Below are 122640 nucleotides of genomic sequence, written 5' to 3'. Positions count from 1 at the left end.
TTTCACTCATGGCTTTTACTTGAGCTCTCTCAATATGCCTTTTCTCACAAGAAATTACAAAAAGATAAACATAGAAAAGTACATTACAATCTGTAAACATGAAGGAGATTGACTTCATCAACAGCCTCTTTGCTATGTGCAAAACCAGATTCGCAAACCTCAGATACAGTTCTTCAGTATTGGCCGAATGCTTCTTTGAAAGAAAGCATTATCCAAGTAGAGGAACTTCTTTACAGAACACAACTCTCAAACTCTGGTTTTCTCTCCTTGCTTTCTGAATGAACAGCAAACCTCTTTTATCTCCTTGCATGTTGCTTGGTTCTTCTTCCAAGGTCAACACCTTGAACCTTGAGCTTCACCAACCCACTGATTCACTTTTTCTCCTTAATCCTCAGAATAGAAACTTTCCTTCTGATTTCCTCACCTTGACCGAAAGCCATATAGCAGCAACCATAGAAATCTTCCAATGGTCAACTTGATCTGAGCCCTTGAAAACCAACTTGGTCCCCAAGTCTTGTTTAAGACCGTAGATACACAGCAGAGCAGAGAAGAACAGAAATCCTCTTTCCCTTGTATCCCATTTCGGATAGAGTAGAGAGTTCGGAAGAAGAGATGAAGCCGAGTTGCATGTATGAGAAAGTGATTTACCTATAACCTAAGCTTGATTTTGTTTGGATTTTCTGATTTAGATTTCTGTGTTTCAGGCTTAATCCTTCTCTCTCTTGCTTCTTTGGTGACTAGCTTGGTGAAGAAGCTCTCTCTCTTTCTCTTTCTTACTTTTCTGAAGTTCTTATTTGACTTGGTTAGAGAGGAGGGAAACGTTGCATATTGAAAGAGTGAAGACTTCAATCTTACAAGAGAAGCTTTGTGGGATGGATACGGGCTTGGATTGGATTTCCATTAAGCAATCCGTTTTGATTTCTTTGGCTTTGTTTCTTTTGGGCTTCTGATTTTTGCTTTCAGCCCACCAATCTTGCTGATTGCTTTTCATTCCATTTGGGCTATGGAATTTTGGCCTGCAACAATAAACAATTAGTAATAAGTAAATATAATTAATTAACTCTAATTATTTATTTTGCCCAAAAATAATGTTTGTCATCACTAATTAATTTAGTTAATTTCTTAACTCAACATAAATAAATATAGAAAATTAACTTTTTAATTGTCTAATATTAGCAAGGTTCTGAAAACCGAACCGGTCATCGAATCGCTCTAGTTACTGGTTCACTGGTTCATAGGTTCAACTAGTTTGACCGTGGTTGAACCGAAAAAACCGTTTTATAATAAAATAAAAAATAAAATATAAATAAATACATTAAAATATAATTATAGTCTAATATAAATATACAATGCACAAGTTAAAGATAGAAAATATTGTTTGTAGCTGAGTCAAAAAGTAAAACAAATTGATAGTATTGCACAACAAACACAACAGGACCTGAAACAAAAATACAACAGCTGAAACAAAAAAAAAAATCCAACACAGAGGAGGGGCAGCAAGTCGGCAGAGATTGAGAGCAGGGACGGTGCAACCAAACAATGAACAAAACTCAAAAAACTTTGAATCAGTAACATAGTGCAAATTCAAGAAACTTTAATAAAATTTAACTATACAAACAGACAATAAAGCAGTAATAGAGTTATAATCTAAAATTTATCATCAAATATAATCAGTGAGCAAATCCAATCAATCAAGCATTGACTTGGCATTCGAGAAAAAGAAAGAATTAAAAAGAACATTTAAATCACAGCAACAACACAACAACACCAATTGAAACATTTAAAAAGAAAGCAACAAAAAGAATATCTAAAAATCACCAAGGTTGAAAACAATAATTTGATCTCAACGAATTAAAAGCTAAGCTTCCGGGAAAGTAAAGAATACCCAAACCAAAGAATCTTCAATCACAGTTTAAACCAAAACTCAGAATCCCCTCAAATTGAAGCAGCAAGCAACTTGAAAATCAAAGAACCAAAAAATAATTTTCAAATAAAAGATTCAGATCACCAATCCTAACCAGAAATAAAATCAAATTCCAATAACAAAGAAATCTAGAAGCATAGAACAGAGCAGAGCAGATCCTGAGGAAGAGGGGGAACAACACTGACCGGTGAAACAGAGCTGGTGCCGGCGATGGTAACAAGTGAAGTAACAACAACAAAGTTCACAACTTAACTAACAATAATTATTCATCCATACCTAAACATTACCAGCAATCCAATAACAATACAACAACAATACATACCTAAACATTACCAGCAATCCAATAACAATACAATCCAATCCAATTATTCAATTGAAACAGGCAAACAGGCAATAACAATCCATTCCAATAACAATACAATCCAATCCAATAACAATACAAAGTTCACAGTTCTGAATCAGTAACTTAGTTCAGTTGAAATAGGCAAACAATTATTCAATCAATTATTCAATCACTATATCACTATATCAGTTTACACTTCACAGTTCACAAAAAAAAAAACAATTATTCAATCACTATATCACCATATCAGTTCACAGTTGAATGACTTGAATAAGAGTTTAGAGCTTCACTATTTCAGTAAATCATAAATTCAGAGTTGACAGAGCTTCACTATATCAGAGTTCAATCATAAATTCATAGTTAATAAAAAAAATTACCTAGAGAACATGCAAGAGACTGTGGTTGCGGAGAGGGACAGAGACACCGAGAGGCAGAGACAGAGACACCAAGTGACCAAGGGAGACGAGAGACACTGAGGGAGACAGCGCATGCAAGAGTGGTGGAGCAGACGGTGGCTTCGAAGGTTGAGATGGCTGCTGCTCGATGGAGGCTTCGAAGGTTGCGCGACAGAGCTCGAAGTCGAAGGCTTTCTCTCAGAGCTCGAAGGCACCTTCAACGCTTCAACCGAACATGCAGTAGGCTAGTAGGGAGAGTGGGAGACAGACAGCGACGCCGAGTGGTGACTGGTCGAAGGAAGTGATTGCTCGCCAGAGGTGACTGGTCGAAGCCTCGAAGGAGCTGACTGCGCGACGGAGGTGACAGGTCGAACGAGGTTACTGCGCGACGGAGGTGAACGCTCGACGGAGGTGCCTGCGCGACGGAGATGACTGCGCGACGGCGAACCCGTGTGGCCGTGTGAGCCGGTGAGATCGTGATGGTGTTCTCTACTTCTCTCTGAAACTCGATGAGAATGGTGAAGGTGAACTGTGAAAGTGAAAGTGTGAACTGTGAAGGGTATTGCCAAATTAGGGATTGATTCATTGATTTAGGGTTTCAGAGCTCCAAACGGCAGCGTTTTGCTGCGAAGCTCAAAAACCGGCCAGTTTACCGTTCGATTTGACCGACCGGTTACTGGCCGGTTCACCGATTTAACTCCGATTTCTAGATTTTACAGTTTTCTTTATTATTCGAACCGTCTTTGTGACCGGTTCACGGTTTGACTGGTTTGATCGGTCAGTTCGAACCGGTTTTCAGAACATTAAATATTAGCCATTTTTTATTGCAAATTTATTTTTCTAACACTTATTTTTTTAAAATTTAGGATTTAAAATTTATAATTTATAATTTAAGATTTATAATTTAAAGTTTAAAATTTATAATAGTTGCAACGACGAATGGATGACCAATGGCAGTGGTCATCGACAATAATGACAAGGAAAGAAGTTGTAGTGTTAGGAAGAAAAAAGCAAAAAAAAAAAAAAAAGAATAAATATAAAAATAAAAATAGAATTTAAAAAAAATTAATTAATATTACCGGATGAAATAATTAATTAACTATCCTCTTTAAAAATAAGGAAGCATACAAATTAAACCTCAATGATGACAATACATTGTACGCCAACTAGCAAAAGAAAAAAAAAATATATTCTTCTAATTTGAAAATGTTCAATAATTTTAATAAAATTATGTTGCGTATATACTAAAATCAGTCATCAATATAAAATATATGTTAGAATATAAATACACATTAAAGTAAATTAAATCATACATATATTTAAATATAAATATATTAATAACTAATTTTAATAAATAATTTTAATATACAAATAACATTTTTTATTTTAATAATATATAGTCCCTTGACACACAAATAGTACAGAACTTGCTTATATATGCATGCATGATCCGGTATTTCGGTGCGGTGGTTGTAGGACCAATAATTCTGATATATATATATATATATATATAATTAATAATATATATTTTAATATATATTTTATATTTTAATGTATATTATACTATAATAATTAATTTTAATGATTGATTTTAATATATAATTAATATAATTAATAAAGTGCTATAATTTACAAAAATAAAAAGAGATCATTATATATAATTCAGAGCAAGAATCATGAATTGGATACATTTAATTTAATTTTCAATGCATACAGCAGAAGATACAAATTAACATATATATATATATATATATATATATATATATATAATTAATGATATATATTTTAATATATATTTTATATTTTAATGTATATTATACTATAATAATTAATTTTAATGATTGATTTTAATAATAATTAATATAATTAATAAAGTGCTATAATTTACAAAAATAAAAAGAGATCATTATATATAATTCAGAGCAAGAATCATGAATTGGATACATTTAATTTAATTTTCAATGCATACAGCAGAAGATACAAATTAACAAAAATGTTATTTATGCTAAAATTAGTTACCAAAAATCAGTTATAAAATATTATGAATAATTATATATATAATTTAATTAAATTTTATTTTATATTTTAATATATATTTTATATTAATAATTAATTTTAATGACTACTTTTAATATATACTTCACATCCAGCATGATCAATAAATTAATCATTCTATCTGTTACACAAACTTACAAATGATATATGATATATGTAGCTTTCAATTCATTAATCAATCTTTTTCAAAATTTTGTCTTTTGTGGCAATGGAACACGCACAAACCACAGTAAGCTATGTGTTAGAACACTCCAACAACATTCTCATCAATCAGTGAGAATCGCCCAAAGCAGCAGTTTCTTGCTTATTTCATTTTTGTCATTTTTGCCCAGAACAAGATAATATCATTATTTGATTAATATATATTTTTCACGTAATTTGCAGAACCAAGCACAGGATGCATGTGCATCATGAGTTAAATTATTTTTTTTTAACCTATGTATGTATATATTGATTACTCACAGCATTTTTTCTTAGACGTTCAATAATAAACTAAGCTAATCCATTGAAAATACTTTTTTGAGAATTTAACATCTTAATATTTTGTGAAGAAACCAAAGTAGCATAATGAATAAATTTCCAGAAAGAAATAAGCTATATAACAAGCAAGAGATCAGAAATAGGTAAAAGCTAAGCTCATGTTTATTTTTATTTTTTTATTTATTCATTTTGTTTTTTGTCTACGACTAGAGTAAGATATATCCATCGTCGGACAAATAATATGGAACATAAATATAACTTAGTCGTCAATCTAACATTGATTATTTCATTGATATCTATATGTTTGTCTGAATTATTTTATTCCATCTTGGGTTATAATATAATAAAATAATGGTTCTATTAAAGTCGTAGTAGATTTGAAGAAGTTAGTTTATTACAAGTGGTTTGTGAATTAGGTTAAAAGTATAAATGACACGAATATGTTATTCCATCTGTGACACCTTTTAGAAAGAAACTCATTATATTCTGAATTAAATAAAATTTCATGAAGATGGGACTTCAGTGGACAACATCGATAAAATACCCACCACTTGTCATGTAAAAAAATAGTAAATGATTACATGTATCCAACATAAAAAGGAATGCGAATTCTCCAATTTATTTCAACAACGAATTCATTTTATTCCGTGTTAGAAATTGACTTTATTTAGAGGATAATTAATAACAAATGTAAAATATGTATGTGTCAACAGATAATGCATGATAAATTTTTTTGCTCCGTGCAGTTAGGGTTTTATTTTGCTCTGCTAGAATTTGAGTGGAGTAATCCTAATTAGATCATTGTGAGTGTTTTTCACAACCAGTGATTAACAAACGTAAAATGACAGCCTTGACTGTTTCTCAGGCGATGGAAGGAAGTGTGGATGTATTAGAGGGTGAGCAGATCATTGAATATGGAGAGGAAGATATAAGGGAAGGGTTGGATAAATGTACATGGAGCCTTAGCTTGTTGAAAGATTAATGGCTGATCGGCAGTTTAGGGCTGGTACTTAACAGGCGGCCTTATACTCAATATGGAGGTAGCCTGAAGATTTTAAGGTCTTGGATTATAGAAGTAATATGTTTCAATTTTTTTTTGGTAAGGAGATTAATTTAATTAGGATTGAGAATGAACCTCCTTGACTGTTTAAAAATTATATTTTTAACCTTAAAAAGATGGAGGAAGGACATCTCAATTGTAGGAGATGATTTTAATTTCTGCATATTATATATGGAGTCAATTATGGAATCTTTCGGAGCAATGCAAAACAAAAGACCCGAGAAGGAAGATAAGAAAATCCACGGGAGAGATCTTAGATGTAGATTTGTTTGAGATGCGGGAAAAAGAGGAGAATATTGTTAAAGTGATAATCAGTTTGGACACTACAAAATCACTAAGGAGGATGATGAAGATAACGGATGGAAGCAAGAAGGTTTTGGAATTGTATATCAAATATGAACATATAGCAAACTTCTGCCACTATTGTGGCTTTCTAGGGCATAAAGACCGAGGATACAATATATTCCTAGAAGATTCGGTGGCAAGGAGTGTTGTGGAGGAGAAGTGGGAGCCGTGGATGAGAGTATAATAGTTTGGAAGGAGGATTAGTACGCTGTACGCAGAAGGAGAATTAAAATTCAAAGTTTGCTAGTCAAAATAGAAGAATAAGTCAGCACAATAGGAGACCTACTCCTTTAGGGCTGATCAGAAGCTTTGCAGCTCTCCCAGTCAAAGTCCCTAAAAGAAAAGGAAGGAGAGAAAGTGCAGAGTTGAATTCAAAAGTTAGCAGAAGTAATTCAGGTCCCAAAAGGTGGAGCAGAGTATAAAGGAATGTTCGGGATTGATAAAAAGGTGCAAGGGGAAAAAGAGGAAGGAGCAGAAAAGGCGAATGAGGCAGAGAAGTCAGAACACAATTTTTAACTCTAAGGGCACATTCTCCTTTAGCGCTTCAATAAGTACAACAATCACCAAAGAAATTCACAAACAAAGGTTAAAACAGATGGCAAGAAAAAATAAACCAGATACCAAGGTAACAGGAATGAAAAGGAGAACGGGTGAAGAGAAGGAAGATGGGACAACAAAGAAACATTGCTCGACCGAAATTAATCAAGCTGACAAGGAGGAGGATGCCACCCAACAAATGGCACCCGAAGATCCATAAAGATGGAAGTGTGAAACGGTCGGTGTTTGAAAAAACTCGTGACAATTCACAATATCAAAGGAATTACTAAATCTCATTCCCCCAAAGTATTATTTCTCTATGAAACCAAAAACAATACTTCGACTTTAGAGTGGGTGATAAAAGAAGTCGGGTTTCAGTTTGTGTTTTACGTGGACCCGATTGGTTAGGTGGGAGGATTGATGGTGGCTTGGAGGGATGATGTGAAGGTTCAAATCAAAGCCCACGATAATTTTTTCATACACTTCACTTGGTAAGACTTACAAGACTTTAAGGTGTGGGAAGTTATTTCTATGCATTTTCACATGGATAAAGCTAGGAAGGAAGAGCAGTTTGGCCAGGTCTTGCAAATTATTCAGAATTGTGGAGATCATCTATTAGTAGCTGATGATTTTAATACAATTAGAGCTCATCATGAGAAGGAGAGAAATAGGATAAAATTGAAAGAATACGGGCTCGGACCATTGCCCTCTAATAATTTATTCGGAGAAGGAAAAAGAAAGAACTAAGAAGATTTTGATTTCAAAAGTGTTGGTGTGATAAAGAGGTTTCTACAATCATTAAACAAACTTTGGACTTGGAGATTGTTGGCTCCCCTATATTTAAACTGACTGTGAAATTGAACTATTGTAGGCACTGGCTAGTGGATTGGCAAAAATCAGCAGGCTCGAACTGAAGGCACCAGATCTAATAGATTCAATTAAAGTTAGAAGAAGAGAAAAAAAAGAGGGATAGGCTGATGGCACTATAATCCGATTGTTAGAGGCTGAACTAGAAGAGAATCTGAAGCGGAAAGAGTGACTTTTGGAAGAAAAAATTTAGGATACAGTGGCTGAATTGGAGTGACAAAAATACAAAATTTTTCACTCTAAGTTTCAATCACGGTTTCATAGAAATAAAATCCAAAAATTTATTAATGAGAATAGAAGGGTTGTTATGGATCAAGCGAAAATTGTAGCAGCAGCTGAGGAGTAATTTTTAAAGCTATTTACCTCAATAAATCCCAAGGATCCTACTGAAGTACTTGAAGAAATTCCTTCAAGGTTAATAAATACTAACTGGATGCTTACTAAGCCGGTTTCAAAAAAAGAAATTAAAACATCAATCTTCTCAATAAATCCTTTTGCAGGCCAGATGATGATGGTTTTACAAGAAATTTTTTTCAATTTTATTGCAAACTGATTAGAAAAGATGTGATATGTGCAGTCAAGAATTTTTTTTCTAGAGGTAAACTACTGAAAGCTTTTAACCACATGAACATTTGTCTTATTCCAAAAATTAGAAATGCTAATTCTATGAAGCAAGTTCGACCAATTAGCCTCAATAGTGTATTTTATAAAATCATTTCTAAAGTTTTAGTGCACAGACTGCAATACATTATAAATAGGGATACTCAAAGTACTTTTATCAAAAAAAGATTAATTGGTAATAATATATTCATTATGCATAAATTTATACACTACTTCCTAAAGAATATGAACTATGATAATTATGAATTGGCTCTGAAACATGATATGAGTAAGACATATGACAGAGTTAAATGAAATTTTGTGTGGGATGTTATGAACTAGATGGATTTTATTGGAAGTGGATTGATTGGATTAAGGAGTGTGTAGAGACAGTTTCTTATTCTGCTATTGCGAAAGATCAATCTCATGATTTTTTCAAATCATATGGAGGATTATGTCAAGGTGATCTTCTTTCTCCTTATCTATTTCTATTTTGTGCAGAGGGTCTTTCCCGTCTACTCCACATAAGAGAACAAAAGCTGCAATTTTCTAGTTTGAGATTGAATCCTAGATGCTCAAAAGTCAGCCACTTATTTTTTGCGAATGATTCTATCTTATTTAGCAAAGCTACTACTGGGGATTATGAAAAGTTATTGATGATTCTAAAGGCTTATGAAGAGATCAATGGACAGATGGTAAATATGAACAAATCTTCTGTATTTTTTTTAGCAAGAACACACTTCCTGATATACGAGATCAGCTTGCTGTTCTATTTCCTGTACTACATGTTGGATGCTAGAATAAGTATCTGGACCTTCCAGCAGTGGTTAATAGATCAAGGAGGAAGACATTTAATTACGTTAAGAATGAAGTATTGTAGAAATTGCAACACACCCGAATTATTTCAAATTAACGGAGACACTGTTAGAAGAAATTCATAAAGCCACTATGCAATTTTGGTAGGGACAGAAGAACACAGAAAGGAAGATACAGTTGGTTAGTTGGAAGGTTACTTGTAGACTCAAAGATGAAGATGGTCTGAACTTCAAAGACCTTAGAGCTTTTAATCTAATTATGTTGGGGAAACAAAGATGAAGATTAATTACAAGGCCACACTCTTTTATTCATAAAGTCTATAAAAGTAAATACTTCAAATTTTCAACCTTTTTACGCGCCGAAATCGAAAATAACTCTTCTTGGGAATGATAAAGTATTCTAGAAGGCAGAAAGATATTAAAAAATGGCATATTTTGGAATATAGGGAGAGAAAATTTGGTGAAGATTACTAAAGATAATTGGATAAAAAAATTTTCACCTACAGGATTCATTTCAACTACAACGAAAACAACATTTCAGTTTGGGTATCTGAACTCATGCAACCAAACAAATCTTAGAATCAAGAACTGTTTAATTATATTTTTTAAATGCTATTTTAGAGACTGTCATTTCTCAGAAAGATGTTGTTACCTAGACCAGAGAAAAGAATGGAAGTTATTTTGTTGCATTGGGTTACTTGTTGGCTTCCAGTTCTACCACGTTCTAATCGAATTCCTTCTGGAGCAATGTAGATTGAAAAAGGTCTAGAGATCCATCTAGAGACTAAAATGTTAACAAAAAATTAAATTTCTTTTTGGAAAGTGATAACACCACAATGATGTGAGTCCCAATTGATGTGAGTCCCAATTGTCCTTGCTGTGTTGGCGCTGATGAAATCACAATGCATTATCTGATATTCTGTCCAGAATCAGAGACAGTTTAGAGATTGGTCAAACTCCCATGTTCAAACAAGCACCTGAAACTAGATGATGGTTATGGCTTCCGAAACAACTTGAAAGAGGAGAAAATTCAAAGAAAAAGATTTAATTAGGCACAATTCTTACCTGACAAATCTAGAAATCGAGAAACAACAAAGTTTTTGAGGAGAAGACCACATTCCCGGATGAAGTGGTAACCTTAGCATAAACCATTGTTGAAGAACAAGAGTCCCTCTGCCATTGAAAAAGTAGCAGTGATTTTTTATATTTTTTGTTCTCTAAACACATTATTTTTTCTTTTGTTTTTAAAATACTTTATTTTTAACTCTTTTTCTCTCTCTTTTTTAAGATTTCTTTCATTGTTTGGGAATACCCATCTTATTCTTGATCATTATGTTGTATGTCCAATTGGACTAGTTATTTTATTACATTAATAAAAACTATCTTAAAAAAATAGATAATGTGCATGCATGATACAAGAAATATTAATTTAATATAATACGACCTGCAATAAAATATATAACAGTGTTCTCTTCGGTTATTAGCAGGTATACTGCTAATTTAAAACTAAGTATTAATAATATTCAGCAATAAAGATATCAAAACATGCTTCGTTCGTAATCTTTGACCTAAAATGCACTATTTTGATGGAATATATGAAGACCAAATGTAAATTCAATGGGAAATCCAAAAAATTTTTATGATGAGGGCAAAATATATAACATAATAATAATTTTTATAATAAAAATATTATGTATATATAAAAATTAGTTATCAAATTATCTGTTAATTATTATGTATTTATGTATAAATACGTATGTTGTTTAACTAATTTTTAATATGTATTTTGTATATTAATATGTATTTTATATGAATGATTATTTTTTATATACATATAACATGATTATTATTATAATTATATTTTGTTATTGTGAAATATGATTAGTCTTCAAAATATCTAATTTACAAATTAAAATATTAAAATACTAATTTAAATAATAATATATAATATAAAATTCTATTTTTTAGGTTTTATATTTTAAAAAATTGAGTAATCTTTTTTCTAATAATACAATCTGATGGTTTCAGTGGCTAAGACAAGGGAGGGGGTTGAATCTTAGCCCCCTTTTTTGCTTGATAACACTTGCTGAGCTTTGATGAGACTTTTCTGTTTTTATCTCGTCCCTAGCCACGAGACTTTTTACTTTTGTCTCGTCACTTGGGACGAGCTATTTTTGGTTTTAGCTCCTGCAGTAGAAAACAGAAATGGCAAAGTAGAGAGAGAAGATTACACCCAAATATATCCTGGTTCAGCTGCTAAGTGCCATGCAGCCTACATCCAGTCTCCATCACAACAATGATGGAATTTCACTATAATCAATCTGATTACAAACTGTAAAGTGCTAATCCAACTTACAAGGGGATTCCCACAGAATCATGAAACACAACATAAATGAACAAAGGAACTCTAAGACATCTATGGCGTTTTCTTTTAATTTTGCACTCTCTGTCTTTTTCTGCTCTATAGCTTTTTCATACAAACCTCACTGTTTGCCTTTTTCCATGAGACTCAAGACATGACAAAATTAAATAGAAAAATTACAAAACAGAATACATTGAAGGAGAAGAAAAACCGCTTGCTTAGGTAACTCTGAGACTTCTGTGCCTTGCACTCTCAGATCTTACTCCTTGCTCCAAACAGTGGTTGTTCACTCTTTTTATAGAAGAGGGAAGCCTCCACACTTGAAGCCAAAACCCAAGCTTAACTTCTTTTCCTTCACACATAACCGGTTCGGCCACACAGAGAGAGAAGAGATAACCATGCAAAAACCAACATGCAATTACCTCTAGTCCTTCCTTGATCATCACTCTTCATCAATCTGAGCTCTCCATCCTTGGCTTGCTCTCCAAGATAGATTTCTGGCCCTTGATGCTTCATGATGATGATGGCTTCATCTGCTTTAATCTCTGCCTCTACCGTCACTTCGCCACTCTAGCTACTTCCTGTGGTGGTTGAGCAGAATCAAAGACAAGCCATGTCTCCAAGAATCTCACCTTGCTGGCCGAATCTTCTTCTTCCTTTTTGAGCATGAAGAGCTCAAGATTACCTCACCAAATCTAACCATATTTGGTGAATATCTTAGCCACAGCATACTTTTATTTTGGTATGTTTTCTTGCCATCATTGTGATGGTCTTGTAGAGTGTTCTTCCTCCACCTCGGTAGCTCCATTTTGCTTTCATGGTTTCCTGGTTAATGACCGAAGAGGAGAAAGAGAGTTGAGAGAGAAGAAAGAGAAATTGAACATTAACTAATGTAATTTGATAAAGCAAAAAATAAATGTCCACTTCTCTTTACTGAGCAATGTGTAGCTTAATGATACCCATCAAATCAAAGTCACTCATATTCTCTCTCATAGTTCCCATGCAATAAATGGCAATTGAATGAATTTTGGAATCCATCACATGTTTGAATTCTTGGATCCGTTGAAAGAAATTTTGCTTTCTTTCTTCTTTGGTTTCGGATCATGCATGAGGAACTTTCATCAAATATAAAATTGGGCTTGGTTGCAACAACATTTAGTCTGGCCCAATAATAACATTTGCTTTCCTGATAGATTTTAGATCAAGCATTGGATCTTAAGCATATAACACAATTGGGCTTGAAGCAACCAAAATCATTCTGATCCAAGAAAATTATTCAGCCACAAGAAACTAACTCATATTAATGCTGAATATTGTAACCATTGGGCTAGCAACATTTTTTTTATTTCGGCCCAATTTAAAACCTGCAACAAAATTATTAATAATCATATGTTAAATGAGAATCAAATTAATAATTTTGTTAATCAAATATTTCAATAATGTTTGTTCATCATCAAAATTAAATTTGAGTTTTCAAACTCATCAATCTCCTCCTTGATGACAAACATTATTAAAATTGAAATGGAAAGAAATTTAAGAATTTGAGTATAGAGTACTCCCTTTGAATTTGAATTTCTCCCCTTTCAACTTGTCACATGGCTCCCCCTTAATATATGCCATTTTTACCAAGGGAAGCACTAACCTGTAACAGTTTAATCAAGCTTCAAGTAATAATGTTATTTAGTATTTTTATTACATGATGCTAAATGCTTGATTTATGAGCAGATTTGAATGATATACAAAACTCATTTGTTATCAATAATTTGATTGTCTGCTCAAACACACCATAATCAAACAAAATCTGTTTTTGGCAGAAGACTTGCTATTCAAAAATATTTTTCAATAAATCAGAGCACACTTGGTAGGAAAAGTATTTTAATTTTTTTAAAACACAGCAATTTTCAACATTAAGAACTAAAGTAATTGCCAAAAATAAATCCAACATAAATCAATTTATCAAGATAAATAAAATATATTATGAGCACAGTAAAAATATTTTACCAAGATAATTCAGAATCTTCAAAATGACATGCATATTCATCAACAACAACCAGACATTCATACAATCAAATGCATTGCCAATCATATATCATAACCAAATGCCAAATGCATTTCCTGCAGCAGTAAACTCAGTGAAACAAATGTAATATTAATCATGTATCTATTTAACAAGGGTGATCATGAATTTTCAACTGAAAATTTCATCCCCTGTTTCAGTTTCAATTTTCCCTGTTCCAGTTTCAATTTTGGAACCAATTTTTCCTTCCCCTTTTGTCATCAAGGGGCACCTGCAAAGAAAGGTATTGATAGCATAACAAAATATCCATATAAAAGTAACAAGAGTGTATCAAAGTGTCATAGAGCAGTGAGTATCAAGTCATGCTTCTACAAAAAAAGATTGAGCCTAATGGAGCCAATATCAAATAAAATTAAAGAAACAGTATTCAATCATCAGAGAGATTGAACTCTGAACCGGAATCATCTTCGTTATCCCCTGTCCCCATCTCATCCTCAAAGCTTTGAATCATGAAGCCAACCCTTTCGTGATATTTCTTCCAGGCCTTTTCATTTTCATATGCCAATTTCCGGGCAGCCTTGTGGGATTTAAACATCAACTTCGACATGTTGCGAAATTCATTGAGAACCTCCCTGATTGATGCAGTCACATTGGAGGATTCAGGGGGGCGACTCTCAAGATCGCTGAGAGACGGTTCGGATGGAATGGAGCGCTTGCTTTTCTTACCCGAAACTCCTCCTCCTTTAATCATCGAAACCTTGTTCTCAACACTTTCATTAGATAAATCAACCTTAAAATACTCAAAGATACATGTGAGGAACATTCCATAAGGAAGATTAGCCTTTTTAGTACTCTTAACTGGTTCCTACATATGACGTATCATAATATAAGCAAATGAAATTGGAGAAGAAGTAATAAGAGCAAAAAGAATAATAGAGTCAGAAACTGTTACTCTATGGTGAGAACCACTTTGTGGAGTGAGGATGTGAGTGATGATACGGTGCAATAGAGAGTTCTCAGGACCGAGTGCTCTATGGGTTGGAATTAATCCATCTAATCCAGAAAGATTTGCACAGATGTGTTGCAAGACAGTTTGCTGTGCGACTCCAACTTGATCATCCCATTTGTCAATCATGTAAACTTTTGGTCCTTCATCCTCGTACCCAAGAGCAGCGCCTATGGTTTGAGGATTGAGAGTCATGTAAACATGCTTGACGTAAGAGTGAATTGAGCCATCTATCAAACGCATGTTTGCATAGAATTTTCAGACCAGCCCCGGGTAAACAAGTTTCTGAATGTGAACCAGTGGAGTCCACTTCAGAGCATCGAACAGAGAAGAAAAGTCGATTCCTTTGGTGGCCAGATTTTCAAGATTTACCAAATATGAGGGGCAGAGATGACGTTTCAGCAGAACCTCTTTGTGGAATTCGAAGAAGGCACAAGAGTAGAACCGAGAGGGATCAAAATGTGAGTGAGTTTTGTGGAATTTGTTCTTGAACTCTAGCGATTCCAAATTTGCGGGTTCTCTAGTATCATGTAACACAAAGCTTTTCTTCTTCTGAGAACTTTTGCATATGGAGTGGATTTCTTGGGTGGTGATGGAGGGGGTGAAGTGTGTGATTCCTCTTCATCTTCTTCAACACTTGGTTGCTTGTTCTTTCCAGTCTTTCCTCTCCCTGAAGTTTTCTGAGCAACGACTTTCCGGCGCATAGTTTCAGTCTTTTTGGAGGGGGTGTTTGAGTAGAAGAGGATGTTGAATGAAGATGGATATGGGTGTGAGTCTGAGGTGATGAAAAAGGTGGATTTTTAGGAATGGGGGTTCGGCCACTTCTTCTAAGTGCCATTTTCTTTTTCATGGTGAGCGAAAAGAATGGGGGTGGAAGATGAAGTGATGTCCGAAGGTGTGGTGAGTGGAGGGAGGTTAGAGGGCATTAAATGTTGATGGGAAAGAGAAGATGGGGAAGTTAATGACCATTATGGCGCGGTTATTAACCAAAGGAGGTTTCAAAAACTGAAAGGGGAGTTTTCTTGAATCAAGGGATTAGTTGGAAGGAAAGATTTGATTTGACAACATGCTTCTTCCAACAAGATTTGAAAAGACAACCAAGGAATTTTGTGATTTTATTTTTTAAAGAAAGAGTAACTAACTAAACTGTCATGGTGGGGTCAGAAACTATTAGGTGGGGCCCATAAAAATTTAATTCTGCGTTGCCTCCCCCTTGATCATAGCTCCTCCATCATGCCTGCATTTTTATCTCGTCCAAACCTACGAGACAAAACTGAACAGAGATAAATATTCATAAATTATCAATGGAACTTAAATCAAACATTCCCAAACTTTTTCTTAAGGTGTAGAATCTGTCTTCACAGAGGGGTTTTGTAAAAATATCAGCAATTTGGTCTTCAGATTTTACAAATTGAATATCAATAGTACCCTTTTGCACATGCTCTCTAATAAAATGATATTTTATCTCAATGTGCTTGGTTCTTGAGTGCAGAACAGGATTCTTTGAAATGTTTATAGCACTCATATTATCACAAAATAAGGGTATACTATTGATTTTTAATTTGTAATCTTCTAATTGTGTTTTTAACCAAATTAATTGAGAGCAACATGCAAATGTGGAAATATATTCTGCTTCAGCTGTGGATAAAGCCACTGTGGCTTGCTTCTTGCTTGACCACATGTTAAGTGAGCTTCCAAGGAAGAAACACATGCCGGATGTGCTCCGTCTATCCACTCTATCTCCTGCAAAATCTGCATCACAAAACCCTACTGCATAAAAGTCATCAGATTTAGGATACCACAAGCCATAATCACAAGTTCCCTTAATGTATCTAATGATGCATTTAACAGCCGTAAGATGAGATTCTTTTGGGTGAGATTGAAACCTTGAGCACACACCCACACTTTGAACAATATTCGGTCTAGAGGAGGTAAGGTACATGAGTGAACCTATCATTCCCCTATACCTTGTTTCATCCACATCTTGGCCATCATCATCCTTTTCAAGTTTTGTGTTAGGATGCATTGGTGTACCCATTGATTTGGAATTTTCTAGGTCAAACTTTTTGATAAGTTCTTTTGCATACTTTCCTTGATGAATAAAAGTACCACTAGGAGTTTGTTTGATTTGGAGGCCAAGAAAGAAAGTTAGCTATCCCATTAAACTCATTTCAAACTCACTAGTCATAAGTTTTCCAAACTCTTCACATAAAGATACATTGGCCGATCCAAATACAATGTCATCAACATAAACTTGAACAAGGAGTATATCATCATTAGATGCTTTAATAAATAAAGTAATGTCGGTGGTACCCCTTTGAAAAAGATTTTCCAACAAGAAGGCACTAAGCCTTTCATACCAAGCTCTTGGAGCTTGTCTAAGACCATAAAGAGCCTTAGTTAATTTGAAAACATGATTTGGAAACTTTTTATCCTCAAAACCGGGGGGTTTTGCCACATATACTTCTCTATCAATAAAGCCATTAAGGAAAGCACATTTAACATCCATTTGAAATATTTTGAAGCCCTTATGGGCAGCATAGGCAAGAAGCAACCTAATTGCTTCCATTCTAGCTACCGGAGCAAAAGACTCATCAAAATCTATTCCCTCTTCTTGATCGTAACCTTGGGCCACTAATCTAGCCTTGTTACGAACAACTTGTCCATCCTCACCAAGTTTATTTTTAAAAACCCACTTAGTACCCGTTACCTTCTTACCATCCGGATGAGGTACTAGTGTCCAAACCTCATTCTTGTCAAATTGAGCAAGCTCCTCTTGCATGGCCTTGACCCAAGATGGATCTTCAAGAGCTTGTTTGACATTGTTGGGCTCCATTTGTGATAAGAGAGCAAAGTTGCTAGGTTCGGTTTGCCTTTTGGTGGAGGATCTTGTTGTAACTCCTTGAGAGAGATCACCGATGATGAAGTCATGAGGATAACCCCTCATAGACTTCCATTCTCTGGGCTTTCTAAGTGGTGTTGAGCTTTGATGAACTTCTGGTGGTCTTACTGTTTCAGTTTCTCGTGCCTACTCAGGAGACAGAATGAAAATGTCTCCTCCAATCTGACGAGACAAAACTGGACTGACAGATTCCTCATGTTGAACAGATTTGGGATTTTCTTTGCTTGTTCCAGCTTCTTCACTATCTGAATCATTATCTATCACAGTATTGGGAATTAATTTAGAATCACAAAAAGTAATATGTATGGATTCCTCTATAGTTCTATACTCTTTGAGATAAACTCTATAGGCCTTGCTTGTGGTGGAATATCCAACAGACATTCCTTCATAGGATTTTGGATCAAACTTTCCAAAGTTTTCCTTATTGTTAAGTACAAAGCATTTGCATCTAAAAACATGAAAGTACTTAAGATTTGGAGGGGTTCCTTTCCATAGCTCATAAGGGGTTTCCTTTAACCCTTTTCTAATGATTGTCCTATTCAAAATGTAACAAGCTGTATTCACAGCTTCAGTCCATAAAGATTTAGGAATCTCATTCTCACAAAGCATGGCCCTAGTCATCTCTTGAAGGCTTCTATTCCTTCTCTCAACTACCCCATTTTGTTGAGGTGTTCTAGGGCATGAAAAGTTATGAGAAATTCCTAAGTCATCATAGAATTTTTCAAAATCTTGATTTTCAAATTCTCTTCCGTGATCACTTTTCAAATGAGCAATTTTTAAATCTTTTTCATTTTGAATTTTCTTGCAAAGGGTTGAGAAAGCATGAAAGGCATCATTTTTATGAGCAAGGAAAAGTACCCAACCAAATCTAGAGTAATCATCTACCACCACAAGGCCATAGTGTTTTCCTCCTAAACTTTGAGTTCTAGTAGGACCAAAAAGATCAATATGTAACATTTCCAATGGCCTTTTGGTTGAGATTCCATCTTTTGATTTAAAAGAGGATTTTACTTGTTTGCCCAATTGGCAAGCATCACAAGTAAGATCCTTATCAAACTTGATGTTTGGAATTCCTCTAACCAAATTCTTTTTGACTAGCTTAGAAATTTGGTACATGCTAGCATGACCCAACTTTCTATGCCAAAGCCATTTTTCAGATTTAAAAGATGTAAAACATGTCACATTTTGTTCCTTTAACTCCTCAAGAGTTAATCCATACACATTGTTACATCTTTTGGCTTCAAATAAAATATCTCCAGTTTTCTCACAAATAACTAAACAAACAAACTTCTTAAAAACAACTTCAAAACCTAAATCACACAATTGACTAACACTAAGTAAATTATGTTTCAAGCCATGTACAAGAAGAACATCATTTATACAAGATGAGAAATTTTTACCAACTTTCCCAACAGCCACTATTTTTCCTTTTGCATCATCACCAAAAGTGACAAGTCCTCCATCATATTCATCAAGCTTTATGAAGAAGGTTGCCTTTCCGGTCATATGCCTAGAACATCCGCTGTCCATATACCACATATTCTCCTTCCTTTTGGATGCTAGGCATACCTACAAAACAAGCTTAAGTGACCTTAGGTATCCAAATTTTCTTGGATCCTTTCACGTTAAACCATCTCCTATGTCCTAAGCCATTGTAATAAAAAAAACTTTACAAACTTTATCACCAATCATTCTTTCACCGAAGAAACATTGAATAGGAAAGTGTCCATTTCGATTGCATAGCCTACAAAATCTTGGAGTTGCTATTTTGTTAAAGTAGGTGGAGTCTTGATACCTTGTATCATTTGAAGATGAAGCAATGTTTTCAAAATGAGATTTTTCAGATTTATAAAACCCCAACCCAGCCTTATCAAAAAGTGGTTTTTGACTAGCCAATATTTGATTTAAATTTTCTGAACTTTGAGTAAACTTGGCTAAATCATTTTCAAGATTTCTAATCTTTTTCAGCAACTCTTCATTCTCCTTAAAACAATTTACATAGGCAACAACAGAATGGTTACTTTCACAACTTCTAAGTTGGGCTTTTAACTGCTTATTTTCTTCAACAAGATCACAAGCAGTTTCGGCCTCCCTTACTTTATCTTTAAGAAAACTGTTTTCAGCTCTAAGAATGATGATTTGTTGTTCAAGTTCTTGATTTTCCAGCAGAAAATATCTTATTTTTTCAGAAAGGTGGTCTATCATAAGATGAAGATCTTCAGTGTTAGGGTTATGAAAGACTACCTGATCTATGTGATCTGCCATGAAACATGGTTGTGACTTGGTCTCGGTTTCTTCATCATCATCATCTGAGTCATTTTCCAAGTCTTCCCATGAAGCCATCAGTCCCTTCTTCTTTCCTCTTTTCGGCTTCTCCTCCTTCTTTAACTTGGGACAATCAGATTTGAAATGCCCCATTTCTTTGCAGTTGTAACAGGTTACTTTGCTAAGGTCTTTCTTCGCTTTCCTTGAGCTGCTGCCTTTTCCTTTGAGCTTCATCATTTTCCTGAATTTTTTGGCAAATAACACAAATTCATGTTCAGAGGAGTTATCACTGGATTCATCATCCAGAGGGTTAGTCATAGAAGAAAAAGCAATTCCTTTCCTTTTTGAATCTTTTTTCAAATAGGTGTTTTCAAAAGCAAGAAGATTTTCTCTCAAGTTATCACAAGTCATGGAGTCTAAGCTACTGCTCTCAGAGATAATTAAAGCTTTTGTTTCCCACTCTTTTGTGAGACATCTCAGCACTCTCCTCACAAGCACAGAATCAGGATATGTAATTCTCAGAGCATCTAAGCCAACAATGATGATGTTGAATCGTTCAAACAGCTCATCAATATACTCTCCTTCCTTCATTGCAAACATTTCATACTCTCTATTCAACATATCTGTCCGAGTCTTCTTTACAATGGTGGTTTCTTTATGAGTGATTTGTAATTTGTCCCAGATTTCCTTTGCCATTGTGCATCGTAATACCCGTCGGTACTCCTCGAAGCTGATAGCACAGTTGAGCAGATTTACTGCCTTGGCATTTAACTCCACCTTCTTCCTATCTTCCTCGGTCCAGCTTGCTTCTGGTTTGAGAGTGACTATTCCTTCAGCACTTGTGTTAGATGGAAATTGAAGGCCTTCCAAGATGATCTTCCAAAGTCTGTAGTCTACTGCTTGCACAAAGATCTTCATTCTCTCTTTCCAATAGGTATAGTTTTTTCCATTGAAAAGAGGCGGTCTGTTGCCTGACTGTCCTTCTATAAGATTGTAGGACACCAGATTAGAGCCACTGCTTTCTGTCATTTGGATCTTTTCTCCAAGCTGCAAAGCTTGATCTCTTTGAGACCAAGCTCTGATACCAATTTGATGGTTTCAGTGGCTAAGAGAAGGGGGGGTTGAATCTTAGCTCCCTTTTTTGCTTGATAACACTTGCTGAGCTTTGAGGAGACTTTTCTGTTTTTATCTCGTCCCTAGCCACGAGACTTTTTACTTTTGTCTCGTCACTTGGGACGAGCTATTTTTGGTTTTAGCTCCTGTGCAGTAGAAAACAGAAATGGCAAAGTAGAGAGAGAAGATTACACCCAGATATATCCTGGTTCAGCTGCTAAGTGCCATGCAGCCTACATCCAGTCTCCATCACAACAATGATAGAATTTCACTATAATCAATCTGATTAAAAACTGTAAAGTGCTAACCCAACTTACAAGGGGATTCCTACAGAATCATGAAACACAACATAGATGAACAAAGGAACTCTAAGACATCTATGACTTTTTCTTTTAATTTTGCACTCTCTGCCTTTTTCTGCTCTATGGCTTTTTCATACAAACCTCACTATTTGCCTTTTTCTATGAGACTCAAGACATGACAAAATTAAACAGAAAAATTACAAAACAGAATACATTGAAGGAGAAGAAAAACCGCTAGCTTAGGTAGCTCTGAGACTTCTGTGCCTTGCACTCTCAGATCTTACTCCTTGCTCCAAACAGTGGTTGTTCACTCTTTTTGTAGAAGAGGGAAGCCTCCACACTTGAAGCCAAAACCCAAGCTTAACTTCTTTTCCTTCACACATAACCGGTTCGGCCACACAGAGAGAGAAGAGATAACCATGCAAAAACCAACATGCAATTACCTCTAGTCCTTCCTTGATCATCACTCTTCATCAATCTGAGCTCTCCATCCTTGGCTTGCTCTCCAAGATAGATTTCTGGCCCTTGATGCTTCATGATGATGATGGCTTCATCTGCTTTAATCTCTGCCTCTACCGTCACTTCGCCACTCTAGCTACTTCCTGTGGTGGTTGAGCAGAATCAAAGACAAGCCATGCCTCCAAGAATCTCACCTTGCTGGCCGAATCTTCTTCTTCCTTTTTGAGCATGAAGAGCTCAAGATTACCTCACCAAATCTAACCATATTTGGTGAATATCTTAGCCACAGCATACTTTTATTTTGGTATGTTTTCTTGCCATCATTGTGATGGTCTTGTAGAGTGTTCTTCCTCCACCTCGGTAGCTCCATTTTGCTTTCATGGTTTCCTGGTTAATGACCGAAGAGGAGAAAGAGAGTTGAGAGAGAAGAAAGAGAAATTGAACATTAACTAATGTAATTTGATAAAGCAAAAAATAAATGTCCACTTTCCTTTACTGAGCAATATGTATCCTAATGATACCCATCAAATCAAAGTCACTCATATTCTCTCTCATAGTTCCCATGCAATAAATGGCAATTGAATGAATTTTGGAATCCATCACATGTTTGAATTCTTGGATCCGTTGAAAGCAATTTTGCTTTCTTTCTTCTTTGGTTTCGGATCATGCATGAAGAACTTTCATCAAATATAAAATTGGGCTTGGTTGCAACAACATTTAGTCTGGCCCAATAATAACATTTGCTTTCCTGATAGATTTTAGATCAAGCATTGGATCTTAAGCATATAACATAATTGGGCTTGAAGCAACCAAAATCATTCTGACCCAAGAAAATTATTCAGCCACAAGAAACTAACTCATATTAATGCTGAATATTTTAACCATTGGGCTAGCAACATTTTTTTTATTTCGGCCCAATTTAAAACCTGCAAAAAAATTATTAATAATCATATGTTAAATGAGAATCAAATTAATAATTTTGTTAATCAAATATTTCAATAATGTTTGTTCATCATCAAAATTAAATTTGAGTTTTCCAAACTCATCACAATCGAAACGTCTCTCTCTTTATATATATATATATATATATATATATATATATATATATATATATATATATATATATATTAGTAAATAATTATTTAGAAATTTATTTCTCATATAATTAGAAACTAACTCTTACTGATATTCATTGTTGAGAAAGTTCTTTCAATTAATGCAATTGCTACGTTAAAAACTAAAGCTAATTTCAAAAGATGACTTTGAGTCGACTTCTAAGAAAAAAATACCAATTTCATTTAAATTGAGAATTGATCATTCTAATTGACATCTAATATAAAATTCTTAAATTGATTATTAAGTACCAAAAGTTGAGCAAAAAATTATTGTGAAGTCAAATTTAATAATTGAATGGGAATAAATAAATATTATTCATATAGTAAAAAGTACTTGTTCGGATCCGAGTTCTGTTGAGTGAAACCCGTTTTAGTGGTAACGGATCATAGCCCCCAAGGTTGACTTGTTCGGACTGACGATAGGTCAAGCTTTATAGGTATGGCTCGGAATAGTTGAAATTGGATGTGAGCTCGACTTGTTTTTACGGGACCTAGCTATAACAGGTTAAGCTTCAGAGGTATAGCTCGGATTCGAGAATGGTTAAAGCCCCCAAGCTGAACCTGGTTATTGCAAAGATTTGAAAAATAGGTCAATTTTTAATGCATTTTTGGCGGTTAATTGTGGATATGAAAAGTTTTCCTTAAAGAGAGAGTGTTGTGTGAAAAGACGTTTGCAGTTAATGCGTCTGGGGAAACGGAGCGGTTATCATTGATGTTTGCTTGATTTGTGGGTTGATTTTTTGATCGACGGTGCCTGCCCGTCTGAAGGTGTATGAAGTGGGTTATTGGGTGGGGTTTTGTTATTGTTAGTGTATCTTATTGCATGCTTTGTTTATTGGATGAAGATTGACAGGAAAGGTTAGTATTTCCTTTGCTTGCTTTATTGTGTTATTTTGTGTTTCTGGGTTTTGTTGCTGTAATGAAGAAAGGGAAAAAGGTGTTGAAGAAGAATGTTAGTAGTCAGAATCTTCAAAAGGAGGATAAAGACGTTGATAAGATAGTAGAAGAGGTGTTTGTGTGGGATTCGCGTGATCCTATTTCCTAGGTCGCAGATTCGGTGAAAAGTTAGGCGTCAGTCTTTGATGATGAGCGTAGTGTGTCGTAGTTAGGTTCTCCTTCTTTGTGGGTTAGGGAGGGGTCAGGCATTAGTATTAGGTTCTTGGTTTGTTCTACTGACGATCATTTTTTTCATCGTAAGGATAGCTTCGAGTTCTTTTATATGTACAGCTGCGTGTTTGTAGAGTTGGGCGTTAGGTTTCCTTTTACGGAGTTTGAGTGTGGGGTTATGATGCAACTGAAGTGCGCTCCCTCGCAGTTACATCCAAACTCGTGGGTGTTTGTTAGGGCATTTGAAATTTTGATGGATTGTCTTGGGTTGGAGCCATCGCTTGAAGTATTTGTTGCCTTGTTTCAATGTAAAGGTGTTAAAAGGGGGGTGTTGGTTGAATTTGGCCAGTATTCTTGGGTGTGCTATTTTTAGTCTCTATAGGTTCTCATATAAAGGATTTAAGTCAATGTTTGTGAAAATTGGTGTTGTTGAGGGTGAATTTCCCTGGTATGTCATTGAGTGTATGTTAGAAAGGTTCCCTCTGTTTTGGGTTCCGAGGCCTAGGCAGATTCTAGGGATGGAGGCAATGGAGTATATGAATGAGATGGTTGTTGAATTTTTGGTGAATCATATATCATCTTCTGATTTGTTATCTGTTGTTGAAATGCCTGATTTGGAATCTGATAAAGCGTACTATTAGAGTATATAGGTATCTTGTAACACCCCACTACATACATAGAGTTTTACGCTTAAGTCGTAGAACAGGGGTAGTGTGGTGTTACAGACCTCTAAACAGAAAATATTTACTTATAATAGGGGAAAACATAGTATACTAGAAGCCTTGAAAAACGGATAAAACAAAATTGCAAAATAAAAAGCGCAACACTCAAGTAACGGAATTACTTGCGTGCTAAGAAACCTAAGGGTTGGAGATATGAATAAGCGAAAGAGTAACAAGAGCGCCAAGAATATATTGAAACTAGCTCCTGATTCAACCTGCGAAGCCAAGGCTGGCCGGAGAATATTTACATATATATACATAAGTATCCCAAATACCCAAAATACAGAAACAAGTCCCTAACTCTCCTGTAACCTCTATGAGAAACAAAATAATCAAGTTTCTTGAAGAGCAAGCTAGTACATATATACATACATATATAAATTGAAAACCCAAAATAACCCGGGGACTACTCCATTTCAAGAAAATCCAGACGCCTAGCGAGGAGCCTCTCGACCTGCATCTGAAAACAACAACACAGTATGGGGTGAGAACCGGAGGTTCTCAGCATGGTAAAGGTGCTACGCGTATAATAAATAAGGTCATGGGAATGCCAGAGGCAATCTTAGAACTCTGTCATACAATTGTAAAACTTTATTTCTAAGCAGAAGCCATAAAAAGGGGTAGGTAATCTAAGCATTCCTAAACTTACTCACTTTTAAACCTAACATAAACACCAAACCATTCCACCCTTCCTCCGCTCCTCCATCATCCATGATTTAGCAGAGACAAACAACCAAACAAATTCACGCACAAGTAGAAAATAGATAGTGCAAATAACAAATATAAAAATTAGCAGGATATATGTTCAATTAGACAATCCCAAGTAATGCACAACAGATAAACAAACAAGATGCATATGATGCATGCTTGTCCTATGGCTGATGAGGCTCATCTGTTGGTTATCCAGTCAACTCGACAAGTCCGAAAATCTTAGACTGTCCCCCATTGCACATCCCCATGTGTCTATGCATAGATTTCACATAAATTTATCATTTAATTATTCATTCATATATCACTCAATGGGGGATATCCATACCCGAAAACTTATACGTGTCCGGTCACCCTTACGACGTAGGGTCAACAGAGTATTGAGTTTCGATCTGGAACACGTGGTGGCAAGCCACGGTTCTGTTACCCAGGGAAACTCGTGTCTCAGATATCATCATTTCATAAGCCTTTTAATATTCATAATCATTGTATAATCATTCATCAAATCCATGGCATTATAACCTCATTTAACATCCATATCTTCTTCGTATAACTCATCATTTTGCCTCTTACTTCACTCCCAAGTTACCTTAAATTCCTAACTTCCGCTAGTTACTAAGCTTACCAGTAAAATCTAAGGTTAACAGGGCAAAAATAGGGGTTTAGGGGTTCAAAACCATGTTCAGATCACAAAAACACAGGTGCTGGAAAAACAGAGTGTGTACGTACACACACATATGTGCGTGCACACAGCTTAAAAAGAAAATAGAATGTGTGCGTGCGCACACCAGCAAGGGATTACTTGGTGTGCATGCGCCTCACTCCCTGCGAGCGCCACCAACAGAAAGCCTATCCTGGTGTATGCGTGCGCAGAAGGGCGTGCGTATGCACCCTTTCTGAAAAATACTAGGTGTGCGTGCGCACAAAGGCGTGCATATGCACAAGTAAAGTTTCTGCTTCAGTTGGGTTCGTGCGCACAACAGTGTGCATGGGTGATGAGCGGATAATTTATACGCTTTTTGGCATTATTTTCACATAGTTTTCAGTATAATTTAGTTAGTTTTTAGTATATTTTTATTAGTTTTTAAATAAAATTCACATTTCTGGACTTTACTATGAGTTTGTGTGTTTTTTTGTGATTTCAGGTGATTTCTGGCTGAAATTGAGAGACTTGAGCAAAAATCAGATTCAGAGGTTGAAGAAGGACTGCAGATGCTGTTGGATTCTGACCTCCCTACACTCAAAGTAGATTTTCTAGAGCTACAGAACTCCAAATGGCGCGCTCTCAATTGCGTTGGAAAGTAGACATCCAGGGCTTTCCAGAAATATATAATAGTTTATACTTTGATTAAGGATAGATGATGTAAACTGGCATTGAACGCCAGTTCCATGCTACATTCTGGAGTTAAACGCCAGAAACAGGTTGCAAAGTGGAGTTAAATGCCAGAAACAGGTTACAAACTGGCGTTCAACTCCAAGAAAGACCTCTACACATGTAAAGCTCAATGCTCAGCCCAAGCACACACCAAGTAGGCTCCAGAAGTGGATTTCTGCATCATTTACTCAATTCTGCAAACCCTAGTAACTAGTTTAGTATAAATAGGACTTTTTACTATCTTTGGAGAGATCTTGGATTAGTTTTTATGCTATCTTAGACTTTTGTGAGGGCTGGCCATTCGGCCATGCCTGAACAGTTATCACTTGTGTATTTTCAACGGTAGAGTTTCTACACACCATAGATTAAGGTGTGGAGCTCTGCTGTTCCTCAAAGATTAATGCAAAGTACTACTATTTTTCTATTCAATTCAACTTATTCCGCTTCTAAGATATTCATTCGCACTTCAATATGATGGATGTGATGATCGTGACAGTCATTATCATTCTCAACTTATGAACGCGTGCCTGACAACCACTTCCGTTTTACCTTAGATTGAATGGATATCTCTTGGATATCTAATACAGGGGACCGAGTCCGAGTTATTAGTGTCTTCGTGGTATAAGTTAGAACCCATGGACGGCCATTCTTGAGAATCCGGAAAGTCTAAACCTTGTCTGTGGTATTCCGAGTAGGATTCAGGGATTGAATGACTGTGACGAGCTTCAAACTCGCGAGTGCTGGGCGTAGTGACAGACGCAAAAGGATCAATGGATCCTATTCCCGACAGATGATTAGCCATGCAGTGACAGCGCATTGGACCATTTTCACTGAGAGGACAGGTGGCCATTGACAACGGTGATGCCTAACATACAACTTGCCATGGAAAGGAGTAGGAAGGATTGGATGAAGACAGCAGGAAAGCAGAGGTTCAGAGGGACGAAAGCATCTCTATACGCTTATCTGAAATTCTCACCAATGAATTACATAAGTACCACTATCCTATTTTATATTTTATTTATCTTTTTATTATCACTTCACCATAACCATTTGAATCCGCCTGACTGAGATTTACAAGGTAACCATAGCTTGCTTCAAGCCGACAATCTCCGTGGGATCGACCCTTACTCACGTAAGGTTTATTACTTGGACGACCCAGTGCACTTGCTGGTTAGTTGTACGAAGTTGTGAAACAGAATTAAGAACATGAACGTGCGCATTGAGTTTTTAGTGCCGTTACCAAGGAAGGAATGATCACGATTTCGCACACCAAGTTTTTGGCGCCGTTGCCAGGGATTGTTCGAGTTTGGACAACTGACGGTTCATCTTGTTGCTCAGATTAGGTAATTTTATTTTAATTTTAAGCTTTTTATTTCTTATTTTCGAAAATAATACAAAAAAAATATTTTTCTGCTTTTTCGTTTTTCCCAATTAATTTTCGAAAAATACAAAAAAAAATTACAAAATAATAAAACCAAAAATATTTTGTGTTTCTTGTTTGAGTCTAGAGTCAAGTTTTAAGTTTGGTGTCAATTGCATCTTTTTAATTTTCTAAAAATTATTTTCGAAAATCCATGCATTGCATTCTTCATGATCTTCAAGTTGTTCTTGGCCAGTCTTCTTGTTTGATCTTCATATTTTCTTGTTTTGTGTCTTTTCTTGTTTTTCATATGCATTCTTGAAACATTAATGCCTAAAGAATAAAAATTTTTAAGTTTGGTGTCTTGCATGTTTTCTTTTCTTGAAAAATTTTCAAAATAAGTTCTTGGTGTTCATCTTGACATTCAAAGTGTTCTTGGTGTTCATCTTGACATTCATAGTATTTTTGCATGCATTTTTGGTTTTGATCTTAATTCTTCATGTTTTGTTTCATTCTTGTTTTTTAATGAAAAAAAAAAGAGAAAAATATCAAAAAGATATCTTTTCCTTTTTTCTCTTTCATCATTAAAAATTCAAAAATAAAAAAATATCTTTCCCTTTTTCTTCTCATCAAATTCGAAAATTTGAGTTGACTTTTTCAAAAATTTTTAAAATTCAATTGTTTCTTATGAGTCAATTCAAATTTTCAATTTGAAAATCTTATCTTTTTCAAAATCTTTTTCAAAAATCAAGTCTTTTTCATTTTTCTTTCATAATTTTCGAAAATTCCAAATTAATTTTCAAAAATATTTTCTTATTTTGTTTCATAATTTCAAATCTTTACTAACAATTAATGTGATTGATTCAAAAATATTAAATTTGTTACTTGCCTAACAAGAAAGGTTCGAATTTTAAATTTTAAAATCAAATCTTTTTGTCAAGTAATCAACTTTAATTTTCAAAATCATATCTTTTTAATTTTTCAATCATATCTTTTTGATTGCTAATTTCAAATTCATTTTCAAAATCAAATCTTTTTAAATTTTTTTTTCAAATCTTTTTCAAAATAAATTTCAATCACATCTTTTTCAAAATCAATTTTAAAATCTTTTCTAACTTCTTATCTTTTCAAATTTGATTTTCAAATCCTTTTCAATCAATCTTATCTTTTTGTTTCAATTATATCTTTTTCAAAACTACCTAACTAACTCTCTCTTTCTAATTTTCAAAAATACCTTCCTTCTTTTTCAAAATTCCTCTTTAATTAACTAATTGTTTTAAACTTTAATTTAATTTAATTTCATTTTTCTTTTTAAATTTTCGAATTTCAATTTTAATTTTAAATTAAAACCAAAACTATTTTTCTTTTCTTTTCAACTATTTTCGAATTCTTCTCCTTCATCTCCTTCTATTTATTTATTCATCTACTAACACTTCTCTTCCACCCAAAATTCGAACACCATCTTCCTCTCTTTGTTCGAGTTTTTCTCTTCTCCTTCTTACATTCTTCTCTTCTTATAGTCACATAAAGGAATCTCTATACTGTGACATAGAGGATTCCATATTTTCTTTTGTGTTCTCTTCTTTTTCATATGAGCAGGAACAAGGATAAGAACATTCTTCTGGAAGCTGATCCTGAACCTGAAAGAACTCTGAAGAGGAAGCTAAGGGAAGCTAAAGCACAACTCTCTGGAGAAAATCTGATAGAAATTTTTGAAAAAGAAGACAACATGGCCGAAAATAATAACAATGCAAGGAAGATGCTTGGTGACTTTACTACACCAAATTCCAATTTACATGGAAGAAGCATCTCAATCCCTGCCATTGGAGCAAACAATTTTGAGCTGAAATCTCAATTAGTTTCTCTGATGCAACAGAACTGCAAGTTTCATGGACTTCCATCTGAAGACCCTTTTCAGTTCTTAACTAAATTCTTGCAGATCTGTGATACTGTTAAGACCAATGGGGTTGATCCCGAGGTCTACAGGCTTATGCTCTTCCTGTTTGCTGTAAGAGATAAAGCTAGAATATGGTTGGACTCTCAACCTAAAGACAGCCTGAACTCTTGGGATAAGCTGGTCACGGCTTTCTTAGCCAAATTCTTTCCTCCTCAAAAGCTTAGCAAGCTTAGAGTGGATGTTCAAACCTTTAGACAAAAGGAAGGTGAATCCCTCTATGAAGCTTGGGAGACATACAAGGAACTGACCAAAAAGTGTCCTTCTGACATGCTTTCAGAATGGACCATCCTGGATATATTCTATGATGGTCTGTCTGAATTATCAAAGATGTCATTGGACCATTCTGCAGGTGGATCCATTCACCTAAAGAAAACGCCTGCAGAAGCTCAAGAACTCATTGACATGGTTGCAAATAACCAGTTCATGTACACTTCTAAAAGGAATCCTGTGAGTAATGGGACGCCTCAGAGGAAAGGAGTTCTTGAAATTGATACTCTGAATGCCATATTGGCTCAGAATAAAATATTGACTCAGCAAGTCAATATGATCTCTCAGAGTCTGAATGGATTGAAGGAATCATCCAACAGTACTAAAGAGATATCTTCTGAAGAAGAAGCTTATGATCCTGAGAACCCTACAATAGCAGAGGTGAATTACATGGGTGAACCTTATGGAAACACCTATAATCCCTCATGGAGAAATCATCCAAATTTCTCATGGAAGGATCAACAAAAGCCTCAACAAGGCTTTAATAATGGTGGAAGAAATGGGTTTAGCAATAGCAAGCCTTTTCCATCATCCATTCAGCAACAGCCAGAGAATTATGAGCAGAATCCATCTAGCTTAGCAAATATAGTCTCTGATCTATCTAAGGCCACTGTAAGTTTCATGAATGAAACAAGGTCCTCCATTAGGAATTTAGAGGCACAAGTGGGCCAGCTGAGTAAAAGAGTCACTGAAACTCTCCTACTACTCTCCCAAGCAATACAGAAGAAAATCCAAAGAGAGAGTGCAAGGCCATTGATTTAACCATCATGGCCGAACCTACAAGGGAGGGAGAGAACGTGAATCCCAGTGAGGAAGACCTCCTGGGATGTCCAGTGATCAACAAAGAGTTTCCCTCTGAGGAACCAAAGGAATCTGAGGCTCATCTAGAGACCATAGAGATTCCATTAAACCTCTTTATGCCATTCATGAGCTCTGATGAGTATTCTTCTTCTGAAGAGAATGAAGATGTCACTGAAGAGCAAGTTGCCAAGTACCTTGGTGCAATCATGAAGCTGAATGCCAAATTATTTGGTAATGAGACTTGGGACGATGAACCTCCCTTGCTCATCAATGAACTGAGTGATCTGGATCAACTGACATTGCCTTAAAAGAAACAGGATCCTAGAAAGTTCTTAATACCTTGTACCATAGGCACCATGGCTTTTGAGAAGGCTCAATGTGACCTTGGGTCAGGGATAAACCTCATGCCACTCTCTGTAATGGAGAAACTGGGAATATTTAAGGTGCAAGCTGCTAGAATCTCATTAGAGATGGCAGACAACTCAAGAAAACAGGCTTATGGACAAGTAGAGGACGTACTAGTAAAGGTTGAAGGCCTTTACATCCCTGCTGATTTCATAATCCTGGATACTGGGAAGGATGACGATGAATCCATCATCCTTGGAAGACCCTTCCTAGCCACAACAAGAGCTGTGATTGATGTGGACAGAGGAGAATTGATCCTTCAACTGAATGAGGACAACGTTGTGTTTAAAACTCAAGGATCTCCTTCTGTAACCATGAAAAGGAAGCATGAAAATCTTCTCTCACTGCAGAGTCAACCAAAGCCTCCAAAGTCAAACTCTAAGTTTGGTGTTGAACCCCCACATCCAAACTCTAAGTTTGGTGTTGGGAAGTTCCAACCTTGCTCTGATTATCTGTGAGGCTCCATGAGAGCTCACTGTCAAGCTATTGACATTAAAGAAGCGCTTGTTGGGAGGCAACCCAATGTTATTTAATCATATCTATTTTATTTTCTCTTTGTTATTTCGTGTTTTATTAGGTTGATGATCATGTGAAGTCACAAAAACTACTGAAAAATAAAAAATAAAATGAAAAATAGCATTAAAAATAGCACACCCTGGAGGAGGAGCATACTGGCGTTAAATGCCAGTAAGGAGCATCTGGCTGGCGTTTAACGCCAGAACAGAGCATGAAACTGGCGTTAAACGCCAGAAACAAGCAGCAGTCTGGCGTTTAAACGCCAGGATTGCACCCAGAGGAAAGCTGGCGTTAAACGCTAGAAACAAGCATCAGACTGGCGTTTAACGCCAGAAACATGCACCATACTGGCGTTTAACGCCAGAAACATGCTACAGTCTGGCGTTAAACGCCAGGATTGCATATATAGGGTGTTTTACACGTCTAAAAGGTGCAGGAATGAGAAATCCTCAAACACCTCAAGATCTGTGGACCCGACAGGATTCCCTCAAGATCTGTGAACCCCACAGGATCCCCACCTACTTCTTCTCTCCTCTTCACACATTTCCATAACTCTCTTCCCCAAATACCCCTCACCAATCAACTCAATCACTTTTCCCCATCACCTCTTCACCAATCACATCCATCCTCTCTTCCCCAAAAACCCCACCTACCTTTAAATTCAAAATAATTTCCCTCCCAAACCCAACCCTAAACCCCTCCTCACTCCTATATAAACCCCTCATTCCCCCTTCATTTTCACACAACAAAACCCTCTCTTCTCCCCTTGGCCGAAACCATCTCTCTTTCCTCCATTTTTCTTCTTCTTCTACTTCTTTCTTTCTTTTTTTGCTCGGGGACGAGCAACCATTTTAAGTTTGGTGTGGTAAAAGCATAGCTTTTTGTTTTTCCATAACCATTAATGGCACCTAAGGCCAGAGAAACCTCTAGAAAGAGGAAAGGGAAGGCAATTGCTTTCACCTCTGAGCCATGGGAGATGGAGAGATTCATCTCAAAGGTCCATCAAGACCACTTCTATGAAGTTGTGGCCAAGAAGAAAGTGATCCCTGAGGTTCCTTTCAAGCTAAAAAAGAATGAGTATCCGGAGATCCGACTTGAGATCCAAAGGAGAGGTTGGGAAGTTCTCACTAACCCCATTCAACAAGTCGGGATCCTAATGGTTCAAGAGTTCTATGCAAACGCATGGATCACAAGGAATTATGATCAAAGTGTGAACCCGAATCCAAAGTATTGGCTTACTATGGTTCGGGAGAAATACTTAGATTTCAGTCCGGAAAATGTAAGGCTAGCGTTCAACTTGCCAATGATAGAAGAGAACGCACGCCCCTACACAAGAAGGGTCAACTTTGATCAAAGGTTGGACCAAGTCCTCATAGACATATGTGAGGAAGGAGCTCAATGGAAAATTGACTCAAGAGGCAAGCCGGTTCAACTAAGAAGGCATGACCTCAAACCAGTGGCTAGGGGATGGCTAGAGTTCATTCAACGCTCAATCAATCCTACTAGTAACCGGTCTGAAGTTACTATAGACCGGGCCATCATGATCCATAGTATCATGATTGGAGAGGAGGTGGAAGTTCATGACATTATACCTCAAGAACTTTACAAGGTGGCTGATAAGTCCTCCACTTAGGCAAGGTGATGAGTGGATAATTTATACGCTTTTTGGCATTGTTTTTAGTATGTTTTTAGTAGGATCTAGTTACTTTTAGGGATGTTTTTATTAGTTTTTATGTTAAATTCAAATTTCTGGACTTTACTATGAGTTTGTGTGTTTTTCAGTGATTTCAGGTAAATTCTGGCTGAAATTGAGGGACTTGAGCAAAAATCAGATTCAGAGGTTGAAGAAGGACTGCTGATGCTGTTGGATTCTGACCTTCCTGCACTCAAAGTAGATTTTCTGGAGTTACAAAACTCAAAATGGCACGCTTCTAATTGCGTTGGAAAGTAGACATCTAGGGCTTTCCAGAAATATATAATAGTCCATACTTTGGCCGAGTTTAGACGATACAAAATGGCGTTGAACACCAGTTCTACGCTACAGTCTGGAGTTAAACGCCAGAAACACGTCACGAACCAGAGTTGAACGCCAAAAACATGTTACAACTTGGCGTTCAACTCTAATAGAAGCCTCTGCACGTGTAAACTTCAAGCTCAGCCCAAGCACACACCAAGTGGGCCCCGGAAGTGGATTTACGCATCAATTACTTACTTTTGTAAACCCTAGTAGCTAGTTTAGTATAAATAGGACTTTTTATTTACATCGAAGGGATCCTTTGATCAGTTTTATGCTATCTTAGACTCTAATGGGGGCTGGCCATTCGGCCATGCCTGGACCATTATCACTTATGTATTTTTTAACGGTAGAGTTTCTACACACCATAGATTAAGGTGTGGAGCTCTGCTGTTCCTCATGATTTAATGCAAAGTACTACTGTTTTTCTATTCAATTCAACTTATTCCGCTTCTAAGATATCCATTCATTCCCAAGAACATGATGAATGTGATGATTATGTGACGCTCATCATCATTCTCACTTATGAACGCGTGCCTGACAAACACTTCCGTTCTACATGCAAACAAGCTAGAATGAATATCTCTTAGATATCTAATACAGGGGACCGAGTCCGAGTTATTAGTATCTTTGTGGTATAAGTTAGAACCCATGGATGGCCATTCCTGAGATCCAGATAGTCTAAACCTTGTCTGTGGTATTCTGAGTAGGATCTGGGAAGGGATGGCTGTGACAAACTTCAAACTCGCGAGTGCTGGGCGTAGTGACAGACGCAAAAGAAGGGTGAATCCTATTCCAGTATGATCGAGAACCTCCAGATGATTAGCCGTGCCGTGACAGAGCATTTGGACCATTTTCACAGAGAGGATGGGATGTAGCCATTGACAACAGTGATGCCCTACATAAAGCTTGCCATGGAAAGAAGTAGGAATGAGTGGATGAAGACAGCAGGAAAGCAGAGGTTCAGAGGAACGAAAGCATCTCTATACGCTTATCTGAAATTCTCACCAATGATTTGCATAAGTATTTCTATCTTTATTTTCTGTTTATTTATTATTATTATTCGAAAACTCCATAACCATTTGATATCTGCCTGACTGAGATTTACAAGATGACCATAGCTTGCTTCATACCAACAATCTCCGTGGGATCGACCCTTACTCACGTAAGGTTTTATTACTTGGACGACCCAGTGCACTTGCTGGTTAGTTGTGCAAAGTTGTGAAGTTATGTTTAGACCATGGTATTGTGCACCAGTTTGTTGGCGCCATTGCCAGGGAGAGAACGAACAACAAATTTTACAACCTGAGTAACAATTTCGCATACCAAGTTTTTGGCGCCGTTGCCGGGGATTGTTCGAGTCTGGACAACTGACGGTTCATCTTGTTGCTCAGATTAGGTAATTTTCTTTTTGTTTTATTTTAAAAAAATTTTCAAAAATCTTTCAAAAATTTCTCATCTGTTTTTGAAAATTATTCTAAATTTTTAAGAATGAATTCTAGTGTTTCATGAAGCATGTTGAAGCCTGGCTGGCTGTAAAGCCATGTCTAATTCTTTTGGACTGTGGCTTCCAACCATCAGTATAGAGGCAAGTTAATTGGAATATCAGCTGTTGCATGCCTGATTTATATCCTAAAGCTGGCTGGCTATTAAGCCATGCCCAACCCTTGGATTGGAGCTTTAGGCCAACATTGAAAGATTCCTGGGATTCTTATTAAAAATTTTGAATTTCTTATTTTCTTTTTCCTATATGTTTTTCGAAAAAAAAAATTAAAAGAAAATACAAAAAAATTTACAAAATCATAAAATCAAAAATATTTTTTTTGTGTTTCTTGTTTGAGTCTTGAGTCAATTTTTAAGTTTGGTGTCAATTGCATATTCACCTTGCTTTTTTCGAAAATTGCATTCATGCATTGCATTCATCGTGATCTTCAAGTTGTTCTTGGCCAGTCTTCTTGTTTGATCTTCATATTTTCTTGTTTTATGTCTTTTCTTGTTTTTCATATGCATTCTTGAATTCTTAGTGTCTAAAAATTAAAAATCTTTAAGTTTAGTGTCTTGCATGTTTTTCTTTTCTTAAAAATTTTCAAAAAATAAGTCTTGATGTTCATCTTGATCTTCAAAGTGTTCTTGGTGTTCATCTTGACATTCATAGTGTTCTTGCATGCATCACATGTTTTGATCCAAAATTTTCATGCATTGAGTCAATTTTGAGTTTTTTTTCTCTTTCATCATTAAAAATTAAAAAATCAAAAAAATATCTTTCCCTTTTTCACTCATAAATTTTCGAAAATTTGAGTTGACTTTTTCAAAACTTTTTAAAATTTAGTTGTTTCTTATGAGTCAAATCAAATTTTCAAATTGAAAATCCTATCTTTTTCAAAAATCATATCTTTTTCATTTTCTTATTTATTTTCAAAAATTTTAAAAATATTTTTCAAAAATCTTTTTCTTAATTTTATCTCATAATTTTCGAAAATATTATCAACAATTAATGTTTTGATTCAAAAAATTTCAAGTTTGTTACTTGCTTGTTAAGAAAGATTCAAACTTTAAGTTCTAGAATCATATCTTGTGATTACTTGTGAGTCAAGCCATTAATTTTGATTTTAAAATTTCAAATCTTTTTCAAACAAATCTCTTTCAATCATATCTTTTCAAACTTTGATTTCAAAATCTTTTTCTAACTTCTTATCTTTTTAAATTTAATTTTCAAATCTTCTTAATTTCTTTTCAATCATATCTTTTTAAATCTTATCTTTTTAAAAAATTTGATTTTAAAATATCTCTTCTAACCTCTTATCTTCTTATCTTTTCAAAATTGAATTTCAAATCTTTTTCAACTAACTAATTGACTTTTTTGTTTGTTTCTTATCTCTTTCAAAACTACCTAACTAACTATCCCTCTCTAATTTTCGAAAATACCCCCCTCTTTTTCAAAAATTCTTTTTAATTAATTAATTATTTTAAATTTTAATTTTAAATTTTTTCCCTTTAATTTTCGAAAATCATCAACTCCTTTTCAAAAAAATTATTTTCGAAATTTTATTCTCTCTCACTCTCTTCTATTTATTTAATTACTTACTAACACTTCTCTTCATCTCATATCTCTGCTCTCCTCACCCTTGTGTTTGGATTCTCCTCCCTTCTCTTTCCTTACATTACATTCTTTTCTTCTCCTACTCACACAAGGGAACTTCTATACTGTGGTAAAGAGGATCCCCGGTATCTTTAGTCCTCTTCTTTTTCACATGAGCAGGAGCAAGGACAAGAACATTCTTGGTGAAGCAGATCCTGAACCTGAAAGGACTCTGAAAAGGAAACTAAGAGAAGTTAAAATACAACAATCCATAGACAACCTTACAGGAATTTTCGAACAAGAAGAGGAGATGGTAGCCGAAAATAATAATAATGCAAGGAAGATGCTTGGTGATTTTACTGCACCAAATTTCAATCTACATGGAAGAAGCATCTCCATCCCTACAATTGGAGCAAACAATTTTGAGCTTAAACCTCAATTAGTTTCTCTGATGCAACAAAACTGCAAGTTTCATGGACTTCCATCTGAAGATCCTTTTCAGTTCTTAACTGAATTCTTGTAGATATGTGATACTGTTAAGACTAATGGAGTAGATCCTGAAGTCTACAGGCTCATCCTTTTCCCGTTTGCTGTGAGAGACAGAGCTAGAATATGGTTAGATTCTCAACCTAAAGATAGCCTGAACTCTTGGGATAAGCTGGTCACGGCTTTCTTAGACAAGTTCTTTCCTCCTCAAAAGCTCAGTAAGCTTAGAGTGGATGTTCAAACTTTCAGACAGAAAGAAGGAAAATCTCTCTATGAAGCTTGGGAGAGATACAAGCAACTGACCAAAAAGTGTCCTTCTGACATGCTTTCAGAATGGACCATCCTGGATATATTCTATGATGGTCTGTCTGAATTAGCTAAGATGTCATTGGATGCTTCTGGAGGTGGATCCATTCACCTAAAGAAAACGCCTGCAGAAGCTCAAGAACTTATTGACATGGTTGCTAACAATCAGTTTATGTACACTTCTGAGAGGAATCCTGTGAGTAATGGGACGCCTCAGAAGAAGAGAGTTCTTGAAATTGATGCTCTGAATGCCATATTGGCTCAGAACAAACTATTGACTCAGCAGGTCAATATGATTTCTCAGAGTCTGAATGAAATGCAAGCTGTATCCAACAGTACTCAAGAGGCATCTTCTGAAGAAGAAGCTTATGATCCTGAGAACCCTGCAATAGCAGAGGTAAATTATATGGGTGAACCTTATGGAAACACCTATAACCCCTCATGGAGAAATCACCCAAATTTCTCATGGAAGGATCAACAAAAGCCTCAACAAGGCTTTAATAATGGTGGAAGAAACAGGTTTAACAGTAGTAAACCTTTTTCATCATCCACTCAGCAACAGACAGAAAATTCTGAGCAGAATCCATCTAGCTTAGCAAATTCAGTCTCTGATCTATCTAAGGCCACTCTGAGTTTCATGAATGAAACAAGGTCATCCATTAGAAATTTGGAGGCACAAGTGGGCCAGCTGAGTAAGAAGATCACTGAAACCCCTCCTAGTACTCTCCCAAGCAATACAGAAGAGAATCCAAAGAGAGATTGCAAGGCCATTGATATAACCATCATGGCCGAATCCAAGGAGGAAGGGGAGGACGTGAATCCCAAGGAGGAAGACCTCCTGGGATGTCCAGTGATCAATAAGGAGTTCCCCTCCGAGGAACCAAAGGAATCTGAGACTCATCTAGAGACCATGGAGATTCTATTGAACCTCCTTATGCCATTCATGAGCTCTGATGAGTATTCCTCTTCTGAAGAGAATGAGGATGTTACTGAAGAGCAAGTTGTCAAGTTCCTTGGTGCAATCATGAAGCTGAATGCCGATTTATTTGGTAAAGAGACTTGGGGAGATGAACCTCCCCTGTTCACCAATGAACTAAATGCATTGGATCAACTCAGATTGCCTCAGAAGAAACAGAATCCTGGAAAGTTCCTAATACCTTGTACCATAGGCACCATGACCTTTGAGAAGGCTCTATGTGACCTTGGGTCAGGAATAAACCTCATGCCACTCTCTGTAATGGAGAAACTGAGAATCTTTGAGGTGCAAGCTGCTAGAATCTCATTAGAGATGGCAGCCAATTCAAGAAAAGAGGCTTATGGTCAGGTAGAGGACGTGTTAGTAAAGGTTGAAGGCCTTTACATCCCTGCTGATTTCATAATCCTAGACACTGGGAAGGAAGAAGATGAATCCATCATCCTTGGAAGACCCTTCCTAGCCACAACAAGAGCTGTGATTGATGTAGACAGAGGAGAATTGATCCTTCAACTGAATGAGGACAACCTTGTGTTTAAAACTCAAGAATCTCCTTCTGTAACAATGGAGAGGAAGCATGAAAAGCTTCTCTCAGTACAGAGTCAACTAAAGCCCCCACAGTCAAACTCTAAGTTTGGTGTTAGGAGGCCTCAGCCAAACTCTAAGTTTGGTGTTGAACTCCCATATCCAAACTCTAAGTTTGGTGTTGGGGAGTCTCAACAATGCTCTGAACATCTGTGAGGCTCCATGAGAGCCCACTGTCAAGCTATTGACATTAAAGAAGCGCTTGTTGGGAGGCAATCCAATTTTTATTTATCTAATTTTATTTTTATTTTTATTGTTCTTTCATGTTTTATTAGGTTCATAATCATGTGGAGTCACAAAATAAATAGAAAAATCAAAAACAGAATAAAAAACAGCAGAAGAAAAATTACACCCTAGAGGAAGGGCTTACTGGCGTTTAAACGCCAGTAAGGAGCATCTGGCTGGCGTTCAACGCCAGAACAGAGCATGGATCTGGCGTTGAACGCCCAAAACAAGCAGCATCCTGGCGTTCAGACGCCAGGAATGCACACTGAGGAAAGCTGGCGCTGAACGCCAGAAACAAGCATAGAACTGGCGTTCAACGCCAAAAACGTGCTGCATCTGGGCGTTGAACGCCCAGAACAAGCATCAATTCGGCGTTTAAACGCCAGAATTGCATGCAAAGGCATTTTACATGCCTAATTGGTGCAGGGATGTAAATCCTTGACACCTCAGGATCTGTGGACCCCACAGGATCATCTCAGCATCTGTGGACCCCACAGGATCCCCACCTACCTTCACTCATACTCTTCCCTCTTCTCATTTATCCTCTCTTCCCAATAAACACCCTTCCCCAAAACCCTTCACCAATCACCTCAATCTCTCTTCCCTACTACCCCCTCACCACTCACATCCATCCACTCTTCCCCATAAACCTACCTCATAAACCCCATCTACCTTCAAAATTAAAAATTACTTTCCCACCCAAACCCACCCTAAATGGCCGAACCTAACCCCCTCCCTCCACTATATAAACCCCTCCATTCTTCCTCATTTTCACACAACACAACCCTCTCTTCCCCTTCTTGGCCGAAACACAACTCTCTCTCTCTCTCCTCCATATCTTCTTCTTCTTCTTCTTTTCTTTCTTCTCTTGCTCGAGGACGAGCAATATTCTAAGTTTGGTGTGGTAAAAGCATAAGCTTTTTGTTTTTCCATTACCATTGATGGCACCTAAGACTGGAGAATCCTCTAGAAAAGGGAAAGGGAAGACAAAAGCTTCCACCTCCGAGTCATGGGAGATGAAAAGATTCATCTCCAAAGCCCATCAAGACCACTTCTATGATGTTGTGACCAAGAAGAAGGTGATCCCCGAGGTCCCTTTCAAACTCAAGAGAAATGAGTATCCAGAAATCCGACATGAAATCCAAAGAAGAGGTTGGAAAGTTCTAATAAACCCCATCCAACAAGTCAGAATTCTAATGGTTCAAGAGTTCTATGCTAATGCATGGATCACTAGGAACCATAATCAAAGTAAGAACCTGAACCCAAAGAATTATCTTACCATAGTTCGGGGGAACTACTTAGATTTCAGTCCGGAAAATGTGAGGTTGGCATTCAACTTGCCAATGATGGAAGAGAACACACGCCCCTACACAAGAAGAGTCAACTTTGATCAAAGGTTGGACCAAGTCCTCATGGACATATGTGTGGAAGGAGCTCAATGGAAGATTGACTCAAAAGGCAAACCGGTTCAACTAAGAAGATTGGACCTTAAGCCTGTAGCTAGAGGATGGTTGGAGTTCATTCAACACTCAATCATCCCCACTAGCAACCGGTCTGAAGTTACTATAGACCGGGCTATCATGATCCATAGCATCATGATTGGGGAGTAAGTGGAGGTTCATGAGATTATACCTCAAGAACTCTACAAGGTGGCTGACAAGTCCTCCACTATGGCAAGGTTAGCCTTTTCTCACCTCATTTTCCACCTATGCAATTCGACTGGGATTGACATAGAAGGAAATATCCTCATTGAGGAGGACAAGCCCATCACTAAGAAAAGGATGGAGCAAACAAGAGAGCCTATTCATGGATCTCAAGAGACGCATGAAGAAGCTCATCACCAAGAAATCCCTGAGATTCCTCAAGGGATGCACTTTCCTCCCCAAAACTTTTGGGAGCAAATCAACACTTCCCTAGGAGAATTAAGTTCCAACATGGGACAATTAAGGGTGGAACATCAAGAGCACTCCATCATCCTTCATGAAATTAGAGAAGATCAAAGAGCAATAAAGGAGGAGCAACAAAGACAAGGAAGAGACATAGAAGAGCTCAAGGACATCATTGGTTCCTCAAGAAGAAAACGCCACCATCACTAAGGTGGATTCATTCCTTGTTCTCAAATTTTCTGTTTTCGTTTTCTTTATGTTAAATGCTTATCTATGTTTCTGTCTTATTACATGATCATTAGTATTTAGTAACTATGTCTTAAAGTTATGAATGTCCTATGAATCCATCACCTCTCTTAAATAAAAAATGTTTTAATTCAAAAGAACAAGAAGTACATGAGTTTCGAATTTATCCTTGAACTTAGTTTAATTATATTGATGTGGTGACAATACTTTTTGTTTTCTAAATGAATGCTTGAACAATGCATATGTCTTTTGAAGTTGTTGTTCATGAATGTTAAATATGTTGGCTCTTGAAAGAATGATGACAAGGAGACATGTTATTTGATAATCTGAAAAATCATAAAAATGATTCTTGAAGCAAGAAAAAGCAGTGAATATACAAAAGCTTGCGAAAAAGAAAAAGAAAAAAAAATAGCGAAAAAAAAGAAAAAAGAAAAAGCAAGTAGAAAAAGCCAAAAGCTCTGAAAACCAAAAGGCAAGAGCAAAAAGCCAGTAGCCCTTAAAACCAAAAGGCAAGGGTAAATAAAAAGGATCCAAGGCTTTGAGCATCAGTGGATAGGAGGGCCTAAAGGAATAAAATCCTGGCCTAAGCGGCTAAACTAAGCTGTCCCTAACCATGTGCTTGTGGCGTGAAGGTGTCAAGTGAAAACTTGAGACTGAGCGGTTAAAGTCAAGGTCCAAAGCAAAAGAAGAGTGTGCTTAAGAACCCTGGACACCTCTAATTAGGGATTTTAGCAAAGCTGAGTCACAATCTGAAAAGGTTCACCCAATTATGTGTCTGTGGCATTTATGTATCCGGTGGTAATACTGGAAAACAAAGTGCTTAGGGCCACGACCAAGACTCATAAAGTAGCTGTGTTCAAGAATCAACATACTGAACTAGGAGAATCAATAACACTATCTGAACTCTGAGTTCCTATAGATGCCAATCATTCTGAACTTCAATGGATAAAGTGAGATGCCAAAACTATTCAAGAGGCAAAAAACTACAAGTCCCGCTCATCTGATTGGAGCTATGTTTCATTGATATTTTGGAATTCATAGTATATTCTCTTCTTTTTATCCTATTTGATTTTCAGTTGCTTGGGGACAAGCAACAATTTAAGTTTGGTGTTGTGATGAGCGGATAATTTATACGCTTTTTGGCATTGTTTTTACTATGTTTTTAGTAGGATCTAGTTACTTTTAGGGATGTTTTTATTAGTTTTTATATTAAATTCACATTTCTGGACTTTACTGAGTTTGTGTGTTTTTCTGTGATTTCAGGTAAATTCTGGCTGAAATTGAGGGACTTGAGCAAAAATCAGATTCAGAGGTTGAAGAAGGACTGCTGATGCCGTTGGATTCTGACCTCCCTGCACTCAAAGTGGATTTTCTGGAGCTACAGAACTCAAAATGGCGCGCTTCCAATTGCGTTGGAAAGTAGACATCCAGGTCTTTCCAGCAATATATAATAATCTATACTTTGGCCGAGTTTAGATGACACAAAAGGGCGTTGAACGCCAGTTCTACGCTGCAGTTTGGAGTTAAACTCCAGAAACACGTCACGAACCAGAGTTGAACGCCAAAAACACGTTACAACTTGGCGTTCAACTCCAAAAGAAGCCTCCGCACATGTAAACTTTAAGCTCAGCCCAAGCACACACCAAGTGGGCCCCGGAAGTGGATTTACGCATCAATTACTTACTTTTGTAAACCCTAGTAGCTAGTTTAGTATAAATAGGACTTTTTATTTACATCGAAGGGATCCTTTGATCAGTTTTATGCTATCTTAGACTCTCATGGGGGCTGGCCATTCGGCCATGCCTGGACCATTATCACTTATGTATTTTTCAACGGTAGAGTTTCTACACACCATAGATTAAGGTGTGGAGCTCTGCTGTTGATAAACCCATATTTCATGAGTTCTTTTGTGCTTAATTAGAGTGATTTATTCAACTCTTCACCTACTTATTCACATTAATTTCATGGTTTTACTTTTCCTTCCTTATTATGTCATATTGTGAAAAACATGTTTCCTAAGCTTTAAAATTAATTATTTTAATTACCTTTATTTCCATTCGATGCCGTGATTAGTGTGTTAAGTAGTTTCAGATTTTCTAAGGCAGAATGACTTAAAGGATGAAAAAGGAAACATACTAAAATGAAAGGAGAAAGCAAAACGGAGCTTTAAGGAAACTGGTATCCACGCGATCGCATGGACGACGCGATCGCGTGCCAAGCACGAATCAGCAGCGACGCGGCCACATGACTGACGCGACCGTGCGCCTTAAGCAGAACGCACATGACGCGGTCGCATGACTGACGCGACCGCATGGAAAGAAAAAGCTCCAAATGACGCGACCGCGTGACCCACGCGGACGCGTGACAGAGGCCATGCACCAGAAATTACAGAATACCCCCCAGCGAATTCTGAAGCCCTTTTTGGCCCAGATCCAAGTCCAGACAGCATAGACCAGAGGTTATAAAGTGTGGGAATGCTTCCATTCAAGGAGAGCTCGCCAATTTCTAGTTTTCATGATTTAGATTTAGTTTAGAAAGAGATTCTCTCTCTCTCTCTTAGGATTTAGGACTTCTTCTTGTTTTGGGAGTAACTCTGGATCCAGGTTTTAATGTTCTTTTATTTTAGTTTTATTTATTCCAACATTTGAATTGATTATTATAATTTGATTTATGAATTATTCCATATCACAGATTGTTCTTTGAATTAATGATATTTGAGGTATTTTCAGTTTATGATTGTTCTCTTTGATTTAAGTCACCATTGCTTCCTATCTAAGGATATTTTTATTATTCGAGCAATTTACTTTTTCCCCTTTTGGTTCTGGTTAAGAATTTAGTAACTCAACAATTATTAAACTCAACATAATTGATAATCTTTATCTTGCTAATTGAGCTGAACTTAAATAATCCCAACCTTTTCTTAGGAAATAATTAGGATTCAAAGGTCAATTTAATTAGTCCCTTGACTTTCCTTTGCCCTGGTAAAGGTTGACCAAGTGGAATTAAGATACAACTTTCATTATTGTTGAGAGAGATAACTAAGTTGGACTTCTAATTTCCCTTATCTTGCCAAAATTTGTTTCACCGTTATTATTTATTTTTAATTACCATTTAATTCATTCGTCATTTAAATTACTTGCTTCTCACCTTCTAATCCCCGATTACAACCTTTATAACCAATAATGAGAACATACTTCCTCGCAGTTCCTTGAGAAGACGACCCGAGGTTTGAATACTCGGTTAACAATTTCTAAAGGGGTTTGTTACTTGTGACACCCAAAACGTTTGTAAGAAAGGTTGATTGTTTGGTTTAGTAACTATACTTACAACGAGAGTTTGCTATAACCTCTAAACCATCAATCCTCAGTTCTTCAAAATGGCGCCGTTGCCGGGGAACTGCTAACGTGTGCCTTATTATTGGTTATTGTAAATATTTTTCTTTTGCTTGTTTATTTATTTTTATTTTTCCTTTTTATCTTTATTTGCTACTATGAACTCTCACCCCTCTCGCTTTGAGTTTGGTTCTAATATTGTTAAAGGAAATAGAAGTTACAGCAGGAATGTGCATCATGGTCAAACCAATCAAGGATGGATGGAGCCAAGAGGATCTAATCAACCCTTTAGGCAGCAACACCCTCCGAGATATCCTGGACAAAGACCATTCTACCGTGCATACCCAGCTGAAAGACATGGTGGACAACCTTGTAACTACCAACAAGCCCCACCCCGTGCATATGAACCATCCTTTCAACATAACCTCGAACCACCACACTCACAAGCTTTTCTTCACCATTCGCCATCATATGATCCTTCCTTACCCCAATACCAATCCAATCGTTCCCAATCATCACCACTTTCCTTTGTATCATGTCCAAGTCTGGCAAACCGCGAAGCAAAGGATCGCCTAAAAGAAACAGTAATTAAATTTCAAACAACCATTCAACAACTGGAGCAAGCACTAATTCAATGGGCCACTAGGCACTCAAATATACAAGGATCAACCACAGCTCCATGTGGACAGCCCAATGAAGAGCGTAGCATGAAAGAAATACTAGAGACTCCAGTGGACAAGACAGAGAATGAATTCGTACTAGAACAAGTGGAAGAAGCTGTCATTGTTCAAGAAGAAGAATTGGTTGAAGATTTAGGAGATGCTGAACTTCCTTGGGAATCCAGAATTGAGGAAAACCCCGTCCAAGATGCTGCAGTTGATGCTAAGGAGGATACCGTACAATCTCCAAGGCAAGTCATTTACGAAGAATCAGACGGAATAATCCAAGAAGCAAATTTCCTTGATGATGATAGTCACAAGTCTAGTTCTCCTAGTGATGAACTTGAATCCGCAAGTGAATTCTCTGAGATCGGAGAATTTTTCCCAGGTGAATATGAAGATGATGCGGAGGTAGATTTCTCTCAACCTCCAATCTATGACTCAAGTGATGAGGAAGACATAGAAGACTTTGACCAGGATACAGATACAGTTGAAGATCTTTGCAAGGAAGTGGAAGAATTCACAGAAGAGCACAAGAAAACGGAACTTGCAGAACCACCAAAAACACCTATCCCAAGGCCATTACCACCTAATACAAGCTTCAAGTGGGTACAATCCTTAACTTATAATTTTACTTATTCACTTGAATATAGTTTGCTTGAAACAGATGGCCAACTTAGAGTTCTCTGCGGCTTTAAGAGTAAAAGGGAATTGGCTCGTACTCAGAGCTGGTGCACCAGGTTCAATAAGGTTCCACGCTTCACCTCGAAGTACACGGATTGGTATCACGCTCAATTGCATGGATCACGGAGAACGTTTGATCACCACGGTGAGATTCTACTTTTTAACCCGCCCGAATGGAAACTTACAAATCAAAATGGAGGCGGATCTAAAAACACAGCTTGGGATCATGGATTATATTCTGACATTCGTCATTCTGGGAGGCTGATTATCTGTTTGAAGCTGCTCAAAAGCTTTACATGCCTAGTTTGGGACTCCGGAGACTATTGGCATTCCAAGCACTGGTGGAAATTTTTGGACGAATTTAAACATAAGCCACCATAACAGGATACTCTTCCAATGTCCAACTTAAGGACTTTAACTAAAAGTGCTAGGTGGGAGACAACCCACCATGGTATGGTCGTTTCTTTCAAAATCTATTTCTTGTTTATTGTTTTCAATTTACCTTTCTTTTTATTTTAACATTAACCTGGAATCATGCATAGCATTCATGTTAATCACAGCATCCTGCATTTTTCAGTTTAAAAAAAAAAGGGTTGCACGACGCGACCGAATGCCCCATGCGATCGCGTCATATCGCGAAAAACACCACCCATGCGACCGCGTCACCCACGCGGCCGCGTGATATATATATCGGTGTAAGGATCCAACGAACAGAAAGTTAGGCTGGAATCGTGCGGCCCCTGTGCGTTTCGCATAAATTGGCCCACGCGATCGTATGCCCCATGCGATCGCATCCCTTGCACAATACCAATCCCACGCGATCGCGTGAGCGACGCGATCGCGTCGCATGGATTGCACATCACCCCAAAAGGAGACAGAGAGTTGCACTAAAACGGCGCTGGAGTCGTGCGTTTAGCACAAATTCCAGCGACGCGATCGCGCGACCCACGCGATCACATCACCCTTCTTCCCCCCTTCTCATGCGATCGCGCACTCCACGCGATCACGTCACTCCCATTTTCACCCCAACCACGCGACCGCGTGCCCGACGCGGCCGCATGGATTCGAAAATATAACCCCCCAGCCCGCGAACCCTATCAGTCGCGAGCCCCCCACCCCCAACCCTCCTCTCCCTCTCTGCTCCCTCTCCCTCCAACCACCACCCAGCACCACCCAGCCACCACCGCCAGCCACCCAGATGCCGCCGCCACCCCATACGCCGCCGCCCCAACCCCCTCCCCTCCCTTCTTCTCCCTTCCTCCTCTCTCCTCCCCTCTCCACCACTGCCTCCGCGAGCACCACCCAGCCCCCACCGCCGGCCACCCAGCCGCGCCCCCCTCTCTTTCTGCCACCCAACCGATGAATGTCCGCAGCTCTAACAAGAAGACAACATGGTGGCATCCACTCACAACTTTTATGATCGCCCCAACCAAGGGTACAATCAAAGTGGAAATAATAACCATGGATGGCAGGACAATTCAAACCAAAATTGGAGGGACTACAATAATAGGGGAGGCAGAGATAATCAGGGAAATTAGAGGTGGAATAATAACAATAACATGCAGCGAAATCAACCTTACCGAGCACCTCACGTGAGGCAAAACCAAGGACTACCGAACAATCAGCAGCAAACCTCTCAATTTACTCATTCTTCTGTATCTTCTAATGAAGATTTATTACAAGCTTTTGAGAAAAGACAACTGGCCATGGAAAGTACCATCGTGAACAATATTAACGCCAGTCTGAATGGTCTCACCTCTACTCTGCAAGCTTTTATGACACAGCTTGGTTCAGCACAAAATTTCAGTAACCAACCTTCAAGCACCACTGGAATCCCCTTTCAACCATTACCCAATCCAAAGGGAGGCATTAATGCCATCACCCTGAGGTCCGGGACCACACTGCAGGAGAGGAATCAGGAAGAACCAAGCTCACCAGAATACACCTCAGCTGAAGAGGTGGTAGAAATCGAAGATGTTGAAGAGGAAGAGGATATACAGGACATAGCTGAAGAAGAGATAGCTCAACCACAGGAAGAAGCACAAAAAGGCGCAGGCACCACAGAAAACACTACTCCCATTCCATTTCCACAACTTGCAAGGAAGCCCAGGAAGCAGCTGGAACCTGATCCTAAAATGGTAGAAATATTCAAAAAAGTTGAGGTAACTGTTCCCCTTTTTGATGTTATTCAGCAGGTACCTAAATATGCAAAGTTTCTAAAAGACTTATGTATCCATAAAGACAAGATTAATGAATTAGAAACTATTCCTTTAGGTAGTTCTATATCTGCTTAATGGGAGGATTACCTGAAAAATGTAGTGATCCAGGTCCTTGCATAGTTAGTTGTACTATTGGTGGTGTAGTAATTTATGATTGCATGTGTGATTTAGGAGCATGTGTCAGTATAATGCCTTTGTCTATATATGATGTTTTAAGGCTCCCTCCCTTAAAAAGGTCGGCAGCTCGTTTTGTGTTAGCAGATAAAAGCATTATTACAGTGGCTGGAGTTGCTGAAGATGTTTTGGTGAATATTAAAGGGCTCACATTTCCCACTGATTTTTATATTTTGGAGATACCCCATAATGATTCAGATAAGCCATCATCAATCCTACTTGGAAGACCATTCCTGAAGACATCAAAATTCAAATTGGATGCCTTTTCAGGAACATACTCCTTTGAAATAGATGGCCGCATAGTAATCTTCAATCTGAATGGAGTCATTGACAACCCCCCAGAAGATCGTTCTATCTTCCAGTGTGATGTCATAGACGAAAGTGTGGCTGAAGTTCAAAAAGAAGAGTTTGAAGAGAGGCACACTGGAAAAAGTCCAAGTGTGGGGACCCTCTTAACTGACAGTGAGGACACTTCGCCATTTTCACAAGCCCCAGATAATCCAGAGCCTGCCCATGATCAAAAGTTAGAATTGAAACCTCTCCCTCCACATCTCAAATATGCTTATCTTGAGGATGAGCAGCAGCTTCCGGTTATTATTGCAAGGGAACTGACTTCTCAATAAGAAGAGCAGTTACTTGATGTGCTAAGGAAGCATAAGAAGGCAATTGGGTGGAGTTTGGCAGACATAGTGGGAATTAACCCTCAAGTATGCGAGCACAGAATATTTTTAGAAGAGGGAGCAAGACCTGTCCGTCAACCACAAAGAAGATTGAATCCCACCATCTTGGAAGTTGTCAAAAAGGAAGTGACCATACTATTGGAAGCAGGTATCATATATCCCATTTCAGACAGTGAATGGGTAAACCCAGTACAAGTGGTGCCCAAGAAATCTGGAGTTACTACAGTGAAGAATAAGCATGGAGAGCTCAAAGCAACTAGAGTTCAGAATGCTTGGAGAGTCTGCATCGATTACAGGCGTCTCAACCAAGCTACCCGTAAGGATCACTACCCACTTCCATTCATTGATCAAATGCTGGATCGCCTGTCAGGTAAATCACATTATTGCTTTTTAGATGGTTACACAGGTTATTTCCAGATTCATATAGCTCCTGAGGATCAGGAAAAGACTACTTTTACATGTCCTTTTGGGACTTATGCTTATAAGAGAATGCCCTTTGGCTTGTGCAATGCACCAGCCACCTTCCAAAGGTGCATGACAAGTCTTTTCTCTGATCTTATTGAGGACTGTATGGAAGTTTTTATGGACGATTTTAGCGTTTATGGTGATTCTTTTAACCTTTGCTTAGATGGATTATCTAGAGTATTAGATAGATGTGTTAATACAAACCTTGTATTGAATTTCGAAAAATGCCACTTTATGGTAAAGCAATGGATTGTATTAGGACATGTGGTATCTAATAATGGCATTTTTGTAGACCCAGCAAAGGTGAATGTTATTTCTAGTTTACCTTACCCCTCTTCTGTGAGGGAAGTCCGTTCGTTCCTTGGCCATGCAGGTTTCTACAGGAGATTTATTAAGGACTTTAGTAAGGTGGCACTTCCCTTATCCAGATTACTGCAGAAGGACATTGAGTTCGAGTTCAGTGACGATTGCAAACAAGCATTTGATAAGCTGAAGACTGCTCTAACTCAAGCCCCAATTGTGAGAGGACCCGACTAGAGCCAGCCGTTTGAAATCATGTGCGATGCTTCTAACCATGCAGTAGGAGCAGCGCTGGCTCAGCATAAAGGTAAGGATCCTTTTGTTATTGCCTATGCGTCTAAGACTTTAGACACTGCCCAGTCCAATTATACTACTACTGAGAAAGAGCTACTTGCTATTATTTTTGCTCTGGATAAATTCTGGGCTTATTTACTTGGTACTAGAGTAGTAGTGTATTCGGACCATGCAGCTCTAAAGTATCTATTAGCTAAAAAGGAATCCAAACCAAGACTTATACGTTGGATACTGTTGTTACAAGAATTTGATTTAGAAATAAAGGATAGGAGTGGTAATCAAAATTTAGTAGCAGACCACTTGAGTCGCCTTGAACATATTAAGGATGATTCTACTCCTATAGATGATAATTTTCCTTTTGACAACTTGCAAGCAGTATCTGAGGTAGTCCCTTGGTATGCACCTGTTGCTAATTATTTAGTTAGCCCCACATTTCCTCCACATTTTTCTAAACATCAAAGAGACAAGCTGAAAAGTGAGTCTAAATATTATATATGGGATGACCCATATTTATGGAGATGTGGCGCTGACCAGATAATTAGACGTTGTGTGCCTCAATCAGAATTCCAGTCCATTTTAGAGGCCTGTCACTCATCTGAGAGTGGAGGACATTTTGGCCCTCAAAGAACAGCTAGAAAGGTCTTAGACTGCGGATTCTGGTGGCCTACTCTTTTTAGAGATGCTGCTGAGTTTTGTAAATCTTGTCACCCATGCCAGAAATTTGGTAACATATCCAAGAGGGATGAGATGCCTCAACAATATATGCTTTTCTGTGAAATTTTTGATATTTGGGGCATTGACTTCATGGGTCCATTTCCAAATTCTAGTGGATATTTTTATATATTGTTAGCTGTGGATTATGTTTTCAAATGGGTGGAAGCAATTCCTACCCGCACTGATGATGTTAACACTGTTGTTTCCTTTGTGAGAAACCATATTATATGCCACTTTGGATCACCACGAGCGATCGTGAGCGATCAAGGCACCCATTTTTGTAACAGGAGACTAACAGGATTGATGAAGAAGCATGGGATAATCAATAAAGTTGCAACAGCTTACCATCCCCAAACTAATGGGCAAGCCAAGGTGTCAAACAGAGAAATTAAGCGTATCTTGCAAAAGATAGTGAAGCCTCATAGAAAAGACTGGAGCACCAGACTACAAGATGCACTGTGGGCATATAGAACAGCATACAAAACACCCATTAGGATGAGTCCCTTTCGCTTAGTTTATGGAAAAGCTTGCCATCTTCCAGTTGAAATCGAACACAGAGCCTTCTGGGCAGTTAAAGAGTGCAACATGGAAATTGAGAAGGCCGGAGCTGAAAGAAAGTTGCAACTGCAGGAACTGGAGAACCTTCACCTAGAAGCTTATGAGAACTCCAGAATTTGCAAGGAAAGGATGAAAGCTGTGCATGATCAAAACATCAAGAAGAAAGAATTTTAACCTGGAGATTTTGTCCTCCTTTACAAATCTCGACTAAGGCGAATGTCCGGTAAGTTAAGATCAAAATGGAAAGATCCATACAGAGTAGAGAAGGCTGAACCGTACGGAGTTTATCACCTAAGCCATCCTTCAAGCTCTGAACTTATTAAGGTTAATGGACACCGCCTAAAGCTGTACCATGGTGAGAAGGTGCAGAAAAGCAAGGAGCTTGAGATCCTCCACCTGGAAGATCCCCACATAGCAGCAGATTGAGCTAGTGGAGCGTCCAACTTACGGACGTAAAAGCAAAGTGCTTGGTGGGAGACAACCCACCGCGGTATGATCGTTCTTTTCTTCACTTTTAGTTTTTCTTCTTTAATAACTCTTCTCTTTATTAGTGCTTTCGTGCTCTTTCAATTACATGTCTTTATCATTTCTTTTAAAAAAAAAAAATTTTGCCGCGCGACGCGATCGCATCAGCGACGCGTCCGCGTGGCAGGGGGTGTAAAGAAAAATAAAAATGAACAGAAAGTTATGCAGGAGGAGCGCTGGAGTCGTGCCAATGGCACAAATTACCCCACGCGACCGCGTCGCATGGAAATCATGGCCTCCCACGCGACCGCGTGTCCCACGCGGCCGCGTGCCCTGAGTTTTCGACGTAAAAGGGTGCACAGTCGCATTCTGTGCGAGAGTGATGCTGGATTGGTGCGGGAAGCACAATCCTTGTCACGCGATCGCGTCACCATTTTATAACGCACACTCACGTGATCGCGTGACCCACGCGATCGCGTCACCCAATTTTGGCAATTAAAATGAATTGAACAGAGAGTTGTGCTGGAGCGAGGCTGCACTCGCGCCAGCAGCACAACATAGGTCACGCGACCGCGTGACTGACGCAATCGCGTCCACCTCCCTGATGCACTTTCCTCCACAGAACTTTTGGGAGCAAATCAACACTTCCCTAGGAGAATTAAGTTCCAACATGGGACAATTAAGGGTGGAACATCAAGAGCACTCCATCATCCTTCATGAAATTAGAGAAGATCAAAGAGCAATAAAGGAGGAGCAACAAAGACAAGAAAGAGACATAGAAGAGCTCAATGACATCATTGGTTCATCAAGAAGAAAACGCCACCATCACTAAGGTGGATTCATTCCTTGTTCTTAAATTTTTTGTTTTTCGTTTTCTTTATGTTAAATGCTTATCTATGTTTGTGTCTTATTACATGATCATTAGTATTTAGTAACTATGTCTTAAAGTTATGAATGTCCTATGAATCCATCACCTCTCTTAAATAAAAAATATTTTAATTCAAAAGAACAAGAAGTACATGAGTTTCGAATTTATCCTTGAACTTAGTTTAATTATATTGATGTGGTGACAATACTTTTTGTTTTCTAAATGAATGCTTGAACAGTGCATATGTCTTTTGAAGTTGTTGTTCATGAATGTTAAATATGTTGGCTCTTGAAAGAATGATGACAAGGAGACATGTTATTTGATAATCTGAAAAATCATAAAAATGATTCTTGAAGCAAGAAAAAGCAGTGAATATACAAAAGCTTGCGAAAAAAAGAAGAAAAAAAATAACGAAAAAAAAGAAAAAAGAAAAAGCAAGCAGAAAAAGCCAAAAGCTCTTAAAACCAAAAGGCAAGAGAAAAAAGCCAGTAGCCCTTAAAACCAAAAGGCAAGGGTAAATAAAAAGGATCCAAGGCTTTGAGCATCAGTGGATAGGAGGGCCTAAAGGAATAAAATCCTGGCCTAAGCGGCTAAACTAAGCTATCCCTAACCATGTACTTGTGGCGTGAAGGTGTCAAGTGAAAACTTGAGACTGAGCGGTTAAAGTCAAGGTCCAAAGCAAAAGAAAAGTGTGCTTAAGAACCCTGGACACCTCTAATTGGGGATTTTAACAAAGCTGAGTCACAATCTGAAAAGGTTCACCCAATTATGTGTCTGTGGCATTTATGTATCCGGTGGTAATACTGGAAAACAAAGTGCTTAGGGCCACGGCCAAGACTCATAAAGTAGCTGTGTTCAAGAATCAACATACTGAACTAGGAGAATCAATAACACTATCTGAACTCTGAGTTCCTATAGATGCCAATCATTCTGAACTTCAATGGATAAAGTGAGATGCCAAAACTATTCAAGAGGCAAAAAGCTACAAGTCCCGCTCATCTGATTGGAGCTATGTTTCATTGATATTTTGGAATTCATAGTATATTCTCTTCTTTTTATCCTATTTGATTTTCAGTTGCTTGGGGACAAGCAACAATTTAAGTTTGGTGTTGTGATGAGCGGATAATTTATACGCTTTTTGGCATTGTTTTTAGTATGTTTTTAGTAGGATCTAGTTACTTTTAGGGATGTTTTTATTAGTTTTTATATTAAATTCACATTTCTAGACTTTACTATGAGTTTGTGTATTTTTCTGTGATTTCAGGTAAATTTTGGCTGAAATTGAGGGACTTGAGCAAAAATCAGATTCAGAGGTTGAAGAAGGACTGCTGATGCTGTTGGATTCTGACCTCCCTGCACTCAAAGTGGATTTTCTGGAGATACAGAACTCAAAATGGCGCGCTTCCAATTTCGTTGGAAAGTAGACATCCAGGCTTTCCAGCAATATATAATAATCCATACTTTGGCGGAGTTTAGATGACACAAAAGGGCGTTGAACGCCATTTCTACGCTGCAGTCTGGAGTTAAACTCCAGAAACACGTCACGAACCAGAGTTGAACGCCAAAAACACGTTACAACTTGGCGTTCAACTCCAAAAGAAGCCTTCGCACATGTAAACTTCAAGCTCAGCCCAAGCACACACCAAGTGGGCCCCGGAAGTGGATTTACGCATTAATTACTTACTTTTGTAAACCCTAGTAGCTAGTTTAGTATAAATAGGACTTTTTATTTACATCGAAGGGATCCTTTGATCAGTTTTATGCTATCTTAGACTCTCATGGGGGCTGGCCATTCGGCCATGCCTGGACCATTATCACTTATGTACTTTTCAACGGTAGAGTTTCTACACAACATAGATTAAGGTGTGGAGCTCTGCTGTTCCTCATGATTTAATGCAAAGTACTACTATTTTTCTTTTCAATTTAACTTATTCCGCTTCTAAGATATCCATTCGTTCCCAAGAACATGATGAATGTGATGATTATGTGACGCTCATCATCATTCTCACTTATGAACGCGTGCCTGACAAACACTTCCGTTCTACATGCAAACAAGCTAGAATGAATATCTCTTAGATATCTAATACAGGGGACCGAGTCCGAGTTATTAGTATCTTCGTGGTATAAGTTAGAACCCATGGATGGCCATTCCTGAGATCCGAAAAGTCTAAACCTTGTCTGTGGTATTCCGAGTAGGATCTGGGAAGGGATGGCTGTGACGAACTTCAAACTCGCGAGTGCTGGGCGTAGTGACAGACGCAAAAGGAGGGTGAATCCTATTCCAGTATGATCGAGAACCTCTAGATGATTAGCCGTGCCGTGACAGAGCATTTGGACCATTTTCACAGAGAGGATGGGATGTAGCCACTGACAACGGTGATGCCCTACATAAAGCTTGCCATGGAAAGGAGTAGGAATGATTGGATTAAGACAGTAGGAAAGCAGAGGTTCAGAGGAACGAAAGCATCTCTATAAGCTTATCTGAAATTCTCACTAATGATTTACATAAGTATTTCTATCTTTATTTTCTGTTTATTTATTATTATTATTCGAAAACTCCATAACCATTTGATATCCGCCTGACTGAGATTTACAAGATGACCATAGCTTGCTTCATACCAACAATCTCCGTGGGATCGACCCTTACTCACGTAAGGTTTTATTACTTGGACGACCCAGTGCACTTGCTGGTTAGTTGTGCAAAGTTGTGAAGTTATGTTTAGACCATGGTATTGTGCACCAGTTTGTTGGCGCCATTGCCAGGGAGAGAACGAACAACAAATTTTACAACCTGAGTAACAATTTTGCATACCACAAGGTTAGCCTTTCGTCACCTCATATGCCACCTCTGCAATTCAGCTGGAATTGACATAGAGGAAGATATCCTCATTGAAGAGGATAAGCCCATCACTAAGAAAAGGATGGAGCAAACAAGAGATCATGGACCTCAACATGAGCATGAGGAGATTCCTCACCATGAAATCCCTGAGATGCCTCAGGGGATGCACTTTCCTCCACAGAATTATTGGGAGCAAATCAATACCTCCCTAGGAGAATTAAGTTTCAACATGGGACAACTAAGGGTGGAGCACCAAGAGCACTCCATCATCCTCCATGAAATTAGAGAAGATTAAAGAGCTATGAGGGAGGAGCAAGAAAGACAAGGAAGAGACATAGAGGAGCTCAAGAGCACCATTGGTTCTTCAAGAAGAGGACGACGTCACCCTCACTAAGGTGGACTCATTCCTTAATCTCCTTGTTTATTTATTTTCCTGTTTTTTTATTTTTGAGCTTTATGTTTATTTATATTTGTGTCTTATTACATGATCATTAGTGTCTAAGTGTTTATGTCTTAAAGTTATGAATATGAATCCATCACCTCTCTTAAATGAAAAATGTTTTAATTACAAAAGAACAAGAAGTACATGGTTTTGAATTCATCCTTGAAACCAGTTTAATTATTTTGATGTGGTGACAATACTTTTTATTTTCTGAATGAATTCTTGAACAGTGCATATGTCTTTTGAAATTGTTGTTGATGAATGTTAAATATGTTGGCTCTTGAAGAATAAGGAAAAAGGAGACATGTTATTTGATAATTTGAAAAATCATAAAAAAGATTCTTGAAGCAAGAAAAAGCAGTGAATACAAAAGCTTGCAGAAAAAAAAAAGAAAAAAAATAGCGAAAAAAAAGAAAAAAAGAAAAAGAAAAAGCAAGCAGAAAAAGCCAAAAGCTCTTAAAACCAAAAGGCAAGAGCAAAAAAAAAGCCAATAGCCCTTAAAACCAAAAGGCAAGGGTAATAAAAAGGATCCAAGGCTTTGAGCATCAGTGGATAGGAGGGCCTAAAGGAATAAAATCCTGGCCTAAGCGGCTAAACCAAGCTGTCCCTAACCATGTGCTTGTGGCGTGAAGGTGTCAAGTGAAAACTTGAGACTAAGCGGTTAAAGTCAAGGTCCAAAGCAAAAAGAAGAGTGTGCTTAAGAACCCTGGACACCTCTAATTGGGGACTTTAGCAAAGCTGAGTCACAATCTGAAAAGGTTCACCCAGTTATCTGTCTGTGGCATTTATGTATCTGGTGGTAATATTGGAAAACAAAGTGCTTAGGGCCACGGCCAAGACTCATAAAGTAGCTGTGTTCAAGAATCAACATACTGAACTAGGAGAATCAATAACACTATCTGAACTCTGAGTTCCTATAGATGCCAATCATTCTGAACTTCAATGGATAAAGTGAGATGCCAAAACTATTCAAGAGGCAAAAAGCTACAAGTCCCGCTCATCTGATTGGAGCTATGTTTCATTGATATTTTGGAATTCATAGTATATTCTCTTCTTTTTATCCTATTTGATTTTCAGTTGCTTGGGGACAAGCAACAATTTAAGTTTGGTGTTGTGATGAGCGGATAATTTATACGCTTTTTAGCATTGTTTTCACATAGTTTTCAGTATAATTTAGTTATTTTTTAGTATATTTTTATTAGTTTTTAAATAAAATTCACATTTTTGGACTTTACTATGAGTTTGTGTGTTTTTTTGTGATTTCAGGTAATTTCTGGCTGAAATTGAGAGACTTGAGCAAAAATCAGATTCAGAGGTTGAAAAAGGACTGCAGATACTGTTGGATTCTGACCTCCCTGCACTCAAAGTGGATTTTCTAGAGCTACAGAACTCCAAATGGCGCGCTCTCAATTGAGTTGGAAAGTAGACATTCAGGGCTTTCCAGAAATATTTAATAGTCCATACTTTGATTAAGGATAGATGACGTAAACTGGCATTGAACACCAGTTCCATGCTGCATTCTGGAGTTAAACGCCAGAAACAGGTTGCAAAGTGGAGTTAAACGCGAGAAACAGGTTACAAACTGGCGTTCAACTCCAAGAAAGACCTCTACACATGTAAAGCTCAATGCTCAGCCCAAGCACACACCAAGTGGGCCCTAAAAGTGGATTTTTGCATCATTTGCTCAATTCTGCAAACCCTAGTAACTAGTTTAGTATAAATAGGACTTTTTACTATTTTTGGAGAGGTCTTGGATTAGTTTTTATGCTATCTTAGACTTTTGTGAGGGCTGGCCATTCGACCATGCCTGAACAGTTATCACTTGTGTATTTTCAACGGTAGAGTTTCTACACACCATAGATTAAGGTGTGGAGCTCTGCTGTTCCTCAAAGATTAATGCAAAGTACTACTGTTTTTCTATTCAATTCAACTTATTCCGCTTCTAAGATATTCATTCGCACTTCAATATGATGGATGTGATGATCGTGACAGTCATTATCATTCTCAACTTATGAACGCGTGCCTGACAACCACTTCCGTTCGACCTTAGATTGAATGGATATCTCTTGGATATCTAATACAAGGGACCGAGTCCGAGTTATTAGTGTCTTCGTGGTATAAGTTAGAACCCATGGATGGCCATTCTTAAGAATCCGGAAAGTCTAAACCTTGTCTGTGGTATTCTGAGTAGGATTCAGGGATTGAATGACTGTGACAAGCTTCAAACTCGCGAGTGCTGGGCGTAGTGACAGACGCAAAAGGATCAATGGATCCTATTCCCGACAGATGATTAGCCATGCAGTGACAGCGCATTGGACCATTTTCACTGAGAGGACAGGTGGCCATTGACAACGGTGATGCCTAATATACAGCTTGCCATGGAAAGGAGTAGGAAGGATTGGATGAAGACAGCAGGAAAGCAGAGGTTCAGAGGGACGAAAGCATCTCTATACGCTTATCTAAAATTCTCACCAATGAATTACATAAGTACCACTATCCTATTTTATATTTTATTTATCTTTTTATTATCACTTCACCATAACCATTTGAATCCGCCTGACTGAGATTTACAAGGTGACCATAGCTTGCTTCAAGCCGACAATCTCCGTGGGATCGATCCTTACTCACGTAAGGTTTATTACTTGGACGACCCAGTGCACTTGCTGGTTAGTTGTACGAAGTTATGAAACAGAATTAAGAACATGAACGTGCGCATTGAGTTTTTAGCGCCGTTACCAAGGAAGGAATGATCACGATTTTGCACACCAGTGGGTACACACCAAAAAACCTGATTCTGCTGCAACTTTGAAAATTTCAGTTTTTCGCACCGGATTTTTGGCGTCCATAAGTTCCCCTACAGAATTCAGTTTGCCACAAACCTTTTATCATTTTCAAGCTTTTAAAACCTTCTTTAATTTGAAACAAACCTCATTTTCATCCAAAATTTGAGGATCAAGTTATAGACTACCAAAGTTCATCAAAAACCACTTTTTACCAAATTACACCCAAACCTCATTTTTACCAAAACCACATTTTCCTTTCAAAACTCATTTCCACTCAACTTAACATACCATAACCATCAATATAACCAGCCCTTAACCATAGCACAACAATTCTTGCAACCTTAGCTCAATAATATCATATTTCACCCAATTTTACAAGTTTTAGCCACAAACCAACATATTACTATACATACACATATTATCATCATCATGAAATTCTTCAACCATCATTACAACATTAGTCATCATGTCAATACCAACAAGTCCAAATAAACACTACTCAATCACAACCATATCTTTTCATTTCCATATTCATAAATCCTTCATCCATCATCATTATACTAGTATATGTATATGTACACATTCAATAATAACTAAATCTCAAAAAAATATCATAAACTAACCATATTCCTCAACACCAACTCAACATCCACTTATCCATCAACATAAAAAAAAACTAATCATTTAATGCATTTAATCATTTCAACTTATCCTATAATGCTCTAATCTAAGTTTTCACAAAACCTTATATATTAAACGCGTGAAACCTAAACCATACCTTGGCCAATTTCTGCGTATTTATCCAAGGTAACCCACAAGTCAAAGTTGTAAGCCTCTCCCACCAAAAATTCAACAACTAGAATTCTCACCAAGCCTCCAATTAAGCTTCCAAAATATCCAATTGTCCCATATCACATATTTACATGCACCTAACATAGTTATCACAATATATTCCCAAAATTCAATAACCAAAATACCAATTTAATAAATCAACTAGAGTTCTAGAATTCTCACCGGTGCACGGAATTGTGATTCACACTTTTCACAACTCCGATGCAACTAACCAGCAAGTGCACTGGGTCGTCCAAGTAATACCTTACGTGACTAAGGGTCGATCCCACGGAGATCGTTGGCTTGAAGCAAGCTATGGTCATCCTTGTAAATCTCAGTCAGGCGGATTCAAATGGTTATAAGGTTTTAACAATTAAAAGATAAATAAAACATAAAATAAAATAAAGTTACTTATGTAATTCTTTGGTGGGAATTTCAGATAAGCATATGGAGATGCTTTGTTGCTTCTGAATCTCTACTTTTCTATTGCTTTCTTCCAACCATGCGTGCTCCCTTCCATGGCAAGCTGTAGGATCCTCTCAGTGAAAATGGTCCTCTACGGTTTCTACACGGCTAATCAACTATCAGATTTCTCGTCTCGGATGAAAAATACCAGGTACAGCTACCGCATGGCTAATCATCTGTCGGTTCTCGCTAGCGTCGGAATAGGATCCATTGATCCTTTTACACACTGTCACTTGCGCCCAACATTCGCAGGTTTGAAGCTCTTTACAGTCATCCCTTCCCGGATCCTACTCGGAATACCACAGACAAGGTTTAGACTTTCCGGATCCCAGGAATGCTGCCAATGGTTCTAGCCTATACCACGAAGATACCAATCTCATGGACTCGGTCTGTGTATTAGATATCCAAGAGAATATACTCCGGCTGTCGTCCAATGACTACGTTGAACATCATGTAGACCGCTTGTGGTTGTCAGGCACGCGGATCTTGGCTAAGCGAGTAACGAAGATAGTGGGTGATTGTCACGGGTCACCCCTTCATTCTGACTTAACTGAATTAAGAACAAGAATATATCTTGGAGAAGAAGTAGGCGTGAATTGAATAGAAAAACAGTAGTAGTTGCATTAATTCACGAAGAACAGCAGAGCTCCACACCTTAATCTATGGGGTGTAGAAACTAAACCGTAGAAAATACATAAGTGAAAAAGGTCTAGGCATGGCCGTGAGGCCAGCCTCCAAACGTGCACAATAGTCTATGATAGCATAAGATATAAAATAAATCACTAAAAGTAGTTTTTATACTAAACTAGTAACTTAGGGTTACAGAAAATGAGTAACTAAGTACAGATAGTGCAGAAATCCACTTCCGGAGCCCACTTGGTGTGTGCTTGGGCTGAGCATTGAAGCTTTTTTGTGTATAGGCTGTTGTTGGAGTTAAACGCCAGCTTTGGTGCCAGTTTGGACGTTTAACTCCAATTCTGGTGCCAGTTTGGGCGTTATACACCAGAAAGTTTTAGGCTGGCTTTGGACACCAGTTTGGGCCATCAAATCTCAAGCAAAGTATGGACTATTATATATTTCTGGAAAGTCCAGGATGTCTACTTTCTAACGCAATTAAGAGCGCACCAATTGGGCTTCTGTAGCTCCAGAAAATCCATTTCGAGTGCAGGGAGGTCAGAATCCAATAGCACCTGCAGTCCTTTTTCAGCCTCTGAATCAGATTTTTGCTCAGGTCCCTCAATTTCAGCCAGAAAATACCTGAAATCACAGAAAAACACACAAACTCATAGTAAAGTCTAGAAATGTGATTTTTGAATATAAACTAATAAAAATATAATAAAAACTAACTAAAACATGCTAAAAACTATGTAAAAACAATGCTAAAAAAGGTATAAATTATCCGCTCATCACAACACCAAACTTAAATTGATGCTTGTCCCCAAGCAACTAAAAATAAAATAGGATAGAAAGAAGGGAAAATACAGTGAATTCCAAATATCAATGAAGCTCATTTCCAATCAGATGAGCGGGGCTAGTGGCTTTCTGCTTCTGAACAGTTTTGGCATCTCACTTTATCCTTTGAAGTTCAGAATGATTGGCATCTTTAGGAACTCAGAATTCAGATAGTGTTATTGATTCTCCTATTTCAGTATGTTGATTCTTGAATACAGCTACTTTATGAGTCTTGGCCGTGACCCTAAGCATTTTGTTTTCCAGTATTACCACCGGATACATAAATGCCACAGACACATAACTGGGTGAACCTTTTCAGATTGTGACTCAGCTTCCCTAGAGTCCCCAGTTAGAGGTTCCCAAGCTCTTAAGCACACTCTTTTTGCTTTGGACCACGACTTTAACCGCTCAGTCTCAAGCTTTTCACTTGACACCTTCACGCCACAAGCACAGGGTTAGGGACAACTTGGTTTAGCCACTTAGGCCAGGATTTTATTCCTTTGGGCCCTCCTATCCATTAATGCTCAAAGCCTTGGATCCTTTTTATTTTATCCTTGCCTTTTGGTTTAAAGGGCTATTGGCTTTTTCTGCTTGCTTTTTCTTTTTCTTTCTTTCTCTTTTTTCGGCAATTTTTTTCTGCAAGTTTTTCACTGCTTTTTCTTGCTTCAAGAATCAATTTTATGATTTTCAGATTATCAATAACATTTCTCCTTTTTTCATCATTCTTTCAAGAGCCAACAATTTTAACATTCATAAATAACAATATCAAAAATATGCACTGTTCAAGCATTCATTCAGAAAACAAAAAGTATTGCCACCACATCAAAATAATTAGATTATTTTCAAGATGTAATTCAAAATTCATGTACTTCTTTTTTTCTTTTTCAGAAAACAATTTTTTATTTAAGAAAGGTGAAGGATTCATAGGACATTCATAGCTTTAAGGCATAGACACTAGACACTAATGATCATGTAATAAAGACACAAACATAGATAAAACATAAAGTATAGAAATCGAAAAACAGAAAAATAAGAACAAGGAAATTAAAGAACGGGTCCACCTTAGTGATGGTGGCTAGTTCTTCCTCTTGAAGATCTTTTGGAGTGCTTGAGCTCCTCTATGTCTCTTCCTTGCCTTTGTTGCTCCTCCCTCATGGATCTTTGGTCTTCTCTAATTTCATGGAGGAGGATGGAATGCTCTTGGTGCTCCATCCTTAGTTGTCCCATGTTGGAACTCAATTCTCCTAAGGAGGTATTGAGTTGCTCCCAATAGTTATGTGGAGGAAAGTGCATCCCTTGAGGCATTTCATGGATTTCATGATGAGAGATTTCCTCATGTTCTTGTTGAGGTCCATGAGTGGGCTCTCTTGTTTGCTCCATCTTTTTCTCAGTGATGAGCTTGTCCTCTTCAATGAGGGTGTCTTCCTCTATGACAATTCCAGCTGAATTGCATATATTACAGATGAGATGAGGGAAGGCTAACCTTGCCAAAGTAGAGGGCTTGTCCGCCACCTTGTAGAATTTTAGGGATATGATCTCATGAACTTCTACTTCCTCTCCAATCATGATACTATAGATCATGATAGCTCGGTCCACAGTAACTTCAGACCGGTTGCTAGTAGGAATGATAGAGCGTTGGATGAATTCCAACCATCCCCTAGCCACGGGTTTGAGGTCAGGCCTTCTCAATTGAACCGGCTTGCCTCTTGAGTCTCTCTTCCATTGAGCTCCTTCCACACAGATGTCCAAGAGGACTTGGTCCAACCTTTGACGAAAGTTGACCCTTCTAGTGAAAGGGTGAGGATTTCCTTGCATCATTGGCAAGTTGAATGCCAACCTCACATTTTCCGGACTGAAATCCAAGTATTTTCCCCGAACCATTGTGAGCCAATTCTTTGGGTTCGGGTTCACACTTTGATCATGGTTCTTAGTGATCCATGCATTAGCATAGAACTCTTGAACCATTAAGATCCGGACTTGTTGGATGGGGTTGGTGAGAGATTCCCAACCTCTTCTTTGAATCCCATGTCGGATCTCCGGATATTCACTCTTTTTGAGCATGAAGGGGACCTCGGGGATCACCTTTTTCTTGGCCACAACTTCGTAGAAGTGGTTTTGATGGACCTTTGAGATGAATCTCTCCATCTTCCATGACTCGGAGGTGGAAGCAATTGCCTTCCCTTTCCTCTTTCTAGAGGTTTCTCCGGCCTTAGGTGCCATTAATGGTTATGGAAAAACAAAAAGCAGAGCTTTTTCCACACCAAACTTAAAATGTTTGCTCGTCCTCGAGCAAAAGAAGAAAGAAAGGAGGAGAAGAAGAAGAAATGAGGGAGATGGAGGTGTGTGTTGGGTTCGGCCAAGGGGGTAGGAGTGTGTAAGATGTGTGAAATTGAAGGTGGTAAGGAGGGGTATTTATAGGGAAGGGAAAGAGAGAGAGCGTGTATGAAGGGGTGGGTTTGGGAGGGAATTGGTTTGAATTTGAATGGTGAGGTAGGTGGGGTTTTATAAAGGATGGATGTGAGTGGTGAAAAGATTATGGGGAAGAGGGTAAGATTTGATAGGTGAAGGGTGTTTGGGGAAGAGTTGTTGATGGGATTGGTCAAGGGTATTTGGGGAAGAGTGTTATGGAAAGGTGTGAAGAGGAGAGAAGAAGAGGTTGGGTAGGTAGGGATCTTGTGGGGTCCACAGATCCTGAGGTGTTAAGAAATTCTGCTCCCTGCACCATTCTGGTGTTCAAACGCCCTTTCTATGCCAATCCTGGTGTTTAACGCCAGCTCTGCTACCTTTCCTGGCGTTAAACACTACTCTGCTGCCCATTTCTGGCGTTTAACGCCAGCCAGATGCCAGACAGCCCTTTCTGGCGTTAAACGCCCAGAATACTGCCAGGCTGGGCGTTAAATGCCCATTCTGCTATCCTTACTGGCGTTTAAATGCCAGTAAGCTTGTCCTCCAGGGTGTGCTATTTTTAATGCTGGTTTTCATTCTATTTTTGATTTTTCAGTTGTTTTTGTGACTTCACATGATCATCAACCTAAAGAAAACATAAAATGACAATGGAAAACAGATAAATATAATTAAATAACATTGGATTGCCTCCCAACAAGCGCTTCTTTAATGTCAATAGCTTGACAGTGAGCTCTTAGAGAGCTTCACAGAGACTCAGAGCTTAGAAGTGGCCTCCCAACACCAAACTTAGAAGTAGAGTGTGGGGGCTCTGTTTGACTCTGTATTGAGAGAAACTTTTCATGCTTCCTCTCCATGGTTACAGAAGAAGATCCTTGAGCCTTAAACACAAGGTAGTCCTCATTCAATTGAATGACTAACTCTCCTCTGTCTATATCAATCACAGCTCTTACTGTGGCTAGGAAGGGTCTTCCAAGGATGATGGATTCATCCTCATCCTTCCCAGTGTCTAGGATTATGAAATCAACAGGGATATAAAAGCCTTCAACCTTCACTAAGACATCCTCTACAAGTCCATAAGCCTGTTTCCTTGAGTTGTCTGCCATCTCTGGTGAGATTCTTGCAGCTTGTACCTCAAAGATCCCTAGTTTCTCCATTACAGAGAGTGGCATGAGGTTTATACTTGAACCAAGGTCACACAGAGCCTTCTTAAAGGTCATGGTGCCTATGGTACAAGGTATTAAGAACTTTCTGGGATCCGGTTTCTTCTGAGGTAATTTCTGTTGAACTAATGTATTCAGTTCCTTAATGTGCAATGGAGGTTCATCCTCCCAAGTCTCATTATCAAATAACTTGGCATTCAGCTTCATGATTGCTCCTAGATACTGAGCAACTTACTCTTCAATAATATCTTCATCCTCTTCAGAGGAAGAATACTCATCAGAGCTCATGAATGGCAACAGTAAGTTCAGTGGAATCTCTATGGTCTCTATATGAGCCTCAGATTCCTTTGGCTCCTCATTAGGGAACTCCTTAGTGGCCAGTGGACGTCCATTGAGGTCTTCCTCACTGGAATTCACTGCCTTTCCCTCCTCTACAATTTCGGCCATGTTGGGTATATTGATGGCCTTGCACTCTCTCTTTGGATTCTCTTCTGTATTGCTTGGGAGAGTACTAGGAGGGATTTCAGTAACTTTTTTACTGAGCTGACCCACTTGTGCCTCCAAATTTCTGATGGAGGACCTTGTTTCAGTGATGAAACTGATAGTGGTCTTAGATAGATCAGAGACTATGGTTGCTAAGTCATAGAGGCTCTACTTAGAATTCTCTGTCTGTTGCTGAGAAGATGATGGAAAAGGCTTGCTATTGCCAAACCTATTTCTCACACCATTATTATTATTGAAGCCTTGATTAGGCTTCTGCTGATCCTTCCATGAGAAATTAGGATGATTCCTCCATGAAGGATTATAGGTGTTTCCATAGGATTCTCCCATGTAATTCACCTCTTCCATTGCAGGATTCTCAAGGTCATAAGCTTCTCATTCAGAGGAGGTTTCTTTAGTACTGCCGGATGCAACTTGCATTTCAGTCAGATTCTGAGAAATCATATTGACTTGCTGAGTCAATATTTTATTCTGAGCCAATATTGCATTCAGAGTATCAATTTCCAGAACTCCTTTCTTCTGAGTCATCCCATTATTCACAGGATTTCGTTCAGAAGTGTACATGAACTGGTTATTTGTAACCATTTCAATGAGTTCTTGGGCTTCTTCAGGAGTCTTCTTCAGATGAAGAGATCCACCAGTAGAGTGGTCCAATGGCATCTTGGACAATTCAGACAGACCATCATAGAATATACATATGATGCTCCATTCTAAAAGCATGCCAGAAGGACACCTTCTGATCAATTGCTTGTATCTTTTCCAAGCTTCATAGAGGGATTCACCTTCCTTCTGTCTGAAGGTCTGGACTTCCACTCTAAGCTTGCTCAACTTTTGAGGTAGAAAGAATTTGGCCAAGAAAGTATTGACAAACTTTTTCCAAGAGTTCAGGCTTTCTTTAGGTTGTGAGTCCAACCATGTCCTAGCTCTGTCTCTTACAGCAAAGGGGAATAAGTATAAGTCTGTAGACCTCAGGATTAACCCCATTGGTCATAATAGTGTCACAGATTTGCAAGAATTCAGCTAAGAACTGATGAGGATCTTCCAATGGAAGTCCATGAAACTTGCAATTCTGCTGCATTAGAGAAACTAATTGAGGCTTAAGCTCAAAGTTGTTTGCTCCAATTGCAGGAATTGAGATGCTCCTTTCACAGAAGTCAGAAGAGGGTGCAATAAAGTCACCAAGCATCTTCCTTGCATATCCTCCATTGTTGTTATTTTTGGCTGCCATGACTTCTTCTATTTTGAAAATTTCTGTTAGGTTCTCTCCAGAGTTTTGTGCTTTAGCTTCTCTTAGCTTCCTCTTTAGAGTCCTTTCAGGTTCAGGATCAGCTTCAACAAGAATGTTCTTATCCTTGTTCCTGCTCATATGAAAAAGAAGAGAACAGAGAAGAAGCGGAATCATCTATGTCACAGTATAGAGATTTCTTTATGTGAGTAGAAGAATAGAAGAATAGAATGAAAAAAGGAGAAGAAGAAGAATTCAAACACAGAGAGAGGGAGATGGTTCGAATTATAAGAAGAGGAGAAGTGTTAGTAAATAAATAGACTAAATAGAAAGAGATGAGGGAGAGAGAAATTCAAATTTTAAATTAAAAGAGAAGAAAAATATTTTTTGTTTTTTATTTTAATTATTAGTTAGTATTCGAAAATTAAGAAGAGAAATAAAATAAAATTAGAGTTTAAAATAATTAATTAATTAAAAGGAACTTTTAAAAAAAAGTTGTTAGTGATTTTCGACAATTAGAGAGAGAAAAGTAGTTAGGTAGTTTTGAAAAAGATATGATTGAAATAGGAAACTTTTTAAAATCAAACAAATAGTCAAGTAGTTAATTGAAATCAATTTTGAAAAGATACGAAGTTAGAAAAAGATTTTGAAATTAAATTTTGAGAAAGATATGATTGAAATTTATTTTGAAAAAGATTTGAAAAGGAAATTAAAAAGATTTGATTTTTGAAATTAAAGTTGATTACTTGACTAACAAGAAACTAAAAGATATGATTCTTAGAAATTAAAGATTGAACATTTCTTAATAGGCAAGTAACAACTTGAGATTTTTGAATCAAAATATTAAATGTTAGCAATGAATTCGAAAATATGAAATAAAAATAATAAAAAGATTTTGAAAATCAACTTTAAAATTTTTGAAAATATTAAGAAGAAAGTGAAAAAGATTTGATTTTTGAAAAAGATTTGAAAAGATAGAATTTTTAATTTGAAATTTTAACTTGACTAATAAGAAACACTAAATTTTGAAAACTTTTTGACTAAATCAACTTAAAATTTTGAGATTCATGAGAAGAATAAGAGAAAGATATTTTTTATTTATTTTTGAATTAATGTGGAAAGAGAGAAACAACAAAATGACACAAGACATAAAAATTTAAGATCAAAATGAATAATGCATGCAAGAACACTTTGAATGTCAAGATGAACACCAAGAACATATTTTTGAAAATTTTTAAGAAAAGAAAAACATGCAAGACACCAAACTTAAAAATTTTTAAACTTTAGATACTAAGAATTCAAAAATGCATATGAAAAACAAGAAAAGACACAAAACAAGAAAAGCTCAAGATCAAACAAAGACAATCATCAAGAACAACTTGAAGATCATGAAGAACACATGCATGAATTTTCGAAAATTTTAAGAAAAGTTAAAAAGATGCAATTGACACCAAACTTAAAATTTGACACTAGACTCAAACAAGAAACACAAAATTTTTTGTTTTTATGGTTTTATTGAATTTTTTGTAATTTTTTTTTGAATTTTTTTCAAAAATAAAAATAAAATAAAATTACCTAATCTAAGCAACAAGATGAACCGTCAGTTGTCCAAACTCGAACAATCCCCGGCAACAGCACCAAAAACTTGGTGCACAGACTTGTGATTCACACTTTTCACAACTCCAATGCAACTAACCAACAAGTGCACTAGGTCGTCCAAGTAATACCTTACGTGAGTAAGGGTCGATCCCACGGAGATTGTCGGCTTGAAGCAAGCTATGGTCATCCTTGTAAATCTCAGTAAGGTGGATTCAAATGGTTATAAGGTTTTAACAATTAAAAGATAAATAAAACATAAAATAAAATAAAGTTACTTATGTAATTCTTTGGTGGGAATTTCAGATAAGCGTATGGAGATGCTTTGTTGCTTCTGAATCTCTGCTTTTCTATTGCTTTCTTCCAACCATGCGTGCTCCCTTCCATGGCAAGCTGTAAGATCCTCTCAATGAAAATGGTCCTCTACAGTTTCTGCACGGCTAATCAACTGTCGGATTTCTCGTCTCAGATGAAAAATATCAGGTACAGCTACCGCATGGCTAATCATCTGTCAGTTCCCGCTAGCGTCGGAATAGGATCCATTGATCCTTTTGCACACTGTCACTTGCGCCCAACATTCGCAGGTTTGAAGCTCTTTACAGTCATCCCTTCTCGGATCCTACTCGGAATACCACAGACAAGGTTTAGACTTTTCAGATCCCAAGAATGCTGCCAATGGTTCTAGCCTATACCACGAATATACCAATCTCATGGACTCGGTCCGTGTATTCGATATCCAAGAGAATATACTACGGCTGTCGTCCAATGACTACGTTGAACATCATGTAGACCGCTTGTGGCTGTCAGGCACGCGGATCTTGGCTAAGCGAGTAACGAAGATAGTGGGTGATTGTCACGGGTCACCCCTTCATTCTAACTTAACTGAATTAAGAACAAGAATATATCTTGGAGAAGAAGTAGGCGTGAATTGAATAGAAAAACAGTAGTAATTGCATTAATTCATGAAGAACAACAGAGCTCCACACCTTAATCTATGGGGTGTAAAAACTCCACCGTAGAAAATACATAAGTGAAAAAGGTCTAAGCATGGCCGTGAGGCCAGCCTCCAAACGTGTACAATAGTCTATGATAGCATAAGATATAAAATAAATCACTAAAAGTAGTTTTTATACTAAACTAGTAACTTAGGGTTACAGAAAATGAGTAACTAAGTACAGATAGTACAGAAATCTACTTTCGGGGCCCACTTGGTGTGTGCTTGGGTTGAGCATTTAAGCTTTTTCGTGCATAGGCTGTTCCTGGAGTTAAACGCCAGCTTTGGTGCCAGTTTGGGCGTTTAACTCCAATTCTGGTGCCAGTTTGGGCGTTTTACGCCAGAAAATATGGACTATTATATATTGCTGGAAAGCCCAGTATATCTACTTTTCAACGCAATTGAGAGCGCGGCAATTAGGCTTCTGTAGCTCCAGAAAATCTACTTCGAGTGCAGGTAGGTCAGAATCTAACAGCATCTGCAGTCCTTTTTCAGCCTCTGAATAAGATTTTTGCTCAGGTCCCTCAATTTCAGCCAAAAAATACCTAAAATCACAGAAAAACACATAATCTCATAGTAAAGTCCAGAAATGTGATTTTTGAATAAAAACTAATAAAAATATAATAAAAACTAACTAAAACATGCTAAAAACTATGTAAAAACAATGCCAAAAAGGGTATAAATTATCCGCTCATCACTCACCTTACCAACGGGAAATTGGGGCAAGACTCGGCAAGTCCACCGAGTTAATTTGATCCTAAACACCGAAATTGAACAATTTTTAACATAATTGCTCATATATTTTCAAAACTGAAACTGAGGAAATTAAGAAAGAAAACGTGGTTTTCTTACCTCCCAAGGTTCTGGGCTTTGTAGAGCTCGACGACGCGATCGCATGGCCGCAAACGGATCGTCAATCGGAGCTCCGGATTGAAAGTTACGGAGGATTGAAGCTATGCCAAGGGTTTGGAACCCTCTTCCCCATTTCCTTGCATGCTCCACGGGTTCTTCTTTGAAGAAGAAGAAGAATGAGCTGAACTCATTTTATTTAATGAAACGGTTGGGCCTATGGGTCCGGTTCGGCCCGTTCGGCCAAATCTTGGGCCGAATTCTTTGAAATTGGTGTCAAAATTCTCGTTTGGAAGAGCTCTATTCTATTTTAATATTAGATTTATATTTTTAATTTTCTTTATTAAAATTCAATTTATTGACTAATTATTCGCTAATTTCACGGGGTTTACATATCTGGTTTGATATCTTGTTTGTTCGTTTTTGTTTGTTTTGTTGTCATGGTGCTTGACTTATCTGTTTACCATTTCAGTTGAAAAAGCTCCCAATATTACGTCTAGTGGTTTGCAAGCTTTCTTTCGGTCAAAGAATGTTGAGAAATAAGGTTCGAGTAGTCAGGTTGCGGCTGAGGTGGGTGCCGAAGTGAATCAGGCGTCCCTGGTTAAGAAGGTTAGCTATAAGAGAAAGAGAGGGGAGAAGAAAGAGAAGGAAGTCGGTGGAGCTGAGGATAAGCTCGGTGGGAAAGGGGTTGACTTAGACCAGGTTAAGAGGTTCACTGATAACCAGAAGGTTTTACATAGGTATAGGGGGATGAAGACTTAACGTCTGTTTGGAGTGAACACTTCCCCTTCCCTATTGTTGCTGATGAACATGCTCAGAGTCCTTCTGATGTAAAGCTTATACATGATGATGGCGATGTTGGTGTTGCACAGTACCTGCATATATGCCTTTTTATTTTCGTTTTGGGTATTTTTGTTGAGTTTGCTTGACTAAAAACTATTGTATTTTTCAGGTGATGGGGGTTCAGCTGATGTGCATTGGTCACACTCAGGAGCTCAAGCATGCTCGGGACTCCTTCGATAGAGCTTCTATGACTCAGTTGATGCAGGATAATGTGGAAAAGTCGAGTAAGCTGCGTGATACTCTTGACTTGGTAAATTCGTTGCAGGAGAGGTTGACAGCTTATGAAAATGCTGAAAAGGATTTGAAGGAGAAAAATGTATCTCTTGAGGCTAGACTGGTGGTGCTCGGCGTGGAGCAGAAACAGGCCGAGACTGAGAAAAAAGATCACGGCCTGGAGATGTTTGCAGCTGGTTTTGAGAGGGCTGTGGAGCAGGCTAAGCTCTTGGCTTCCGAAGTTGATCTGTCCAGGATGGACCCCTGCAAGGTTGTTGTGGATGACCAGTTAGTAGAAGATGATGAAGATAGCATTGAGGGAGAGGGTGAAAATGTTGGTGCTCCCTGATTTTAGTTTGTTTGCTATGTGATGGTAAAACTCGTAGTTTGTTTTTTTTTTTTTTGTAATATTTAACAAGTTTAGATTTGGATTTTGTGCGTTATAGCACTTGTTTGATTTCCTTTTAGGTGGAAAACATTTGGAATTGGTTTTGATTGAAGTATACTTTTTGGGTTTTGTTATAATCTTACGATGATTGTTAATATTGGATTGCATGTTTGTATGACATGTTCGATTTTGTGGAAAATGCCTTTGAGTACTCATACTTTTGAGTTAGTATTGTTTGTTGACAGTACTCGGTCGAGTAGAATGTGAAATAAAACATAGATAATAAGTAATGTTTGTATTGTAAGATGATGAACGAAAGAAGTGCGGGGTGGTGTGCCTCATTAAAACCTCTCCAGCAAAACCCTCCTTAGGGATAAAATCTGGTAGTAGAAAAAAGAGTGAATCACCATGTACGACTTATAGACTAACTGAAATACATATTTAAAGAAGTTATGTTCCAACTGTTTGGTAGGATAGTTCCATTGAGTTTTGTAGCTTGTAAGCTCCTTTGCCGATGAATTTATGAATTCGGAATGGGTCATCCCAGTTGGCGCTGATCTTGCCATGTCTTGGTGGTCGTTGTACGTCCTCTATTTTTCTGAGGATGAGGTCGCCTTCTGAAAATGTCCTTGATTTGAGTTTTTTGTTGTATTTTTGGGCTATAGCTCGTCTAGTTGCTAGTTGTTGTAGTGTTGACTTGTTTCGGCTTTCTTCGACGAGGTCAAGCTCGGTTCTTCTATTTTCAGTGTTGTCGTTTTCATTGACATTTATAGCTCTGGGATTCTGTAGAGAGATCTCGATGGGTAGCATGGCATCACATCCGTATACCAACCTAAAAGGGGTTTCCTTTGTTGATGATTGTTCCGTTGTGTTATAGCTCCACAGTACCTTAGAGATAAGCTCAGCCCATTCTCCTTTTGAGTCTTCGAGTTTCTTTCTAAGTCCTTGTAAAATGACCTTATTGGCAGCTTCGGCTAGCCCATTAGTTTGTGGATGTTCGACAGATGAGAACTGTTGAACTATTTTGAAATTTTGTAAGAAGTTTGTGAATTTTTTATCTACAAATTGTCTACCGTTATCAGTAATAATGGATTGAGGAATACCGAATTGGCATAGTTTGTTTTTCCATACAAAAGAAATCATTTTTTCGGAAGTTATTTTTGCCAATGGTGTTGCCTCTATCCATTTTGTAAAATAATCAATGGCGACAATTAAAAATTTAACCTGGCCTGGAGCGGGTGAAAAAGTTCCGAGGATATCTAGCCCCCACTTGTTGAACGGCCAGGATACCTCGGACGCATGTAACTGCTCGGCTGGGTTGTAGATAATTGGTGCGTGACGTTGGCAGTGATTACAATGTTTAACTTTGTTCATGCAATCTTGTTGTGACGTCGGCCAATAATAACCTGCTCGGAGGATTTCGGCAGCTAAGCTTTGTCATCCTATGTGTGTTCCACAGACGCCTTCATGAACTTCGTTCATTGCCAGTTCGGCTTCTGCCGTGTTTAGACATTTTAGGAGAGGTCTTGTGAAACCTTTTTTGTATAGTTCGGTTCCGAGTATTGTGTAGAAACTTGCTCTTCTTTTGAATTTTCTTTTATTTTGAATATTGTTGGGTATGCTACCTGTTTGCAAGTAAGTTATGAAAGGTGATCGCCAGTCATCTTCCTGCGAGATACTTGAAGTCATTGTTAGCATAACACTAGGTTCGTCAAGCGTTAGTTGAGATAATATAGGTGTCGTGTTTTGACTTCTTGTTGTTGCTAATTTTGAAAGGATATTTGCTCTATCATTTTATTCCCGAGGTATGTAGGATATATTGAATTTTTTAAAACTATTGACAAGGTTATTGACAATGGTGTTGTATTTTTCTAATAGTGGATCATTTACCTAGAAATTACCTGTTACCTGTTGTACCACCAGTAAGGAATCGCATTTGACGTTTAGCTGCTTTATGCCATTGTGTGGGCCAATCGCAGTCCTGCTATTAGCGCTTCGTACTCTGCTTGGTTATTGCTTGCGTGAAAATTGAATTGTAAGGATTGTTCTAAGGCTGTTCCTTGTTCATCTTCAAGTAGTATTCCTGTTTCGGAGCCCTTGCTGTTTGAAGCTTCGTCGACATATAGTGTCCATTTATTCTCTGTAGGGCTTGGTTCTTTTAAGGTGAGTTCTGCGATGAATTCGGCTAGTGCTTGGAATTTGATGGCTCCTCGGGACTGGTATTGGATGTCGTATTCTGACAGCTCGATCGACCATTTGATTAATCTTCCTGCCAGTTCGGGCTTTGTTAGAATTTGCCTTAGGGGTTGCTCAGTTCTGACCACAATGGTGTGGCTTTGGAAGTAATGTCGTAAGCGTTTCGCTGTTGTTACAAGAGCCGGAGCCAATTTTTCTAGCTTCGGGTATCGGACCTCGACATTCTGAAGAGATTTGCTGACGAAGTATACCGGGTGTTGTTGTCTTCCTATTTCTGTTACTAAGGCAGAACTGACAGCATGATTAGTAACAGATAAATAGAGATAAAGTGGTTTACCGACTTCTGGTGTTTGAAGGATTGGTGGTTCTGATAGTATGGTTGAGCTCGGCGAAGGCTTCTTCGCACTCTTTGGTCCATTTGAACTTTTGTTGTTTTCGTAGAGTCTTGAAAAAATGGTGTGACTGGTGAGCTATGAGAGGTAAAAATCTGGCCAGCACTGCAAGTCGGCCAGTTAATTGTTGAACTTCTTTGACCGTCCTTGGGCTTCTCATGTTAAGGATTGCTTGGCATTTTTCGGGGTTTGCTTCAATACCTCGACAAGTTAGCATGAAGTCGAGGAATTTCCCACTTTGAACTCCAAACGCGCACTTTTCTGGATTGAGCTTCATATTGTATGTTCGAAGTTATTGGAATATTTCCGTCAAATCATTAACGTGGTCTACTGCATGCGTTGATTTTGCCACCATGTCGTCGACATAGACTTCTATGTTCCGGCCAATTTGGTTTGTAAAGATTTTGTCCATAAGTCTTTGATAAGTAGCACCTGCATTTTTGAATCCGAATGACATAACCTTATAGCAGAAATTACCATTGTTAGTGATAAAAGCAGTTTTATCTTGGTCAGCCGAATGCATTAGTATTTGGTTATAGCCAGAATAAGCATCCATGAAACTTAAACATTGGAAGCCAGAAGAACTGTCAACCAATTTATCAATGCACGGGAGGGGGGTATGCGTCCTTTGGACAGGCCTTATCGAGGTCTGTGTAGTCCACACACATCCTCCACTTACCGTTGTTCTTTTTTACCATTACCATGTTGGCTAACCACGTGGAGTATCTGAGCTCCTTGATGAAGCCAGCGCTTAGGAGCTTTTGTGTTTCCTCTAGGGAGGCTGCCTTTTTGTCTGTACCGAGGTGTCTTTTCTTCTGGGCTATAGGTCGGATTGATGGGTTGATTGCTAGCTTGTCACAGATGACGTTGGGGTCTATCCCTGGCATATCTGCTGGGGTCCATGCGAATAGGTCGACATTGTGCCTTAAGAGCTCGGTTAATTGATTTCGTTCTTCATTTTTTAGTGCGTTGCCGAGGTATGTATATTTTTCTTCCCCGGCCATTAGTTGAACCTTAGTAAGGTCGTCTGTTGGCATAGGTTGTTTTTGATAGTTGGTTCTAGGGTCCAGGTCAGCCAAGGGAGGTTGTTGTTCTGAATTATATATTGCCTGGACGTATTGCTTCTCAGGCCGTTTTGATTGTTTGTTCTTCAGGATTGCGTTATAGAAGTGCCTGGCTTCTTTCTGGTCTCCGTGGATGGTTATGACTTTGTTATCCTGCGAGAGAAACTTAACACACAAATGCATAGTAGAAACAATAGCATTGAATGCATTTAAGGAAGGTCTGCCCATAATGATATTATAAGGGCTTTTGCAATCGACAACGAGGTACTGTATATCTATGGTTTTACTGTCAGGATAATTTCCAAAAGTAGTTTGTAACTAGATGTAACCTCAGATGGAAACTCGCTCACTTGAGAAACCTACCAGTTCTCCAGATGAGGATTGGAGGGACTTGTCACTCAGTTTCATCTTTTGGAATGTTGAATAAAATAACACGTCAGCGCTGCTCCCTGGATCCATCAGAATCTTCTTCACTAGTGGCTCTCCGACCTGTGCTGTGATGACGACGGGGTCGTCCAGGTTGCGGTCGGCTGCTTTGTAGTCTTTAGGGATGAACGAGATTTCTAGTTTGTCTTTGTTGATGGGTTGAGACGAGGTTGACTTTGTCATAGTCATCATAGCTCAGTATGACCTTTTTCTTGCCGATTTTGTACATCCGCCACCTGCAAAACCACCAAAAATACAATTTATTATTCTGCGAAGTGGATTGATATCACTGTCTACCTTTTTCTCTTTATCTCGGAAATTGTCAGTTGTTTTAGTTTGTTGGCCAAGGTCTTCTGTATTCCATTTTCGTCCGCGGCTATCGATATATTTGTCCAATAGTCCTTGGCAGGCTAGTTTCTCGAGGACATCTTTTGCTATTACACAGTCATCTGTGGTGTGTCCATACTTCTGGTGGAAGGCGCAGTATTTGGATTTATCTACGTATCGCTGGTCTTGATATGTACCGGCCCTGTTTGGAGGTTTGATGAGTTTTGAGTGTTGGATATCTTTTATGATGTCTTCCCTTTTTGTATTAAGGGGAGTGTAGCTGTTGAATTTAGGTGTCAGTCTGAATGAGCTCTGGTCTGTTCTACTGCTTGAAAGCTTGTTCCGTCTTTCGTCCTCCCTATTCGAGGTAGGCTTTTCCGCTCTTCGCAGTGCTCTGAATTTCTCAATTTCGATCTGAGTTGTTGCTTTTTCTCGGAATTAAGCCAGAGTTTTTGGTTTTGCTACGACTATGGATTCTTGGAATTTCCCTGAGCGAAAACCGCTTTTTAGGGTGTGGAGGTGGACTTCAGGGTTTAGGTTGGGTATTTCATTGGTTGCTTCTGCGAACCTGGTCATGTAGTCTTTCAGGCTTTCATTCAGCCCTTGTTTGATACTGCTCAGGTAGTCAGAGTCGTGGACATATATCTTGGATGCGGCAAAATGATTGACGAAGTGGTCGGCCAGCTCGTCGAAATTGGAGATGGAACATTCGGGGAGGTTGGAGAAACAAATTAGGGCGGCTCCATCCAGAAAGGTTGGGAAGGTGTGGCATAAGATCGGATCGGATTCTTTGTTCATAAACATCATAGTGTGGAATTTAGTGACATGGACATTTGGGTCTCCTATTCCTTGGTAGGGTTTTAGAGTTGATGGCAGGGTGAAGTTTTTGGGCATTTCGAAGCTCATGACCTCTTTTGTGAAGGGGTTGGTTCTTTTGGTGGTTGTTTTCGGGGGATTAGGTATAGTGTGTTTTGTCTCTGATGTATGCTCATCGTTATTGTCTTTGTTTTCGGTATTCTTGTGTTCTCCTCCCCTTACTATGGTCGTGCTGCTTCTGGCGTAAGAGTTCAGCCATTCTCTGGTTCTCGGCCCTGAGGGCCTCATTGATCGCCAGGAGTTCGGCTTGGTTGGTACTCGAGGGAGCATGACTGTGCTCGTCCGCCATTTGTTGTGGCCTGCAAAAACGAGTAGAAAATGTATAGAGTAGAGGGTTGTGGGGTTAGAAAAAATCGAGGACCCCACGGTGGGCACCAAGTGTTCCTGTGTAAATCTGGGTGTTCTGAGGTATAGCTCGTCCTGACGGAGCTCAGACCAGCTTTCCTTGGAACGAAAGGATGGAACGTAATCTGCTTGCTGAGGAGGTAGCGTTGGGCACCTGAAAAGGAACTCCAACACTCAAGTAAGTAAGAGTATGAAATAATTCAGGGTAAAATTGAATGTATTACGTATCTGTGACTAAGTAGGTCATTCGTATATATAGGGGTAGTCTTAGGTGGTTATGCATATCCTTGATGCTTGTTTTGCGGAGTCTCTTGGTAATGTTCTGATATTTGAGATTCTAACGGTCTGATTAGAGAGATTTTTTTTTGGGGGTATCTCTTTTAATATATATTATGTACTAATAGTTAATTTGGTAGCTAAATTTTAGTTACACATTGCTCGAAAGTCGTCACTTTATGCAACAATGTATTGTGACTATTAAGAAAACTGAAGACTGCAAATAAGGACGTAGCAAGTTCATAATGAAATCGGAAAGTTTGAATAGTGATGAACTAATTTGAAGAGGGAGGATTCTTTTCTTGGTAAACTTTTTTACTTTGCAAAAACAGAGAATGCTATGTCACCTCCATGATTAGTCTCCATGATATAATTTACATATAATTAGTCAATGCAAAGTTATGCTAGTTGCCTTAGGAAATTAGAAATTACTTGTTATTAGATTGAAATGCAAATCCGCATTCTTACACTGTAATCATCCCTGGTTCAATTCACCTCACTCCTCACCTTGTGTCATTCTTGTGAGAATTCTTTTTTTCAGGTTCATGGGCTTGAATTTTATCTCATTCTTAAGGGCTTTTAAGTGCGAACCAAACAAGGTAACGTTATTTTACGGGCGTATAAGCGAAACCTAAGAAGCAATGTCCCCAAAGGCATACTCTGGGCCCGTCTGAGGAACGAAAATGGCAAGTGGAGTGGTGGCTTCTCTTATTTTATTGGCAATCATACTGCTTTTAGAGCTTAACTATGGGAAATTGATCAAGGATTAAATTTGGCCTAGACAATGAGATTTAAAAGAATCGTGGTTGAATATGGCTCCAGAGCAATAGAAACCTGCTAAAGCATCCAAATGATCTCATCAGAAATATTCAAAACTGAAAAAATACACATTGAGAGATTCATTTTGTATATATCTATAGAAGACAATAAATATGCTAATCATCCAATGCACAAAAGTTTAGTGTTAGATCAAGGTCTCCACTTTTGAGATATTCTTCCTAAAAAAATAGTTACCATCCTTTTTGATGATGAACAAGGGAACTCTTTGTCCAATTTTTGTTTTTGGACGGACTCTTTGCCCCGTTTGGTTTGTACTTAAGCCTCATCTTTTGGATTTTAGTCCCATCTTACCAGAAAAAAATAAAACCACTCAGAAATTAGTTCAAGGAATGCTAGTTTCATAAAAATGTTACTTGTGAAATTCTTTAGTTATTTAACAAATTAGTATATAAAAATAAAATATCTTTTTCTAGTACTAAATAAATCATTAGAATTTAGAAATGAATCATAATATGAAATTTATATTGAGTTATTGACTAATATAATACTGATTTTGTAAGAGTTTAATTTTGATGTATTAAATGTTTTACACCGTCGGTCAATCATATTTATTTTTTTGGATGACCATTCACGTGGTTAAGATAAAAATATAATTATTTTTGTCAATATACCATTATGTGATTGGATGTATGTATAAAATTATTTTACACTGACAATATATCAAAAATATTTATTTTTAAAATTCCTTGATTTTTCAAGCTTTTTAAAATTTCTGAATCCTTCCTACAAAGGGTATAATATTATATTTGCAAGTGGGAAGTGTAAAAGTTAAGCCTTTTCGTGTCATGAAATTGACATGGAAAATGGAAGTGTTGCACAAAGGCAACTAAAGTATATTGACTATCTTAGCATCCCTTATGTTACGTTTCTTTTTCTCATTTCCTAATCTTTTCCAACATTCTCAATTATTTGATTTAATTTCTCACAAGTTGTTCCTCGACAGTGTCAGGGTGGGGCGGTCCATACCCCACTAATAACGTTGTTGGTCCACAAGAAAAAACGACGATATATAGAATATTTAAATTACGAGAAATAATTATACGCTTTTAGAATGTATTTAATGTGTTATTTTATTAATATTTAAAACTACACAATTATAAATTTGTAATCATTAAAAATAAAAAGTTGTGATTATAATGATAGTTATTAATATAGGAGGATGTTCTCACAAAGACGCATAAAACGTTTTTTTGTAAAGATACTTATGTGTCACATTATTATTGGACGTATTAATAAATCAGTTATTTTTGAATTTCTTAACAAACTAGAATAAAACCGATTTTTTTTATAACAATAACAATAAACCCAATTGTTATCAGATCCGGTCGAACTGACCAATTTACATAACTCATTGAATCATGGGCTTTTTTTAAAAAAAAAAATCAGAAATATATTTGTCTTTTTATCAAAAAATTTAAACATGATTCGGTTTAGATTGTGTAAATCGGTCGGACCAAATCTGGTATAATAATTATAGTGCGGACAATTGGGTTTATTATTGTTACTATAATAAACTGATTTTGTTTTAGTTTATTAAAAAATAAATTATTAACTGGTTTAATAAAGATGTCCAATAATATGATAACACATGTAAACATCTTTAAAAAAAGACATTTTTAGTGTCTTTATCGAAGTGGTCTCCATTAATATATTATACTTATAGAGTTCCAACTTGAAACCCGAAGACTCCCCAATGAGTTCTTTTGGCGCGATCAAATTTGGTTAAGATCTTTCTTGTTCTTCGTGGTCCCCAACTAAGTGGGGCCATAGTTTTTTTAAAAACAAAAAAAAAATAAAGAAAGAAAGTGGCTTTAAGCCTCGAGGAAGAGAGAAAGGAAGCATGAAGCTTCATTCTTTGAATGAAAAGAAAAACGGCGTCAAGGGAGAAGAGAAAATTTGGGGGAAAAGAGCAAGCTATCTTGATCTGATTAATTTGGTAAATGCGTTCTATTTCTTATGAAATTTTAGTATGTTATTCTTGGTGTAGAGATAAACATTAGGATATAACTTGTTAGTTGTATTACCTTTTCTTTTGCCTAATTTGAGATACCCACTTTGTGAAAGGTTTATGTTGATTCCATCAGTTTTGATGTATTTTGTTGATTGTTGTGATGCCCTAGTGTTACTAGGAAGACTGATTGAGTACCCATTATTCTAAAAGTGGAAGATTTTTCTGGATTAGGTCTCGTGGGCTTTTGTCCCTCTTTTGAGGTTTTTCCCATGTTAAAATTATGGTGTCTGATTATTTAATTTCTATCATTATATTTGCTGCTTAGAATATCTTCGGTATTGCCTATTTAATCGCACAGGTTGTGGGAAAATTATTTTTCGTGCTTCCGCTATTAGACAGGTTCTCGTTTAAACCTTTGTTGAGTTGCTTTAGCTGTTAGATAGGTTCTCGTTTGAACCTTTGTTGAGTTTTTCCCAACAAAGTGGTATCTAGAGCTCTGGTTGTTTATCTCTGTGCTGATTAAATGGAGGAAAATACTTATGGGCCAAATATGGTCAAACTGAATTCCCAAAATTACTCGATTTGGAAGACCCTCATGGAAGATATGTTGTATAACAAGAACTTTTATGATCCTGTGGAGGGGGATAAATCCAAAGGTACCAAATCCGATGCTGAATGGAAGAAGCTGAATCGAAAGGTAGTTGCTTTAATTAGGTAATGGCTTAATCTTAGCGTGTATCCACATGTTGACACCGAAATGAATGCCGAGAAGATGTGGAACAAATTGAAGGAGTTATATGAGAGAAAGAATATGCAAAACAAAGCATTCTTGATTAGGAAGTTGGTCAATATGAAGTATATTGAAGGCAAATCAATGTCGGAGCACTTGAGCATTTTCCAGGAGACGGTGAACCAACTGACAAATAATGAAATCACTTTGAATGATGAGTTGCAAGCCTTGTTGTTGTTGAGCTCTTTGCCTGATAGTTTGGAAGTTCTGGTTGTGACACTGACTAACTTAGCTCCAAATGGGAAGTTGACGTTAGCAATGGTTAAAGAGAGCATGTTGAATGAAGAAGCCAGAAGAAGAGAGCGAGGTTTGACTAATGCCTCCTCCCAGTCAGAAGCACTTGTTTCAGAGTCATGGGGGAGAAGTCAAAGTAGAAAACCTCACAGTTCCGACAAGTCAGAGAGTCGAAGCAAGTCAAGAGGAAAGTACAAGCCAAGAAAGGAGTTCATTTGTCACCATTGTTGCAAGGCAGAACATATCAAGAGGTATTGTAGGTTCTTGAAAAGAGAACAATCAAGGGGAAGAAATGAAGACAAAGGTAAAGATAGTGATAAAGAAACTGCTGCTATTGTTTATGAAGGTGTTCTTATCACATATGATGAAAATTATATGAATCTTGTCTATGATGATTCCACTTGGATTATGGACTCTGGTGTCTCATGTCATGTAACACCGAGGCGTGAATTTTTCACTTCCTATACTGCTGGAAATTTTGGCAAGATCAAATTGGGAGATAAAGGAGTGTGTGATATCATTGGTATGGGTGATATGTGGCTTGAAACTAACATGGGATGCAAGTTGCAATTGAAGAACGTTAGGCATGCGCCAGATATGTGGTTCAATCTTATTTTAGTGAAGGCATTGGATCAAGATGGGTATTGCACTTCCTTTGGTAGTGGAAAATGCAAGATTACCAAAGGGGCTCTCATTATTGCTAAAGAAGATTGACATAGGAAAATTGTCGGCAAAGAATTTCTCAATGAAATTTCGTTGCAAGCATAGTTCTAAACCAACAATTAAAACTCAATCAAAATTTAATTTGTTTCTCACTAAAGTAAACCCAATAAAAATAAACCGAAGTATTAAACCTTGGGTCGTCTCTCAAGGAATTGCAGGAAAGTGTAGTTATTATTGGTTATGGAAAAGTATCTTTTTGGGTTTTGTAATAAGAGACAAGTAATGTAAATAACAAGTAAATAAAATAACAACTAAGGAAAGTCCTAGCAAGAATTGATAATTGAAATTCCTATCCACATTATTATAGTCACTTGTGATGGTAATTGCCTTTTGCTCTCACTTAGTTAACCTCTAACAATTGAAGGTAAGTCAAATGAGCAATTCAATTTGAGTTCACAAGTCCTAATCAAAGATTAGAGTTAGTGAAGTTTAAGTCAAGTAGCAACTTTCAATCACCAATCAACAAGAGAGTTTGATAACTCAAGAGTCTCCATATAATCAATCCAAGTTAAGAACGTAAAAAGCTAAATTAAAACCCACCCAAGCATTTTGTCAAACACTTGGAAGGCATAACATAAAAACATAAAAACCAACCCTAAACCCTAAACCTAAACCTAGAGAGAGGAGAGAGCCTCTCTCTCTAGAAAACTACATCTAAACCTAATAATCTTGTATGAAGTGTGAATGAATGATTCCTTTTTCCAGCTCCACTCTGCAGCCTCTAATCGGTATTTTCGGGCCTGAAATTGGCTTAAAAAAGAGCCCAGAAATCGCCCCCAGCGTTTTCTGCCAATTGCAGCACGTGCCGCTCTGTCACGTGTACGCGTCATTTGAACAAATTTCTTGTCACGCGTACACGTCATCCACGCGTACGCGTCGTTTGACTGATGCGTAGGTCACCCGTACGCGTCGTCCACACGTGCGCGTTGCTGCCAGCTTCTCCAAAATTCAATTTCTTGTGTTCCTTCCACTTTTGCATGCTTCCTTTCCATCCTCTAAGCCATTCCTGCCCCAGAAAACCTGAAATCACTTAACACACATATCACGACATTGAATGGTAATAAGAGAAGATTAAAAATTGGTAATTTAAGGCCAAAGAAGCATGTTTTCAATCAAAGCACAGAATTAGGAAGAAAAATGTAAAACATGCAATTTATATGCATAAGTGTGAGAATAATGGATAAAATCCACTCAGTTTAGCATAAAATATACCACGAAATAGTAGTGCATCAAAGACAATAGTCTCACCCCTCTCTACCAGTTGCAAGCAAAATTGTGCAAATAAGTGATGTATGTTGCTGATGATTCCTCTTCTGATTTGTGGCATATACGTCTTGGTCACTTGAGCGAGAAAGGGCTAAGCGTCTTAGCCAAGAAGCACTCACTTCTCATGAAAGGTACAACTTTAAATACTTGTACTCATGGTTTTGTTGGAAAGCATGCTAGAGTATCATTTCATAGTTTTGGACCTCATAGGAGATCACATGTTCTAGATTTAGTTCACACTGATGTTTGCACTATAGATGCTAAGATACTAGGTGGTGCATCATACTTTGTTACTTTTATTGATGATTATTCTCGAAAAGTGTGGGCTTTTGTTTTGAAATCTAAAGACCAGGTGCTCGGTATCTTCAAACACTTTCATGCAAGTGTTGAAAGAGAAACAGGAAGGAAATTAAAATGTGTTCGAGCAGATAATGGTAGTGAATACAGGAGTCCGTTTGAAGAGTATTGTAAAGGACATGGAATCAAGCTTGAGAAGACGGTTCCTAAGACTCCTCAACAAAATGGAGTTGCAGAGAGAATGAATCGCACTATCAATGATAGAGTCAGGTGTATGCTCTCTCATGCAAAGTTGCCTAAATCCTTTTGTGGTGAAGCGATGAGGATTGCAGTAGATTTGATCAACCTTTCTCCTTTGGTTCCACTAAATGGTGATGTTCCAGAGAAGGTTTGGAGAGAGAAAGATGTCTCCTATAGTCACTTACGAGTGTTCGGCTGCAGGGTTTTTGTTCACATTCCAAGAGATGAATGGTCTAAACTTGATAAGAAGTCAAAGCAGTGTATCTTCATGGGTTATGGTCACTGACTTTGATTACAGATTATGGGATCTGGTGAGCAAAAAGATAATTAGAAGGCGAGATGTGATTTTTCTTGAAGACCAAACTATTAAAGATCTTGAGAAGACAGATAAGCCAATAATAACTGTTAGACGTTCTATTGATGATGAACCTGGTCCTTTCACTAGACCTCTTGTTGATGGGGGAGATGTACAAGTTGATAATGATGGTGATGATTTGCATGATGAACCTACACCTCAACCTGAGGTACCAGATGTTGAAGTTTCACCTGAACCACCAGTTGAACCTGAATTGAGAAGATCTACTAGAGAGCGTCATCCTTCTCAGAAATACTCTCCTCATGAGTATGTGATGAACACTGAGATTGGGTATCCAGAGAGCTACCAGGAAGCTATGTCTGATGAGCATAAGGAAGATTGGTTGAAGGCCATGCAAGAAAAAATGACATCCTTGCATGAGAATCATACTTTTGAATTGGTGATGCTACCGAAGGGTAAAAGAGTATTTAAGAATAAATGGGTGTTCAAACTGAAAGCGGATCAAAATGTCTCACGGCCAAGGTACAAAACTCGATTGGTTGTGAAAGGCTTTGAGCAAAAGAAAGGTATTGATTTTGAGGAGATTTTCTCTCCAGTTGTGAAGATGTCCTCTATTCGAGTTGTGCTTGGATTGGCAGCTAACTTGAATTTAGAGGTTGAGCAGCTTGATGTGAAGACTGCATTCTTTCACAGTGATATAGATAAAGAAATCTATATGGAGAAACCAGAGGGTTTTGAGGTTAAAGGAAAGGAGCACCTTGTATGCAAGTTGAAGAAGAGCTTATATGGGCTGAAGCAAGCGCCAAGGCAGTGGTACACGAAGTTTGATTCCTTCATGGAAGGTCATGGATATAGTAAGACTTCTTCTGATCATTGTGTATATGTTAAGAAATTCTCTGATGGTGATTTTATAATTCTCTTGCTTTATGTTGATGACATGTTGATTGTTGGTCATGACACTAAGAAAATTGAAAGTCTTAAGAAAAACTTGAACATATCCTTTGCTATGAAGGATTTGGGTCCTGCAAAGAAAATCCTTGGCATGAGTATCACTCGTGACAGGAAGAATGGGAAACTGTGGTTGTCGCAGCAGAAGTACATTGAGAAAGTTTTAGAGAGGTTTATCATGAGTAATTCCAAACCTGTTAGTACTCCACTTGCTAGTCATTTTAAGCTGAGTCCGCAGCAATGTCCTACAAGTGAGTAAGAGAAAGCAAAAATGAAGAAGATTCCATATACATCTGCAGTTGGCAGTTTGATGTATGCTATGGTTTGTACCAGGCTAGATATTGCTCATGCCGTTGGAGTTGTTAGTCGATTTCTCTCTAATCCTGGCAAGGAACACTAGCAAGCAGTGAAGTGGATTCTCAGATACCTTAATGATACTTCCAGTGTTTGTTTATGCTTTGGGAGTGGCCAACCTATGTTGGATGGTTACACAGATGCGGATATGGCTGGAGATCTTGATTCAAGGAAGTCTACTTCTGGTTATATGATGACTTTTGCAGGGGGAGCTGTGTCATGGCAATCTCGACTTCAGAAATGTGTTGCTTTGTCTACTACAGAGGTAGAATACATTGCTGTTATTGAAGCTTCTAAGGAACTCTTGTGGATGAAGAAATTTCTACAAGAGTTAGGCATCAATCAAGAGAAGTTTATGTTATTTTATGACAGTCAGAGTGCTATCCGTCTCAGCAAGAATCTGACGTTTCATTTCAGATCGAAGCACATAGAGGTGAGGTATCATTGGATACGTCAAGTGCTTGAGATGAAGTCATATGCACTTATGAAGATCCATACTGATGATAATGGTTCAAATATGATGACTAAGAGTTTACCTGCAGTGAAGTTTGATTCCTACAAAGAGAAGGCGGGCTTGGTGGAGCAGCCTATCCCCACTTAAATTGGTGACGGAGAGATTTGTTGGTGGGTCCCCAACTAAGTGGGGCCCACAGTTTTTTTAAAACAAAAAAAAGGAAAGTGGCTTTAAGCCACGAGGAAGAGAGAGAGGATGTACGAAGCTTCATTCTTTGAATGAAAAGAAAAACGGCGTCGAGGGAGAAGAGAAAATTTGGGGGAAAAGGACAAGCTATCTTGACTCGATTGATTTGGTAAATTTGCTCCATTTCCTATGAAATTTTAGTATGTTATTCCTGGTGTAGAGATGAACATTAGGATATAACTTGCTAGTTGTATTGCCTTCTCTTTTACCTGATTTGAGATACCCACTTTGTGAAAGGTTTTTGTTGATTCTATCAGTTTTGATGATGTATTTTGTTGATTGTTGAGATGTCCTAGTGTTACTAGGAAGACTGATTGTGTACCCATTATTCTGAGAGTAGAAGATTTTTTTGGACTAGGTCTCGTGGGTTTTTTGTCCCTCTTTTGGGGGTTTTCCCACGTTAGAATTCTGGTGTCTGATTATTTAATTTCTGTTATTATATTTGCTGCTTGGAGTATCTTTGGTATTGCCTATTTAATCGCACAGGTTGTAGAAAAATTATTTTTGATGCTTCCGCTATTAGACAGATTCTCGTTTGAACCTTTGTTGAGTTGCTTCCGCTGTTAGACAGGTTCTCGTTTGAACCTTTGTTGAGTTTTTTCCAAAACTTGTCACCATGCCAACCGTGGAATAGAACTTAGAAGTAAAGGAATCGTAACAGACAATCATGTTTTCATAGAAAACGCCATTGTTCGCATTTAGATTTACCTAAGAAAGATTGTAGAAATATAGATAGGGAATGTTTCCCTTGAGGTACAAATAGAGTAATAAGAATATGTGAGTGAGTAAAATTATAGCTAGAGAGAGAAATCTAATACATTTGTTATTGAATGAGAATTGATCAAATGAGAAGTTTTATACAAGCACTATATATAGCAACTCAAGTAACACAACTATATTCAATTATATATGGTGTTTCCTACTATTCTATTCCTTCTCATATCTCTATGTGTATCATCTATTCAACTCTCAATCATTCTGTTCTCTCTTGTCATTTGTGTTCCTTTTTTGGAGTTTCCTTGATTATTAAGATATTAGCTAGCTTTTACTTTGAGTGTATGAGTTATCTTGCTTGTTGCATAATCTCTCACAAAATTTAAATCAAGTTTCAGAGGGCTTGGACTTTGAATGGAGAATTTGTGTTACTACTAACAAAACAACACTAGATTGTCACAATACAGAGTTAGTGCTATAAGGATTTCGACTCTGAGTTCTGTAATAAGTTCTAAATCCAATTCAACTACTGATGGATCTGCCATGACCTTATATCCTTAGTGCTGGAAACACTAAAAGGCACAAGTTGACATGCTATCATTTGAATTAATTAAGACACCTTACTAGCACAATAAGACAAATCCGACATTTAATTTCTAAAATTTGAACCTCCAAAGATAGAAAATTTAGTCAAAGAGGATAAAAGAGTTAGACACTGTGTACATCCAATTTGGCCTCCAGTTTTAGTTTTATTCACTTGAGTTCCTAAGAAATAGTGAAAGCCTCCCATATCTTTTGTTGCTAAAATAACTATAATGATGATGTGATGATAATATTATCCAGATGAAAACAGATGCATTAGACTTTGCAGCAATAGAAACAGGATGTTGTAAGACAGTAAGAAGCTTTCACTGAGAAGCTTTGTGGTTGTTTCATATACACTTGTTTAGCGAAATTGCATTGTTTATATCTAGTTGTCTAATGCTTCATGAATTTAGCAAAAATCTTGGTTTTTTGTAAGGAGACCTTATGTGGCAGAGGCAACAATTTCGATGTTTGATTTTCCATTTTGGTTTTATTGCTCTTGGTTCAAGTGTTGGTTGAGATTATCAAAGTTATCTATAACGAGTAGCTCGATCTAGTACAAAAGTAAAATATCAAAGCTTACAACCCAAGTGCAATCATGCTTGCTCATAACGTCGCCTTACACTTAAAGACCAAACACAAAGCAGTCCCTAAAGTTAAGTTCCTACTTCCTAGAAATGAGACCTAAGCTAATACTTGTGATTAAACTTCAAAGAGTGGAAAAGTTGGGCCAATCGTGCATTCTATTCTCTACATTATTTCAAAGATAGATAGCGACTCTCTTGTTTGCTTCTTAAAATGGGGCCTTAAGGAAATTAGTTGAAACTTAACAATTAACATAAACCCCTTCCTTACCCCACCCCCTATTTCCTTCTTTTTTTTTAATTGAAGCTACTAATTAATTACCAATTTCGATCTCTATTATCCTAATAAGTTGTCCTTCTAGTTACTTTATTTGCTAGTAAATTAAATTGATTTTATTTCGTGTTATTTAGATTAGAAAACTTAATATTGTCATTCAATTATAGGTTTCTAGTTTTACAAAAATCTTTAGATCATAAATGTTCCAATAAAATATTTTCTATATAAAAATTTAGGTAAATTTGCTAATATTAGTCTATTAGAATAAGGACCTAATTTTAGACTCTTCATTAAAAAACATAGATTATTCACTAAAACAATAGTCTTCAAATAAATAATAAAAATTAAGTGTTAAGTACAATTTTGGTCCTTAAGGTATAGGTCAAAAATTTTTTTTGTCTCCATCCTTTTTTTGCATACAAAATCGTCTCTAAGATTCAACGGAATTTTAAAATCGTCATTTTAGACAAACAAATTTTTTAAATAACTAAACTACCCCTTCTCTCTTTTCTCACCACCACCACCCCATACACTACCACTCCATCACCATTTGCACCAAGAAATAACCTTCAACAATAACCTCAAATAAATCAAAGTCAAAACAACAATTTATCACCAAAACCATCATCGTTAACAAAAAAATAAGAAAATCATCATCATCATTGTCAAAACAAACATTAACAAGAAAGGGAGGGAAGAGAAAGGGAGGGGAGGGAAAAGGCAGCAGAGGGCAGGGAGGGAAGAGGAAAAGAGGCACGGCGGTAATGCTAGAAACGCAAAGAATAACCACCACCTCCCCGACGACGACGAAAAATACGAGGGACACAATCACCACCTACCATCATCATCTCCAAAATTCCTTCAGCAACCACACCACAAAAATATACTGAGGCACCAAGTACACAAAAACTGATAAAACAGATCATACCAAAGACTCACTGTATAACTAACTTGAAACTTCACTTCCCTACACGCCAAACAAAAGAAAGCAAAGAAAAACCCCCTGAAACACGCCAAGGCCCAATGAGCTATTAGGATTAGGATTGAATAGTGAATAGACTAAACTCGAGGAATTCATCATGGAGTTAGCATCTGATTCGAAGAGGTTGTACTACATCACAGTAACCACACATCACAGTGTCCCAGCAAACAATGACATCAATTTTTCCCCCAAAGAAAATGAAATTGTGTGGGACGTATGGTTTAGAACCCTTGACATTAATACTATCAAACTGGGGGTTTGCACTTTTAGCAGAATTTGGAAAGAGGCAAGATTGGAAAGGGAGGGGATGCGAAGGGCGCCAGTGTAACACCTTACGCACAGAAAGCAGAAGCAAACCGGCTAGAAAATATATATATATATATATATATACACTACCCAAAAGACAAACCAAAAGATAAAGTACTAATCCTAATTCTCCGAATCAACCTCTAGGAGGGACAATACAACTTTTAATACAACAGTGGAGAATATACATACATACATACATACATCCTAAGTACGTAAAATAAAAATCCCAAAAGTAGATCTTTGCTTCTAAAGGAGTCTCCAACACACTCAACGAGGTGCCTCATGTCTTGCATATGAAAAACAACAAATACGTATGGAATGAGAACCGGGAGTTCTCAGTATTGTAACAGTACCCAATAGATAAGATGTAAGGCTCTGGAAAGCCGAAGGCAATCCTAAACTTCTACAACCTAGATCAAAGCCTAGAGCTCTCACTAACCAGTAATATGGTAATTCTACCTAGTGATTCTAATCTATCTCTTCAATTCCAATTCTCTACAAACCTCCCAATCACTAGTTTGGAACAAACCTCAGTGTCACCTTTACCAGCATGAGGGATCTCTCAAAGTAAACACATACAAGGCATACAAGTAATACATAGTTAAGAAAACAGATACATCAATTCACATAGCATATAAATATAGATAAACAATTAGGCAAACCTAAACACAATATGCATATCCAAACAAAATCATACAAATTCACATGATGCATGTCTGCCCTATAGCCGATGAGTTTCATCTGTCGGTTATCCAGCCAAACCAAACATGTCCAATAGCGAATCCTGCACAGTCCTTACATATGCGCATCCCCAAGAGTCTATGCATATATATAATCATTCATTTATCATCTCATTAGGGGAGATCTTCCGGAAAGATATAAGTGTCCGACCACACTTGCGATGCAGGGTCAACAAAATCTCAAATCTCAACCTGGAGCAAGTGGGGTTGAGCCACTGCGTTTATCCAGGGAGACTCGTAACTTAGATAAATATCAATTACCAACATGGAGCAAGTGGGACAAAATCACAACCCTTGTGTCTACCCAAGAAGCTCAAATCATCTTAGTCGGGAGCAAGTGGGGTGAACCACACCCCTTGCATATACCCGGGGAGCTTCAATAACTAGTCTGGAGCAAGTGGGGCGAAATCACAACCCTTGCGTCTACCTAGGAGGTACGTTCTCATATATCCAGGAAGAATAAAAGAGGGGATCATATCCTCCCACCATCTCAATGGAGGCGGTTTTACAATACCAGAAGGAACAAAGAAGGGGATCCTCACCTTCCACCATCTCACTAGGGTCGCACTTTCAAGAAAGAGAGCCCAAGATAAACAATCATTCCCAAATCAGTTTCATAATAAAATATAGTTTTATAATCAAAATATGCTTCTTCACACTTATCTCCACTATGCTCCGATATGTTCTCTTTAATCTACTCAGTACACTCCATAACACTCTGGCTAATCCACCCGCAATACTCTACAATCCTAAGTCACCGGCTCTAAATTCATAACCAAAAATACCCCTTTTATTTCATCCAATACACTATCACCCGTCCCAAAGCCTAAACACTTGCTATCGGACCTTAAACAGGGGTTACAGAGGTTTGAAAAGCTAGATGAATGTTTTAAAACACAAAAATATATTTTCTGCAAAATAGGGTGTCATGCATACACATGCCTTCCGCGTACACATGTATGTTAAAATTTGCATAGTCGCGTACGCAAGACACCACTGTGTACACGACCATTCGTGGCAGAAAGGGTTGCTCGCGTACGCCAACTATATGCCGCGTACGCGAGAGTTCAAAACTTACTATTTTCGCATATGCATACCCTCCGCGTATGCATGGGTGCTGGATAGAGCCAGTTTTCACGTACGCATGGCCTCTGCATACGCATGAACATGGGTTTTTTCCAAAATGCTGTTAAGCTCAGAAAATCAGTTTTTTATACCAAACTTCAAACCTACCTAACTTTTTGTTAAAAATCCTTTTCGGTCTATTTTTTGAACGTTATAAACTTCACGGACCCAATTTTCATTTAAAACAAGTTTTACCAAATTTGGGAGTCTAGAAGCAAAGTTATGGCCAGCCAAAGTTGGTCAAAATTCGATTTTTACCAAAAGTAACAAACCCTCTAGTTTTCCAAAACCTCACAAGTCAAAACCAAACTATTCACAACCAAATCAATATCAACTATACCAAATTCAACCCTTCAACACCTAACAAGTATTATTTTTGAATTATCAACCTATTCAACCCAAACCTAAACTCTCACTTTCAAACCAATTCAATCCACCATTCAAATTCCAACCTAATTTTCCATCAATCATCATTAAAAATCAAAATCATCATTCAATAACATCACAATTATTATTCATCACATCCAATTTCACTTTATCAACTTTAATCAATAATTTCACTCACAAAACCACCAACTTCACAATTTACACATTCAACACCAAATTCAACAATTTCCATTCATCAATTAACCAATTCATATAACTCAAACCTATCTTAAAGGCTACTAGCCTAAGTTTCACACTACATTATTTATTAACTACAAGAAACCGAAATCATATCTTGACTAATTTCTCCCCAAGTTTAGACACCACCGAAACCTCTTTTTCACACAAGCCTTCAAGTTTTCATTTCGCCAATTTAGCTAGTTTCAGCCACCAAGGCTCCAATTCAAGCACTCAAGTTCACCAATTTGACTTCAATTCACATGTAGTCAATCTAATTTCATACAATTTACCACAAATAAACACTAGAGTTCCACTAATTCAATAATTCACAAGAGTTTAGTGGTCTCTTACCTTATCTAATGATGATTGAGGGTAAAATTCAACAATTATCTAATTCTAGATTGCAACTAAACTATCAAAATCATGAAAATCTCTCAATACCCATAACCAAAATACGAAATCAGAATAGAAGAGAAAACTTGGCAAGAAATTCAAAGTTTCTTATTACTTTGTTTGGATAGAATTGAAGAGCACGACGAGGCGAATGCGTGGCCGCAAACGATGCGTCGATCGGAGCTCCAAATCAAAAGTTATGAAGAATTAAAGATTTGGTTGAGTTAAGGTTTTGTTTTCTTCATTCTCTCTTCAATTCAGCATGTTTCACTTTGAATAAAAGGGGATGGAAGGTGAGTTAGGGTTTTATATGTTAGGCTTGGGTCCAATTTGGGCCCGATTTAACCGGTTCAGCCTGTTGACCCACTTTTGGACTAAAATCTTTAAAATTAGTATTTTTAATTCGTATTTTAATTATTTTTACTTTCTAAAAATTATAAAATTTAATTTTATAATTTATTTAGTTCATAATTAATTTATTAGTTAATTATTTATTAATTTACCGAGTTTTATAGGCAGAGGGTAGGGAGGGCAGGGAGCCAGGGAGGGGAGGGAAAAGGAGGGAAGGGATAGGGCGCGAGTCTCTATGCTGCGAGGGCAAGGGCGAGGTGTTGTGAGGGCAAGGGCGAGGGCCAAGCGAAGGCGAGGGAGAGGTAATGTGAGGCGAGGGCGAGTCGCAGCGAGGTTAATTAGGGAGCGAGTCGCGGTGCTATGAGGGCGAGGGCCGAGCAACGGCAAGGGCGAGGTGCTGCAAAGCTAGGTGCTGCACGTCGTGGAGAGATTGCTCGATGGAGTGAGAGGGAGTGGTGGTGATGATGTGGCAGAGGGTTTTGACGGTGGGGTAGAGGGAGGAGGTAGAGTCCAAGTAAGAGGGGAAGGGCTGGATGCGGCGGTGGTTGGGCTCTATATCTTCTGTTTTTTTCTTCTGAGGAAGAAGAAGAGATGATATGATGAAGAAGAAGAAGAACATGATAAGAGTATTTTGGTTTGAAGGACGATTTTAAAATTACGTTGAATCTTAGGGACAATTTTGTATGTAAAAAAATGTTGGAAATGAAAAAAATTTTCACCCTATACCTTAAGGACCAAAATTGTACATAACCTAAAAATTAAAGTCGAATTTGTTTTTTTAATCATCCATGTCACCACCCATTCATCACTAACTTTAAATATTTTTAGTATTACTTATATGGTACATTTTAATATATATAGTATGATAGTTGTGGTGACTACGTACGGTATTTTAAAAAGTATTAATAATATTAAAGTAACAATTTATTATTATTTAGTAACTTTTTTTTTAAAGTATTCTAAAAAATACCAAAATATATATAAAAAATGAGTTTAATTTTAACACTTACATAACTACAGTAGCCACTATATGCATAGACATACTAAAAGCTACCTAATTATATATATGAAGAAATATATTTGAATTATATTTTTTTATTATTGTTGGCACAAAAATAGAATTCGATTGTGCGACCATCGACTTCGACAACAAGTTTTGATGCCACTATGGTTGATCAAGTGCAAGTAGTCGACAAGAAAAAACGTAACATAATCTTACAAGATGTCGACCAGGATAAGAAATGATAATGGTGGGAGTCGGAGAAATAAAGAATAAAGTACTTAGCAAAATTTAGACGGTGAGATTTGATAGTCGAAGGGATGAATAAACGGGCAATAATTAACATATGCTTAAAATCAAATTCGACCCTAATGGGTAAAACTGCCATGAACATGGAGTGTATTACTTGATTCTCAAATTATAGTAAGAACATGGGATGAGCTCCTACAACTCAAAAATTTTCTCTACAAATAAGAGAACCAAAGGACATAAAAAGGGATTTTAATTCAACACCATAAATTATATTAAAATTATGTAAAATTTCTAGTCATACTAACATAAAGAAAGATTATAGATCCAAGTGCATGTGTGTTAGGGATCAATTTATTTTTGTTCATTTCTTTTGTTTAAGTTTTTCTTTTTCATTTTAGCTCTATGATTCAATTTCTAGCCGTGTTCTTGTTCTTATTTATGTTTGAACAACTTCTTTTGTTTCACTATCAGATTATTTGATTTACTTTAATTATTTATCAAACAATCTATTTGTACACTTTGTCATTATTAATATAAGAATTTCAATACTTATTCATTACTTATAAAGTTCTTTTTCGACATTAAAATCGATAAGTTTCGAGTCAAACTTATTTATTTAGAGGATGAAATCTTTAATATAAGTTTGATCGATATTCTGTATAAAAATCGAACAAAAAATTATATATGGCGGTTTAATTTGTTTTCATTTGTGATATTTGAGATTCTTGTTCTCTTCACCTCACCGGAGTTCATCCAATTATCTAAAAAAGATTAACTGCTTGGCCATTGCTTTGATGAGGTTTGAATGATTACTACTACTTCTTTATCCTCCAGTGCGACCCTTTTTCAATAGTTGGAAGTGGGAAATAAATAACTTTTCAGCATATATAGTTGATCATTTCTTCTATACTTTGGTTTTCTTGGTTTTCACATCAAACCCAATTGCATAAAAAAGAATCAAAATAAAGCAGGGCAAATATAATGGCCAAAGCCTCCACTCAGCTGAAAAGACAAAGGAATTGAAGGCTGCATAATCTTTGTGCTCTCTCCTTTTTGTATACCTTTTTTCAATTTATCAAATTTGTTGACCTTTTTCCATAGAAAGAGGTGATACCTAAATGAATCTGTTAAGGATAGATGTTAACAAAGTTAATTGTATCTTCATAACTTGGATCAACATATAGAAATATTTAGAGGTACTATATATTATAGTGTTTTCTAGTTTAAGTATACTTTAATTATATTTTTCTCTTTTATTGTGTTATGTAATTATTATTTAGCACTATATCTCTAAAATCAAAATTATGATAATATTAAAAAGACAATAATTAAGTTATCTTATTTAATTTAATATCTATAACTTTATACATATAATATATATTTATAATGGTATATTTATTACATTTGAAATTATACAATTATTATAGCCAAAATTAATAAAAACATAAAAAAAATTAGAAAAGACAAATAATCATAAGATTATCAACCAAAATTTTATGTGACAAAAGTCATTAGTGTAAACTGTAAAGTGAAATTCGGAATCAACAATGTTGTTTAGATGCCATTTCCCTATCTTAACATGCCGCTTAATTATGATGCAAGTTAATATATATAGTGACTCTCAAAGTCATCACTCGTGCATGTGTGGTCTATTATTCTTCCATTTTCCATGATGAAAGCTTGCTAATTTATGATAGTTCAATTTCACTTCATCAGCCACATGATAAGCATGTCCACAAGTAGTTTGTGAGAGAAAAATTAAAAGGCATAAATGACATCCTCAGAATTGAGTTAGTTCAATTAAAAATAGGAATTTCTTTTAATTATAAAATAAAAAAAAATTATTTTCTTAAAAAAATTATTCAAACTTTAAATTCAAAATATATTTTTTGTTTTTTGACATTTTGGATGAATTCGTCGCACCTAGATAAACTCTATTATTTTCGTAAAGTTTGTTGCACCCAGACGAACTTCTAGTTTTATATGAAATTTTCTGTACCTAATAGCAAATTTTGAGTCAAATCCTCCATAAACACCCATAAAAAAAAGAAAGAGAATAAATAGAGAATACACAGAGACGAATTAAAGATTGAAGAAGATAACATAAATAGAGAATACAACAAGTATGGCTTCTTCAACGTCGTCGGTGACAATGGCAACTATTATTATCGTCTCTAGGAGTACACAAGAATAAGAACCTAGTTTGATTTAATTTGGGTGAGAAGGAAAGTTGGGGAGTTATAAAACCGTATTATATATAGTGAGGGATGTGACGGAATATGTATCTAAATTTCTAACTTGTCAAAAGATCAAGACAGAACAACAAAACCCTCACGAAGACTATAGCCTTTATTAGTGCCTCAATAGAAATGGGAGAGAATCACCATGGATTTGGTCACTAGATTACCGAGGACGTCGATTTGGCATGATTCTATATGGGTTATAGTGGACAAATTGACAAAGTCGACTCATTTTTTTTCGATCCGAGCTAACTATACATTGAAAACAAAAAAGCATGTCCTACCACCAGTATAGTTCGAACCCTTAAAAACAAAAAGTTAAACCCTAGGTACGTGGGTCCTTTTCAGATCCTTAGGAGAGCCGGTCCAGTCGCGTATCAAATAACTCTTCTACCTTCCCTGTTCAACCTTCATGATGTTTTCAATGTCTCTCAACTTAAGAAATAGAATCTCGACGAGAGTCATGTCTTATGACCCGAGACAGTACAATTGCAGAACGATCTAACATACCCGGCAACACCGGTCGAGATCGTTGATAAGATTGATAAGTAGCTACGAGCCAAAACGGTTTCTTTGGTCAAAGTAGCGTAGGAATGCAACGCTGAAGTTGGGCATACCTGGGAGCTAGAAGAAAAGATACGAGCAGACTACCCTCACTTGTTTACAAGTAAAGGAAATTTTGAGGAAAAAATTTTCTTTAAGGAGGGTAGAATGTGACATCCTGATTTTTTTTTTATTTTTTGCGTAGAGTCTGATGGGGAAAAATCGTCGATAAAGAATTTCACAAAAATAATCACGTTGCAAGTATAGATCTAAACTGGCAACTAAACCTCAATCAAATTTAATTTGTTTGTCACTTAAGCAAACCCAATAAAAATCAACCAAAGTATTTAAACCTCGGGTCGTCTCTCAAGGAATTGCAGGGAAATGTACTTATAATTGGTTATGGGATTTTATTTTTTTGGGTTTTGAAATAAGGAACAAGTAATGTAAATAACAAGGAAATAAAATAATAATTAAGAAAAGTCTTAGCAAGGATTGATAATCGGAATTCCTATCCTCATTATCATAGTCACTTGTGATGGTAATTGCCTTTTGCTATCACTTAGTTAACCTCTAACAATTGAAGGTAAGTCAAGTGAGAAAATCAACTTGAGTTCACAAGTCCTAATCAAAGACTAGAGTTAGTGAAGCTCAAGCCAACTAGCAAGTTTCAATCACCAAACAACAAGAGACTTTGACAATTCAAGAGTCTCCAAATTACTCAATTTAAGCTAAGAACATAAAAAGCTAATTTAAATCCAACCAAGCATTTTATCAAACACTTGGTGGGCACAAAATAAAAGCATAGAAAATTAACAAGGAATAATAAAATCTAAACAACGAAAGCAAGGAATCAACACTAACAATTGAAGAAAGAAACAATAAACATGAAATACCTCAAATTGCATTAAAAGGGAAATCAAATCTAACATGAGAATTCATAAACTAAAATAGCAACATAAAAGAGATCAACAAGAGAAATAGATAAACTAAAGTACTAGAATAAATAAAAGTAGAAGAGAAACTAAATTGAAATAAGATAGAATTTAGAATTTGAGATGAACTAAACCTAGAAACCCTAAAACCTAGAGAGAGGAGAGAGCCTCCCTCTCTAGAAACTATATCTAAAACCTAAAATTATGTGAATGAATGTTGAATGAATGATTCTCCCACTCTGCAGCCTCTATTATGTGTTTTCGGGCTTGGAACTGGGCCAAAAGGAGCCCAAAAATTGCCCCCCAGCGTCTTCTGTGTAATGCATCACGTGACGCTCTGTCACGCGTACATTCCCACGTGTACGCGTCACTGTGCAATTTTCTGGTCACGCGTACGCTTCGCCCACGCGTACGCGTCGCTTGTCTGCCGCACCGGTCACGCATACGTGTTATACCACGCGTTCGTGTCGCCTAAATTCAAGGAAACTATGGCAAATTGAATATCATTTCGAAGCCCCGAATGTTAGCTTTCCAACGCAACTGAAACCGCCTCATTCAGACCTCTGTAGCTCATGTTATGCTCAATTTAGTACGAATAGGTCAAGATTGACAGCTTAGCAATTCCTTTAATTTCTTGTATTCCTTCCACTTTTGCATGCTTCCTTTCCATCCTCTAAGCCATTCCTGCCCTATAAACCATGAAAACACTTAACAAACATATCACGACATCGAATGGTAATAAGAGAGGATTAAACATAGCAAATTTAAGGCCAAAGAAGCATGTTTTCAATCATAGTACAAAATTAGGAAGGAAAATGTAAACATGCGAATTAAATGAATATTGTGAGAATAGTGGATAAAATCTACTAAATTAAGCACAAGGTAAACCCTAAAAATGGGGTTTATCAATCTCCCCACACTTAAACATTAGCATGTCCTCATGCTAAGCTCAAGAGAAGCTATAAAGGAGTGAAGAGGAATGGTAAAACTTATGAAATACAACCTATCTGTATGAATGCAACTAAATGCAAAATGCTCTTACGTACTTGGTTAAAAGTAAGCAAATATTTCAAGAAGAAATATGAACTGGATCTCACTAATTCAAATCATAAAGTAAAGTACAAGTAAACTTGCAGAAGAAAATAGCTCATGAAAGCTGGGAACAAAGAATCGAGCATCGAACCCTCACCGGAAGTGTATACGCTCTAATCAATCAGGTGTTTAAGGTTCGATTCTCTCAATTCTCTACTAATCTTTCTTTCTAAGGCTTGCTCTTCTTCTACCAATCAACAAAAAATTAATGCACAAATACACATATCAAGAGGTCTTTTAAGGGTTGTAATGGGGTTAGGGTCAAGGTAGGATTGTATTTGGTTAAGTGGACTAAAATCTAAATCCTTAATTAACTTAAACTTTCCACCTAACTTAAGCCAATCCATGTAATCATAATACAAAACCTAACTATCCATTAACTATGTTTTGCCACATATTCATGCATCCCAATTTGAGTACAACTCATATGCATTGCTAACTCCATTTACTTTGGGGCATTTTGTCCCCTTTTTAATATTTGCTCTCTTTTTTTTTCCTTTTCTTTTCTTTTGTTTTTCTTAATGCACATGATTAAATTATTGAATGCAATAATATGTGCTCAACTATTATTTTGCGCATTTTTACAAGAATATACAACGCCCAATTTTTAAACCAAATGTTTCCAAACCCAACTTCCCCACACTTAAATCATGAACACTCTCACTAGTCTAAGCTAACCAAGGATTCAAATTAAGGACATTATTGTTTTATGCTTAGAGTTAGTGATGAGCTAAAGTAAAGAATAAATGGGATTAAAAGGCTCAACATTGGTTTACAAAGGATAATGAAAAGGTTAAGGCCATATGGGTATGTAAGCTGTAGTGAAACAAGGCCTCAATTATATAAGTGTATAAATACATCAAATAATGGAAATATAGAATTAAGCAAGACAAAGATCACAATTATAGAGAGAACAACACACACCAAAACAGAATATTGGTTGATAAAATACAACCAATCGAATAGGCTCAAAATCTCACTGGTTTTGTGTGTTCGAGCTCAAAACCATATTCCAATATAATATTTCTTTAAACAAGTTCAATAAAAATTTTAATTCAAATTAGTGAAATGTTATAAAATAATTTCTTGAAAAAGAATTCATCGCTTCAACCAAGCAGTGGTAGAATATGCATAAAATCAAACAAACATGTAATCAAACATGTAAATGTAACAACTAACAAATTAAACATTGGTGTTGAGAAAGGAAGTAACTAACCCACGGAAGTCGGTATCGACCTCCCCACACTTAAAGATTGCACCGTCCTCGGTGCATGCAAAGATGTGCAGGTGGACGGGTGGCTCCAACTGACGCTTTTTTTTCAAAGAATGTGCATAGGAACTTGTTTGTTGCCCCATGTAAATGTCTTTTGGTTCCCTTCCTGGTGGCCATCCTGAAAGAAGACAAAAGGAAAGAAAAGTAACCCAAAAATAAAGATAGAAAACAAATAAAATATGGTTGGGTTAATGCCAAATAATGAGGGTCTCAGTTGCATGGTAGCTACAATATGCAAGTGAGAAAACAGTAGAAGCAAATAGCATATCAATAGTACAAAAATTGCAACAATGGGGAAGAGATAGTGGGTAATGAAAGACAATATAAATTCATGTCAATGCAAAAGGAATACAGGTATCATAAAAGATTAGCATTGACCTAAAAATAATAGTACCCTACAATGTAAAACAAGTCACTAAGCATCAGAATAATGGAAGAGATATTCAACAGTTGAGTAAGAAGATTCAACACCAAAGAAAAAGCATCAAATTTAGAAAAGAAAGTAAAAACATGCACAAAATTAAAACACAATGAGTGAAAGTATGCAAATACAATAAGGAAAATAGAATGAAAGATAATATGGATGAGAAGTTAAAGAAATGAAGAAGAAGAGAGTAAGAAAGGAGGAGGAAAGAAGGAGAAAGGAGAGAAGAAAGGGGAAGGAAATGAGAAAAAGGACACGATGCGTGCGCATGCATCACGCGTATGCGTGAAAACTGAAATAGGCATTCGACGCGTACGCGTCACCCACGCGTATGCGTGGGTGGCCAAAAAAGAACACTGACGCGTGAGCGTCTGTCACGCGTACGCGTGACTACTCGCGCGTCTCCAGCACCATGGTCACACAACTCTCTGTTCAATTCACTCTTTTACGCCAATTTTCATTTCCACGCGTACGCGTCATTGAAAAATTTGCAGGGGACACATACGCGTGAGGCACGCATACGCGTGGGGTGGCCTGTGCTCCTGGCACCTCTCCCGCGCGTCTCCATTGCAACTCTCTGTTCATTTTATTAATGTTGCGAACCTGCATGTGACGCATGCGCATCATCGACGCTTACGCGTCGATTGCAAATTTTTTTTTAGACAACTAAACCATGAATTAAACGAAATAAAGATATCTAAAAAGAAAAATAAAAATCTAACTTATTACTAATATAAATAAAGGAAAATTAGAAAAGAAATTTACCATGGTGGGGTGTCTCCCACCTAGCACTTTTAGTTAAAGTCCTTAAGTTGGACATTTGGTGAGCTCCTTGTCATGGTGGCTTGTGCTTGAACTCATTTTGAAACTCCCACCAATGCTTGGACTTCCAATAAGCTTTAACATCTCCAAATAAATTCGCCAAGCCTTGATGAAGTTCTCCACAAGATTTGAGCTCCCAAAGTTGATCCTCTTGTATGCCCGGATCCCAAATCTTGTTCCTACACCCGTCTGTAAGTTGCTCATCATCGCTTCAACTGGGTGGCAAGCAATCCAAATTCTCAATGCAATGCCAAACTTCTCTCTTAGATCCAACCAAATGTTCACTAGTCCCACCCTTGCATCTAGCTCTTGAAGTCTCAACCTTGACGAGCCTTGATTTGCAACTCCAACCACTAAACATTCTTCTCTTACACTTAATGCCACAAAGCCTCCTAAGTTGACCATCCGTTTCAAGAATACCATACTCAAGTGGGACGGTAAAGCGAATAGAGATAAGTCTTACCCACTCGAATGAAGGAGTAGACGGCCACCTAGGTAGAGAAGTTTCCAACGTTCTTGACAAAACATATTCAACTCCCGTCCAGCCTTTTCGAAGGATTTCCGCTTTCACATCATTCTCAGACTCAATTAGAGAAGGGTCTTCAAATTCAAGGAGTTCAAATGCGGATGTAGATTCATCACTAGGAAGACTTGATTCATGATCATCACCACCAAGGGAACTTGTTTCTTGATCTATCCCATCCAATTCTTCATAGGGAATATGCCATGGAGGTTGTGCACTAGCCTCTTTGACATCAATTTCAATCTTCTTGGAGGAATACTCTACAACTCTTGATTCCCATGGAGGTTCGGTATCTCCTAAGTCTTTAACCACTTCTTCCTCTTCAACTATTACGGCTTCCTCCACTTGTTTCAATACAAAGTCACGTTCCTCATTGTCCACCGGAGTTTCTAGTGTCTCCTTCTTGCTACACTCTTCTATTGATTCTCCACATGTATCCATGGGAGTACTTTGAGTATTGAAGTATAGAGAGGCTAAATTACCTACTACCTCAGTCAAGGTGGCTATAAATTCTTGTGTCATCCTTTGCATCTCTCTTTGCTCTTGAAGAATAACACTTATGGTGTCATACATCGGAGATTGGGGTGGATATGAAAGTTCATTACTTGGGAGGAAAGGTTCATGATATGAGGGTGGTTCATCATAATAGGGATGTGGCGGTTCAACACTCTCCATCTTTTCCACTTGTTGCGCAACACACTCCACGGTTGCTCCTCCACAATAATCCTTGAACATGTTTTTCTTGTGGCATGAATCCCATGCGTCTATCTTTTGACAGATGGTTGCTTGAAGCCAGTCCATTGATTTTTTGAGGCGATCTCTTGATTCTTGTCCCAAATTGCTAACATAAGTAAGATCATATTGCTCTTGGATCAATGTGCATGAATATTCTTCCATGGGGGGTTGTGGTGGAAAGTAGAATTCATCTTGTGGGTGAAAATTTGCATACATTGGAGGTGGTTCATCTTGGTAATAGTATGGAGGAGGTGGTTCTTGTAGGTGTTGAGGTTGGAATGGTGGTGGTTCTATATATGGTTCATATGGCTCATATGGTTATTGGTATGGTGGGTAAGGATTAGGGTCATATGAGGGTGTTTGGTAGTAGGTGGCTTGTGAGTATGGGGGTTCAAAGCTATGTTGAGGAGGAGGTTTATAGGCATATGGTGGGGCTGGGGCTTGTTGGTAACTACAAGGGGATCCACCATAGCTATTGGATTGATATGCATTAGGGGGTGAATTATACCTATAAGAAACCGGAGGGGGTTGTTGCCAAGAAGGTTGATCAATCCCTTGAGGCTTCTCCCATTCTTGATTGTTCCAACCTTGATGCATGTTCTCATTATAGCTTCCATTCCCTACAACATAATTTGAACCAAACTCATAGCCAAAGGGGAGAGAATTCATAGTTGCAAATAAAAATAAAAACTAATAACAATAAGAAATAAAATCCTAAAACTAACAAAAACTAACAAATAAGCAAAAAGCAAATATGTACAATAACCAATAATAAGGCACACATTTGCAATTCCCTGGCAACGGCGCCAAAAATTGATGGGGGGAAAATCGTCGGTAAAGAATTTCACAAAAATAATCACGTTGCAAGTATAGATCTAAACCAACAACTAAACCTCAATCAAATTTAATTTGTTTGTCACTTAAGCAAACCCAATAAAAATCAACCGAGGTATTTAAAACTCGGGTCGTCTCTCAAGGAATTACAGGAAACTGTACTTATAATTGGTTATGAGATTTTATCTTTTTGGGTTTTGAAATAAGGAACAAGTAATGTAAATAACAAGGAAATAAAAGAATAATTAAGAAAAGTCTTAGCAAGGATTGATAATCGGAATTCCTATCCTCATTATCATAGTCACTTGTGATGGTAATTGCCTTTTGCTATCACTTAGTTAACCTCTGACAATTGAAGGTAAGTCAAGCAAGAAAATCAACTTGAGTTCACAAGTCCTAATCAAAGACTAGAGTTAGTGAAGCTCAAGCCAACTAGCAAGTTTCAATCACCAAACAACAAGAGACTTTGACAATTCAAGAGTCTCCAAATTACTCAATTTAAGCTAAGAACATAAAAAGCTAATTTAAATCCAACCAAGCATTTTATCAAATACTTGGTGGGCGCAAAATAAAAGCATAGAAAATTAACAAGGAATAATAAAATCTAAACAACCAAAGCAAGGAATCAACACTAACAATTGAAGAAAGAAACAATAAACATGAAATACCTCAAATTGCATTAAAAGGGAAATCAAATCTAACATGAGAATTCATAAACTAAAATAGCAACATAAAAGAGATCAACAAGAGAAATAGATAAACTAAAGTACTAGAATAAATAAAAGTAGAAGAGAAACTAAATTGAAATAAGATAGAATTCAGAATTTGAGAAGAACTAAACCTAGAAACCCTAAAACCTAGAGAGAGAGGAGAGAGCCTCCCTCTCTAGAAACTACATCTAAAATCTAAAATTATGTGAATGAATGTTGAATAAATGATTCTCCCACTCTGCAGCCTCTATTCTGTGTTTTCAAGCTTGGAACTGGCCAAAAGGAGCCCAAAAATTGCCCCCTAGCGTCTTCTGTGTAATTCAGCACATGACGCTCGGTCACGCGTACGCGTCGCTCACGCATACGCGTCGCTGCGCAATTTTCTGGTCACGTGTACGTAGGGGTGGCAGGCGGGAAAGCCCGCCCCGCCCCGCCTATTCAAGCGGTCCCAAAATCCTAGCCCGCCCCGCCTAATGGCGGGATGGCGGGCTGGCGGGCTAAGCCTGCCTAAAATTCTTTTTTTTTTTTAATATTTATAAGGACATATCTTCTATTTAAATCCATATAAATGCAAATATTAAATATAAATAGTCTCCAAAATAAATAAACATAATCCAAAATACAAAAACATAGTTATAAATAGTCCCATAGACAAAATAAATATAATCCAAAATCCAAAAACATAATTATAAATAGTCTTCAAAGCAAAATAAACATAATTCGAAACATTTAATTTTCATCTTCATCTTCATGTAAGTCAATAACATCTTTGGAACCAACTCCTGAAGAATAGCCTTCTCCTTTTGCAATATCTTCCTCATCTAAATCTTCCTCTAGAAAAAAGTAAATAAATATATTAGAAAAATAGTACATAACAATGTTCAAAATCACTCAAGTATGTATGTCATAAATATAATTATACCATAATCATCATATCCACGTATCCAATTTTTGGTGCAAATCACCGCTTCAACATTATCTGGCAACAAACGACTTCTATACTTATTCAAAACATGAGAACTGATGCTAAATGCGGATTCTGAAGCCACAGTAGTAATAGGAATACTCAACAAATCTCGTGCCATTAGTGATAGTGTTGGAAAACGATGATGGTTGTCTTTCCACCATTGCAAAACATCAATGATTGTATCATTGCAAAATAATGTTGCTCACTCAAATAAATATCAAGTTGGTTTTTTCCACTTTTTACTTCAGCTTCTTGATTACGGGACATCAAATCATTTACATTGCAAACAATATATGAATCAAAAAGCATGAAAAATAAAAAATACATATAACTAAGTAGATAAAAATATTTAAACCAACAATTTTAATAAGCTGAGTTCTAATTGCAGAAGATGTTGCTTGAGAAAAATTACTTGGAAGTTGGGAAGAACTCTCTACAGTTGTAGAGAAATTGTGGTCATAAACCTGAAAGAGCTTGTATAACTTACTCTTCACATGCTCCATTTTGTCTTTAGCACTAATAGGATCAATCTCATTATAGCAATGAACCAAAGTGTTGAGTTTAAATCTAGGATCAAGAACTGCCCCAAATGCAAGAACAACACTGTATTCCTCCCAATATTTTTTGAACTTAATCATCATTTGTTCTCCCATGTTCCTTATAAGCACTTCATTATTCTTCAAACTATTCATCAAAATAAGCTGAATTTGCCAAACTTGTAAAAATACAAGTTGGATGTTGGGTAAGAAGTTCCAGACATCAACTTAGTAGTTTCGTAAAATGGTAACAAGAAATCACATATCTTTTCAGTTCTTCTCCATTCATATGATGAAGGAAAATACTCCCTAAATCCAGCTTCTTTTACTTTATACATTTCAAAAGCTTTCTTATATGGAATAGCACATGCAAGCATTGCATAAAGTGAATTCCACCTAGTAGGAACATCTAAACATAATGCAGTCGTATACTCAAGTCCCTCAATATCTTGAAAACATTCTTTAAACTTAACCATTCGACTTTCAGATTTTCTCAGATACTTAATAGAATCTCTAATCTTATGCACTGCATCACCACATATTTTCATTCCATCTTAGACAATAAGATTTAAAATATGAGCAGAGCAACGAACATGAAAGAATTCACCACCACACAACAATGAACCATGCACATCCAAAGTACTTTTCAAGTGTTCAACACAAGTATCATTAGAAGAAGCATTATCCAAAGTAATGGAAAAAATGTTTTTATCAATTTTCCACTCATTCAAAAGCGTAAAGATTTTAGAAGACAACTCAAATCCTGTGTGAGGAGGAGGCATATGACAAAAATTGAGAATTTTACTCTGTAATTTCCAGTTCTCATCAACAAAATGTGCAGTCAAACATATAAACCCCTCATTGGTACTGGAAGTCCAAAGATCAGATGTTAAGCAAATTCTATTTGGAATGGAAACTAACATTTTTTTTAAGTTTCGCAGCTTCTCTCTTGTGAACTTTCACTATGTCAGCCTTAACTGTATTCTTAGAAGGAAGTTTCAAAGTTGGACTTATATATTTCACCCAATTTCTAAATCTCCTATCATCAACCATATTGAATGGCTTATTCCCAGCAACTACATAAAAAGCAAACATGTCTCTAGCCACTCCTGAATCAATCTTAAGTGCACCCATTTTAAGTTGCAATTCTGCTATAGTCTGACCAATATCTTCATGCTTAATTTGAGTACAACTATCAAGATGTCGTTTTAGAGTAGAAGTGCCATATCGCTTACCTCCAGCTTTAAACACCTTCTTGCATCCTTTACACTCAGAACGTTCTACTCCATTTTTATCTGGACCGAGCTTTTTGAAAAAATTCCAAACATCAGATGTTGCTGGTCTCAGCCTTTTCGAACTAGGTTCATCAACCTCAACCGGAGCAGCCTCAGAACTAGCTCCAGCAGTAACAAGGTTACTCACAGTTTTAGAATTCATATTTTCTGAAATAAAAGCAAATGTAAATTATTTATATGAATCTGAAATAAAACAAGTATCAACTCATCTGATTTAATAAAAACTCAACCATTAGCAAACCACACAAAAAACAGTAAACAATTTCTGAATATGCATGACTGCATCAGATTTAACCAAATATCAACCATTATCAAAACTCAACCATTATCAAACAACACACAAAAAAGCAAACAATTTCTGAATCTGCATCAAATTCAACGAAATATCAACCATTATCAACCATAATCAAAACTCAACCATTATCAAACAACACAAAAAATAGCAAACAATTTCTGAATCTGCATAAGATATAATCAAATAACCATTATCAACTATAAACCCTAATTTACCTATATCAAACAACACAAAATACAACAAAGAAACCTAAATCTCTGATCTCAAACCCTAAGCCAGAAAAATAACATACCAGAGGAGGTGGGGACCAGGACAGAGGAGGCGAGGAGCAGCGGTGTCGCGGTGATGAAGACAGACAAGGAGACCCAGAGAGCGAGACCAGCAGCGAGAGGACAAGACCCAGGACCCCAGGACCGAGACCAGCAGCTACGACGGCTAGACGGAGCAGCAGCAGTGGCTAGAACCCACGAGGACTAAAGATCGACGGTGAATGCGACTCAGCGAGCATCAGGGGTGAGGACAGAACTCCGAAGTGCAAGCGTGCGGGCTGAGGTCGACGGAAGTGCGATCTTGAAGGGTGAGGATACTCGGTGCGAGACTGCGGGTGTGACCGTGTGAGTGAGACTGACTATGGTCTATGGGTGGAGAGTGGAGACTGGAGACTGGAGAAGCTGAAGGCTGAAGGCTGAAGCTCTGTCCTCTGTGTTGTTGTGTTGACGACCAAGGGAGTGACCGAGTGAGAGACTAAGAGTGACGGTGAGGATTGAAGTCGAGGAAGCTCAAAGCTGCAAATCTGGAAATTGGAATTAGGGATTCAGTAGGGTTTCATTGGGGAGTCGGGTCGGGTCAGGGTTAATTAGGTTCTAGGTCTGGGCTAAAAAAACAATTAGCCTTTAAACAAAAAAATGCCTCAGCCCACCGGGGAAGCCCGCCCCGCCCTGCCAAAGCCCACGGTTTAAGCGGTGTGGGTTAGGCGGGCTTTTGTCTTTTGGCGGTCCTAAATTTCCAGCCCGGCCTGCCTTTTTGGCGGGTTACACGGGCTGCCCTGGCGAGTTTAGGCCCGTTCGCCACCCCTACGCGTACGCTTTGCCCACGCGTACGCGTCGCTTGTCTGCCATACCGGTCACGCGTACGCATCATACCATGCGTTCGTGTCGCCTAACTTCAAGGCAACTATGGCAGATTGCATATCATTTTGAAGCCCCAAATTTTAGCTTTCCAACGCAACTGGAACTGCTTCATTCGGACCTCTATAGCTCAAGTTATGATCGATTTAGTACAAACAGGTCAGGATTGACAGCTTAGCAATTCCTTCAATTTCTTGTATTTCTTCCACTTTTGCATGCTTCCTTTCCATCCTCTAAGCCATTCCTGCCATATAAACCCTGAAAACACTTAACAAACATATCACGGCATCGAATGGAAATAAGAGAGGATTAAACATAGCAAATTTAAGGCCAAAGAAGCATGTTTTCAATCATAGTACAAAATTAGGAAGAAAAATATAAAACATGTGAATTAAATGAATAAGTGTGAGAATAGTGGATAAAATCTATTAAATTAAGCAGAAGATAAACCCTAAAAATGGGGTTTATCAGAGTCGCGTATACAAGTTGTACATTTTGTTTGTGTAACGTCTGTGATAAGTTTTCTGTGATTCTTAAATAAAATGAATAATAATGTAATATTATTATGTTATTATTTAATTTTATTTAACGAAGGACAGTCACTTGATATTGTGCTCGAAAGATTGTAAAAGCTCGGCTTTACTAATGTCATTTACATTAGTAATTTACCCAATCTTTATTTTAATTTACTACCACTATTTGAGATAATTATTTGAGTTTGTACCATGTCCAATTACCTTAATTACCTTTCATAATATTTAAAAATTAACCTCGCTGACTCAGTGGTATAAAATCGTGGGACACAGCACTTAATGTGCCACGTGTCACGATGCATGCCATTAAACTTAATTAAGTGACACTTAGCCCACTTAATCACCTCATATAAAAGCACAAAATTCTCTCTCTCTTCAAGAACCAGCCGAGTCATGCATGGAGAGAAATGGGAGGATTTTGTTGATTTCAGATCTTCTTAGCATGATTTCTTAAGAACCGTGACCCCCACAAAAATTCTGATATGATAGAATTGACTATATCTTCCTCCTCTACACAATGACATATGTTTTGTTCGGTAGAATCACGAAGTAGAGCTGCCCCTGTCAGGAACCAGTTTGACCGAACCAAAAGAGGGGGAGGAACCACCAAGTTTTTGACGTTTTCGCTCCGTTTGACCGATCAAAAATCTCCTCTATTATCCTCTGTGTGTTCTGCGCTCCACAAAGGTAGGGTTTGACTCTTTAATCGGTTAAAATTATAAATTAATTGATATATGTGGCTGGATTGTTGTCTGTTGAAGTCTGTTGTTCAAATATGTGATTGTTGGTTGTTAAAATTTTAGCTGAATTGCTGCTGAACTTACTATTGTGAGTCATCCATGTTGAGGAATCAGAACTGAGAAGTTGTTGTTGAATAATTGGCTGAAATCTAAGTTATATAATAGTATGTGACTGAATTCTGTCGGTCGGATGTTGATTTGGGATTAAATATAACTAAAACGAATATTTTGAACAGAAGTTTCGAGTAAAAAGGAGCAGAGACTTGGCTTTTGAGAAAGATGTAATGAATAAGAATTATTTATTTATAAATATATAAATTTTATTGAAATTAATTGAGTTTGGATTTTGAAAAAAATAATTGGTTTGAAATAAAAGGGTTTAAAATGGAAGACGATTTTTGAAAAAATATGACTATAATTGAACGAAAAAGGCTTTATTTTAAAAATGGAAGAACCGTGCCTAATTTACTTATTTTAATGAAGTTTTAGGTATTTAAAAATTGTATAATATTTTGAATAATTTATAAAATAACCAGTGAAGACTGGGTCTCTTTTATAGAAGTGATAAAGTGATTCTAAAGTTAAATCTCATGACCCAGTCTATTTAGTTTATTATTTTAGAGAAATCGTGGAATTCTGTGTAAACAATTATTATATCTTGGAAATTAGCTGATTATGTGATGAAATAATTGTGGTTGAAAGTGTTACATCAATGACTTCTTGTAATCGATTTATCCAGCAATTTACCGAAGAGTGGTACGGGCACTATAGCCCAAAAGTGTGATCCGTCACTTTAATCGTGGGAGCGGTACGAACGCTATAGGCCTATAGCCCAAGAGCGTGCGGGCGCTATAATCCAAGAGTGTATCGGACACTATACCCTGAAGCGATGACAACAGGAGACAACGTCTGTAAAGATGTAATGTTGAGCACGGGTGAAAACTGATGGATGAGCTCATTACCTGCACTAGGGCTATACATGAATCATATTTGTTTTCACATATCTCGTGTATTTTGAATTCATTCTTGTGGTTGTATGTTATGTTGTTGTTTGGTCTTGTTTGTTGTTTGCTCTATGTTCCTTTGTTGTGGTCTGATCGATCTGGGACACGTGGCCGTTATATAAAAGCAAATTAACTTGTTTCACCCCGACTATACTAAAAACTCTCCAATTCTTACCCCCTAACTTCCTACCCTCTTTAGATGGAGACAAGTGACATTTTTTATGAGCTCAAGCAGCCTTACGTGTACGAGAATAATGTCCTTCCTATCTTCTATGTGGTTGGCGCAGAGCCTCGAGTCTGTAAGTACGTAGTTAGAGATCATCCCTTTCAGTACCCGCTAACTTTCTTTCTTCTTGATCTTGATGTACCATATATTTTTCCACTGTCATTGTTACATCCCAATTCTGTCCACAATCCTTTTGATCACATGTATGGAGATCCCGTTCCTGCACGTCAGTCTGGTCAGGTGCCACCTGAGTCTGGCCCTGTCATCGATGACTACGTCCTTGAGTTTCCTCCAATAGATTTGAATATGTTGATAGAGTCGCTTTTCTACTTACTCTTCTGTTTCTTTTACTGTAGAGCCTATCAAAACTTTCGTCGTGGCGTCTTGCCAATAAGGTATCCATGCTTTTCGGCTTTTGGCTTTTAATTATTCATAGTTTCATACACGCTCAAAGTTGACCATATTTTTCACTTCACATTACAAGAAAAATTAGAAAAATAATCATGACAAGTGATTCACTCTTACATCTTCTATTGAATTAATTCTGGAATTGGTCTGAAAAAAGAAAGGGAAAAGGATTATTGTAACTATTTTGTTTTGGGTGAGAAATTATTTTTTAATTAAAAAGTTTCTTTTGAAAGGTCCATTGTACTTTTATTTTTTAATTTTATTTGTGCTACATAGTATATTATTCATATTCTAAAGTTGCTTTTTCTCCTTTTACTTTGCACAGAGAATATAATTTGCGTATACATAATTGTTTGATAAGAAAAAATTCACAAACCTACTACTCCAATTAAAAAATTATCAGTTAAAAGAGGTCATTATAATTTTTTTATAGTTTCTTTTAAAATATTATTTAAATATTTTTTAATTTTAAATTTGCACTTACAAAAATAATCTTATTGTCCTTAGAATATATAAATTGTTAATGAATAGATTTTTATAATTTCTAATTGTATTTTCTCTTAGTTATATCAATTGATAAGTCATTGATTGAAAAACTAGGAACTAAGTATGAGTATAAAAATGGTTTAAACAAGTTTTTGGATTTTGCTTTTGAGTATCAATCTCTCGGGGTTGACAAATTAAATTCTCTTGTCTTGTGTGTGATTTTGACAAGTGGCAAACAAAAAAATATTTTTGAACATTTAATAGTCAAGCCATTTCCAAAAAACTATAAAATTTGGTATTGGCATGGTGAAGGGACAATCGGAGTTGGATCATAAGTTTATCAAACTAGTCATTGTACAAGATGACTCGAGATCTCAGTATTCAATGATAACAATAATGCTCAATGATGCATTTAGGGTTGTTGGACCTAACTTGAATGAACATGTTCATTCTTTGCTCCAAGAGATGGAGATGGAGACAATGCAGAAGATGGAGATGGAATTCAAAATGAAGAGCACAACGAAAAAATGCATAATTTTATAAGTTGTTGGAAGATAGTAATGGACAATTGTATGAAGGGTGCACAAAGTATTTAAAATTGTCTTTCTTGATTAGAGCCTATCGGGACTTCCACCGTGGCGTCTGGTTAGCCCTTAGCAGTTGAATATTTTTTCTAGTGGTATAGCTTTCGTAGGAAACAGTAGTGATGGTAATTCTCAGAGTACATCAGAGGTCATCATTATTTCTGACGATGAGGACGTTGAGGAGATTGAAATTGTAGATCTGACTTTTGAGGACGATGAGGATCCTAAGATGGATATAGAGATCGTTGACTTGCCTTTCGACAGCAATTAAGTAGTGGCATCAAAATCTAATTTTGGCAGCTCTCTGGTTTAGTATTTTTTTGTTTTAGACTCTCACGTTTTCTTTTCGAGAAATTAGTTTAGAAGACTAGGCTAGTCTAGGCGTCATATTAGAGGATTCCTGTAACACCCTACCACGCGGAGCTTTACGCTTAAGCCGTAAAACAGAGGTGGGATGGTGTTACGACCTCTAAATTAAAATGTGTATATATAATAGCAGAAAGTATATAATAAACTAGGACTCTTGAAGAACAGGTGAAATAAAAATCGTGAAATAAAAATGCAATGCTCAGAAAACGAGTTAACTTGCGTATTAAGAAAACTATAGCTATCAAGTATAAGATAACAAAAGTAAGAATAGAGGGCCAAAGATACAAAATAACAAGCTCCTAACTCAGCCCTCGAAGTCAAGGCTAGCCGGAGAATATTTACACATATATACATATCCAAAACCCAAATTTACAGAAATAAAATTCTGTCTCTCCATAAGCCTCTAAGAGGGTCAAAAGGAATAAGTCGTGCGGAGAGGAAACTAAGTACATATATATACATAACTATACAACAAAAGTAACCTGACAACCACTTCGCTTCAGAAGTCCAAACACCTAACGAGGTGCCTCTGGACCTGCATCTGAAAAAAAAAAAACAAAAACACAGTATGGGGTGAGAACAGAGGTTCTCAGCATGGTAAAGGTGCCACACATATAAGATATAAGGTCCTGGAAATGTCAGAGGCAATCAAAGAACGCCGACACTCAGATTATAAAGCTTAAAGTATTAAATAGAAACCATAAAAGGTTTTCTAAAAGTATCTAAGCCTAACTTAACTTAACCTTGAATCTAAGTCTTATCGCCTTTCCTCCAGACCTCCATCTCTGACAACATATCACAGACAAACAAGCAGATAAAGGCAAGCACAAGAAGATTACAAGTACTGCAGGTAACAAATATACAGTTAACATCACAAGTACACTTAGGCACACCCAGTTAATGCAAAAACAAGTAATTCAAGTAATATGCACATGATGCATGCCTGTCTTATGGCTGATGAGTCTCATCTGTCGGTTATCAAGCCAACCCGACAAGTCCGGTTTGCTAAACCCTTGGACTGTCCCTAGTCGCGCATCCCCAAGAGCCTATTCATAGCTTTTTTCTCTTATATAAATATCAATTGCTCAATGAGGGTACCATTCCCGAGAATTTATACGTACCCGGTCACCCTTACAACGTAGGGTCAACAGAGTATCGAGTTTCGACTTAGTACACGTGGTGGAAAGCCACGGTACTTTACCCAGGGAATCTCGTATCTTAGATCATTTGATTATTCAAGCCAAGTATCATACATAAACATTCATAACATTTCATAATCAATTCATCACTTTTTGAGCTTTACTTCACCTCCAAGTTATCCCCATTTCCTTATTTCACTTGACTATCAAACTTAATACTATTGTTTATGACTAGAAGAATGAAAATAGAGGTTTAGAAGTTTGAAATATGGTTTAAAACTGAGAAAAACATGTTTGCTGGAATAAGGGCCACGCGTATGCGTGGGAGTGTAAAATGACAGCTCGCGCATGCATCCCCTTATTATGCGTACGTGTAGGTGAGCACCTCATGTCAAGCGTACGCATATAAGGAGGTCAGCCAAAAATTCCAGGCCACGCGTACACGTGGACATACATTTTCCAAAAATCTGATTAAGTAGAAAGATGAAGATTTTACATATTCCAAACCAAAACTTCCGATGTGCATAACTTAATCATTTTAAATCATTTTTCATCCGTTCTTCAAACGACATAAACTTCACGAACCCAATTTTTTAACAAAACAAGTTTGAAACCTTTTGGGGGTCCAGAGGCTAAGTTATAGCTCGCCGAAATTTAGTCAAAAACTAATTTTCATCATACTTCAAAAACCTCAATTTTCTTTAAACAATTCCAATGTTCACTTCCTTTACCTACATTCAGCATAAACACACAATATAGAACATCTTTAAATCACCCTACTATCCATAAACAATCATCACCACCAATCAATAAAATTCCATAATTCTTTCAACGAAACCACCACTATTTGCCATACGTACATATGCAATCATTACCACCAACTTACCAACAACACAACCAACACATACACAATTTATATTACCAATCAAAGTTACTAATGCCAAGCATCCAACATACATAATCATTCCAACCCTATCCTATGGTTCTCTAGCCAAAGTTTTTACAAAACATTATGCGTGAAACCTAAACCATACCTTGGCTGGTTTCCACGTATTGTCAAAGGCAACTCACCAAAACAAACACAACCCACCCAAAAGTTCAATAAAACACTAGTGCTCAGCTTCGTCTAAGTTTCAATATCCACAATTTCAAACTCCAATTATTTATTCCCAACCTAATACACATTCATAACACATATCCACCCAATTTAATACCCAAAGCACAAATTCAAAAACTTAAATAGAATTATGGTATCCTCACCTTACCCAAGCTTCATATAAGCAAGAGTGAACATTTTCCTCGAGTTAATCGGATCCTAATACGTCAAAAAGCAAAGAAATTCAATACTTCTACGTAATTTTTAAAAATTAGGGGAAGGAGTGGCTGAGCATAATTAAATGGATTACCTTTGAAATTGTTCCAGTAGAAACATGGAGCTCGACGCGGTGGTCGCGTGGCCGCAAACGATGCGGCGATCGGAGCTCAGACGGAGGAGATATGGTGATTTGACGTGGTGGCAAGCCACGGTACTTTATCCAGGGAATTTCGTATCTCAGATCATTTCATTATTTAAGCCAAGTATCATACATAAATATTCATAACATTTCATATTCAATTCATCACCTTTTCAGCTTTACTTCACCTCCAAGTTATCTTCATTTCCTAACTTCACTTGATTATCAAACTTAATGCTATTGTTTATGACTAGAAGAATGAAAATAGAGGTTTAAAAGTTTGAAATAGGGTTTAAAACTCAGAAAACCATGTTTGCTGGAATAGGGGTGACGAATAGATTTTTGCTAGTAAAGAAATTTCACAAATAAATTCCCGTTGTAAGTATAGTTTCTAAACCAACAAAGAATCTTTTCGTACAAAAACTTGTTTGTCACTAAAGCAAACCCAATAAAATTTATAACCGAAGTATTTAAACCTCAGGTCGTCTCTCAAGGAATTGCAGGGAGGTATGATTTATTATTGGTTATGAGATTGTATCTTTTTGGGGTTTTTGAAAGGTTGAACAAGGAATGTAAATTACGAGAAAGTAAATTATTAACTAGAAAAAACTCTTGGCAAGGTATGAGAACTGGAAATCCCATCCTAGTTATCCTTATCAATTGAGATGAGAATTGTTCATTACTCCCACTTAGTTAACCCTTACTAAATAAAGGAAAGTCAAGTGGACTAATCAATTTGATTCCTCAAGTCCTAGTCAACTCCTAAGGAAATACTAGCTTTAGAGGGATCCAAATCAATCAGCAAATTCCAATTATCAATCAACAAAAGAGTTTGATAACTCAAGTGTCACCAATTACTCAACCAAAGCCAAAAGGGGTGAAATCTAAATTAAATTGAAAGCATCAATAACATAAATTGAAGAAAATAATCATAAATCTGATATACCTCAAATTGCATTAAATATAAAATCAAATTAAACATGAGAATTCATAAATCAAATAGCAACATAAAGTAATCAATAGGGGAAATAGATAAAGTAGAATACTAAGACAAATAAAAGTAGAAGAGAAACTAAATTAAAGGAACATTGAACCTGGAATTGAGAAGAAGAAGAAATCCTAATCCTAAAACCTAAGAGAGAGGAGAGAGCCTCTCTCTCTAGAAAAACTACATCTAAAACCTAAAATTGTGAATAATGAAAGTGTGAATGAATGGATGCACTCCCCAACTTTGTAGCCTCTAATATGTGTTTTCTGGGCCAAAAACTGGGTCAAAAACAGCCCAAAAATCGTCCCCAGTGATTTCTGATACGTCCATCACGCGGCTCTATCACGCGTACGCGTCGTCCACGCGAACACGTGGATTGAATTTTCTCCAGGTCACGCGTGCGCGTGATCCACGCGTGCGCGTCACCTAGCAGCGTGGTAACTATGACAAATTATATATCGTTGCGAAACCCCGAATGTTAGCTTTCCAACTCAACTAGAACCGCCTCATTTGGACCTCTGTAGCTCAAGTTATGATCGATTGAATGCGAAGAGGTCAGGCTGGACAGCTTTGCAATTCCTTCAGTTTCTTGTATTCCTTCCACTTTTGCATGCTTCCTTTCCATCATCTAAGCCATTCCTGCCCTGTAAACCCTGAAAATACTTAACACACATATCAAGGCATCGAATGGTAATAAGAGAGGGTTAAACATAGCAAATTTAAGGCCAAAGAAGCATGTTTTCAATCATAGCACAAAATTAGGAAGAAAAATGTAAAACCATTCAATTAGTATGAATAAGTGTGCAAAGACTTGATAAAAACCTCTCAATTGAGCACAAGATAAACCATAAAATAGTGGTTTATCAATCTCCCCACACTTAAACATTAGCATGTCCTCATGCTAAGCTCAAGGAGATCAAAAGAAATGAATGGGGGAAAGTAAGACTCATGAGATGCAACCTATATATGAATGCAACTATATGCTAAGATGGTTCTGTATACTTGGTTGAAAATAAACAAGTTCTCCAAGACAAATATAAATCAGATTCCACTAATTCAAATCATACAGTAAAGACAAGTAAACTTATAAGAATATAGCTCATGAAAGCAGGGAACATAGAATCAAGCATTGAACCCTCACTGGTAGTGTATATCACTCTAACTCTCTCAAGTGTCTAGGGTTAATTCACTCACATCTTCCCTAGTCATGCTTTCTAAAACTTTGTTCTTTATCTAACCAATCAACAAAAATTTAGTATACCAATGCAAACATCATGAGGTCTTTTCAAGGTTGTAATGGGGCTAAGCTAAGGGTGAGGATATATGTATGGCTAAGTGAGCTATAAATTGAATCCTTGACTAACCTAAGCTCTCACCTATACACACACACACGCTTTCTATGTAACTCTAAATTCATGCCTAGCTACCTATAATTCCCACTTTTGTATCACATACTCATGTACTAAATTTTTCTTTAGTTTCACCACATGTACATTGATTTTTTTTATTAAACTTAGCATTGGGGTAATTTTGTCTCCTACTTATTTATTTATATTATATATATATTTTTTCTCTTTTTTTCTCTTTTTTTTTATTAAAAATATAAAAGTAAACATAACATATCAACGCACATGGATTTTTAATTTTTTTCTAGTCTCACATGAGTAGGTACCTAAATTTCCAATATTTAAATAAAGTAGAAACATAACACATTCCCTATTAACCCATGTTTCCATAGTTTCTCCACACTTAGTTGACACACAATCTCTATCTTAAGCTAACCAAAGATTCAATGGGATAATTAATTATTTTTCTGTTTAAGGCTAGTGATGTGGTAAAATACAGAACAAATGGGGATTAAAAGGCTCAAGGTGGCTAACAAAGGTGATTAAAGGGTAGGCTATTTGGGGTAAGTGAGATAGTAACAAATGATGGCCTCAATCATATGCAAGCATGTAAATACACTAAACAATAGACATATAGAATGGAACAAAGCAAAGATTACAATCATAGGGAAGAAAACACACAAGAATAAAAATTTATGGTTAAATAATGTAACCATATAAATAAGCTTAAAATCTCACAGGTTGTGTGTTTTTTGCTATAATTTATGTTCCAAATTACAATTCTCAAACAAGTTTAACAAAAAGATTTTAATTTAAATTAGTGAAATACTGTAAAATAGGGTCTTGAAAAGAAACTCATTACTTTAACCAAGTAGTAGCTAAATGTATAAAATCAAACAAACATGCAATTAAACATGTAAATGCAACAATGAACTAACAAATAAAGTAAAATATTGGTGTTGAGAAGACAATAACTAACCCACGGAAGTCGGTATCGACCTCCCCACACTTAAAGATTGCACCGTCTTCGGTGTATGCTAAGATGTACAGGCTGCTGCAACTGATGCTTTTCTCCAAAGATTGTGCAGGTGGACTTGTCTGTCACCCCATATAGAAGTTCTTTTCCTTTCCTTTCCCGATGGCCATCCTGAAAGAAGAGGAAAGAAGAAAAGTAACCCAGAAACAAATAGAAAACAAATAAAATATGGGTGTTAATGCCAAATAATAAGGGTCTCAATTACATGGTAGCTACAACATGCAAGTGAGAAAATAGTTGAAGCAAATGGCATATCAATAGTGCAAAAGTTGCAACAATGGGAAAAAGGCAGTATAAATTCATATCAATGTAAAAGGAGCACAGGTATCATAAAAATTGGCATTTGACAAATAAATAATATCACCCAATCAATGTAAAACAAGTCATTAAGCACCAAAATAATACCAAAAAAGACACAACAGTTGAATAAGAATATGTGACACCAACGGAAAAAGAATAACTTTAGAAAAGAAAATAAAAATATGCACAAAATTAAAATGTAATGAATGAATGTATGCAAATAAATTAAGAAAAAAAGAATGATAGAGAATAAGGATGAGAAGCTAAAGAAATGAAGAAGAAGAAAGTAAGAAAGGAGGAAGAAAGAAGGAGAAAGGATAGAAGAAAGAAGTAAGAATTTAAAAACAGGGCGCGACGCGTACGCGTGAAAAACTGGGTTGGTCGTTCGACGAGTAAGCGTTGCCCACGCGTACGCATGAGAGGTCTGAAAGCGAAATGACGCGCACGCGTCAGGGACGCGTACGCATGGGTTGAGTTTGTGCCTCTAGCACAGTTCCAGCCCCACACCATCATAACTGTCTGACCATACACCCATTTACGCCGATTCACAGGGTCACGCGTACACGTGGGGGACGCATACGCGTGGACTAGTGAAAACGCAAGCGACGCGTACGCGTGAGGGACGCGTACGCGTGGACTTGCTTTGTGCGCCAGGCACGCCACCAGCACCACTTCTGCCCAACTTTCTGCTCAATTCTTATATTTCCCGCATGCACATATGACGCGTACGCGTCAGCGACGCTTGGGCGTCGTGAACATTTTTTTTTAATTTTATGCAAAATGCAAAATGCAGAATGCAGATGCTGATGCAGACATTATGAATGAACACTAATGAAAATAGAATAAAATAAAACTAAGAATAGAACAAGATAAAATAAAATTAAGACTGAAAAAAAGAGCGATCATACCATGGTGGGTTGTCTCCCACCTAGCACTTTTAGTTAAAGTCCTTAAGTTGGACATTTGGTGAGCTCCTTGTTATAGTGGCTTGTGCTTAAACTCATCTTGAAATTTCCACCAATGCTTGGACTTCCATAAAGCTCTATCTATTCCAAGTAAATTCCCCAAGCTTTGATGGAGTTATTCACAAGCTTTGAGCTCCCAAAATTGATCTTCTTGTATGCCCGGATCCCAAATCTTATTTCTACACCCGTCTTCAAGTTGATCATCATGATTTCATCCGGGTGGTAAGCAATCCGAGTTCTCACTAAGGCATCCAAAAAGCTTCCTAGACCCATTCATTCGAGCTCTACACCAACCCTTGCATTTAGATTTTGAGCTCCCAACCACAACGAACCTAGGATTGTGTTGCCAACCACTAACCATCTCCCTCTTACTCTTAAAGCCACAAAGAGCTCTAAGCTGAACATCTGTCTCAAGTGAACCATATTCAAGTGGGAAAGTAAAGGTCAAGAATAAGAATTTTACCCACTTGAATGTCGTATTGGATGGTAATGTCTTTGGGGGAGAGGTCTCCAACAGCTTTGGCAAGGTAATTTCAAGCTCCATTCCCTTGTGCTCTTCCTTGACAACTTCCACCTCCTTGAAAGCTTCTTCAAGTTCAACCTCTTCCTTTTGGTAGCATTCTTCCAATTCAATCTCTTCTTCATTACTTACCAAGGGCATGCGAGGTTGTGCTTCTTCTTCCAATTTCAAGCTCCTTGTGCTTCTTCTTCTTTAATCTCCATCTCTTGATCAACTTCTGTAAAGTCTGCAACCATGATATGCCTCGGAGGTTGTGCACCTTCCTCAACATCAACATCAAACATCTTGGAAGGAAGCTCTATGACTGGACTTTCCCATGGAAGTTCAGCATCTCCTAAGTCTGCAACCACTTCTTCCTCTTCAATAATTGCTGCTTTGTCCAGTTGTTTTAGTATAAAATCGTACTCTTCCTTGATGATTTCCTTTCTATGACAACTCCCTTCAACTACTCCTTCATCTTCAAGGGTCTCTCCTACCTCCACATTTTGGGCCTCCTCTTGCTCCTCTGGAAATAAAGCTGCATGTAACCGATCCATTGCGTCCCTAAGACGATCCCTTCTCTCTTGTTCCATGTCAGTAGCATAATTGGGATCATGTTGCTCTTGGATTGATGGATGTGGGTACTCTTCCATGGAGGGCGGTGATGGGATGGTGAGATCATTAAGTGGCGGTTCAACACTCTCCATCTTTTCCACTTGTTGCTCAACACACTCATCCGTGGGAATGCTTTGTTCATTGCATGAGTCTCTTGGGCCAAACTTTTGACGTATGATTGCTTGAAGTTGATCCATTGCTTTCTTGAGATGATCCCTTGACTCTTGTCCAACTTGAATAACATGATTAGGATCATATGGCTCTTGGGTTGATGGATATGGACATGGTATATTGGTGTGTAAAATCGTGATCATTCATTCCTTGGTAACGACGCTGAAAACTTAATACGCACGTTCATAATCTTAGTTCTTCTTCACAACTAACCAGCAAGTGCACAGGGTCGTCCAAGTAATAAACCTTACGTGAGTAAGGGTCGATTCCACGGAGATTGTCGGCTTGAAGCAAGCTATGTTCACCTTGTAAATCTCAGTCAGGTGGATTCAAATGGTTATAGAGTTTTAATAACTAAAATATAATTAAAATATAAAATAGGATAGAAATACTTACGTAATTCATTGGTGAGAATTTCAGATAAGCGTATAGAGATGCTTTTATTCCTCCTGAACCTCTGCTTTCCTCCTGTCATCATCCAATCATTCCTACTCCTTTCCATGGAAAGCTTTATGTAGGGCATCACCGTTGTCAATGGCTACTTCCCGTCCTCTCAGTGAAAATGGTC

At 37.3% G+C, this 122640-nt stretch overlaps 1 protein-coding gene, 2 non-coding genes and 1 pseudogene across 3 annotated transcripts; 2 read left to right on the top strand and 2 right to left on the bottom strand.

Annotated features, from left to right (window-relative positions):
- Nucleotides 1-15183: 15183 nt before the first annotated feature.
- Nucleotides 15184-72340, top strand: LOC148563729 (uncharacterized). The gene is made up of 3 exons (XM_088486918.1): nt 15184-15271; nt 71480-71637; nt 71888-72340. Exons 1-3 carry the CDS (start codon nt 15184-15186, stop codon nt 72338-72340), a joined length of 699 nt encoding a protein of 232 aa, XP_088343044.1.
- On the bottom strand, nt 30357-30464 carry LOC148563731 (small nucleolar RNA R71). Its single transcript, XR_015883992.1, has one exon. It is a non-coding gene; the product is annotated as a small nucleolar RNA R71 (small nucleolar RNA).
- Nucleotides 66990-67093, top strand: LOC148563730 (small nucleolar RNA R71). Its single transcript, XR_015885058.1, has one exon. It is a non-coding gene; the product is annotated as a small nucleolar RNA R71 (small nucleolar RNA).
- Nucleotides 72341-102200: 29860 nt separating the features above from the next.
- On the bottom strand, nt 102201-103607 carry LOC148563728 (uncharacterized; annotated as a pseudogene).
- Between the last annotated feature and the right edge of the window lie 19033 nt (nt 103608-122640).

Source organism: Arachis ipaensis, chromosome B5, assembly GCF_059453495.1.
Source record: "Arachis ipaensis isolate K30076 ecotype BB chromosome B5, ASM5945349v1, whole genome shotgun sequence".
NCBI lineage: Eukaryota > Viridiplantae > Streptophyta > Magnoliopsida > Fabales > Fabaceae > Arachis > Arachis ipaensis.
Note: the sequence above shows the minus strand (reverse complement) of the source record. Positions and strands in the feature narration are given on the sequence as shown.

Excerpts from the sequence above, each read along its gene's own strand:
- LOC148563729 (XM_088486918.1), top strand. The coding sequence starts at position 15,184 with ATGAGGGGCAGAGATGACGTTTCAGCAGAACCTCTTTGTGGAATTCGA. Across the intron at positions 15,272-71,479 it reads CGAGAGGGATCAAAATGTGA|GTTCGAGTAGTCAGGTTGCG; the intron begins GTGAGTTTTGTG and ends TTGAGAAATAAG. Across the intron at positions 71,638-71,887 it reads AAGGGGTTGACTTAGACCAG|GTGATGGGGGTTCAGCTGAT; the intron begins GTTAAGAGGTTC and ends TGTATTTTTCAG.